This window comes from Castanea sativa, chromosome 7 (genome assembly GCF_040712315.1).
Source record: "Castanea sativa cultivar Marrone di Chiusa Pesio chromosome 7, ASM4071231v1".
Lineage (NCBI taxonomy): Eukaryota > Viridiplantae > Streptophyta > Magnoliopsida > Fagales > Fagaceae > Castanea > Castanea sativa.
In genome coordinates this window covers 45,334,422-45,466,440 of record NC_134019.1, presented here as the reverse complement: position 1 = coordinate 45,466,440, position 132,019 = coordinate 45,334,422, and the positions used below count along the sequence as shown (strand labels likewise).

The window sequence follows — 132,019 nt, the reverse complement described above, 5'->3', positions numbered from 1 at the left end:
TTTTTTATTCTCTTTGATACAAAAAATCATAATATTTCTTGTATTTGTGTGTGTGTGTGTTTTTTTTTTTTTTTGTGACGTTGATATATTAAAAATTTTATAATTTAACTTTCTCAGTGAACACCCTAAAAATAATTATTAGAGCTGACCTGGTGTGATATAAAGAAGCCTGTGTCCACCACTGACCAGGTTTTAAATTAAAAAGTCTTTCAAAATCAATAGCACTTCTCTGATATTGAGGGACTGTCATGGAGACTTGAGTGCCTAAAGATCTAGAACCACTTTCATGGCGTGTCACTGCTAAGCATCAGTTTCTCTTGGTATAGTAAGGACCGAGTCACCGAGTCACCGAACCACCAACACACGTACACTTATTCGTGGCTTTTGAAGAACCGATAATAATATTGACAATGTTTTGTAGTTTGTACACATTTCACATAGCTTTCATGCAATATAGTCTGACACATGATATCACTTTTGTATGAAATTTTTTGTTTTCAATGAATTTAACCTATTGATGTGATCAAGACCAATAAATCAAGTAAGCTATATTATATCTATATAAAATTTCTTCTATGGTCCGTTTGGATAAAATTTATTGTTGAAAATTGAAAACTGAAAACACTGTAGCAAAATAATTTTTAAATGTGTGAATAGTATTGTGAGACCCATTTTTAATAAAAAAAAATAGCTGAAAATGAAATTTGTGGGTCCGTAAACAGTACACGAATGCACTGTTCACATCAGAAAGCAGCTGAAAAGTCAGAAATATACTGCTACTGTTCATGAACAGTAGCCGTTTGTCCCTGAAAAGAGTGCTGCTGCAGGAAAAAAAGAAAAAGAAAAAGAGGAGAAACGCAGGACAGTCAATAAGTGCGGCTAGAAAAAAAAAAAAAAAAAGAGCAAAACGCGTCTGGACTAAACGCAGACGCAAAAACGCTCAATCCAAACACTCCAGAAAATATTTTTTTACTGTTAAAAAATTCAATTTTAATAATTATATTATGTTCCCCTTAAGCTCAAGCCCAGTTTGGTCTGTACTTTATGTTTTACTTGTGCTACTAGTCTTAGACTATGCCAATATATATAGGCATTCTATGTACATTTTTGTTATGATTCAATAATATACTCTTATTATCAACTATATATATATATATATATATATATATATATATATATATATATATATACACACTTTCAAATTCAAGACTTCCAATGATGGAAAAAAAGGTTAATAGGCCTCCAGAGCAGGAACTTTTTCAAGCTGGCTAATGGCAAACCTAGTTAGTGATCTTTTTATGGGATATTTAAGGAACTAGCTAGTAGCAAATATATTTGCAGAGGATTTCTGTTTTCAAGAAGAACCCTGCAAAAGATTAGTCGGCTGAATTTGTTGTCAAAATTATCCCTGAGATTACTATTTTGTACAATTTCCTTTCTAGGAGGAATTATAGATTACTATTTTTTTTTTTTAATTTTATGTTTTTGAATTTTGCTTTTGGATTTTGATTTCTCTAAGTATCTGTTGAAATTATTTGAAACTAATTGAGGAATAGTTGACTGATAATTTCAAATTATGTCCACAAGTATCAGCATCGGATATTCCCTCATAAACTAAACGCTTAAAGTAGGCATCTAAAAATCAACATTGTTTTTTCCTCTAAATTATATTACCCTCATTCAGCAACAGAGACAGATGCAGATTAGGCCTTAAATGACAAAATATTGTACACACATGCTATATCCTCCTAGTATGTAGCAGGGACGGAGCCAGACTATCAAGGGAGGGGGGGCTAAAAAAAATCATAACTAAAAAAAATATATATATATATATATATATTTTAATCAAAATACTAATTTGTTAGTAAGATTTTTGCTAAGATTTATTATTTTACCTAATAATACTTTGTTGTCTCTTTGATATAATTATAAAGATGTCAAACTATTTATAAAATAAAATAAAAATACAAAATGACAAACTAAAAGACAACACAACACAACCATGTCAATGACTCAATAAAAAACAACACTGCCATTGACCCATTCTACCCCTATCAATAGTTTTCTATAAAAAAACTATCCAAAAAAAATTTACACAATTTTTTTCCTTCTTTCACCGCAACCTCCCAAAAAAATGCACAAACTTTAAACATTCAAACAAGACCATCATCACGCACCCTAAGAGAACTCAAAATCATAATCTGACCCAAATCAAAATTTGAATAAACCCAAAACATAAAAAATTTAAAAATAAAAACCAAACTTACTTTTAAAGGATCTTTTCACCTTAGGTTTAAGTTCCACCTTGACTTCCTCTAGCAGATCTAATGGCATGTGGCGACAATTTACTCAAACACTCTCTTTTAATGGTGGTAGTGTGGCCTCTTATAGACTTTTTGTCTCTTCTAATGGTGGTATTTGAGTTTTTTTTTTTTTTTTTTTCTTTTCTTTAAATTTTGTTGGGAATTACAGTGAGAGTAGTGAGGGTGTGAGATTGACATACAAATGTAGTTTTTATTATTATTTAAAAAAAAAAAAATCAAGGGTTTGGGCTGATTTTATGTTGTTTGGGCTTATTTGTGTGGTTCTTTGGGCTCTTTCATAGTTTTAAAGGGCATTTTGGAGACCAAGTTTAATTTTTCATGGGCTAAATTTAAATCTATGTATAATATAAGTGCTCTTTTTTCTTGTTGGGCCAGGGGGGGCCATTGCCCCATGGTCCAAACATAGCTCCGTCCCTAGTATGTAGTACGCTAAAATGAATAAAAATAAGAGCAAAGCTTAGATATAATTTCTTAGTATTATAACTTAAATTCATCAATTGAATTTAATCTTGTGGTTGTATTGACTGTGAATAAAAAACTATGTTATCTTTTTCGTGGACAATGCAACCATATGCTTGAATTTAAAAAAACCGAAGGTATAGTACCTAAACTTTACCCTAAAAAGAATGTCAAATCTTGCAAAATCTATCTTAGGAGACAACCACATGATAACTATTTTATCTGATTCAAGAAGTGAAAGTAGATCCATTTCTGAGTTCATGTTTGTTTTTATCCTTGTGGTCCAGGCGTACTCGGTGATTTATGACTTGTAACCAAAACTGGTAGGAATTGCTGTGTCCTGAAACCAGAAGACAGCTTATACTTAGTGTGAGATAGTATTCATTAATTGTTGGCTCCATGAAACCATGCATGCATCTATTATTAAACATAACTAACCACATGCTTTTGTATTGGAAATCCTTACATAAGGAAAGCAACATTAAATGGAGTGTTTCATACCTTGTGAATATATATAAGCAAACAATTTTCATTGCCTTTCAATTGGCACACAGAACTACTTTCTTTCTTCCTTTTTAAAATTATTCCTCTCTAATATACATTGTAAGAGTTATTCCTCTCTAATATACATTGTAAGCATGATCAGCCCCAAGAACCTCCTCAAGATGGCAAGAAAGTGGGAGAAGATTACTTCCATAGGGAGGAAAAGAATTCCATTTCGGAGTACGAATGATTATGTGAAATTTGAAAGCTGCAATACCTCATCATCAGTGGCTAATAAAGGCCATTTTGTTATCTACACCACTGATGATAAGCGTTTCATGATGCCCTTGTCATATCTAAACAACAACATCTTCAGGGAGCTCTTCAAGAAGTCTGAAGAAGAGTTTGGAATATCAAGTGATGGGCCAATCACATTGCCATGTGATTCAGTCTTCATGAATTACATAGTCTTGCTCATCCAAAGAGGTGCAGCTAAAGATTTAGAGAAAGCATTGCTGAATTCCATTGCTACCAAGTGCTGCTCTTCAATTTCTTCTTGCCATCAAGGATTTGCAGGCCAAAATTTAGTTCTTTGTGGCTACTGAATCATTCATATATTGAATTTGTAAATACTCTGTAGTATAGTCTACAGTCACTATGTGTATAAGTTAGTGTACATCAGTACATCCGTACAACATATGTGACATACCAGAGTGAAACAACATTTATGGTTAACGTGATTTACAAAAGGATTCATTTTTCATGAAATCTCTTAAATATTTATTTTGCCCAAACATTTGCATTTTTAGTTCAAATTTCCGCTTCGATCCTAATGCATTAAAACATTTGCTGGTAAATCCCATGTCTTATTTATTTATATATTAGATATGATAAGATTTAAGAACATTAGATTTTACTAGTTAAACACATTATTGGAACCAACATAAATCCCATATATCAACAAAAGAAAAGTGTCAATATTTTCCTATTGGACCCACCAAAAATTTTCCTTCAATGAATGAGATTTTGCTAGTTAAACTAACTAGAACCAACATAAATCCCATATATCATCAAAAAATTTCTTGTTTTTCTTTCCTTAGTCGAAATGCTTAATAAGACGGCACAATTTATTTTGTAGACTTTAAAACCTTTGCCGCAATAAGATAATAAACAATTTCAAAGGTCTTAACTTTGAAATGAACACCAGTAATATCTCATTAAGCATAGAAATGCTCAACCTCTTACTATCTTAACCAAGGCTCTAGCTACAATGATTTTTTTTTGTTATTCATTCTCTGCATCAAAATTCTTTTTTTTTGTGGATAATTTGATAGTTGGAGATGAGATATTTGTATCTTGGACATCTCCATTAGAAACACTAGAAAGTGTCAATTGAGCTACAATACTCTTGGTTGCATCATGATTATTAGTTATTAAGTTTTGAAGGCCTGCCATTGGGATTTTATTATAATAAAAAGGGGTACATAACTATGGCACTTGACAGTTGACACAATAACACACACACACATAATTGAGAGTATTCATTAAGATATTTATGGGACCGATTGTTTTGGTCTCTAAACAAGATGATGAGGTTTAGCATATGTGTGATTATTTTTTAATTGTTCTGCTCCTTTTATTATCATCATTGTTATTGGATTTTGATCCAAAAGAGTTTATTCTTGCAAATAGATGTAGCCATTTAATAAATCATTTCATGCTGTTGCATTCTTGTTGATTTCTCTTATCATGGAAACTAGTTTCTTATCACGGTAAACTATATACTAACACTGTTAGTGAGCTTAATTAGGTGCCTGCAACTAGACTTCTTCCACATTTATCTAAGTGATAATGAGAAAATTTACTTTGGTGGTGTTGATGAAGTGATTCCTTGCCCCCCCCCCCCCCCCCAAAAAAAAAACTATTGTGAGCATCTAGGGGCCTTGTTCCTATATAAGTTACCCACTTGTCTCTACATTCCCTTAATCCACTTTGCTTATTTTTTTAAAGTTGTGAAAAATAGTTAATATGAACGAGAAATCATACTGTGACATTCTAATCACGTCAACAATTGTGAAAAATATTGTGTTTTAGACTCATTATTTCTTAAATATCCACAACTCAGTTCTAATATATTACCTGTCATGATAAGTTTTAAGAAACTGATCAAGATGGTAGGGTAGTGGTTGAATTTATGTACCATTAAGAGAAAGAGGTCTGTTGCTACCAAGAACACATCAAAATGTGGACAGAGAGAGTTGTAGAATATTGATCACGGATAAGGGCCAATTCGTTGTCTACACAGTTGATCAAAGCTTCATGAGGTCCTTTATTGTGTGTTAACATTGACATATTTAGAGAGCTATTAAATTCGTCTGAAGAGGAGTTAGGCCAGCCAAGAGATAGGCCTTTAACATTGCCATGTGATGCAATTATCTTGTATCACATAAAGAACAGAGAGATTTTTGCTTGTGTCAGATGCTCTCAGTCGCTACTCATTATCATTTGTATTTGTTGTGATGCTAATTTGCTGCAAAAAACAAGTAAAGCAATAATATATAGCAAAGCCACCACAGGGACACAGCCAGGATATTAATTGAAAGGGGGCCTAAGTATGATACTTATTATTTCTTGAAATACATTAATTATAATAGAAGAATGTAAGTAGTGTGTAAAAATTAGCTAATTATAAATTTATTAGTTCTCAATTTATAAATTGTTTGTGTGATATTTTGTAATTAGGAAAATGCTAAGGGGGTGTTTGGTTTGTGTTTTCAAACAACAATTTTCAATTTTTAAACAACATTACACGTATTTTCACACACTTTTTCACTCACGTATTTCTACAAATGTTTTCAAATAACAATTTTCATTTTTTAAATACATGTACCAAACGAGCTCTAAGTTACTACAAATTTTACCACAAAAAACTTACAAAATTAAGTGTCACTTAATATTTTCTTTTTTGTTTGTTTTGAAAGGTTAAAAAATGGGCTTCTTGTTTAGATTTGTTGTTGTCATTTGGGCTAGTTTTGTTGTTGTTTGGGCATATTTTGTTATAGTTTGAGTTAATTTTTGTTGTTATTTGGGCAATTTATGGTTCAAGGGGCCAATAATTATGTTTGGAGGTCAAGTTTAATTTTCTAAGGCCCAAACTCTAAATCAACCTTAAATATATACATTTAAAAAAAAAAAAAAAAAAAAAAAAAAAAAAAAAAAAAAAAACCTTAGTGGGGCCATGGCCCTCTTGGGCAAGTACCTGGCTTTGTACCTCCCTCCACTTTTTATACAAAATTTAACATGGTTTTGTCATAGGGTTGATTTAATTTGAAACTCTTGTTATTTTTTATTAATGTAAAACTCTTACAAAAAGAGGGAATATTATTTGGTGGAATTTGAGTAAAGGTAGAGAGTCGTTAGAAATTGCTTCAAATTCCTAATTTGACTTAGTTTTGGTTTTTCTTGGAGTTGAAGAAAATTCTATGCCTAATTAAAGAAGTAAATTAATATTCTTCGTCCACTGAGAATGTTATCAGTGTCCACCAAAAAACAGGTATTGAAGTTTTATAAACTAATACTACAGCAGATTTTGTGACTTTGGCTCGAGGATCGATTCCCACATGGGAAGAGAAGAATACCATCAGAAGAGCAATTTATGAGTTTCTTTGAAGAATAATTTAAAGTGTTTATCTATTGTTTGAGTGAGGGAATCGTTAGGTGTACTGGGCTTTGAAGTGCTATTAATTTATTTAAAAATTGCAAACAGATTTTGTTATTTATAGTGTTCTTTGACTGGGCTTAATAGTTTTGCATGAGCTACAAACCAGAAATTACTTATTTGCAGTTTCTGAATATCTAATTAAACTGATCAGTAGGAGTTTTCTTTTATGCAAATTTCTCATGCTACAAAGAAATGTTGTAGTTCTAAAAACCATAAAAGCAGTGGTTAGAGCATCTACTTGATTGTACATTTGTACTGGCATGGTGTACTCCTCGTTAGTGATGGCCCAAGTGAAGTGGACTGGTATGGCTAACATGTATCATATTTGTATGATTTCATCATTGTCATTGAAAAAGTTCCAGGGACTTGGTGGCAACGTTTAAACTACCTGTACCTTGGTTATTAGTATTACTTTATTCAGGGCCTAAAGGCCCCAGAAGGTACAAGGAACTAGTACTAACAGTAGAAGCAGAGACGTATACATAACAAGTAGCTTGCAGAAAATGCAAACCCCAATTATAATATCCTTGGGGGGTCTCTCTTATTTTTAGATTTTAGTTACCAAAAATATCACACAAGTTGAATTTCGTGAGCCACAAGAACTATTGTATGGTGGTTCATGGACATGATGGGTCCAGCAGGCTTTGTATTCCCACAGGCCACAGCATAGTTGTATAGACTGATATCTGCATAGTTTTCTTATCTTTCGATCCTGCCAAATTGTTAGAATGAGAATTCATTTATAAGAACGTTGACATGATCATTTTATCTTTGCTTTTGTGGTTCACAAAGTCCCTTGTAAGTTGTGATAAAAAAGAGTAACCAACATTTGGTCCATCTTGTTCTCAAACCACCTAGCCTTGATGTGCTCATTTTCAAACACAGGAAAACATGTCACACACCAAACATTGCTAATATTAAATGTCACATGGTTTCACTTAAGGGATTGTCTCTTCCCTTGTGAATATATATAACCAAACTACGTTGCCCTTCTATCCATAGCAACAACATACCTTCTTCTTCTTCATCCATCTCAAATTCTCATTCCCTCTATACTTGACAGAATGACCAGTGCTAAGAAGCTCCTCAAATTGGCAAAGAAGTGGCAAAAGCTGGCTAATATGAAGAGAAAAAGGATCTCATTTCCTAGAGCCACTAGAAATCCAGGCGAAAGTTGCAACACACCATCGGTGGTGGCCGATAAGGGTCACTTTGTTGTGTACACTGCTGACCAAAGACGCTTTGTGCTTCCTTTGGAATATCTCAACAAGGAAATTTTCAAGGAACTCTTTAGAATGTCAGAAGAAGAATTTGGACTGCCCAGAAATGGGGCTATTACACTGCCATGTGATGCAGTGTCTATGGAGTATGTAGTTGCTATGATCCAACAGAAAGTAGCCAAAGATCTAGAGAAAGCATTAGTCATGTCCATATCTAATGGTTGCTATTCATCATCTTCATATCTCCCTCCTGATCTACCCAACAAACAAATACTAATCTGCAGCTTCTGAAGCAAAGTGTACTTCTTTTTTGCAAATGATTTACATGTATATAGTGATACTATTATATAAAATTTTCAACAGTTCTTTCATGTTTAGTCGTCTTTCCAAGGAGATATGGTAATCATCATCTATTGCCAACAAAATTCTGCAGGCTGTGTCACTTTTATAAAAAATCTTGAAAGCACCATACATTAGATTCAGGCCAACAATCAATAGTTAAATTCAGCATTGGTAAATTATCAATTCTTCCAAGCACTTATATGTTGTTAGGTGAGTGAAAAATTCTTAACTCTTCAACTATCATGGATTAGCCCATGAACCATACGATGAATTTAATCATAAGAGATTTTTTAACTTTTTAAATGGGAGGTAGAGTGAAGATGTGGTGAAAAACACCACTTGATCTAGATTCTGGTACCATGATTGATGCAGGTGGAAAGCCACAAGAAACATAATACTTTGTCTCGAGATAATAACCCTTGAATGCACAAGAAGTAACTTGAATCCACAAGTAGAGCTCTTGGAATCCACCATAAAAAGATGGGAGAAAAAAACTCTAAATGTTTTATTACACTAAAATTTGAATTACTTTAGAGGTTACAATGCTCTTAAATAAATAATAAAAGAACCCTAGGGCTACCAACCTTATTCCTATGGCTGCAAAGAAACACCTAGAAACCTTAATGCATGAAATTAGGCTAGAAAATAGGAAAAATTGTTAATTATCGAAAAAAAAAAATTGTTACAAAATGTTAAATTGAAATAATTGCAAAGTCAAATCCTATGGTCTCTAGGAGATGTTCAAAAACAGAAGATACTTTATTAAATTAAAAGTTATAATGAGAATAAAAATTCAAAAAAATAGCAAAAACGATTAATCAAGGGCCTAAACAAAGAAATTTTTCTGAAAAGCGGTGTCAATTGTGACTAAAGGCCACATGTTTTGCTCCCAATATTGCTTTCTTTCACGTTAGTATTTTTTACATTCTGAATTTATTGCGTGTTGACTTCTGACGATCTCTTTGTTCAAGTAAACCTATGGCTTTTGTTCACATTTTGTGTCTACAATGTGAGTTTACATTGCTAATACAATGTAAACCTATGAAAGTCCTATTAGAAAATTAGATTTCTGGGATTTGTGATCTTCTCTTTTTGATTCATATGAAACAATGTGAAATTGCCATCGGTGTTTCTTATACTATACTATCAACCTTAGGTATGTTTAAAGTGAATCAAAGACTATTGTAAGTGTGTAACACAGTTCAAAATATTTACTTGGGTTAAAATTTTTTGCTTTTTAGACATGGCATAGGCAGCTCATGGATATGGAAAGTGGAAACTAACAAGCCTCACCTAGACATGTCTTCCCAATGCTCGTATGGATATGGAAACAAAGTGGCCTCACCTAGATATGCATCCAGCCAAGTTTTTCATGTGGTTACCAATGAATCCTATGGATATTTTAAAACAATATTCTTGGTTCATGTGGTTGACATTGGTTCTCATCTCAGTAACACAACAGGGTTGGATCCAACTTGTTGTATGTTAAACCCACTTGGCTGAAAGAACATACAATGTATGTGCCCGAGTCCATGCTTCAAGTTGATGCATATATAGCCAAACATAGTTAAACAGGACAACCATCCAAATTAAGGGTCTTGGTCTTGCTCTCCTACCTTCACATGGTCTGGGTTACAATGAATGCCGGCACAAGAAAAGCTACTCCATTTTAGTGACTCTCTAGCTTTGTGTTGGATCAACTCAATACAGTCTAAGACCTAATGCAATAACTAAACGGTGTAGTTTTCGGATAATAAATAATTGGGGCATCTTTTTTATACTTAATTAGTAATTTTAAGTCTCATTACAAAATTTAAATTTTTTTTTTTTTTTTTTGCCTCTTGAGTTGCAAAATCACTAATTAAAATTTTGTATTAAGTTTTGCTAATGTATCATTTTAAAATGATAATTTGGCTAATCTAATCAATCTAAAATAGGATTTTATCAATTTTAATTTTAAAAAAATTGCAAAAAAAACTATAACAAGTGTTGCCAGTAAAATTCGATGATCATATATTCATTTAATATATTTTCTCATATTCACATATAATTATCTCGCATTGTTATTTTATCTATTTCAGTATTTCACAACAATACATGCATACAATAGGCTAGAACATAGAGAATATAGACCATAATCTGTTTTCAATTTTAATTTTTTTCTCTTGAATGTACTATCATATTTATATGAATTGAGAACCCAATTAATGATTTTGACCCCCCAAAAAAAAAAAAACCCAGTAAATGATCGTTAAAAGGCTAGAACATAGAGAATATAGACAGGAGACCATTTCCTTAAAATTACAGGATGGCCTACAAAAGCCTGTAAATTGGGCTTACGGCCCAAAGGTGATTTACGCAGACCGACTTGGACTTGCGTTAAAAGAAAGAATACACCGACTCCCTACCGGGCTTTCCTCTGTCATTTTCGCAATAGTGATGATGATGGGCTTGAATGCTTTATTTATACATGGTTACGATTTAGATATGAGTGTTGTTTGAAGACTCTTTGAGTTCTGGCAGATTTCTTGGGAAGCATCAATATCTAAGGATTTCATTTGCTCTTGGTTTTCTCCATTTATGTGATCAGAAGTTTTTCCCCTCCCACCATAATAAGAAATAGAAAACTTCTAAAAGACTAAAACCTCGTAAAATGATACAACTATCCACGAGATAGACTATGAATGGTGGAGAAAAAGTTGTGGGTTCATGTGAAAGTGACAGACAATCAGCTACAATATGACACGTAAGATAGTTGTAATAAAGTTGTGGCAATTTATGTGATACTAGAATTACTCTAAGAAATATATTCAATTATTCATCACATTTATTGCCTCATACTTGAAGTTTCTCCAATATTAAAGGACAAGGACAATGACAAAAACATGAAAAAGAAGTTGAGTACTTCCATTCTATCAATCCAAAAATATTTCATGCCACACCACATAAACTTCTTGGATAGCCTATTGTTGTAAGTTAAGATATGAGGAGAAAGTATTTGAAAATGAAAAAGAAGTTGAGTACTTCCATTCTGTCTATCCAAAAATATTCCATGGCACACCAGTGACACCACATAATCTTCTTAGATAGCCTATTGCTGTAAGTTAATGATATGAGGAGAAAACTATCTAACATAGTCTTTATTGGCAATCAATTAGCGAGTAAAGCTGGTCTAAGGAATGTGATTGTGGTATTGATTCTTGAAGGCTCCAAAGGATAGGTTTCATGGTGATTGGTCAATTTTGTTGGTCCTTTTGATACTGTGGTATTTAGCTGGGTTAATAGAGCAACCAACAATATGGCTGCCCATGAACTAGTAAATTGGTCATTATGGAATTATGTGTATGGAAACTCTAGTTTGGCTTTTGGTCCTCCGAGTTTGGTAACTTTAGTAAGTTTATGAATAATAAGGTTATTCAGTCTGCAGATTTGTCTATTGCCTTGGGATTGAATAGATTATATCCCTCACTAATTTATACTATGGAGCTAATATTAAATGTCACATGGTTCACTTAAGGGATTGTCTCTTCCCTTGTGAATATATATAACCAAACTACGTTGCCCTTCTATCCATAGCAACAACATATCTTCTTCTTCTTCATCCATCTCAAATTCTCATTCCCTCTGTACTTGACAGAATGACCAGTGCTAAGAAGCTCCTCAAATTGGCAAAGAAGTGGCAAAAGCTGGCTAATATGAAGAGAAAAAGGATCTCATTTCCTAGAGCCACTAGAATTCCAGGCGAAAGTTGCAACACACCATCGGTGGTGGCCGATAAGGGTCACTTTGTTGTGTACACTGCTGACCAAAGACGCTTTGTGCTTCCTTTGGAATATCTCAACAAGGAAATTTTCAAGGAACTCTTTAGAATGTCAGAAGAAGAATTTGGACTGCCCAGAAATGGGGCTATTACACTGCCATGTGATGCAGTGTCTATGGAGTATGTAGTTGCTATGATCCAACAGAAAGTAGCCAAAGATCTAGAGAAAGCATTAGTCATGTCCATATCTAATGGTTGCTATTCATCATCTTCATATCTCCCTCCAGATCTACCCAACAAACAAATACTAATCTGCAGCTTCTGAAGCAAAGTGTACTTCTTTTTTGCAAATGATTTACATGTATATAGTGATACTATTATATAAAATTTTCAACAGTTCTTTCATGTTTAGTCGTCTTTCCAAGGAGATATGGTAATCATCATCTATTGCCAACAAAATTCTGCAGGCTGTATCACTTTTATAAAAAATCTTGAAAGCACCATACATTAGATTCAGGCCAACAATCAATAGTTAAATTCAGCATTGGTAAATTATCAATTCTTCCCAGCACTTATATGTTGTTAGGCGAGTGAAAAATTCTTAACTCTTCAACTATCATGGATTAGCCCATGAACCATTCGATGAATTTAATCATAAGAGATTTTTTAACTTTTTAAATGGGAGGTAGAGTGAAGATGTGGTAAAAAACACCACTTGATCTAGATTCTGGTGCCATGATTGATGCAGGTGGAAAGCCACAAGAAACATAATACTTTGTCTCGAGATAATAACCCTTGAATGCACAAGAAGTAACTTGAATCCACAAGTAAAGCTCTTGGAATCCACCATAAAAAAATGGGAGAGAAAAACTCTAAGTGTTTTATTAGACTAAAATCTGAATTACTTTAGAGGTTACAATGCTCTTAAATAAATAATAAAAGAACCCTAGGGCTACCAACCTTATTCCTATGGCTGCTAAGAAACACCTAGATACCTTAATGCATGAAATTAGGCTAGAAAATAGGAAAAATTGTTACAAAATCAAATTGTTAAATTGTTAAATTGAAATAATTGCAAAATCAAATCCTATGGTCTCTAGGAGATGTTCAAAAACAGAAGATACTTTATTAAATTAAAAGTTATAATGAGAATAAAAATTCTATAAAATAGCAAAAACGATTAATCAAGGGCCTAAACAAAGAAATTTTTCCGAAAAGCAGTATCAATTGTGACTAAAGGCCACATGTTTTGCTCCCAATGTTGCTTTCTTTCATGTTAGTATTTTTTATATTCTGGATTTATTGCGTGTTGACTTCTGACAATCTCTTTGTTCAAGTAAACTTATGGCCTTTGTTCACATTTTGTGTGTCTACAATGTAAGTTTACATTGCTAATAAAATGTAAACCTATAAAAGTCCTATTAGAAAATTAGATTTCAGGGATTTGTGATCTTCTCTTTTTGATTCATACGAAATAATGTGAAATTGCCATTTGTGTTTCTTATACTATACTATCAACCTTAGGTATGTTTAAAGTGAATCAGAGACTGTTGTAAGTGTGTAACACAGTCCAAAATATTTACTTGGGTTAAAATTTTTTGCTTTTTAGACATTGCATAGGCAGCTCATGGATATGGAAAGTGGAAACTAACAAGCCTCACCTAGACATGTCTTCCCAATGCTCGTATGGATATGGAAACAAAGAGGCCTCACCTAGATATGCATCCAGCCAAGTTTTTCATGTGGTTACCAATGAATCCTATGGATATTTTAAAACAATATTCTTGGTTCATGTGGTTGACATTGGTTCTCATCTCAGTAACACAACAGGGTTGGATCCAACTTGTTGTATGTTAAACCCACTTGGCTGAAAGAAAATACAATGTATGTGCCCGAGTCCATGCTTCAAGTTGATGCATATATAGCCAAACATAGTTAAACAGGACAACCATCCAAATTAAGGGTCTTGGTCTTGCTCTCCTACCTTCACATGGTCTGGGTTACAATGAATGCCGGCACAAGAAAAGCTACTCCATTTTAGTGACTCTCTAGCTTTGTGTTGGATCAACTCAATACAGTCTAAGACCTAATGCAATAACTAAATGGTGTAGTTTTCGGATAATAAATAATTGGGGCATCTTTTTTATATTTAACTAGAAGGTTGCCCGCACGTTGCGCGGATAATGCTGTAAACTTTTATGTAAAATGGTTTTGGAAATTTTTGTACATATATTATAGCATAAATAATAGATATTTTCATTGCTAAAATCACCTACAATTATAGTAGAATCTTCAGAGTATGTAGGCATATTTTGTTGCCTACCATCAGTTGATCTTAAACCAATTAATTGCAAGGATACATTATGCATAATTGCGTATCAAACTCCTTGAACCTATCCCTTGTCATACGAAATGTCTAACTAAGGCATTGATTTTATGAAGCATCTTCAATAATATTTTAATTATAGTAGTGCTAAGGTTGCATAGTGATTTATGTCTAGGCAAAGCAACAAACACACACTGATATTGTCAAGGCTCTCGTGGACAGCCATACATGATACTTGACCAATAAATAAATAAAGCAAGCAACTTCAATGATAATTGAGCTAGACATGATTCAGCATATTTAACAAATTTTTAACAAAGGTGTATCAGTATAATATATTTAACAATTTTTTTAATACCATTTTGAGTTAATATAGATTATAAGCTAACCTTCAAATAATGGAGACACCACATAATTTTTTTGCCCACTTAGTTCTTAATTTGTACCTTTGCGGTTCTCATTGTTTCTTTCTTTGTTCCTATTTTTAACAATTGAGTTTTTGTTATTTGGTAGGACATAGAATATGTGTAGATTGTGTTGATTATTTTAAAACTTTGCTTCCAAATAATACTTAACCTCTCAATAGGTAAAAGACAATTATTCACCTAAAAATAATAACAACTTTCCAACCCGTAGTTAAGTTAATTTGTTTCATTCATGTCAATTATATAGGCTGCTACTTCATACAATCAAATAAAAATTATAAATTTTCTTCAAGCATTTTATCAAACACTATAGATTCAAAATAAAATATATAATTATTCCTGGGCTCTTAGCACTTCAAATCCCACAAAAGTTTTGGCTCCATTGGCGTTTTGAATGTGATCCAATCCATATAGATACATGGGTATGTGCTCCAACTACATGTGGCATGGAGGACCTTGATTTGTTGATTAAGCTTCTTCCTCATTGATCTTTCTACCTGCCTAACAGAACCGGATTATTTACTCAACTTATCTTTGCCTTAGGGTCTAAATAGTACCCAATTCAACTAATTTTCTTAATCACATCCTCATGTAACATATTTAAATCAGTCACCAAAAGCCAAATTATAAGTTATAAAAATGGTGTGGCTCAATAAAAATCTTGACCAGTAAATAGTTCAAATGAAAAGAAACAAACCACCATCTAGTTTGATTATCAAAAACCCATTACCTCTTAGCTACTAATGTAGAGTTTTAGTATTTCGTACCTCTTAGATACTAAATAAGGGTATGATAAATTAGGGGCCGGTGGCTTTTTCTTCTTGGGTTTAGTGACTTTAGTCTCCAACCAAAATAGGTAAAGTTGAAGCTTCAATCTCCTCGAGTCAATCTTCTCTCAAACATTGCAAACCACAAACTCGGTACCTCAAATAATTTTTTTTTTAAATGAAAGAAATAAACAAAGAGTGAGAGTCAGAATATTTATTGATTTATTTATAGACACTGAGAAAGGAGTTTTTGTCCATGAACTCGTAGTGGAATTGTTGATCCATTAATAGAAGGAAGATCCATCAATTGATAAAAGAAATAGGTACATTAGTGTGTGTTTAAATTGAAAGGGGAAGTGAAATAGTTTTTATTTATTTATTTATTTTCTAAAAGAACTGAAGAGTTAAGGGAGAGAATAACAGAATAAAAAAATTTAAGATGGGTTGATCTTAATGGAAATATATTAAAATTTAACAGTGCAAAGCTTGGTCTCACTTTACCAAGTGCTTATCCATAGTGTGCATTTAAATTTGAACATTTAAATTGGTAGATTTTGTTATATACCTTTCTAAAAAATTCATGCTTATAGTACTGTTGGAATAAATAACAGTCACACTAATAAAAATAAAAATGGAAAGAATTGACTTGTAATTAATATATATATATATATATATATATATATATATATATATATATATATATATTCTTAAATGTTTTGAATTATTCTAATATCACTCACACATACACAATCAAAATGTTGCAAAATGGGCATCACTTAAGATAAATTTCATAGCTACAGAATTCTCCTGTCTTGTTTTTTTATTTTGTTTTGGTGTAGTGACAAAATTGTCAAGTTAAGCAAACCATAAAAACTATAGAAAAGAAATCAAAACCAAAATAGTGTTTATTTGAAGCAATTTACAACGTTACTTCTAGCACAAACTATATTTATTGCGTATTGCTACAATTTACAATATGAGCACATAAAAAATAGTTTGCTGCTCCTGCATTAACTGTTGCCTATAGCAAAACACTCAGCTATTTTATCAAACAATTTGCGTACATATAAATAAAAGGAAATTGCGTCCAAACCAAAATTACAAAGTAAAATTAAAGATATCAAAGTAATAAAGTAAAAATTTAAAAGACTGACAGAAAGGGTTGTTTTAGAGATTATATACCCACCTTTTAGAGGAAGAATGACCTTACGATTCAATTTGGGATCTAAAGCATAGCTCCAAGAAGAAGATATAATGGTTTAAGCAAATTGGCATCAATGGAGCTAGAAAGGGTAGAGGTATCTAATGGGATTTGGGTTATTGTCCAAAGAATTATTACATTGATTTATTTTCCTCAGTGTCCAGCAAGCTTTGAGGGCTACAGATAATATATATATATATATATATATATATATATATATATATATATATATATATATATATATATATATATTGATTTAAAAAGAAATATATTAGTGTGCTTCAAATTTAAAGGGGAACTGAAGAGTTAAGAAAGAGAAAGAGGTGAATTTGATTTTGCTAAACAATGAGTAATGTGCATCTTTTCAATTTCTAAAAGGATGTTGAAATTTATTTTTCAAGTAAAGGTGATTTGGGAATGTTAAATGCAATAATTGGTCTAATAGAGCTCAAATAGAGCGCCACATGGCAGGACCTCATGCTCTTCCGTATGAGGTCTCTGCTTTTATATATATATTGATTAGTAATTTTAAATCTCATTACAAAATTTAAAATGTTTTTTTTTTTTTTTTTTGCTTCTTGAGTTGCAAAATCACTAATTAAAATTTTGTATTAAGTTTTGCTAATGTATCATTTTAAAATGATAATTTGGCTGATCTAATCAATCTAAAATAGGTTTTTATCAATTTTAATTTAAAAAAAATTGCAAAAGAACTATAACAAATGTTGCCAGTAAAATTCTATGATCATATATTCATTTAATATATTTTCTCATATTCACATATAATTATCTCGCATTGTTATTTTATCTATTTCACAACAATACATACATACAATAGGCTAGAACATAGAGAATATAGACCACAATCTGTTTTCAATTTTAATTTTTTTCTCTTGAATGTACTATCATATTCATATGAATTGAGAACCCAATTATTGATTTTGACCCCCAAAAAAAAAAAACCAGTAAATGATCGTTAAAAGGCTAGAACATAGAGAATATAGACAAGAGACCATTTCCTTAAAATTACAGGATGGCCTACAAAAGCCTGTAAATTGGGCTTACGGCCCAAAGGTGATTTACGCAGACCGACTTGGACTTGTTTTAAAAGAAAGAATACACCGACTCCCTACCGGGCTTTCCTCTGTCATTTTGGCAATAGTGATGATGATGGGCTTGAATGCTTTATTTATACATGGTTACGATTTAGATTTGAGTGTTGTTTGAAGACTCTTTGAGTTCTGGCAGATTTCTTGGGAAGCATCAATATCTTAGGATTTCATTTGCTCTTGGTTTTCTCCATTTATGTGATCAGAAGTTTTTCTCCTCCCACCATAATAAGAAATAGAAAACTTCTAAAAGACTAAAACTCCGTAAAATGATACAACTATCTACGTGATAGACTGTGAATGGTGGAGAAAAAGTTGTGGGTTCATGTGAAAGTGACAGACAATCAGCTACAATATGACACGTAAGATAGTTGTAATAAAGTTGTGACAATTTATGTGATACTAGAATTACTCTAAGAAATATATTCAATTATTCATCGCATTTATTGCCTCATACTTGAAGTTTCTCCAAAATTAAAGGATAAGGACAATGACAAAAACATGAAAAAGAAGTTGAGTACTTCCATTCTATCAATCCAAAAATATTTCATGCCACACCACATACACTTCTTGCATAGCCTATTGTTGTAAGTTAAGATATGAGGAGAAAAGTATTTGAAAATGAAAAAGAAGTTGAGTACTTCTATTCTGTCTATCCAAAAATATTCCATGGCACACCAGTGACACCACATAATCTTCTTAGATAGCCTATTGCTGTAAGTTAAAGATATGAGGAGAAAACTATCTAACATAGTCTTTATTGGCAATCAATTAGCGAGTAAAGCTGGTCTAAGGAATGTGATTGTGGTATTGATTCTTGAAGGCTCCAAAGGATAGGTTTCATGGGGATTGGTCAATTTTGTTGGTCCTTTTGATACTGTGGTATTTAGCTGGGTTAATAGAGCAACCAACAATATGGCTGCCCATGAACTAGTAAATTGGTCATTATGGAATTATGTGTATGGAAACTCTAGTTTGACTTTTGGTCCTCCGAGTTTGGTAACTTTAGTAAGTTTATGAATAATAAGGTTATTCAGTCTGCAGATTTGTCTATTGCCTTGGGATTGAATAGATTATATCCCTCACTAATTTATACTATGGAGCTAGTTTGTTATATTGGTTTTCCATAGGTGACCATATAGTCTGTGCATTTAATTTAATTTATTTTTTCTGTTTTTATTGTCATTCACATGTATGGTTGTGGCCTTAAACCAAGAACATTCATAATTTAAGTAATCACTTGACTTTAAAACTTGGTTTAACAGGGGTCTAAAGCATACATTCAACAAGTTCTACTATTGGTTTAAAAATTAATAAAGAACTCCATTAATTAGCCATAGGTATGAGTCCTTGTCCGAAGTATAGTAGCTGCAACTAGCAATATATTTGATCACGAGCAACTTGTAATTCTAAAGGCAACCATGGTGGGCTGGTCAATATGGTATACTTAATTCTTGGTCCATAGCTGGCTAGCAACATGCCAATAGAGAAATCCTCATGTGAAAGATCTCTAAACTAAACCTGAAAATCAAGAAAAATAATAATGTAATTAAGCGTGTTGCTTTCAGCTTTGGAATTTGACAGGTTCATATATCTATTTTATTATTGACCAAGACTCCAATCCAAAGGAGAAAATCCATAAACTGTTTCTTTAAGCTAGTGTGCCTTGCTTTCTATACATGCAGGCCATGGTTGCCAAAAACATTAATTTTTTTTTTTTTTTTTTTTTTTTTTTTTTTTGTGGAGAATCAAACATCTACTAATCTATGTGTAGCTTCCAGTTGGTTTCCATGAAATTCGATATTAATTGGAATTTAGAAATTCGGATGTAAGACTAAGTATTCTTTATCAATATGGTTAGAGATTAATTAATTGTCTAATTCAGTAGTGTGACCTTTAAGTTTAAAAAAGAGGAAAAATCATAATGGTGTAGAAGAAATGTGCTAAACGACAAGTCCAATTCATTCAATTAGAATATTACCCTAAATAAATAAATAGATAAAAAAAAAAGTTTGGTCAACCAAAGGAAACCAAAAAAGCTAGTAAGAATTCACCCTTTTTCTCACACTTTTTCTTTTTTATCTCTTTATATCTTTGGGGTTGTTTGGATGGGTTGTTGAAGCTAGGTTTGTCCCTCTATATATATTTTAAAAAAAAATTATTGACAAATAATACATGGTAAATTCTCATTTCTCCTTTTTTCCTAAATGATACCACAATCAATTGTAAATCACATCTTATAAAATAGAAGTAACTGGTTTTTAATCTCTCATTTCCCACCTTTTAAAGACCAAAAATTAATAATAAAAAAATGGTAATGATTAAGGGAAATAGAAGGTAAAACCAGTCTCCAAGCTCTCCAAAATTCTTGAACTCAATTATTAAAATCAGTCTTACAAGTGAGTTTATAAAAATTTCGAGGTAAGGGATAAATAATCCCTTTCAAGCAGGGACAAAGGTATAGTATTGGACCAAGGGGGGCAATAGCACCCCTAAATTTTCTTTTTATAAAAAAAATACTAGTATTATATAGATATTAATTTTAGCAATTTTATTCTAAAAAATAAACTTTGCCCTGTTAACAATATTAGTGATTCTTTTACAACTAATGCTATAGTTGCAAAATTTTCTACAAAATTTTAAAAAATACTGAGGTAGTAAATTCTTATTGGTTCGCATCTAGGCTCACCGCTTACATCACTTTTTAACTGACCAATAACCACTCACCATATTAGCAATTTGTATATAAAAAAAAAATTGTAGTTCTAGCATTTTCCTCCTTTTAAAGGCTATAAAAAAAACTTGATCTAAAATCTAAAAAAAAAAAAAAACATACAAGCTCAAAAAAATTAGCCCAATAACAAAATTACCGATAGTAAAGCTAAAAACAATTAAGCTTAATCAACCAATTTTACCAAAAACAAACAGTCTAATCCTTTAAAAAAAAAAATTAAATGAAATCATTTTGTCCTTATTTAGAATTAAGACACACATCAAAAACACACAAAAATAAATAAATAAAACCACTGAGCATTTAAGTAGAAAGTCAAAAGCCAAAGCTAGCTCTACACAGCTAGTAGCAAAATCACCCTCCAAATTTCAAGTCCTGCTTTCAAGACAGTTACAATTTTGGGAGAGAAAAAGAGAGTTTTGAAAGTAGCTTTTTTTTTTTATTTAATTTTTTTAAAATCTGGAGTATTGAACGTAGCTTAGGAATGAGGGTGAGGTTGTTTTATCCAATTTGGTGAGAGGTTGAGCAGTCTGTTATAATAACATTTGAACGATGGAGGTTGTTTGATCTGCTTTAAAAATGGGCCCATTAATATAGTAATTATTTTCTTTAAGAGGGAAAAAAAAAATCCTAAAGCCAAGACACAAATAAAGATTATGTTTAATTTATGCATTATATTATATCTACCGTTATACACTAAACTTGGGGTCAATGGCTCTCTCCATTACCATGGCCAAGGCAAACTCCCAAGTCCCATCCTCTCTTCTTCATGTTCACATTAGTGATAACATTATGCTCCTTTAACCAACCAAAAACATTCTTTTCTATCATTAATTAGACTGTTAAATAATTGGGATTTTTTTTAAATGGGAAATAATTGGGAACTTCAATTAGCAATTCATTAACCAAGACTCTGTACGGTCCAAGAAGGCTGGTCAATTTAGTTAGAAAATGAAACAAAATCCTCTCTCTCTCTCTCTCTCTCTCTCTCTCTCTCTCAAATATATATTTCTAATAGCTCAGAGGAAGGAAAAAATGAAATGAAAATGAATTAAAATAATAATCTTAAAATATTTATTCATTTCTCTTAGTTTTAATGGGGAATGAAAAATTCATTCCCACGATTGTTTGGAAGTTTATTAGGCTCAAAATTGAGAGAATGAATTTGGGTTTAATGAGAATTTTATTAAAACTTTTAAAATACCCTTTCAATCTCAGACCTTTTCAAGAGCACAATACATTTTTTTTTTTCTCCACCGGCCATACAAATATATAGTACCATCCTTGCTCTCTCTTTGCCGCTCTTTTTTCTCATAGTGTTGCTATTCTCTTACTACTAATCTCTTTATCAAATCATGAGTTTTTCACTTGTTTTTATTTCTTCGATTTATTTACTGTTGAAAAGTTTTTGCTATTATATTTCGTCCAAACAAGATTGCTAGTATATTTCATTCAAACAAGTTTATGCTATTCCATTTCATTCTATTCATTTTCTTTCCATTACTTAATAGTTAACTAGAAGGTTGCCCGCACGTTGCGCGGATAATGCTGTAAACTTTTATGTAAAATGGTTTTGGAAATTTTTGTACATATATTATAGCATAAATAATAGATATTTTCATTGCTAAAATCACCTACAATTATAGTAGAATCTTCAGAGTATGTAGGCATATTTTGTTGCCTACCATCAGTTGATCTTAAACCAATTAATTGCAAGGATACATTATGCATAATTGCGTATCAAACTCCTTGAACCTATCCCTTGTCATACGAAATGTCTAACTAAGGCATTGATTTTATGAAGCATCTTCAATAATATTTTAATTATAGTAGTGCTAAGGTTGCATAGTGATTTATGTCTAGGCAAAGCAACAAACACACACTGATATTGTCAAGGCTCTCGTGGACAGCCATACATGATACTTGACCAATAAATAAATAAAGCAAGCAACTTCAATGATAATTGAGCTAGACATGATTCAGCATATTTAACAAATTTTTAACAAAGGTGTATCAGTATAATATATTTAACAATTTTTTTAATACCATTTTGAGTTAATATAGATTATAAGCTAACCTTCAAATAATGGAGACACCACATAATTTTTTTGCCCACTTAGTTCTTAATTTGTACCTTTGCGGTTCTCATTGTTTCTTTCTTTGTTCCTATTTTTAACAATTGAGTTTTTGTTATTTGGTAGGACATAGAATATGTGTAGATTGTGTTGATTATTTTAAAACTTTGCTTCCAAATAATACTTAACCTCTCAATAGGTAAAAGACAATTATTCACCTAAAAATAATAACAACTTTCCAACCCGTAGTTAAGTTAATTTGTTTCATTCATGTCAATTATATAGGCTGCTACTTCATACAATCAAATAAAAATTATAAATTTTCTTCAAGCATTTTATCAAACACTATAGATTCAAAATAAAATATATAATTATTCCTGGGCTCTTAGCACTTCAAATCCCACAAAAGTTTTGGCTCCATTGGCGTTTTGAATGTGATCCAATCCATATAGATACATGGGTATGTGCTCCAACTACATGTGGCATGGAGGACCTTGATTTGTTGATTAAGCTTCTTCCTCATTGATCTTTCTACCTGCCTAACAGAACCGGATTATTTACTCAACTTATCTTTGCCTTAGGGTCTAAATAGTACCCAATTCAACTAATTTTCTTAATCACATCCTCATGTAACATATTTAAATCAGTCACCAAAAGCCAAATTATAAGTTATAAAAATGGTGTGGCTCAATAAAAATCTTGACCAAGAATAGTTCAAATGAAAAGAAACAAACCACCATCTAGTTTGATTATCAAAAACCCATTACCTCTTAGCTACTAATGTAGAGTTTTAGTATTTCGTACCTCTTAGATACTAAATAAGGGTATGATAAATTAGGGGCCGGTGGCTTTTTCTTCTTGGGTTTAGTGACTTTAGTCTCCAACCAAAATAGGTAAAGTTGAAGCTTCAATCTCCTCGAGTCAATCTTCTCTCAAACATTGCAAACCACAAACTCGGTACCTCAAATAATTTTTTTTTTAAATGAAAGAAATAAACAAAGAGTGAGAGTCAGAATATTTATTGATTTATTTATAGACACTGAGAAAGGAGTTTTTGTCCATGAACTCGTAGTGGAATTGTTGATCCATTAATAGAAGGAAGATCCATCAATTGATAAAAGAAATAGGTACATTAGTGTGTGTTTAAATTGAAAGGGGAAGTGAAATAGTTTTTATTTATTTATTTATTTTCTAAAAGAACTGAAGAGTTAAGGGAGAGAATAACTGAATAAAAAAATTTAAGATGGGTTGATCTTAATGGAAATATATTAAAATTTAACAGTGCAAAGCTTGGTCTCACTTTACCAAGTGCTTATCCATAGTGTGCATTTAAATTTGAACATTTAAATTGGTAGATTTTGTTATATACCTTTCTAAAAAATTCATGCTTATAGTACTGTTGGAATAAATAACAGTCACACTAATAAAAATAAAAATGGAAAGAATTGACTTGTAATTAATATATATATATATATATATATATATATATATATATATATATATATATATATTCTTAAATGTTTTGAATTATTCTAATATCACTCACACATACACAATCAAAATGTTGCAAAATGGGCATCACTTAAGATAAATTTCATAGCTACAAAATTCTCCTGTCTTGTTTTTTTATTTTGTTTTGGTGTAGTGACAAAATTGTCAAGTTAAGCAAACCATAAAAACTATAGAAAAGAAATCAAAACCAAAATAGTGTTTATTTGAAGCAATTTACAACGTTACTTCTAGCACAAACCATATTTATTGCGTATTGCTACAATTTACAATATGAGCACATAAAAAATAGTTTGCTGCTCCTGCATTAACTGTTGCCTATAGCAAAACACTCAGCTATTTTATCAAACAATTTGCGTACATATAAATAAAAGGAAATTGCGTCCAAACCAAAATTACAAAATAAAATTAAAGATATCAAAGTAATAAAGTAAAAATTTAAAATACTGACAGAGAAAGGGTTGTTTTAGAGATTATATACCCACCTTTTAGAGGAAGAATGACCTTACGATTCAATTTGGGATCTAAAGCATAGCTCCAAGAAGAAGATATAATGGTTTAAGCAAATTGGCATCAATGGAGCTAGAAAGGGTAGAGGTATCTAATGGGATTTGGGTTATTGTCCAAAGAATTATTACATTGATTTATTTTCCTCAGTGTCCAGCAAGCTTTGAGGGCTACAGATAATATATATATATATATATATATATATATATATATATATATATATATATATATATATTGATTTAAAAAGAAATATATTAGTGTGCTTCAAATTTAAAGGGGAACTGAAGAGTTAAGAAAGAGAAAGAGGTGAATTTGATTTTGCTAAACAATGAGTAATGTGCATCTTTTCAATTTCTAAAAGGATGTTGAAATTTATTTTTCAAGTAAAGGTGATTTGGGAATGTTAAATGCAATAATTGGTCTAATAGAGCTCAAATAGAGCGCCACATGGCAGGACCTCATGCTCTTCCGTATGAGGTCTCTGCTTTTATATATATATTGATTATATTTCATTCCTTTATAAACTCCTAAACAAAGTGTAATTTTTTTCTTCTTCTTATAATTCCATAGTTGGGTGGGGGGCAGGGGGGGGTGGGGGGATATCTCTCTAATAGTAGTTAATCAAGTATAAGAGGTCACTAAAGTTTTTTTTTTTTTTTTTGGATTTCTCTTCATTTCCTATTTAGTCATACATGACAGTAATTTATCATATGTATTGATACTCTTAATTCTTTCTTCTTCTTTTTTCAATTTTTTATCACTTTTTGATAATCCTAGTGTCTCACATGATAGTAACTTTAACATATTTTTTGCCATATTGAGTAATAATTTTTTTTTATTTGTAGAACTTGTGCGTACCCAAATATGGTTATTGGGCCTAAGATGTATTTGGGCTCATAATCTATTTGTATGGTGGGCTTTTGGATTTCCTACAATGGGTGATGCTCTGCTCAGCAACTCCGCTTCCCAAGTTTCCCCTCTTTTTCACCAAAGCTCCCCCCCTCTTTTCTCAAGGTGATCACCTCTCCTCTCTAGTCCCTTCACTCCAGAATCACCAGCCCTTTTAACTGAACCTTCTTTGCCTATTTATAGCCAAACTTAATGGAATGGTCATGATTATTCCCCTGGTGGGTGGAAGGAGGGGTCCAATACTATTACCCTTAAGTGAGGGTTTAGTTGAAAGTGGGAGGAAGTGAGAGTGGCATTGGAACTGGTTCCACCGTTGGCTGTACTGCTTGGCAGGGATGTTCCTAAAGCTTTTACTGTACTTACGGGAACTCGACCTTTCGGGCGGTCACGTTCCCCGAACAAACAGGGTTTTACATTTACAGCGTGTCATCGGTGCTTTCCTAATTTCGAATTGGGTGCCGAGGATCATCCGAATGGTACTCGTAGGCCCGGTTACACACGTGATCTCAAACATGATAGTTCTAGAACTCGAATCCCAGCAAGTCATGGGCTTCGTGTATATGGCATTGTTGTGATGGGCTTTAGTGAGTATTGGGCCCGTACAGAACTTTTTTTTTTATTCAAATTAGAATATGGTTAAAAATGGTGTCTGCGTCAAATTAGATAGTATGTTCTGAAGTGGATCTAATGGACCGAATGGATTGAATAAGACCGAAATGAACAGAAGTGAACCGAATAGGTCGAATGGACCGAAATACTATACTAATAACTAATGTAACTCAACAGAAGTGTAATAATAATAAATACTACACTTCAACTTTTAAATATTATATAAATATAGATTTTTACCTAACATTGTATCCCCGTATCCCGCCCTTTGATCATTTTAGCTTATTAGGACCTAGATACATGAGTGAGTCACGTAGAATTTTGGAAACATTTTGCTACTATGTTACTCTTTCAACTTTCGAGGAATGCTTGCTGGCCTTGTGCCGCTAAGCATTGTCTTGCACCGTTTCACATGCTTCTCAGGCTGGCTATCTTGCACTTAATTTTGTAAGTCATGGGTCATGGCTAAGGAATATATAGAACTTAGTCAAAGAGACGCAGGGAAAAAAAAGGCAAATTTTGATGAATGGATATGCTTGCTGACCAAACAATTCTGTAGATGACTTGTGACGACCAAAGGTAATATATATATATATTACAGTTAAGCCAAAGATTAACAAACAAGGTGGCTACTGATAAGCCAACAAGCTTGAGGTTTTAGATAAGCAAACAAAGTTTGAGGTGGGCTGCCAAGGACTTTTTCCTGTTGTTGTGAATATACTAATTATTTTTTACTAACCTTTCCTTTTGGTTTGATGCTATATTATGGAAAAATATATTTTGACCCAAGTATATACATCCACTGTTTCACATATATATTTACAATTGATGTAAAAATGTTCATATTTTAACACAAAAGTTATTTACAATTGATGTAGAAATGTTCATATTTTAACACATAGAAGTAGGAGTAATTCTTAAGTACTTCCCAAGTACGGAAAATGATATTCCCTCTTCTTATATTCATGGTAAGGTCTACTCATAAATATTCATAGTATAATTCACTATGAATGTGAGAAAAAAAAGCACAATTTTTCTATGCTCCAAGAGTACTTAAGAATTTTTCTAAAAGTAGTTATGAAATAACTAACGTAAGAAAAGCAATATGAGAGAATAAAAGCTTACTACTAAATTGTCATAATTTTTGAACTTTTGCATTCCTAGTATCATATCCAACATATTAACCAAAGACTCTTGTATTCGGATGGCACTTCTATGCGTCCAGGTTTGATCCCATGGAAGTGGGATGCTTAAATGTAACAAAAAGTTCACAATCAATTATTAATTACAAGTATAAAAATTAAAACAAAATCAATATGAATAAGAAACATGTACAAATGCATAAGAGATATTCATAAGCATAGAAGATCATTTTCGCTTTCAAAGAAATTGATTAATTAATTAAGATGTACAAATCATATTTTCCTTTTTTTTTTTAGACTCAAATGGGGTCACCACCACTAGTGTTCATATTGGTATTGCATTACTTATTGCAGTGGTGGCTTCAGGAATTTTTTTCAAAGTGTTTTTCAAGAAGCATAAATTATACAATCTAATAAAAAAGAAAATTTTATATATTGACAACAATAACAGCAATCAAAAAACACGCAAATACATAAAGTTTTACAACATAAAGCTTGTGGAGTTCAATTGTGGTTGTTGTTAGTATTGCTGAACAAGGATGGACCGCGATGACTGGGAAGAGTAAGTGTGTTTCTTATTTCCTTTTAGCCTTTAGGTTTGATTTAGTTTTAGTTTAAATTGTTTAATGACTTGTGAATCCGTGAGGCATTGAAGCAGTGAAGATTTTTTTTTAATATTTGTTGAATTAAAAATGTAATCATGTTGGTGTCGGAGTAATAATAGTCTTAGTCTGAGGGGAGATTAATTATGTACCGATAGTCAAACCGGTGACTCATAAATAATATAATTAATAAAATTTTAAATTATGTAAATAAAAATATAATAAGTTTATTACTAATAATATGATAGCAAAATGTAAAAACATAATATTTAGTGACACTTTTCGTGTAAATTTAAACAAATTTCCTTAGAATTGACAATCACATGTTTAATTATAATCATAAAAATAAAAAGTTTATTTTATATATTTATATAATGAATTAATTGATGTTATATAAAAATTAAGTAACTTTTTAAGTTTATTCACTTAATTAACTAAAATTACTATTTTTTTTCTAATCAAGATTATCGGAAAAAGAAAAAGGAAAAGTAGTTGTATTCTGAAAAAAACTAAATTTACATGATTTTGACCAATTAGTTGTATAATATATATTATAATGTTTTTGAGCAAAAGTAGTCATACAATGACAGTGTGTCAGGTAAAGCAAAAATTAAAAGTAAAACCATAGTATAGGTTTAAAAGAATATAAAAGTATATGATTCTTTTTACCTGAAATACCCTAATATATTGTTAAGTTTCTCAAATTATGGACTAAAATTTAACTTTATTGGCATAAAAAAATTTGTATTCATTAATAACCTAATATTTCTGAATGCATTGCTTGCATGCATGGGCTATAAATACACCAAAAGTCTAAACTTATGTGCGTTGATTTTGTGGGCAACAGAGGGGAAGTGTAGAGCTGTCCTGTATAGCTCTAAGAACAAGTAGTCAAAGAAAGAAACTTGCAAAGAGAAATGGGTGAAGTTGTGGAAATAAGCTCAAACCCAACAACACCAAGGCCTGTTTCTGCTGCACCATCCCCACCAATTTCAGCTCCTCCCTCACAGTATCACTCTCCATCTCTGTCTAGATCACCACTCCTCACCACTGATGACCTCACACAAACTGATATCATAAACAAAACACCAAAATCCTCAACCCCAAAACGCTCTCTAACCCCAAGTTTCATTACTCCTTTGGGGAGCCCAATAAGGAGGGCTCTCCACCTCACAAAGCTTGACCCTCAAGATGCTTGGCTCCCAATCACTGAGTCCAGAAATGGGAATGTATACTATGCTGCCTTTCACACTCTATGTTCTGGAATTGGGATACAAGCCCTTATTCTTCCTGTTGCTTTCACTATTCTAGGATGGTAAGTATATATATTTTCTTTGGTTCGACTAAGTGCCTTTAACAAATTTTCTTCTTTTTTGGGTTTTTTGAGCTTATTTTGGCGGTTCTTATGCCCAAAAAAAGAACTTTTCTGTCCTCTGTAAATTACAGTACTTTCAACAAATAAGTAATCATTAAAGTGTATCCAAACGTAGTTTGGGTGTTCCATGATGTTAATTTTACACGGTTGAATTGGCTGGTTCATTTAGCAGTATCCTAAAAATTATACACATGTGCTTGGTTGTAGGACATGGGGAATCATAAGCTTGACTGTAGCATTCATATGGCAACTTTACACCCTATACTTGCTGGTGGAAATGCATGAATCAATTGAAACCGGCCTGCGATACAGCAGATATCTTCAACTTTTTAGTGCGACTTTTGGTAAGCTTTAATTCTTATATTGAATTCACTAATCTGCTAATGAGTTCCGACTCAAATGACACTTTTTCTCCTTATAAGAGTATAACAAAGAGTGAGGTCTTAGATTCAAGGCCATCAGATACATAACTTACTAATAAAAAAACACAGAATTTGCTTATCTAATCAAATTACACAGCCTAACATGCTTATCAATCTTTTATACATTGAGAATTATCAAAAGAAATGTTTTTGTTAACATTTTGAAAGTATTATTGTTATTCCCTAAAGAAGAATTGAATTTTTCTAATTGAATTATGTCCTCTCAGGTGACAAGCTAACAAAGTTATTAGCCGGATTTCCAATCATGTACCTATCAGCAGGCACAAATGTGGCCTTAATCATTATTGGAGGGTCAACATCCAAGACGTTCTTCCAGATTTTGTGTGGGCTCACATGCACAGCAAAGCCACTTACACCTGTGGAGTGGTTCTTGGTGTTTACATCAGCTGCAGTTCTTTTGTCTCAGTTGCCAAACTTGAACTCCATTGCTGGGGTGTCATTGATTGGTGCTATCACAGCTATTGGCTATTGCACACTCATATGGGTGATATCAGTGGCTGAGGGAAGGTTGCCTATTGTGTCTTACAAGACAGTGCAAGCAAACACACAAATTGCTCAGGTTTTTAGTGTCCTAAATGCACTTGGGATCATTGCTTTTGCTTTCAGAGGCCACAATCTTGTGCTTGAGATACAGGTACATGTGGCAATTGAATGCATAATTTTTATTAGTTATTATTATTACATTAATATTATCTATGATTCGATTAACTAAAGGATTTATGAGATATGAGAATTACATGTTCATTGCTCTTCAATCTGATGGACATATAACACAACAGAGTTGGTTTCATAACAATGTTTTCACAACTTTGTTTAATTTACTACAAAACAAAACTAGAGAAATACAAAAAAAAAAAAAAAAAAAAAATACAGTGATAATAAATACTTTTTTCTTTTTTGGTTTGTGTATGTAAGAAGTTAAGAAGCCATGTGAACGAGTTATCATATTTAACAATGTTTTATCCTTCTTTGGCGGTGAACAAGTCTTTCTTATCAAGTTACTTTGGAAGTTCGCACTTTGTTACAAATTTTTTATACAATGAAATCAATTTTTTTTTAAAATGAATAGTTGAACATTGACTTGTACCCATTACGTTGCCATGACCTTTTCTAAACTGTAAGATTTTGACTCCGTTAATCATGGAGTGGAGATTATCATTAAGATTATTATTATTAAAAAATTCTGAGCAAAATTGAACAAGAAAAGGTTACCAACTTTTGGTTAATTAATTCTGTTTAATCTTGACTCAAAAAAATTCGGTTTAATTTTTCCATACCAAGATTTAACAAGAATGTTTAATTAATTTTAACTAAAGAAAAAAATGATAAAGCTATTATTAATTTGTAGAACAAAATTTAGCTACAAACTTACCTAATATCTTTTATATTGGCAGTGAATTTTGACAAATCCACCATTAGATTACATATTCTTCTTATATCCTCCATGCTTGCAAAATTTCAAGAAAATTAAATATTAATAGCTATGTCATCAATAAATTTTTTAAATTGCAAATTTTTGTAATTTAAAATTATGCACAAAATATAAGTTTATAGATCATATAGTAAACAATATCCGATTAATACAAAATTTAAAATGTGTATTAAGAGCATAAAAACGTGCAATTCAACGGTTAGATTTTCAAAATATGTTGTAATATTTATTTTGTTGAGTAATTTGTAGTCTTAAACTACAACTAATTTTGTAGCTAAATTTTGTCCTAATTTGTAATCTAACTATGAAAAAACATACAAACTAGTGTTTTAGTGATTGTATTGGTACATCAACAACATCATAAACAAATTTATTAACTTCTTTTGTGTATTTAAGTAGTGTAATTTGTAACATCCTTGTAATATATTTTTCTAAAGAAACCTCACCACCTTGGGTAAATCTTGTTTGTGATAGGCCACAATGCCCTCGAGTGAAAAGCATCCATCACGCATGCCAATGTGGAGGGGTGTTAAGTTTGCATATCTTCTTGTAGCAATGTGTCTATTCCCTCTTGCAATCGGTGGATATTGGGCATATGGCCAAATGGTACTATATTTTCCACTCTATTTACAATCTCTTAACACTAAAATTTGTCTTATAAAGTTCCATTAACATCTCAAAGAAAAAGATTCACAAATAATTGTGCTAATTTTCTTAACAGATACCACCAAATGGAGGCATGTTAACAGCTTTGTATGCATTTCATGGACGTGATACCTCACAATTCATCCTAGGATTAACAAGCTTGTTTGTCATAATCAGTGCTTTGAGCTCATTTCAAATCTATGGCATGCCCATATTTGATGTCATGGAGTCAGTGTACACTAGGAGGAAGAAGCAGGCATGCCCGTGGTGGCTCCGAGCCACTATCCGAGCAATGTTTGGATATGGGTGCTTCTTTGTAGCCGTGGCCATCCCATTCTTGGGGAGCTTGGCAGGTCTAATTGGAGGGATTGCATTGCCTGTGACATTAGCTTATCCATGTTTAATGTGGCTTAAGATTAAAAAGCCTAAGATGTATAGCACAATGTGGTGGCTCAATTGGGGACTAGGGGTCTTAGGACTTGCTCTTAGTGCGGTTTTAACTGCTGCTGGAATTTATGTTATAATTGACACTGGTATACAGGTGAACTTCTTCAAGCCTCAGTAAGGTTGAAGGAATAAGTTTAGGGCAATTTTATGTCATATTTGATTGTAATATTCAAAATTAATTTTTAATAGTGGAGTAATTTTCTCTTTGGGCTTCAAAATTGGCTTGTCCATAACCCATCAGGCCTCCTAGTGGGAGTTTCTGTAAGCTTAACTCGTGGGCCAATGTTTGCCAAAAGTTTTGGGCCAGCATATGAACTTAAGAGCCAAAATGGTACGATTCTAAAAAAAAAAAAAAAAGAGCCAAAATGGTAAAGTAGTTTCTTAGTCATGAACTGATGATGTTCATACTCGTGACAATTGACACTCAAATCAAAACATTTGTGAAGTAGAACTACGATTATGGTATAGGAGAGATTGCAAAACTTGTCAAGTTTTTAGTAAAATTGTGTTTTTGAAAACATAATTTTAATACTGTTTTTTTGGCAAAAGTTGCTACCTAACTCCTTACTTCACAAAAACCAACGTGTAACTCACTGTTACGGCCCGATTTTTTTCTAAGTCCGTTATTCTCTTTTGTCTCGTCTCCATGTTGTTGAAAGGTAAAAGAGGTATTTTAACCCACATATGGGCCCAAAGAAAAAGGTTGCAAAATGGATTTGAAGCACTTTAAAACCTCATGAGCCCACGAGTGATAGACATGCAAAGTGCAAACCAAACAAATTTGCTAAGTCTTACTTAAAATTCTGATTAGTTACCATAAATTTTACCAAAATTGCATTTTCCTTTTTTTTTTTGGGCTTAAAAGGGAAACTTTATTGAAGTGAAATAAACTTACAAACATAGAGAACAGAGTTTAAACGATAAAACAAGAGTGCTTGTTTAGCTGTTGTTTAGTATTTTGTTGTGTGTTTGTTTCTTTTCAATTTGGTTTGTACCTTAAATAAGTTTTGGTCATATATATATCCCACTGACTTAATCAATTAGATAGATTGATAAATTAAACTAGAAATGATTAGCTAGTAAATCATTTTAACAGATTGAACAATTTTTAGAATACTCTTTTCCAAGGCTCAAGAGTTGGAGTGTATATTAACTATTACTATTAGTCTATTAACATTATGTATATACATGTTATATAAAATTTAGCCAATTTTAAGCGTGTGGGAGGGGAAGAACCACAAAGAAAATAGAGGTCTAATTAGAGTAGTGAAGTGAAACTTTGAAAGGAAAAATGAGTGGGGTCGAGGAGAGAAGGTGTTTTCCAGTCCTAGAATACCAAGAAGGGTCACCATTGCACCAGTGCCACCAAGGGATACTACTCGTCCCTCACAGGACTACTACTCTTCTTCTCCATTGTCATTTTCCGGCTCAGACGATATAGAAACTGTGAACACAAACGAGATCCCAACTTGAAAAACTCAGGAAACCAAAAGAGAGTAAACCGCAGGGCTGTGCACTTTATGGAGCTAAACCCCCAAGATGCTTGGCTTCCAATTACTGAGTCAAGAAATGGAAAAGCTTACTATGCTGCTTTCCATACTCTATGTTCTGGAATTGGAATTCAATCCCTTATGCTGCCTGTTGGCTTCACAGACCTTGGGTGGTAAGCAAATATTTGGTGCCTAAGTTTGGTATAGCATACTTGATCAAGGGATCACAAGAACCATCTAAATCCAAACCTTTTCAAAACAAACTTTCTGAAGAAGTGTTTTACATAATTATGGTGTAATGCTAGTGACACGACCTTTTTTAAACTTGCTTGGGTGATAAATTGTTATTGATTTTCATATTTGCCGGGTCACCATTTTATTGCCTACTATTGATAACTTACCAACTCAATAATTGTGGAGTAAAAGAAAAAGTTGTCTGGCTTATTGTTTTGTATTTGGTGGTACAGGACATGGGGTATCATATGCTTGACTCTACTATTCATGTGGCAACTTTACACCATCTATTTGCTAGTACAACTCCATGAATCAGCTAAAACTGGAAGTTACAGTAGATACTTTCATCTTTGCCGAGCTACTTGTGGTAAGCATTCCATGCTGTATAGTGTATAAGCCGAAAAGACTTTGCCAAACTCACAAAATACTAATGAGATTTGTAACTATTTTTTATATCTCATTAGTAATTTAAAGGTACTTCTATGGTTTATTCAATGGCAGTAGATATCTTGAGCAGGGACAGAAGTACAGAACCACTTACAGTAGATATCAAGCCCTTCTAGGATTTTGGGTGCTGTTAATGCGTTTGGGTTCATTGCTTTGGCCTCTAGAGGTCACAATATTATACTAGAGATACAGGTATTATGACGCTACGGATACTATAAATTTTACTTCACAAAAGTCTTTTAAATTGATGAGTCGACTTACAAGACGCAGAGAGAGAGAGAGAGAGAGATTATTGGGCTTAAATGTATATCTGTGGGAAAATGGACTTTTTTTTTTTTAATTGGTATTTTTGCAGGCTTCCATGCCTTCAAGTGAAAAGAATCCATCACAAGTGCCAATGTGGAAGGGTGTCAAATCTGCATATCTTCTAATTGCAATGTGCTTATTTCTCCTTGCAATCGGAGGCTATTGGGCTTACGGAAATATGGTACTATTTATTTTCTCTGTTTCATATATCCCTATAATTGTTTTACAAAATCAAAATTCTCATATTGTTCTACTCCTTAACAGTTCATCAATGGTTATTTAAAGAGAAAGATATAGATTTCAATTTTTAGTTAAATAACTTCAAGTTAAGATGAAATAACAATTTTTTTTTTTTCTATTGATGAAATTTATGGATAAAATTAAGTTTTATTGATTTGTGGATTTGAAATGATTAAAAGTAAGATATTATTTCAAATTCATAATATCACAAGTGTTTTATTTGAGAAAAATCTTCAAACTCAAATCATTATGTGTTAAATTTATATCTAGCAATTTATACTAACAATCTTTCTTTGAATCCCAGTTTTTCCCTTCTCTTTGATTAATTTTCTTAAGTATATTTACTCAAGAATTAAATTTTTCTATCACGGTGACAGATACCAAAACAAGGGGGCATGTAAATAGCCCTGTTCAAGTTCCACCGGCATGAAACTTCAGAACTTGTTGTAGGATTAACAAGCATATTGCTCATACAAAGTGTTGTAAGCTCCTGCCAACTCTATGGCAGGCCAATATTTGATGGCATAGAGTCTATATACACAAGCAGGATGAAGCGGCCATGTCCTTGGTGGTTTCGAGCAATTTCCCGAGTCATTGTTGGGTTCTTCTGCTTCTTTTCAGCCATCGCCATCTCATGTTATGGAAGCCAAGTTCAAGGTATTAGTGGAGGCTTCTCATTACCTCTAACTTTAGCTCTTCCAAGTTTTATGTGGATTAAGATTAAGAAACCAGAGGCATATAGCCCAATGTGGTAGTTTAATTGGACACTAGGGTTGTTTGGAATGGCTCTAAGTGGGATTTTGATTGTGCCAGGAGTGTATGTTGTAATTGTCACTAGTATTGAGGTGAGATTTTTCAAGCCACACTAATTGAAATATTATAGGTTGGATAGTAAGGAGTAAGTTAATCTAACTCCTAAATTTTGATAATTATTGTAATATATTTGATTGTGATATTGGATAGTTCAATAATATGATACAAATAAAAAAATTAGGACTATAGTTCAATACTATGATATAAGCTTCAATAAGCTCAATAAATAAGAGATTCATTTATACGGGCAGAGAGTCTCCCAAAAACACAAGGGATTAAGCCTTTATCATTGGATAATTTTGTTTTCCAACAAGGTATTGGCCAGACCCCAAATGGTTTAAGTATTTTCGCTTCCTGTCTAACAAAATAGAAAAGAAACAAAAGCAATCTAAACAATACCTGTCCATATGCAAAGACAGAACTATGGAATCAAGCCAAATAATTTTCAACAAGGGTCTCTCTCCTACAAGCTGGAAGATATATCTTCCTGCAAATAAGATACATTTATTTAGCATTTAACACCAACAATCATTTAATTACAACCTGAAAACATTGATAGGGATTTTGCCTATGTTGCTTCAATGTCAGCAACTGAGTCAAATAAATTCAAAGGTTCATCCATTAATTGATAATGAATTACTCGAAATCTTCTTAACTATCAGATCACCTCCATTCCTGTCCTTGTGTGGTGGCCACATTCAAACTATTACCTAATCATTTTGTCACACAATTAGTCTAATGACACAACAAATTTCATAATATTTTTCACAACTGTTGAGGTGCAAGGTTGTGATTGGTATATAACAGTGATAGTGATGTCAGTGGTGGTTCCAATGAAAGTGATGTTACACTGATCACAATCTACTAACTCAACAAATTGTGAAAAAAAGTTGTGAGTCTGTCACAAGATCCTCCAAAAATCAGTGAAGATTTTAAAGTTATTATATTCAACTTCCGAAAAAATGTAGTAAATTCAAAGACATGAAGAAAATGCATACCTATACCAGTTTTACACTTTTTCAATCAGTAAACTAACACATAAGTAGATCCAAATCATCTCAGTAATTGAAAAAATGGAACAAAAGCCAAAACCTTAGGGCTTAGGTTACGAGAAGAAATATCTCTTCTTCTCTGTCTCCCAAATAACTTCCCTTCTCACCCCTTCAAAACCTTTATAAGGTCATACCTGCTACACTTATCCACAAAAAAAAAAAAAAAAAAAAGGTCATACCTACTATACAAAACTCCCACTTTTACAAGAATTGAGAGAAATGATTAGCAAGCGGTCTTATCCCCAATTATTTTGGGAGAGGTTGATTACCAAACTCAAGCCTATGACATGTTGATTTTGGTGGAATTGTAATTGTCAGAACCCCAATTGTTAGCTATGTTTACTAGTTCTTTATTTGATTAATCTCTGGCATGGTGTTTCACTAACAGCTTCTCATTACGGAGTTCATATTACTAATAACGTTCTGTATTTCTTTATGCTTATGTGTCTTTTGTACATAATGTAGTCTTGTTGCACTAAAATAGTTCTTATACTTATCAAATGATATACTGCTACCCCACAGTTCCTTGCTGCGGGTGCCAATGCTGCCAACTGCTGTGGCGGCGGCTGCCGGCTGCTGATAATAATAATAGAGTCCAACACATTCATACGGGAGGTACTTCAAATCTGTCCTACTTCATTCTTACATCAACACCTACGAGAGAAATTAATGCAATTTTTGGTTTTTGACACTGTTAATTATGGTTAATCAGGATTCCATTGTTTTGAACTTAAAGGAAGCAAAATTTCAGCTATTGCTAGTTGTTGGACTTGAGAACAATTGACCGCTATATTCTATCACAAATAGCCATGGAATTAATTATTGCTGAGTGAGCGAATTAGACTAAAGGGTTTCGGTATAGTCATGGCAAAAGCACAATAGAACAGAATTACTTAAGCTATCTGAAATCCTCATTTGAGCACATTTCGGAGTTGCTAAGTACTATACTACGATGGATTACTCTTAAAGCATCTTGTTGCTACTTGCAACATTGATAACACTTATAACATACAAAAAATTTCTGGATATTCCTGGCAATAATAACCAAATCTGTATAAAAATAAGTAGATGGCACTCAATGAAAATTTCCCCAAACCTAAATATGCATTGCCACCCACAATTACTTTCACCAAACACAGGCACAAACAGCTAAATAATCCTCCTTCCTATATACATTATAGAGTACAAAAACACAGCAAAACTATTACTATTTGAAACCATTGCATTCTCTCTAGCCACTACTGATGTTAATTTGAAAAATGGTAGGGCAAAAACTAATATTAACACTGACTTAACAATAATTTTCCTTCCATTTTCTAGCAACCAGCCAGAGGCTTAAAAGGGAAAAAAGAACCAAACAAAATGAGACTCTAAACAAAGCCAATACAGAACGAAATCAAGGAAACAAAAAAAGCTAATCATTATTGAATTTTGTCTCCACAATCCTAATTAATCAGAGTCACTGTTTGGTTGCTAAAAAATATAAGGAAAAGAAAAGAAACAACGAAAAATAAGCATAAGTGATAGTTTTAACACCAGGGTTGAAATCGCCTAGGAATATTAGAACAGGGCCAAAGACCCTAAGCATAGCATTCTCAAGCTGTAATTTGCTTATAAGAAATGCACATTGAAAAGAGAAAAACAAAACTAATAAGATTCACTTCAATTGAGCACTTTGAACTATCAATCCTCAAATGTAACTCAGCTAACTTCACCCATTCATATTGACATATTTCTTGAAAGCAAGGATGGAAACAATAACAACCTTAGTTTCAGCATCAAAAGCTTTGAGTTTCCATAGACTTAAATACATATAAAACTATAATAGACAAAGTTAATTTTCACAATGATGATGGAAAAACTGAAGCTCTCAGCTCTGCAGGTGATATAATAGCTGAAGTTAAGTCTCACATTTACTTTCCCCCATCAAGTAAAATCAGGCTCTCCATTGAATTAGCTGTGAAACCCATCCAATCAGCATCTTCAATTGCAAGAATGTTCTGATTTGGACTCTCAGGGTCAATTGAAACTGGCCCAGTGGCATTCTTAATTAGAAGTTCACCGTTATCAGTGCAGCCAAAGAAATAACCTTCCCAAACCCAAATCATTGGTACCATATATTTTCTAGTAGTCCAAGATTCAGCCACACCATACTCCTCCATAACCCATATGTGGCATAAGATACCCCGACGACCATGAACGAAAACGAAAACGAAAACAGCCAGGGATCCCTTGAACACTGCAAGTTGGTCGAAATTTACAGGCACTCCATCCAAGTGATTAGGAGGCAACATTATCTCACGGAAGCTCTCATCATTGACGTCAAAGGACAGAATGAAACGGTGGCGAATAGTGAATGCTACTGTGTGCAAAGCTCCATTCAAAAATATACAGGGTGGATGAATCTGTACAATAGTTCCAAAGGTGGGTTCATATCCTCTTAAGGACTCCATCGATATTACAACCTTTCTCCACGAATCTGTACTCAAGCTGTAAATCTCGGCTTCAGCCTCTTGTCCCACATAAAAACACACAAGTCTAAGAATCTTGAAGTCATTGTTTTGAGAATTATAAGCAAGTCCAATAACGGAGGTGGTGTCCTTGTCAGTAGCTAGAAGCTTCTTAAACATTCTAATACTTGGGTTCCACAAATATATAATGTGATTAAGATCATTATCAGGGATTTTATTGTTTTAAACTTCTGAAAGGAAGCAAAATTTCAGAGGCCACTTTTCCTATTAAAGTCCAACACATGCATATCGTAGGTACTTCAAATCTGTCCTACTTCATTGTTACATCAACACCTACTAGTAATATTAATGGAATTTTGGATTTTGGCACTGCTAAATTATGGTCAACTAGGATTTTATTGTTTTAAACTTCTGAAAGGAAGCAAAATTTCAGCTACTGTTAGTTGTTGGACTTGAGAACAAGTAACCACTATAACCTATCACATATAGCCATGGAACTAAATATTGCTAAGCGGGCCAATTAGACTAAAGGGTTTTTGGTATGGTCAATGGCAAAAGCACAGTAGAACAGAATGGCTTAGCCATCTAAAATCCCCATTTGATCATTCCTCAAATGTAATTTAGCTAACTTCACCCATTCATATTGAAAAATTACTTAAACTCAAGGATGGAAACAATTACAACCTTAGTTTCAGCATCAAAAGTACTAGCTAAAGTTATATACAAATTAAACAATACTAGCTAAAGTTAATTTTCACAATGATGGTGGCAAAACTGAAAGTGATATATAATAGCTAAAGTGAATTTTCACATTTACTTACCACCATTGAGTAAAATCAAGCTCTCCATCGAATTAGTTGTGGAACCCACCCAATCAGCACCTTCAATTGCAAGAATGTTCTGATTTTGACTCTCAAGGTCAATTGAAACCAGCCCAAAGGCATTCTTAATCAAAAGTTCACCATTATCAGCAAAGCCAAAGAAATGACCATCCCAAAACCAATCCATTTCTACCATATATTTTCTAGTCCAAGATTCGGCCACACCATACTCCTCCATAACCCATAAGTGGCATAAGACACCCTGATTATCTCCGTAAATGAAAACAGCCAGGGATCCCTTGAACAATGCAAGTTCAGTGAAAATTCCAGGCGTACCAAACGATAAATTAAAATTAGGAGGCAACATTATCTCACGGAAGCTCTCATCATTGACGTTGAAGGACAGAATGAAAACGTCGTAAATACTGGCTGCTACAGAGTGCAAAGCTCCATTAAAAAATATACATGCTGGATAAATATAAATAATTCCAAAGTCGGGTTCATACCCTCTTAAGGACTCCATCGTTATTACAACCTTTCTCCACGAATCTGTACTCAAGCTGTAAATCTCGGCTTCGGCTTCGGCTTCTTGTCCCCAAAAAGACACAAGTCTAAGAATCTTGAAGTCATTATTTTTAGAATTATAAGCAAGTCCAATAACGGACCACATGTCCTCGTCAGTAGACGGAGTAGCTAGAAGCTTCTTAAACATCCTAATGCTTGGGTTCCACAGATATATAATGTGACAAAGAGCATAGTCAACCATGCAGAACAAGCCATTACAGCTGATGGGACTGACAAAGTTAGACATAGATGAGGTGATCTTACAGACGAACATGACCAGTTATCGGCATCATCGGAGGAAGAGTTAATATCATTAAATGCTGCCAATAAAGCCTCAACCGTTACAGGACCAGCTGGACGAACCAACGGGAAGGCATTAACGCCCATTACTCCCCTAAAAACGTTACAAGAAGAATCATTAATACCCCAACGGGTATAATCCTCAAGGGTACATAAAGCCCTCACAACACCGAAACAAGGTACAGAAACAACATCACAACTTGAACTAATTTTATTTTTGACACTTCGACTATTGCCTTCTTTCATACTGACTTTGTCATCGGAGGCGTTGTGGCAGGCACCACACCGGTGACCACTCGAATAGGTTCTTACTCCCTCAAGGTCATCAGAGTACTGCCGGAAACCACCTGGACGAATCCCAGAGGAACTGACGAGATACTGCTTCATCAGTTTGGCGCCGTCTGTGGGGAACATTTTTCTCATACAACCAGAACGTGGTCCCTACCAGCTCCAGATGGAATCCAACCAGGACTCGGCGGCCTTAGCACAGCAAGTCCGAAATCTCGCAGCCACCGCCGAAGAACTTACTAGACAGAACCAAGAGATGAGACAGAGGTTACAGCAAGAAGAGAACCGGTCAAGAGCTGTCCAGGAGGACGAAAGAGATAGCCATGGAAGGAGTGACCGACGAAGAACAGTAACCCCAGAGGAACAGCATTCCGACATCCTCCAAGAGATGAGAAAGGAGATGGACGAATTAAGAAATGCCATCAAAGAAAAAACCGATCGAAGCCTGGATAAAATGGTCAGAGCAACGGACTCCTCTTTTACCATGGTAGTCCTAGAACGACCGGTGCCGGCAAAATTTCGGTTGCCTCAGCTCGAGCCTTTTGACGGGCGTAAGGATCCCCAAGATCACCTCAACACCTTCAAAACGACCCTAGGCCTTCAGCAGCCCCCTGATGAGATCATGTGTCGTTCCTTCCCCACTACGCTGAAGGGAGCTGGACGGGAGTGGTTCACAAGGTTGCCCACTTCATCCATCGACAACTTTGAGCAGTTAAGTAGTGCTTTCCTACGCCATTTCGTCGGGGGCCAACGCCCCAAGAGACCAGCGGATCACCTACTCACTATTAAGCAAGGAGAGAGGGAGACCTTGCGATCGTACGTAAAACGCTTCACTCGGGAGACCCTAGAGGTGGACGATGCAGATGATAAGGTCTAGCTGACGACATTTAAAGCAGGGCTTAAGTCCAGAGAATTCGTCGTCTCGTTAGCAAAGAATCTGCCCCGAACGATGGCAGAAATGTTATTGAAAGCCCAAAAGTACATGAATGCTGAGGACGCACTAGCGGCCATCGTAGACGAGGGGAAGCTAAAGACGGAAGGAAAGAAGGAAGACGAACGCAGGGGACAAAAGAGGGAGCGTCCGAGCCGCCGGGGAGGTGACATCGACAGACGAAAAGGCGAGAAAGCTCCACGACCGGTAAAATTCACGCCTCTAATTATGCCTGTTGACAAAATTTTGACACAGATCCAGGATCAACACCACCTAAAGTGGTCGAGGCCCTTGCACTCGTCACCAAGTGTGCGAGACAAAAGCAAATACTGCCGATTCCACAAGGACCACGGCCATTACACAGAAGATTGCCGAGATCTGAAGGGATAAATAGAAGAATTAATACAGAAAGGAAAACTTCAGAAGTACGTAAAGAAGGGGGACTCCAGTAAGTTCAGGAAGGGCGACGCGAGCCAACAAGAGCCCTCGTCCAAAAACGAGAGTCGCCAATCTCAACCACAAGAGGTGATCGGGGAGATAAGCACGATAGCAGGAGGACCTTTCATTGGGGGATCATACAAGTCCCTCAAGAAAGCATACCAGAGACAAGTAAACAGTGTCCATATGGAACCCCCATTGAAACAAAGACAGACGAACCAGGATATATTCTTCAACGAAGAGGACGCCAGGGGAGTCAGGCAGCCCCATAACGACCCTCTGGTGATAGCACTCACTATTGAAGGGTTCAACACTAAAAGGATCCTCGTCGACAACGGTAGCTCTGTAGACATCATGTACCTATCGGCCTTCCAACAGTTGAAACTAGGTCCTGGTAAATTGCGCCCGTTTGAATCCCCCCTCGTCAGCTTTAGCGGTGATAGGGTATATCCCAAGGGCATTGTGACACTAAAAGTCACAATAGGCGCCTACCCGAAGCAGCAGACCCGTCATCTGGACTTCTTAGTGGTAGATTGCCCCTCTTCATACAATGTGATCATTGGGAGACCCACGCTCAACCGATGGAACGCAGCAACGTCCACCTACTGCCTGAAGATAAAATTCCCAACCGAAGATGGAGTCGGTGAGGTAAAAGGAGACCAAGTTTTAGCCAAAGAATGCAACCAGGCCATGTTGGCTGCAGGAGAAAACCATACATGGACGATCGAGGAAGAAAAAGAAGACAACTTGGTAGCCCTGGAAACGGTGGAACTCGTGGAAGGGGAAAACTCAAAAGTGACGAGGATAGGTACAACCATAAGCACCGAGATGAGGAATGAACTCGTCCGTTTCCTTAAAGGAAATTTGGACGTATTTGCATGGAGTCATGAAGATATGCCGGGTATACCATGCTAGGTAATCCAGCACGAGTTGAAGACAGATCCTGAGAAAAAACTCGTTCAGCAGAAACGACGGATCTTTGCCCCCGAACGAAACCAAGCAATCACGGAAGAAGTTAACAGATTGTTGCAGGCAGACTTCATCCAAGAAGTTTACTATCCCGAATGGCTGGCCAACGTCGTGCTAGTGAAGAAAGCAAATGGAAAGTGGCGAATGTGTGTGGACTTCACGGACCTAAACAAGGCCTGCCCGAAGGATAGTTTTCCCCTGCCGAGGATAGATCAGTTGGTAGACTCTACGACTGGACATAAATTGCTAACATTCATGGATGCATTTTCAGGTTACAACTAGATAAAGATGGCTGAGGAAGATCAGGAAAAATCTGCTTTCATCACAAGCCAAGGACTTTACTGCTATAAGGTAATGCCCTTTGGGCTGAAGAACGCAGGAGCAACGTACCAAAGACTGGTAAATAAGATGTTCAGCAAGCAAATTGGGAGAAACATGGAGGTATATGTGGACGATATGCTTGTCAAGAGCAAAGAAGAGTTGACTCACCTGGACGACCTGGGAGAGACATTTAACACCCTCCGAAAATACCAGATAAAGCTTAATCCTAGTAAGTGTGTGTTTGGGGTAGCTTCAGGAAAGTTCTTAGGGTTTATGGTATCCCAAAGAGGGATAGAAGCAAATCCAGAGAAGGTGCGAGCAATACTCAACATGGCATCACCCAAGACCGTCAAGGAAGTCCAAAAGCTCACAGGAAGGATAGCTGCACTCAATAGGTTCGTCTCTAAAGCAACGAACAAATGTCTCCCATTTTTCAAAACATTGAAGCAAGCTTTCGCCTGGACCAATGAATGTGAGGCAGCCTTTCAAGAGCTCAAGCGTTACCTCGGTAGCCCGCCCATCTTAAGTCCCTCAAAAGCAGGGGAAAGCCTTTATTTATACCTAGCAGCATCAGCCATGGCCGTCAGTGCAGCCTTGATTAGAGAGGAAGATAAGAAGCAGCTCCCAGTTTACTATGTCAGTCAAGCCTTCTAAGGGGCAGAGGCCAGATATTCCAGGATCGAGAAGATCGTTTTCGCCCTAATAGTGGCTTCACGAAAGTTACGACCGTACTTCGAAGCACATCCTATCCTTGTAATGACAGACCAACCTATCCGAAAATCCATGAACAAGCCTGAAGCAGCAGGGAGAATGGTTCAATGGGCAATTGAACTCAGCCAGTTCGACATCGAGTACCATCCCAGAACAGCAATCAAGGCGCAAGCTCTGGCAGACTTCATAGCCGAATTCACCCTACTAGAAAATGACGACGACAAAAAAGAGGTGGAACGGTGGACGATCCAGACTGACGGATCGTCAACCCAAAAAAGGGGAGGAGTAGGGGTTATTATAAACACCCCCGATGGAGAAAAACTCCAATACGGAGTCAAATTAAAATTCCCGGCAACCAACAACGAGGCTGAGTACGAAGGCATACTGACGGGACTGAGACTTGGCAAAGCCCTCGGGATTAAGAACCTGCTTATTCAGAGTGACTCGAAGCTGGCGATAGGGCAGATCCGAGAAGAATATGAGGCGAAGGAAGAGAGGATGCAGAAGTACCTCAAGCTGATTAAATATTTAACTCGTGGGTTCGATAAGTTGGATTTTGTTCGGATCCCGAGAAGCCAGAATGCGGCAGCAGACGAGGTCGCCAAAATGGCCTCGTCCGACGAAGAACTAACGAACAGTGAAATTCTAATGGAGATTCAGAAACACCCCAGCATCGAGGAAGTCCCAGTATTCTCCGTCCAGAGCATAGGTGGCTGGATGGAACCGATCGTCTCATATCTCCAAGACGGGCATCTCCCTCGTGACTTAGCGGAAGCTAAGAAGATTAAGGCAAGAGCGGCTAGGTTTACAATTTTGAACGATACCTTGTACAAAAGAGGGTTCTCCCTGCCTTATCTGAAGTGCCTCGACGAGGAAGAAGCCAAGTATGTCGTTCACGAAATCCACGAAGGGATTTGTGGAGACCACGCCGGGCCTAGATCCCTGGTAAGCAAAGTTGTTCGCACAGGATACTTCTGGCCAACCATGCAGGCAGACGCCACGGAGCTCGTCAAGAGGTGCGACAAGTGCCAGAGGTTCGGGAATGTCCAGAGGTTGCCAGCAGAAAAGATGACGACGATTACCTCCCCGTGGCCGTTCGCACAATGGGGGATTGATATCATCGGCCCATTACCCCAAGGAAGAGGACAGGTAAGGTTCTTGCTCGTTGCTATCGATTACTTCACTAAATGGGTCAAAGCAGAAGCAATGTCAACGATCACAGAAGCAAGAATCCGTAGCTTCGTATGGAGAAATATAGTCTGCAGGTTCAGGATTCCAAGAACAATTATTTCAGATAATGGCCGACAGTTCGACAGCCAGGGATTCAGGGACTTCTGCTCGGGGCTAGGCATCAAGAATAAATTCTCATCACCTGGACACCCGCAGTCAAACGGACAAACGGAAGTAACTAATCGAACCCTGCTCAGGATCATCAAAGCCCGGCTAGACGAAGCTAAGGGCGCATGGCCGGAAGAATTGCCCAATGTCTTGTGGGCTTACAGAACGACGGCAAGAACCCCAACGGGAGAGACACCTTTCAGGCTCACTTATGGCACCGAAGCTGTAATTCCCGTCGAGGTAGGTATGGCCAGCATCAGGCGAGGAGTGTTCCATGAGGAAGACAACGACGACCAACTTTGAATCAATCTGGATTGCTTAGACGAAGTTAGGGATAAGGCCTCGGACATGACGAAGAAGTACCAACAGAAGATGAATGAATACTATAACAAGAGGGTAAAGCTCAGAAGACTAGGAATTGGCGACCTCGTCCTACGCAAGGTGACTACTGCAACTAAAAACTCCGCCCACGGGAAGCTCGGTCCCACGTGGGAAGGACCTTATAGGGTCGTGCACTACTCCCCACAAGGTAGCTATCACCTGGAGACCCTAGAAGAACAAAAACTCCCGCGACCCTAGAACATAGAACATTTGAAGAAGTACTACCAACAGATGTAAATCAAGAGTGTACCGATTCCTCAAAATTAAATGAAATAATGGTTCAAATAATGTGTTCATACAGGTACCATCAATGGGAAGTCCCGGAGACTCGCTACAAAAAAAAAAAAAAAAAAAAAAAAAAAAAAAAAAAAACTCTAAAAATTTTTGCCTAAGTAATAAGATTCCGCCTAGACGGATGTACGTTACTGACGAAGGCAAAAAAGCTAAAAATTTTGTCTAAGTAATAAGATTCCGCATAGACGGATGTACATTACTGACGAAGACATAAACCAAATTTTTGCCTAAGTAATAAGATTCCGCCTAGACGGATGTACGTTACTGACGAAGGCAAAAAGCAAAAAATTTTGTCTAAGTAATAAGATTCCGCATAGACGGATGTACATTACTGACGAAGACATAAACCAAATTTTTGCCTAAGTAATAAGATTCCGCCTAGACGGATGTACGTTACTGACGAAGGCAAAAAGCAAAAAATTTTGTCTAAGTAATAAGATTCCGCATAGACGGATGTACATTACTGACGAAGACATAAACCAAATTTTTTGCCTAAGTAATAAGATTCCGCCTAGACGGATGTACGTTACTGACGAAGGCAAAAAGCAAAAAAAAAAAAAAAAAACAAAACAAAAAGAACGCCTAAGTACAGAAGAAGGCTTAAGTAATAACGTTCCCACCAAATGAACGTACATTACTGACGGATACAAAAAAAATTTTACATATAGGAGAACATGCAAAAATAGATACGATATTATAGAAGCCTAAAAACCAAAGGCAATTGTTTGTACAAGGAAAGGAAAGAAGCCCATAAACTCTGGGCTAAAAATACACATAGAAAATTTTAAAATGTTCTGGAAATTACGCCTTACAACATATGGGCACAAAAAAAAAAAAAAAAAAGAAGATAATTTTGGCTGGTCAAGAACAGGTTTAGATGTCCGGGTCAACATCGTTCTCAGCTGGGACTTCAGGAGCAGGAGCTTTGACAACTGGAACGTCAACAGCAGGAAGATCTCCAGGACCGTCAGCAGTCGCGGCTTGTGCAGCCTCGTCAGCCGAGATTTCCCTGTCTACTTCCTCCATGTCCAACGTCTGCAGGTCAATCCCAGAAGGATGCTTGAGGCAGTACCTCCTTAAAAGCTCGAACCCTTTGAAGTACCAGCTGAAGAGCACAGAGTTGTACTCCTATGTCTGCTGGAAACCTTCAATAGCTCTGGAGGCGACGACCTTGATCTTTTCCTTCGCAGCTGCCAGCTCCCCATCCTTTTCAAGCACAAGCTGCTGCTCTACCTTCAGCTCGTCACTCAGCTTCTTGGCTTCCTCCCTGACTTGTTGGACATCCTCCATCGAAGCAATTAGCTCCCTCTTCAACTTTGAATTCTCCATCTCCAAGACCTTGGTCCGGGAAAGCGAGGACTCAACCTTAGCCTCCTGAGCAAGATACTCAGACGAAAGGTGAACAGTCTCCCCCAGCACCTAAAAAAAAAAAAAATGCATGTTAGTTTATACACGACAACATTTAGCTCAAAACAAACCAACATAAAGAACAGACGTGTATGTAGTCGCTTAAAACAATCAGGTTACCTGGACGAGCTTCTGGAGATGACGACCCATCAACTCGCTTGTGGCCATACCCGAGAACACCTTTAGGTCTTTTGCGGTCACGACGCCACGGGCCCGGTCCATCGCCAGCTTTTCGTCATCCCAAATGGTCGACGAAGAAGTAGCCTCCTTCCCCCTCTCCGCTGTATGTGGCCTCTTCGAAACGGGGGTCGGGATCTCCTCTATCGAAGTAGCCGGCGAGGCCGTCCTCGTAGTATTGGCTCCAGAAATCACGGGAGTAGCCGAAGTAATCGGTGTGAAGGAGGAAACTTTCCCTTTCACCCGAACCACTTTCTTCCCGATGGTGGACAGAGGTTCGTCCTTCTTGGATCGCATCCTCTCGTACATGCCCTTATTGAATTTAGTCGTCATCTCTGCGAAAGAGGGAAGTATTGTAAAAGAACAGAACAATTAAATACGAATATGGATTTGACGAACCCAAATACTTACTCTTCTTCCCTTCAATATTAAGACTCCGAAGGACGAAGGGAGATGGATCGGGGCCTAAGTTGTAAAAAGCGAGCGTCCTAGGGTCTACCAAGTTGTCCCAGTTCTCGATAGACTGAGAATACACAATGGCTGCCTCGACACGCTCCTTGTACCTGCTTTTTAGTTTTGGTCTCCTTTTGACTGCAAAAAAGAAAAAAAAAAAAGAAAAAAGGAAGAGATTAGCAACGATAACATCGGGTTCAACAAGAAAAGAAAAGGAAAGGATACTGACGCACCTAAAGTCGGGGTTCCCCACCGACGAAGCAATCGGGGGATATCTCCCCAATCTTGGTTAAAGGGGGTCTCAAAGTCGTCCCCTGACACAAACACAAATCTAGACTTCCAGTATCTGAAGGACGAAGGTAAGCCCTTGATGATTCTGGTTCTTCTCTCCCAAGGTACTAGCTCATAATACCCATACTCCTTCGACTCTTTCAAACGGTACAAATAAACAAGCTCGTTTACCTTGATCATATCCCCATTAGCAGCCAACCATATCTCCATACAGTTGACTACTATCCTCCACGAATTGGGCATGAGCTGCCTAGGAGCAATGCCCAAATAAGCTAAAAACTCCATTACAAATGGGTGGACGGGAAGCCTTAATCCACAAGTGAAAGCGGCCTCATAAAAGCACACTTCACCTGGGAAAAACTGATAAGCCCTCTTCTCGTCAGCAGGCCGACGAACCCGAACTCGCTCCAGGAACTGAAACCTATCCCTAAACCTACCCACAGCCTCGGAATCTAGGCCACACGCCTCCACGAGGGCATGGAAACCCTTAATTTCCCTAAAGGACGACGCGGCAGTATCCCCCTCCATAAGATCACCGCTAGACAATAACCCCGTCTCTAGATCACTAGACCTAACCTCAGACATCTGCCGTTGTTCCCTCACTAAACCCTCAAACCAATCAACTGACCGATGAAGCAGGGGAAACAAATCACCCAAAACAATGCCTAAGCTATTACTCGCAAAAATGAAACCCTCCAAATTGGGAAAAACGCCTAAAGACCCTCCTAAACGAGCAAAAAGAAAGGAAATCAAAGGGCAAGTTTCTCTAACTTCTAAACTACCGACCATGGACATCCAGATAAAGCACAGGTAAATAGGAAAGTACTGAAAAAAAAAAAACAAACAAAGAAGCAGAAAACAAAGAAAAAATCAAACATTTGCGAAGGAGAAAAAAGAGGGAAGGAAGAAAAACGGAATAGGAAACATACCTCGAAGAGAAGAAACAAGAAGTCCAACACGCACCAGCTCAGAGGAAAATGGAGAAATAGGTGAGAGAGAAAAAGCTGGGAGGGACAAACTGAGAAGTAGAAAAAAATGTAAGATAAAGTAAGGGAGAAGAAGTTTAAAAACCAAATGAAGGTGAAATTGAAAATCGGCGGGAAACCCAAGGGACATAATTCTCCGCCAACCACATCATGCCACGTGGCCACAACCCACGTAACGCCGCCACCACGCATTCAATGCGGCACGGAATCCCAAGAGCAAAAAAAAAAAAACTGTTCGGTTTCCACGATCGTCACTAACGACTGTGAAACCCGGGGGGCATCTGATGGGACTGACGAAGTTAGACATAGACGAGGTGATCTTACAGACGAACATTACCAGTTATCGGTGTCATCGGAGGAAGAGTTAATGTCATTAAATGCTGCCAATAAAGCCTCAACCGTTACAGGACCAGCTGGACGAACCAACGGGAAGGCATTAACGCCCATTACTCCCCTAAAAACGTTACAAGAAGAATCATTAATACCCCAACGGGTATAATCCCCAAGGGTACATAAAGCCCTCACAACACCGAAATAAGGTACAGAAACAACATCACAACTTGAACTAATTTTATTTTTGACACTTCGACTATTGCCTTCTTTCATACTGACTTTGCCATCGGAGGCGTTGTGGCAGGCACCACACCGGTGACCACTCGAATAGGTTCTTACTCCCTCAAGGTCATCAGAGTACTGCCGGAAACCACCTGGACGAATCCCAGAGGAACTGACGAGATACTGCTTCATCAACAGCAACCATCTATGTTGCATTTGTCAAAAAAAGAGGGGATTTCACACCTAGAAACCTGGGTCAATGTGCGGTCGTTGTTGCAAACAGCCGTGCAAAATTTTTTAGAAGATGATGAAGATGAACTATTCTTATCCTTTGTAGTATATAGCAAATACCCACTATGAGTGTTTGTGGATTTCAATGATTCGGATTGGTTAAGGTTGAGCTTCAAGTGTTTGGTAATGAAAGGGGGGTCAGTGATGATGGAGTCACATGATTTAGAAACGCACCTGAAGCGGGTTAAGGATTTCACTGGGAGATGAACCAGGATGTCTTCCACGACGTCGTCTGGAAGAAGCTCACGCCTTGTTGTCGTAGTAGTCTGAGACATCAGGAAGATTCACGAAGGGACCAGGTTTAAGGTTTTAGGATTTTGTCTGTCTGTTTGTTTCCTCTTTTTGGAAACAAGAATTTATGTTGTTGTTAACTAGTCATACATAACATAATTAAGAAAGAGAAGAATGAAGACATTAGGGTAAGTGAATCTGAATGGAATTTGATCTGTGGTGTCCTAGGCTAAGCCTAACCTAAAAGCCCAATAATATATTTTTTGACACAAGATATTAGGATAAGTTTAAGGTTTTAGGATTTTTTTTTTTTTTTTTACTAGTATTATGCTTGTGCGATGTACGGCTTAATTAAAATTCATATGTAAAAAATTATTTTATTAATTTACTTAAAATATACTACTTCATCACACGCGCTTTGTACATGTAATGAGGCTCATTTTTTTTGTAGGTGTTTATTATTATTATTATTATTATTATTATTATTATTATTATAAAGGAACATGAGGTTAGTTTTGGTTGTGTACATGAGGAAGAGGGAAGTTTTATAAAACATGAGGTAGTTCTCTTTTTCAATCAATTTACAATTTTAACTTCATTTTTATGTTTTAGGAATAAGGATAAGATAAGCTTCTCAAAAAAAAAAAAAAAAGGAATAAGGATAAGTCAATTAAATTAGGTGTATTTTTGAAATAAAAAAGATAATAACTAACTCTCTGAATCCTCTTAATATATAGACATAATAAAAATAAATGAATATTTTACTTTTAAATTACGTAATGAATGCATGTTATGTAAGACTAAGTAATCATAAAATGCATATATATATATATATATATATATATATATATATATATATATATATATATATATATAATTAAATAGAAGATGGTAGAGGTACCAAAATATATATATATATATATATATATATATATATATAATGATTTTTAATAATACATTGCACTTTAAGGCTCAATTAATTACATATATTTAAATAGAAAATTCTTGTATTTAATAGTTAAAAACTATTTAAAACAATAATTGAAATCATATTTAAGTAGAAACTTCAATTCAATAATTATGAACAATCTAAATTATTAAACATTTAAAAATTTGAAGGAGAGAGACTCACATGAGAATTTAATTTTTGTCCTTGAGTGAGTTTCACCCTACCAAGGTTAAGTTTAAATTTAAAGTTTAAGTCCTATGCGTTGCACGCATCATGTGTGTGTATATGCATGAAAAATAATATGAATTTAACATTTATTGTAGAAAATAGGTGGCGTAGTCTTATCCCTGTCTAGCTAATTCTTATTATAATCTCTTTGTTTTGAAAGGAGAGAAAGAGAGAGAGAGAGAGAGAGAGAGAGAGAGAGAGAGAGAGAGAGAGAAACACTTCTTTTGAAAGAAAAAAAAAAGTTAGCGTATAATATATAATAGCTAAGATATTAATCTTTGGAAGTAGTATCCCATATGGATTAATATTTCAATTGTGGGTTTTGGTAGTTAGAAGTTAGCACATAGACGTTAATAATTAGAAAATTACTTTGAATTTTTTTAAACCAATCCCCTAAAAAAGTTTTAGTAGAGTTTAAATCACATTAATAGATTATCTCTCTATTCAAAAAAAAAAATTTAATCATGTTAATAAAAAGTTGCTGATAAAACTATTATTAATAAACATTTCTTAGGCTTATCTATTTAGCTTTGTTGCCAAATTTATATAAACTCTTTTATTTCTTTTTTTCCGAAGAATATAACACAACCAAAAACCTATAAACAACAATTTACATTCAATATAAAGAATATAATCAAACTTATTTATGATTTAAAATTAAGAAATTAACACAAATTATAAATTAAGATATAAATTTAGAAAAAGAAAAAGAATAAAGAATAAACTTGCTTGTTTTCTCTATTTCTCTTAAAGTGTGAGTATATAACTAAAACCTGAATCAATTATTGTAAAAGAGAATAAATGGGTATGAAAGTTTAATATTATGAATTGGGTTAAAACATGTGTGAGAAGTTTTTATTAATATTTTTCAAGTTAAAGAAAAATAGCTTAAACAAAATGAAAAAATGATAATGAAGAAAGAATGCATACTTGTCATGGGATTTAGGCATTCAATTATTGAAATAAACTTCACTTCAAAAGGGATATATATATATATAGGGTTGGATTCAAATTACACCTGGTGTAACTCTAAGCAATGTTACACTACTCAATATTTTTTAATTGGATGCAAATTTTAATAGATCTACCGTTAGATTACATTATATTCATATATTCTCCATACTTGCAAAATTTCAAGGTAATAAAAAAAAATAGCCATGTCATCAATCAATTTTTTAAATTCAAGTTTTTGTAGTTTAAAATAATGCATAAACATGAGAATTGGATCAAATAGTAAATAACATCCAATTGACATGAAAACTGGCATGATTATTAATAACATATAGAATATGTAATTCAACAATGGAATTTTCAAAATATGAATTCTATAACAAGTTATTGAGTGGTGTAATATTGCTTAGAGTTATACCAGGTGTAACTTGAACCCAACCCACATATATATATATATATATATATATATAGAGAGAGAGAGAGAGAGAGATAGAGAGAGAGAGAGAGGTAGAGTTTCATTTGATATAGAACTTAAATCCTATTGGAATAAAGATTTTTAATCAATTTGTTTGTTGCTATCTCAAAAATCCCATAAAAGTGAAATTTAAAATAAATAATAATAATAAAAAACAAAAAGGTCATATGAAGAGAAAGAAAAAGGAAAACATTTTTTTAAAGGAAAAATGGAAAGTTTTCTTTTATAACAAAAAAAAAAAGTTTTTTTTTTAGAAGAACAAACATTTATTATATATAGAATAGATACCTTTTTTTTTAGAAGAAAGGGAAGGTGTTTACTTTAAGCTCAAATACTTATTACCTTATTTACAATATTTTTTTTTACTTTATCCAAAAACATTTTTGTTAAATCAGTATGAACAATAATTATTTAAAAAGAAGAGTCACATGTGAAGAGGAAGATTTTGTTGTTGAAAACATAGCTTTTTTTTTGGGGGGGTATTATGTTTTTTTTTTTTTTTACAAGAAGTAATATAATTTAAATTTAAAAAAATGAATAGATGAAGATTGTTGTTGTTTTTTGTTTTTTAAATAAAAAAAAAGAATTAGATGAAGAGTTTGGATTGTAATCAAATTAAAATTTTTATCAACTTATAAATTATAATAATAAAAGGATTAAATGAAGAGTTTGGATTGTAATTAAATTAAGATTTTTATTAGTTTAGAAATTATAGGAGAAGAAGATATGTACAAAAAAATTATAGTATTTATTTTTAAAAAATCTTATGTTTTTTTTAAAGGAAGTAATATAATTTAAATTTTAAAAAAGGATTAGACGAAGAGTTTGAATTGTAATCAAATTAAAATTTTTATCAACTTATAAATTATAATAATAAAAGGATTAAATGAAGAGTTTGGACTGTAATTAAATTAAGATTTTTATTAGTTTAGAAATTATAGGTGTAAGCGCACAACTGCACCTGGACCCAAAGACAACTGTGGGCTCAGGCCCAATGAGCCTTAAACAATGAGATTTACAGAGTGTGGATCTGAAATCTAGCTAGGGGTACTGGGAATTTAATAAACAGGCTAAGATGCAAAAATACTTGTGAATAGTAAATGATTATTGCAAAGGAGCTTCCTCGGACATAAGCCGAGGACAATTTCTGTATTATTTCTCTTTCTTTCTTGAAGGTTACAATTCTTAGTTTCTTCCTTGGTCCTTGATTGATCCCCCTTCTTTTTGGCCATCTCCTTCCTTAAATACTTCTTCTCTTGGTACTTTATCCACGTGTTGCCCAAACCTTCCCCTCCCTCCCTGACACCACCTTCTTCAAGTGTTTAAATAGTAACCAGAAGGTTCAGCTCTACTGTTCAGGGGTCACTTTCCCATTAATGCGGCCAGGGAGGTAGATGCAGGATCTTTAATGTGGAGGTGGCAGCCTTTTCCTAAGATATTTCTCTAACACCGGTGCATCTAGAAAGTGCAGGGATCCCTCCTTTTAACCAACAGTCTTTCTGGAACTCTGTTTTGATCTTTCTAGCGAATCTCCGAGTCTGCCTGGGTCTATCTGAGGAGAAATTCATCCTCGAATGTATCCTCGAACCCTCGCCGTATGGGCCGATTTGCAGTATTAACAGGCTTTTAATCAAGAACGGATTGGCCCTCCTTGTTAGAGCCCAAAGGCCCAAACGCCTGCTCGGGTCCTTTTACTCCCCACAATAACCCTTCAAAACTCTATTTTTCAGCATCCGAGGAGAAAAATAGGGTTTTGATCCAACGAGAACTTCCCCCACACGTTTTGTAAATAACCACGCATGTGAAGATCGTTTCGTGTTCCAGAAGATGTCATTTGGCACTTTCAATTTCAAAAACGCGCACATTTATGACCGTAAGTTACACCTTGTTCTCTACGTTCAACGGTGAGATGAGCATCCAACGGCCCTTGTTGCCCCTGAAAATTTGGCGAGACGGATGCAATTTCGAGGCCGCTCCCCGCACGTCATAACGCTTTGGAAACATGCGCCTTCATATATTTCTTCAGAGCCTAATCACATCAAAACATCAGTCGTTCACCTTTTCTCTACAGAAACCCGTGGAAACTCGCACAACTTCAAACTCGTAAGTTCCTAATTTTTTCTTTACTCCTTTCTCCTCGGATTCTATCCTCGGCTCCCTTCTTAGCCAATTTCCTTCTTAAAACTCGCCCTTTCATCTCTTAGATTCAAGTGTTTAGTTGACACTGCCGCTGGGATGGAAGGTTTTAGGGCCAAATACCACATTCTCAACGACGTAGGTTTAAGATACTGTCCGGCGGAAGCCGTGGTTGGGTCTAGGAAAACGGGAGAGGTCATTATCCCCATGATTGCCTTTATAGAAGGTGGGATGACCCTCCCTATGAGAAGTGTAACCAGGGAATACCTTCGCAACCACCGGTTGTGTCCTGACCAGTGCGCACCCAATGTCTTTAGGGTCTTAGGAAGAGTCAATGCTCTAAATGAGCAGATGGGCTTAAACCTCACCTGGCATGACGTCATCTTTATGTACAAATGCCATAAGCTTACAAGCGTAGGCTATTATATTAAATCCCGATCTAGTGTACTTAGGTTAATTTCCTGTTTGCCCAAGTCCAATAAAGGCATGAAGGACGACTACCTCATCGCCTCAGGCAACTGGCACGACGGTCCCCGCTGCCCAGTTGAATGGGGAGATCTAGGTGTGACTCCTTAGGATCTAACTTCCCACCCCATAACTCCATCTAAACATCTTGAAATGTTCATTTACCTTTGCAAACTGTTAAACTTTGATTTATAACATGCTTTACAAATCTGACCATGTTTGTCTGTTTTTGGTGTCTTTTCTTGCAGATAAACAACACGTACGCCCACGCCTAAGCCACTGCAATGTCGCTGACTTAAATCGAGTGCTACGCTCAGAAGTTTTCGTGAGTGAAGACCTGTAGTTTAGAGCGGCTCACTTGATACTAGGGTACGACCCTATATCCTCAGACTTCCAAGAGATAGAAAACGCGATTGTCGCGGGTGACCGAAGGCGTAGGAGAATCAACGTAGCCAGACCCCATTTTCTAGCCGACCACGATATTCCCAACGACCCCCACACCATCTTGTACACGCAACCCATCGCGGCGGTCCCTCTCGCAACGCACTCTCAGGCAACTGTTGTCCCAGAGGAGCAAGTGTCCTCGTCAAACACGTTGGATGAGGAGATAAACCAGTTTCAGCTTGAGGACGTCCAACGACCTCGAGGAAGCCAATTTATCGTCCTTTCCGACGAGGAAGAAGAGCCCGCCGAGACCTCTGGGATCGCCGGCCTAGTGATTGCACGTTCAGACGACAACTCCATTGAAGAAGATATGGACGTGCTTAAGGGCCTTCTCACCGTGAGAGGTGAGAGAGTCGCCAAGAAAGGAACGAGGGGATCTCAAGCTCCCCCGTCCTTGCCACCACCCCTCCTCCAGCCGACCCCAAGCCTTCCGCTAAAGAGCCTAAGAAGAAAAGGAAGGTGGAGGCCGAGGGGGCTGGTGGCGACAAACAGAAAAAGCTGAAACAGCAGCCACCGTAGGCTCAGCAGTAGAAGCTGGACAAGGGCAAAGGGCGTGCCCGTTCAATTAAAAGTGGGGAAATCCGAGACATGGCCGAGGTGCGCCAAGCACCGGCTATGTGGTCTCCTAAATTGAGACTGGATGGAGCACCAATTACCCTCCAGTCTAACATCAGGGCGTTCCAACAAGGCCATGCCCTCCACCTGGCCGATGCATTGGAGCGTCCTCTTCTGCTACCCAAGGATATGGAAGCCTTGGAAAAGATGAGCCAGCCTCAGCTGTTCCTTTCTTTGAAAAGGGACTTAGCTCTGGTAAGTTTCACTTCATACTGATAATCTAGGGTTATTTATAAATACTTTAATGTGTTTAACCCCCTAACACTTTGTCACAGGCCATCCAAGAAGTTTTCGCTGCCGAAAAGTTTGTGGAGGATTCTCGGAAGCGAGCTGGAATGGAACAGGATATATGGCAAGAGACAAAAAAGTTCCTATGCCAGGCCTTAGCAGAAAATGGGAAACTCACCTCTCAGCTGGCCGATCTGAAAAGAGAAAAAGACGGTGCCGAAGCCAGCCTGAGAACGATGAGGAACTAGGTGGAGGGGCAACGTAAACTTCTTCACCAAAAGGATGATGAGCTCTCCTAAGCCCAACGGGAACGCTCTGACTTATAGAAGGAGCTTGCGCGGATGAAGGAGAAAGCTCGCACCTTTGGACATTCACTAGAGGCTGCAAAGCAGGCTAGTTATCAGGAGGGTGTGGTTGCAACACAGGACCAGCTGACAGAAGCTTTCGCGGCCTTGTGCCGAGAATACTGTCAACAGGTCTGGGGGGAGGCTTTAAACGCAGCAGGGGTTCCTCTAGCTTCCGAGCTGAGGAAGCCCGAGAACGTTTGGCTTCCCCTTGACATACAAGAGATAGAAGAGGCTCCTGTTGTTGCCTCTCCTGCTCTTCCCCCCGTGATGCCAGAACTCATCCCTGATCCTACAGAACCTGAAGGTTCCAATAAAGAGAAGGATGGGTGTGGAGGTGCCGAGAAGGAACAAAGCCAGAGTGTGGAGCCCATCATTCCTCCAACAACTACAACAGACAAAGGGAAACAAGTTTTTTCTGCCTTTGAGTTGGAGTTGAAAAGCACCGAGGCTGGCAGTACTTCCCATCAAGACCCCCCTCCGAAAGCTTAGGGCCAAACTTAGGGCTTCTCCCTTTCTGTACTTCAAATTTTCCATGTAATGATGTACTCCGAGATGATTAATGAAAAACAGCTTTATTTGATTTTCATCTGAGTTGTGTTTATTTTCCCTTGTCGTTTTTATGCTTACCATGAAAGTTCTCATTAGCATATAGCGAAAGTAAGAACGAAGTAAATAAGTCTAATTTCAACAGTTGAACAATTACAACTTTAAACGGCCATGCACATATTTGCCTTGCAAAGTAAAATATTCAAGAACTTGACAAAAATTAACTTAGTTTAGATGGTGTACAATGCCTTACTTTGGAAACCCACATGATGGTTAAACTTTATAACCTGAGACACTAATTTTAGTAAAGTGTAAGGTCCGAAGACCATACCATACAAAGTTTTTGCTCAACACTCAAAGATGTACAACTTAAGATTCAATTTAACAGATGGTAAGATATCCATTTCCACAAAGTGTGTGGTCCGAGGACCATACTTAACCAAGTTTCTGTTTGACACTTAGGAATAGTAATTTCAGATGTTAATTTCCCCAAAGTAGAAGGCCCGAGGGCCCGGCATAACTAAGGTTCTGTTTAACAAGTGATAAGATATCAATTTCCACAAGGTTTGTGGTCCGAGGACCATACTTAACCAAGTTTCTGTTTGACACTTAGGAATAGTAGCTTCAGATGTTAACTTCCCCAAAGTAGAAGGCCCGAGGACCCGGCATAACTAAGGTTCTGTTTAACAAGTGATAAGATATCAATTTCCATAAGGTTTGTGGTCAGAGGACCATACTTAACCAAGTTTCTGTTTGACACTTAGGAATAGTAGCTTCAGATGTTAATTTCCCCAAAGTAGAAGGCCCGAGGACCCGGCATAACTAAGGTTCTGTTTAACAAGTGATAAGATATCAATTTCCACAAGGTTTGTGGTCCTAGGACCATACTTAACCAAGTTTCTGTTTGACACTTAGGAATAGTAGCTTCAGATGTTAATTTCCCCAAAGTAGAAGGTCTGAGGACCCGGCATAACTAAGGTTCTATTTAACAAGTGATAAGATATCAATTTCCACAAGGTTTGTGGTCCGAGGACCATACTTAACCAAGTTTCTGTTTGACACTTAGGAATAGTAGCTTCATATGTTAATTTCCCCAAAGTAGAAGGCCCGAGGACCCGGAATAACTAAGGTTTTGTTTAACAAGTGATAAGATATCAATTTCCACAAGGTTTGTGGTCTGAGGACCATACTTAACCAAGTTTCTATTTGACACTTAGGAATAGTATTTGTAAACCCCTATGTATTCATAACTTTGAACTACTAATCAACAAAAGCACCTTTTATTAATAATAATACCTTCGAAGGTTATTTACATTCCATGGGCATTGTACAATTTTTTCATCTAGGTCAGCTAGCCGATACGACCCTATGCCTGCTACAGAAACAATGCGATAAGGCCCTTCCCAGTTTGGTCCTAGCTTGCCCCACGCTGGGTTCCTAGCAGTGCCCACGACCTTTCTTAGTACAAGATCCCCAGGTGCGAGTGGCCTTAGCTTCATGTGGGCGTCATACCCCTGTTTAAGCCTCTGTTGATAATAAGCCATTTGGACCATAGCTGCCTCGCACCGTTCCTCAACTAAATCCAGGTCTTTCTCCAAGAGGCCATTGTTGTTTTCTAGGCTAAAAGAACTCGTCCTTAGGGTGGGGAAACCAGATTCCAGAGGTATCACTGCCTCGGCTCCATAAGTCATAGAGAATGGAGTTTCTCCAGTGGACCTGCGCGGCGTAGTTCGATACGTCCATAAAACATGTGGTAGTTCTTTTACCCATCTGCCTTTCGCATCGTCCAACCTTTTCTTGAGCCCACTAACTATGACCTTATTAACGGCCTCGGCTTGCCCATTTCCCTGAGGATAAGCTGGAGTGGAGTATCTATTCATGATGCCCATGTCACCACAATATTTCCTAAAAGCCTTGCTGTCGAATTGAACGCCATTATCCGAAATAAGTGTGTGTGGTACACCAAATCTGGTAACGATATTTTTCCAGATAAACTTCTTGGAATCGACGTCCCTAATATTTGCTAAGGGCTCAGCCTCGACCTATTTAGTGAAGTAGTCGGTCCCAACAAGCAGCCATCTTTTGTTTCCTGCAGCCCTCGAAAATGGCACCACTATGTCCAATCCCCATTGCGCGAAAGGCCAAGGACTGGAGAGAGGATTGAGAACCCCTCCAAGTTGATGAATGTTAGGGGCGAACCTCTGGCACTGGTCGCATTTTCTTACATAGTCCTGAGATTCCCTCTGCATATTGGGCCACCAATATCCCTGAGTCAGGGCTCTGTGGGCTAAGGACCTCCCCCCAGTGTGGCTCCCACAAATCCCTTCATGCAGTTCTTCTAGAAGCGTCTTCGTTGATTCAGGGTGCACACATAACAAGTATGGTCCTGAGAAGGATCGTTTATACAATTTCTGATCCTCGGACAACCAGAAACACAGCGCCTTTCGACGAATCTTATCTGCTTCAGACTTGTCCTTAGGAAGGATGTCATTTTCAGAAAAGATATCACCAGGTCAATCCAACTAGGTCCAGGCCTTATCTGATGGATACGGGCCGCATTGATAGTGGTAAGAGTTGGCTCTAGCAAATCCTCTACAAGGATAATCCTAGGCAAACACGAAGCCGAGGACGTTGCTAATGTGGCCAAAGAATCTGCATGAGTGTTTCCACTTCTAGAAACATGAGATAAGACGAAAGAATCAAAATTAGCTTGCTGACGCTTGACCTGGGCCAAGTACTCTTGCATTCTTGGATCCCTAGCCTCCATGGTCCCCGTGACCTGGCCGACCACTAACTGAGAATCTGAGAACATATGAACTTCCTTTCCGCCCATCCTATGTACCATGCTCATGTCCACCAAGTTTGCTTCGTACTCAGCCTCATTATTAGTAGCCGAGAACGCCAATCTCAGAGATTTTTCGAAGACAATTCTCTCAGGGGATATCAGGACAAGTCCAACACCAGACCCTCTTTGATTAGCTGCCCCATCAATAGACACTTTCCAAGTCGGAGGTGCTGCGCCTGTGATCAGACCAACTGATTTTTCATCCATGTGTGATTCCTTCAAAGTTTCTTCTAGTAATGGTTCGGCAAACTCTGCCATCAAATCAGCAAGGACTTGGCCTTTCACCGAGGTACATGGCATGTATTTAATGTCAAAGGCTCCCAAAATGGTGCCCCATTTAGCCACCCTACCAGAGTAATCGACACTGCGTAATACTGACTTGAGGGGCAGTTGGGTTAGAACCACCACGGTGTGGGACTGGAAATAGTAAGGAAGCTTCCGCGTGGCATGAACTACGGCCAACAGTGCTTTCTCCAAAAGTAGATAGCGCATCTCGGCCTCATTCAAGGACTTACTGACGTAGTAGACCGGTCTCTGCACCCCACTTTCGTCCCTTATGAGGACCAGGCTAACTGCGTGAACGACCACTGCTAGATACGCGAATAGGACCTCGTCTACTTCGGGGCGAGACAAAATGGGTGGCCGAGAAAGATATTGCTTAAGCCGTTGGAAGGCTAATACGCAGTCCTCGGTCCATTGAAACCCTTTCCATTTATTCAACAATTGGAAGAAAGGACGGCACCGGTCAGTTGACCGAGAGATAAATCTGCTGAGTGCGGCGACCATTCCGGTCATCTTCTGGACCTCTTTTGGGTTCCGAGGCGGCTGTAAGTCCTGAATAGCTTTGACCTGTGCCGGGTTTACCTCTATACCTCTATGAGTAACCATATAACCCAGGAGCTTTTCAGAACCCACACCAAAAGGACACTTTAAGGCATTAAGGCGCAACTTGTACTTCCTAAGCACCTGAAAGGCGTCAGCCAAATCTTTAACGTGCGAAGGTATTGTTTTACTCTTCACCACCATATCATCCACGTATACCTCAATGGTCTTTCCAAGTTGTAGTTCAAACATTCTGGTCATCATTTTTTGATAAGTAGCCCCAGCGTTCTTCAACCCAAACAGCATGACCTTATAGTGATAGTTCCCTGTTGGAGTAATGAAAGCAGTCTTCTCTTGATCCTCCAATGCCAATGGAATCTGGTGGTAACCCTAGAAGGCATCTAGAAAACTCATCCGAGGATGTCCGACAGTGGCATCCCCCAGCTGATCAATACGTGGCATTGGGAACGAATCCTTTGGGCAGGCCTTGTTTAAATCCGAGAAGTCCACACATACCCTCCACGTTCCATTCTTCTTTTTGACCATAACCGTATGCGCCAACTATTCGGGGTAGAAAACTTCTTTAATAGCCCCAGCCCTCTTGAGCTTGAGCACTTCCTCTTTAACAGCCTCGGAGTGTTCCTTGGAGGAGCGCCGAGGTGGTTGCCTTTTCGGCGCAAAGGCGGGGTTGACATTCAAATGATGACAGATGAAGCTTGGGTCTACGCCCGGAGCCTCATAATGATCCTACGCAAAAACATCAATGTTGTCTTTCAGAAATTCCAACAAATCCATATTCTCCTGGTGTGGCAAACGTATGCCAACTTGAAAGAATCTTTCAAGGTCATCCGCTATCAAAAACTTCTTCAAACCCTCACTGAGGGCTTCCTCTCCTGTCACCGCACCAGGTGCTTCCGGAGCTGTTAATTGCTACAAGTCTTTGATGATCAAAGCCGAGGACTTGGCTTCTGTCTGATGCAGCACTGCAGCCGATATGCATTGCTTGGCCACCGACTGGCTGCCGAGGATCTCTTCAACGTATTCCCCCGATGGAAATTTAACCATAACATGCAAGGTAGAGGAGACAGCACCCAAAGCGTTCAGCCATGGCCTGGCAAGGATGGCTGTATATGGAGAATACGCGTCAACCACAATGAAATCCACCTCAACCGTTTCTGAGCCAGATTGAACGGGCAAACGAATCTGTCCCTTCGGTACAACGGCTTTACCTTCAAAGCTTATAAGTGGCGAGTCATAAGGAGTAAGATCCTCCAGCTTCAACCTTAGCTCTTTGAATAAATCAGGGTACGTGATATCTGCACCGCTGCCCTGATCAATCATCACCCTTTTTACGTCATAATTCCCTATCCTAAGAGTGACCACAAGAGCATCGTCGTGGGGTTGGATGGTCCCAACCTTATCCTCCTCTGAAAATCCCAAGACGGGTAAATCCACCTTCAACCTCTTCGGCCTGCAGCCTGCCTCTTCGGCCTGAGAATGCGAAACCGCCATCACCCTAGTGGGACATGAGCCGGTCCTGCCAAGTGCAGCAAAGATAACGTTAATTTTTTTCAATGCCAGCCGAGATGAATTATTCTTCTGATTATTTGAGCCGGACTGACTGCCCTGCCTATTAGGTTGATAAAGGTGCTGCTTCAGTTTTCCTTCACTGACAAGCTGCTCCAAGTGGTTCCAGAGGGTCCGACACTTCTCGGTAGTATGACCCACGTCCTGGTGGTACTGACAAAAGAGATTCTGATTCCTCTTCACAGGGTCCCCCGCCATCTTACTAGGCCACCTGAAGTAGGGCTCCTTACGAACCTTCTCCAGTAGCTGGTGTACTGGTTCTCGGAACACAATATTTATGGTCTGAGGTGCTGTCGAGCCAGACTGCCCGGTGTAATCTCTTCTCGGCTTGTTGTTGTGATATCTGTCCGACCTGAAATCCCTTCTCTCTTGCGGGATAACCTTCGTCTTACCCTTTCCTTGCTGTTGGTCTTCCTCTACTCTTTTGTATTCATCAATGCGATCCATGAGGTGACGTACGCTGCGGACGGGCTTTTTGGTCAGGGACTTCCTCAAGTTGTGATCAGTAGGAAGGCCTACCTTAAAGGTATTAATTGCCACCTCATCAAAGTCCCCATCTATCCCGTTAAACATCTCCCAATACCGGTTGGAGTATGCCTTCAACGTTTCACCCTCCCTCATGGCCATAGATAACAGTGAGTCCAATGGTTGAGGAACTCTGCTACATGTGATAAACCGCGACGCAAATGTTCTGGTAAGCTCTCCAAACGAACCTACAGACCCCGATTTAAGGCCGTTGAACCACCTCATAGCAAGGGGTCCCAAGCTAGAGGGGAAGACTTTACACATCAAGGCCTCATTATGAGAATGCACCACCATCCTCTAGTTAAAGTGACTCACATGCTCCACTGGATCAGTCCGGCCATTGTAGATGGTGAAGGTAGGCTGGGTAAACCTCCTAGGGAGCCTCCCCTTCTCAATCCTCCGAGAGAATGGCGATTTAGAGAGCTGGTGCAACGCCCGGCTCATAGCATTGTTCCCCAAGCCCCTAGAAGGGAGCTTCTTACGCCTACGAGCTGGTGGGTTGTCCTCCTCACAAGAGGACGTTGCGCTGGGGGGCGACCATGACCTCGAGCTATAGCTACTTCCCCGGGCTTCCCCTGAAGAAGGATTAGATGAGGATGGCGAATGCTTCCATCTGACACGACGCAGTTCCCTTTTAAGATGATTAATCTCCTTCTGCATGGCCTTAGCACCATCCTCGTGGGTGGTGCTGCCTCCGCCATGAGAATGGCTCGCTCTAGGGTATTCCGTGTGAACGCTTCCCTCTCGATCCCTTCGACGCTCAAGACACTCGAAAAGATCCTCAAGTTGTGATCCTTGAGACTCTACGTGCTGTGAACCTAAGCCTGCCATAATATTCCAGCTCCTTTCAGACTAGAAATTCCCCACAGACGGCGCCAATTGTAATCGCACAATTGCACCTGGACCCAAAGACAACTGTGGGCTCAGGCCCAATGAGCCTTAAACAATGAGATTTATAGAGTGTGGATCTGAAATCTAGCTAGGGGTACTGGGAATTTAATAAACAGGCTAAGATGTAAAAATACTTGCGAATAGTAAATGATTATTGCAAAGGAGCTTCCTCGGACATAAGCCGAGGACAATTTCTGTATTATTTCTCTTTCTTTCTTGAAGGTTACAATTCTTAGTTTCTTTCTTGATCCTTGATTGATCCCCCTTCTTTTTGGCCCTCTCCCTCCTTAAATACTTCTTCTCTTGGTGCTTCATCCACGTGTTGCCCAAACCTTCCCCTCCCTCCCTGACACCACCTTCTTCAAGTGTTTAAATAGTAACCAGAAGGTTCAGCTCTACTGTTCAGGGGTCACTTCCCCATTAATGCGGCCAGGAAGGTAGGTGCAGGATCTTTAATGTGGAGGTGACAGCCTTTTCCTAAGATATTTTTCTAACACCAGTTCATCTAGAGAGTGCAGAGATCCCTCCTTTTAACCAACAGTCTTTCTGGAACTCTGTCTTGATCTTTCTAGCAAATCTCCAAGTCCGCCCGGGTCTATCCGAGGAGAAATTCATCCTCGGATGTATCCTCGGACTCTCGGCGTATGGGCCGATTTGCAGTATTATAAGGCTTTTAATCAAGAACGGATTGACCCTCCTTGTTAGAGCCCAAAGGCCCAAACGCCTGCTCGGGTCCTTTTACTCCCCACAATAGGAGAAGAAGATATGTACAAAAAAATTATAGTATTTATTTTTTAAAAACTTTAAAAAAATTTCTGCAATTTAATGCAGCCACTTGGTGCAACCACGACTTCTAAACCTAACTTTTATTATATAGTATATGACACCTCCCCATGTGTATATCCTCCCGATGAAAGCGTTTTTTTTTTTTTAATTCATGGGATTAGCTATACTTCTAGATACACAACTACACATTTTAATATTTTATGCTTTGGATTTTTTTTCTTTCTATCCTATTATTTTAGGTTTTGTTGATAATATTTAGATAGTCACAATTGTAGGTTGTAGTTGTATGGCACCAACCAACTAAATTTACTTTTCAAAGAAGAAAACCAACTAAATTTAATCTCTTTTTAAAATTCTACATTTTGTTGAATGTAGGAAGCATGTTTTGTTTAAAAACTTATTTTTAATGTAAGTTGCATGTTTTGTTAAAACTGCTTTTTTTTTTTTTATAATACACTACAGATACAAATAAGAATTAGATGGAGAATTTGGATTATAATACACTACACTTAAAAAATAATGATTAAATGGATTAGATGAAGAATTTACATTGCAATCAAATTAATATTTTTATCATCTTAGAAATTATAGCAAATGGATTAGATGAAGAATTTGGATTGTAATCAAATTAAGTTTTTTATCAATTTAAAAATTATAGGAGAAAAATAGTTATATATTTTTAAAATCTAAACATCTAAAAAAAATTTGCTCTATTTAGTGAAGTCACTTGGCACAACCATAACCATAACTTCTAAGCCCAACTTTTATTATATGGTATATGATTTGGAGGTAAAGAATGAAGATGAGGATGAGTGAACCATTTGGGCCTAAGCCTAAAACCCTAAAGCGCAATAATATTTTATTGACACAAGTATTGTAAAAATTGATGCAAGTGGCCCAAGATAAACAAGTTGTTTCCTTGTTTTATGTGGATTAAGGGTATGTTTGGCTGGGGTGGAATAGGATAGATGAAAAATAAGAGAGCAAATGAGTTTGTGTGTGGTTTGGTTGAAAGGAGGGAAAAGAAAATTTCTAGGTGGGGCCCAGACATTTCCTACCTGAACTCACACAAAACTTGTCTCTCTGAAATGGAGAAAAGAGGTATGAAAATGTCTGCTGAGAAAAAAAGATGCTTTTTTGCTCTCACCTACCCCACCCAATTCCCACTTTCCCAATTCTTATCATCAATTTTCAAACTTCAACCTCTTCACAAGCCTCTTCACAACTCAATAGTAATAATCTCAATTTCTAGCAGCAAAAACTCCAATAAAATTTAATAAGGTTTAGAGATTTTGCTTGCAGAATTATCCCTCACATTTTTGCTTGGTAATTATTTAGCAACTTATTCATAGATGAGCTAAGAGTATATTTCACCTCAACGACTTCCAATTGATGAGCTAAGAATATATTTCTCTTTAATAATTCTCAACATTAGCTAATGTCATTGGAAAATTGGACCTAGACTATGAATCATGCCACTAAGTGACTTCCATTTGAGTTATGGGAGTCGTAGCCATTTACTTTTAAATCTACGTAGTTCATTTTTTTTTTTATTCATTTATGTAAAAGTAATACAAACATGTTCAATTTTGTGCATCGGAAAACACAAGAATTTAGTTACCACTAGCCACTCAAAGGCTCTTTTGTTTTACTTCTTCGTCAATTTTTTTCCTTTCATTCCCATATAGGATTTATGCAATTTTCCATTCAAGTCCCATAACTAATTGGGGATATCAAAAAATAAAAGAAAAGTGAATTTCTCAAAGTTCAGTGGCTTCTAATTTGAATATGCATATATTAGGGTAGCATTATATGGACTCATTGAAGTTGGTGCAACTGAATTTGTGTAGTAGGAGCAATTGAGAATTCTATAAGATCAAATATATGCAAGAAACACCATGATCTGTATGAATCTCAAATGAGCTTGACGTGCCACTAGAGCCATCAGATATTGTTTTAGTCAATGCAGAAGTTAAAAATAGTGGAATGAGCTGAACCTATTCCATAAGCACTTCAATACTTAGATTTAGATGCTTAAATTAAGGATCAATTTGAGTATTTCTCAAAGTTCAATGGCTTCTAATTCCAAATTAGAAGATTAGGGAGTTAGGTTGATTTTGACCAAAAGTTCAGGATTTTTTTGTTGTATTCTCTTCATTTTTTTATAGCTTGTACTTAAATGTGCTTACCTTCTTACCAACTTCCTTCTCCACTGTTTTATTTTTTATTTTCAAAAAAAAAATTATTATTTGAAATTAATATTCTTCCTTCTCCATTATTTCGCATTCCATTGACATCTCATCTCCTTCAATGTAACATTCAATTATAGGAAAGAAATCAACCCACCCATTCTGAATTAATAGGATTACTGAAAAATTTTGAAAGTGGATGGATCAATCATGATGACATCAAATTGAGAACTCAAATATGTGCTATGCCATATTATACCTAATTGATCATATATGTTTTTGGCGGGTTTGTACATACAGCAATATTGACCAATTGGTAAACTAAACCAAACAAGATAGAAGATATGTTTGATCATACCTGTAACACCCCAAACTCATATTAAGGATTTAGATGCACGACCTGTCTTATAAATAATCAACATTTGCTATAATTGAACAAAGCGTAATTAAATATCCACAAATAAGAATCAAACCAATAAGTCTTTCTTATAAAATCCATCAAACTAAAACTTTATTAATAAAGTCTTCAAATACAATCCCAAATAGTTTCAAGAATACTAAACTCACTATCTTAAGAAAAATATACTAAAACAGTCCATCAACCAACATAACTCCAAAAGAAGTCTTTAATCTATGGCTCCAATGATATACTACCAAAATATATTTCACTGTCTAATCTGAAAGAGTGGAGAAAAGGGGGGTGAGCTAGAAGCTCAATAAAAGACTACATAACATGATGACATCTTTCCAAACAAAACAATAGTATCATTGATAGAATATAAGTTTCACAAAACATTTACAAATAGTTGTAACAGTAATATAATATACTTTATAAAACTGTCAAGAATAAAACATTTAACTATAACGCAGTAATCATTAAATAAAATAATAACCACTTTAATTAGCCAAAATACATTAAATAGGTAAAAATAATATATTACAGTAATAGATAATTTTTCCACTTATAAATGTCAACAATAAAACAATAGTTTAATATGCAAAACATTAAATATTAACCAGACAAAAACATAGACTAGGTGAATGATTATGGAGAGCAATAACACTAACCTCAAAGGACAGAATGAAACAGTGGCGGCTAGTCATTGCTGCAGTGTGCAAAGCTCCATTTAAAAATATACAGGGTGGATCAATCTTAACAGTTCTTCCAAAGTTGGGTTCATACCCTCTTAAGGACTCCATCGATATTACAACCTTTCTTCAGGAATCTGTACTCTAACTGTAAATCTCGGCCTCGGCCTCGGCCTCTCTCCAAAGAATAGACAGAAGTCTCAGAATCTTGAAGTCATTATTTTGATAATTATAAGCAAGGCCAACAACAGACATCGTATATATCTTATTATCCTCATTAGTAAAGGGAGTAGCTAGAAGCTTGTTAAACATTCTAATACTTGGGTTCCACAAATAGATAATGTGATCAAGATCATAGTCCCGACTAGCTAGACAGAACAAGCCATTACAGAAACCAACTATACTATATTTCTCAAAAAGTGGGAAATATATAGCAAATACCCACTGTGATCAATGTGCTGTCATTGTTGGAAACAACAGTACACAATTGTTCAGAAGATGATGAACTATTCTTTCCTTTGTAGTATATAGCAAATACCCACTGTGAGTGTTTGTGGATATCAATGCTTCGGATTGCTTAAGGTTGAGCTTCAAGTGTTTGGTAATGAAAGTGGGGTCAGTGATGATGGAGTCACATGATTTCGAAACGCACCTGAAGCGGGTTAAGGATTTCACTGGGAGATGACCCAGGATGTCTTCCACGACGTTGTCTGGAAGAATCTCACGCATTGTTGTTGTAGTGTTCTGAGATATCACGAAGATTCACGAAGAACGAAGATAAAGGATGAGTGAACCATTTGGGCCTACGCCTAAAACCCAAAAGCCCAATAATATTTTATTGACACAAGCATTGTGAAAAAATTATGCAAGTGGGCCAAGAAAAACAAGTTGTTTCCTTGTTTTATGTAGAATAGGGTGGATGGAAAATAATGGTGAAAAAATAAGAGAAAAATGAGTTTGTGTGTTGTTTGGTTGGGAGGGAGAGGGGGGGGGAAGGGGAATAAAATTTTTAGGTAGGGCCTATGCATTTTTCATCCGGGCCCACACAAAACTTGTCCCCTCGAAATGGAGATAAAAGAGGGGAAGAAAGACAAAAATGATCCTACTTTTTTGCTTTCACCTACCCCACCTAATTCTCATTTCCCAACTCTCATCATCAATCTTCATACATCAGCCTTTTCACAACCCTCTTCACTGCTCAACAATAATAATCTCAACTTCTGAAGGTAGAAATTCCATCAAAATTTAAAAAGGTTTAGAGGTTGTGCTTCAGAATTATCCCTCACATTTTTTTTTCTTGGTAATTATTTAGAAACTTATTCATAGATGAGCTAAGAATATATTTCACCTCAATAACTTCCATTTGATAAGCTAAGAATATATTTCTCCTAAATAATTCTCGACATTATGTAATGTCATTGGACAATTGACGCTAAATTATGAATCATGCTACTAAGTGACTTCTATTTGAGTCATGAGAGTTATAGCCATTTGCTGTAACACTATGTAGTTTATTTTGTTATTTCATTTATTTAATATCATACCCACAGCTTCAATTTTGTGCATTGGAACATACAAAAGAATTTAGTTACCATTGACCCCTCAAAGACTCTTTTGTTTTTCTTTGTCAATTTTTTCATTCCATTCTAATTTAGGATTTATGCAGTTGTCTATTCAAATCTCATAACTATTTGGAATCAGGATATCAAAAAGAAAAGAAAAGTCAATTTCTCCAATTACAGAGCAAATGTGGTGAATATGCATATATTAGGGTAGCATTATAATTTATATGAACTCATTGAAGTTGGTGCAACTGAATTTGTGTAGTATGAGCACAGGGCCGGCCCTAGGCTACTCAGGCCATCATCTAGGGCCCCCTACTAGAGAAAGACCATCAAATTTTGGGGCAAAATTTGATATATTTAAATAATAATAAAAACTTAGTTTTACATTTTTCTCTCTCTCTAATTTTAAGAAGTCTAAAAAAATTGAGTAATGCTAGAGATAATACACATTTAAATACACGAGTCTTACAAATATGTGTCACTAATCACAAGAAATAATTTATATAAGAAAATGCTAAAATTACTATAAATTTTACTTCAAAACTTTTATAAATTGATGTGACAATTAATATAATTTGTAAAAGTCAACAACCTATTAAATGCATTTTTGAATTACTTTTTTTCATTGATGATACAAGCCTCATGTAATAAAATTTATAGTATCATTAACATCATTCATTCAAATACTTGTTTATTATCTTCGTGAAATGTTACAATTACATTTATTGCTATATCATTTCTAAGTTTTGTAGAAAAATTTGTTACAAAATTTAATAGAAAAAAAGAATATTACAAAATAAATAAATAAAGATGGATTTTTTTATTAAAAAATTATAATATTAAATACTAGTTAAATATTATTAAAGTAATAACAAAAAGGCCAAAAATAATTACCTCATGCCTCTAAGTTTGTTGGGCCACCATAGCAATTGAGAATTCTATAAGATCAGATACATACAAGAAAAAACAATGATTTGTATGAATCTTATATGAGTTTGACATGCCACTAAAGCCATCAGAAATTGTTTTAGTCAATGATAATAGTTTCATATAAACTCCACATGTAAGTAGTCGGTATCGTAGAACAAAAAGTAATATATTTCAAGCAAGAAAATCAAGAGAGAAATATATCGAGTTAGGAAATAAAGGCTTTATATTTGTGACAGGACCATGGTCCAAGTGAACATCAATGCAAGCAGGTAAAAAGAGTGCAGTGGGTTTAGCCTATTCCATAAGCACTTTAATAATTAGAATTAGAACCTCAAATGAAGGTGCAATTTGGGTATTTCTAAAAGTTCAGTGACTTCTAATTTCAAATTAGAAGATTAGGGGTTTAGGTTGATTTTGACCGAAAGTTCGGGATGTTTTTTGCAATATTCTCTTCATTTTTATAGCTTGTACTTAAATGTGTTACCTTCTTACCATCTTCCTTCTCCACTGTTTTAATTTTTATTTTCCAAAAAAAAAAAAATTTATTCTTTGAAATTATTATTCTTCCTTCTCCATTATTTTGCATTTCTTTGACGTCTCATCTCCTTCAATGTAGCATTCAATTATAGGAAAGAAATCAACCCACCCATTCTGAATCAATAGGATTACTGAAATAATTTTGAAGGTGGATGGATCAATCATGATGACATCAAATTGAGAACTCAAATATGTGCTATGCCATATTAAACCTAATTAATCATATATATTTTTGACAAATTTGTACATACAGCAATGTTGACCAATTGGTAAACTATAACAAAAATCCTCCTTCATGTTAAAGACAATATAGAAGATATGCTTCACCATACCCAAGCTGTGAAAGTGATCTACTAATATTCCCAACTTGCTTTAAATGAGGCCCTGCTGCACCAGTTAACTTTTGTTGCTCAGAACCAGCTAGATCAACAAGATTTGTTCTGCTTGTTTTGTAGGTGGTTAAACCATCCGCCTTGCTACTCTGTGACATAGAAACAACAAAGAAATAGAGGTATTTACAATTTGTTTGGTTTGTTAAAAGAGGTGTGAAAATGCCTGCTGAGAAAGAAAGACAAAAATAATCCTGCATTTTTGCTCTCACCTACCCCACCCAATTCCCACTTTCCCAGCTCTCATCACCAATCTTCAAACTTCAACCTCTTCACAAGCCTCTTCACAACTCAATAGTAATAACTCAATAGAGATTTTGCTTGCAGAATTATCCCTTACATTTTTGCTTGGTATTTATTCAGCAACTTATTCATAGATGAGCTATGAATATATTTAACCTCAATGACTTCCATTTGATGAGCTAAGAATATATTTCTTTTTATTAATTCTTTTTTTTTTTTTTGGTTAATAGACCATATATTAAAAGAAACTAAGGAACTACATCAGTCTCAGGACAAAGCCTGTTTAAATACAATCCATTGAGGTCTTTCTCAAAAACATTTCTTACGTCCACAAGCGGACATTCAAAATAAATAATGTCAGCATTCTGGTCAGCAACCATTTTTGCCAACACATCAGCACAGCGATTTGATTGACGATAGCAGTGGTTGAATTTGATTCGGTTGAACCTGGACATCAACTATTTGAAATCATCCAAAACAGGGGAGACTATATTATTTTCATAATGGACACCCTGAAAAGCATCCACAATGGCTTTTGCATCTAACTCAACAACAAGTGAGGAGTATATTTAAATTGCTACAAAGCATCAGCCCCTCCCTAAGACCTCACAGCTCAGCCACAAAGCTAGTAGTTAAATTGCAACAAAGCACATTTCCACAAAAACGTTTTGATTGGAGGCAAGGTTTTAGACTTCCATATCCAACTGGTAGTAAAAGTTTGGCTGGGAGCAGTACCCACTGCAATACTATAGGCACTCTTTAAGTCAAAGTTGCCTTTTGGATTATTCACCCATGCTAATCTATAGCTACCTCTACCTGTCATTGAAATAGGAGTGGCTTGGATCATCAACTTAATATCTTCGGGAAGATCAAAGGGTATTTTGTTCCAGTCCCAACCCATGCCCAAAATTACATCCTTGACTTCGCATTGAGATGCTTCCTAAGTTAATGGACCTTGAATCAACTTACGAATAGGCCCTTTCTTTGTCCAATTACCTAGCCAAAAACTCAAGTTGTTGTCCCTACCAACCATCCACATGCTACCCTAAGAAAACACCTCTCTACCTCTTTTAATTGCTGTCCAAACCTGTGAACAAGGAAGTCTATCAGCATTACTAGCCCTTTCTCTCCGCTGATTACAATACTTTTGTCTTAGGACTTTGACCCATAAAGCTTCTTTTTCTGTAGACATCCTCCAGTTAAGTTTTGCAAGCAAGGAGGTATTCCTTCCCTTCGCTGTTTGCGGACCAAGACCTCCTTCATCTTTCGGTTTTGTCACCTTTTGCCACCCCACCCAATGGATCTTCTTAGCAGCTTCGGATGTACCCCAAAGAAAGTTACGGTTCACCTGATCTATTCCTTTAGGAATTTTCCCTGGAAGGTAGGTACACTGCATTACATAAGCAGGGATTGTCGCTAAGGAAGCTTGAATTAGCACAGAATGACCAACCAGCGATAACATATTCACTTTCCAACCTGCTAATTTTTGCTTCACTCTATCCAAAATGAAGTTATAATCTTGGGAGGAGGATCCAGGTTGCTTAATAGGAATTCCAAGGTAATTCCTAGGTAATTCTTAACATTACGTAATGTCATTGGAAAATTGGAGCCAGATTATGAATCATGCCACTAAGTGACTTCCATTTGAGTCATGGGAGTTGTAGCCATTTACTTTTAACTCTACGTAGTTCTCTTTTTCTTTTTTTTTTATTCATTTACTTAAAGTCATACAAACATTCAATTTCGCGCATCATAAAACACATGAATTTAGTTACCACTAGCCGCTCAAAGGCTCTTTTGTATTTCTTCTGTGTCAATTTTTTCCTTTCATTCCCATGTAGGATTTATACAGTTATCCATTCAAGTCCCATAACTAATTGGGGATGTCAAAAAATAAAATAAAAGTGAATTTCTCCCATTAAAAATCAAATTTTTTGAATATGCATATATTAGGGTAGCATTATATGAACTCATTGAAGTTGGTGCAACAGAATTTGTGTAGTAGGAGCAATTGAGAATTCTATAAGATCAGATAGATGCAAGAAACACCATGATCTGTATGAATCTTAAATGAACTTGACGTGCCACTAGAGCTATCAGATATTGTTTTAGTCAATGATAATAGTTTGATCCAGACTCCACTTGTGTGTAGTAGGTATTATTGAACAAAAACTAATATCTATCAAGCAAGAAAATCAAGAGAGAAATATATCAAGTTAGAAAATAAAGGATTTATATCTGTGGCAGGACCATGGTCCATAAGCACTTCAATACTTAGATTCAGATCCTCAAATTAAGGATCAATTGAGTATTTCTCAAAGTTCAGTGGCTTCTAATTTCAAATTAGAAGATTTGAGGTTTAAGTTGATTTTGACCAAAAGTTCAAGATGTTTTTGCGGTATTATCTTCATTTTTTATAGCTTGTACTTAAATGTGTTACCTTGTTACCAGCTTCCTTCTCCACTATTTTATTTTTTATTTTCAACCAAAAAAAAATTATTATTTGAAATTAATATTCTTCCTTATCCATTATTTTGCATTCCATTGACATCTCATCTCCTTCAATGAAGCATTCAATTATAGGAAAGAAATCAACCCACCCATTCTGAATCAATAGGATTACTGATATAATTTTGAAGGTGGATGGATCAATCATGATGACATCAAATTGAGTTCTCAATTTAGCTTATCCGAGGAGATACTCCTCCTCGGATTTGGACTACTCACGATCTCAGCCAAAGCCCCACGATCTCAGCCGAAGCCCAAGACCCCACAATAGCCCCTCAAAACTCCGGTTTTTTCCTCTCATCCAAGGAAAAAAGTTGGGTTTTGAATTCTTAAGATTTAATTCTGTTTTGATCCTTTGAGTTACACACAGGGGAGTAACGTTTCAGGCGCCCCATATTTGTGTTGTAAATTGCTCCTTTCAGAGCTACCAATCTAAGGATTTGGTTATAATCTTGGGTCTGTCTTGACACTTAGTGAGAAACAAATAGATTTCATGGAATGTTAATTCCTCAAAGTATGTGGTCCGAGGAGCCATGCATAACTAAGGTTCTGTTTGAACACTTTGAAAGTTGTCATGGAATGTCAACTTTTCCACATTATCTGGTCCGAGGACCGATACATGATCGAGTTATAGTTTAAATACTTTGAGAGTTGTTATGGAGTGTTAACTTTCCCACATCATCTGGTCCGAGGACCGAGGCATGATCGAGTTATAGTTTAAACACTTGAAGAGAGATGTCATGGAGTGTTAACTTTCCCACATCATCTGGTCCGAGGACCGAGGCATGATTGAGTTATAATTTAAACACTTTGAAAGAGAGATGTTATGGAGTGTTAACTTTCCCACATCATCTGGTTCGAGGACCAAAGCATGATTGAGTTATAGTTTAAACACTTTGAAAGTTGCCAATGTGTGTTAATTTCCCCAAAGCAGGAAGTCCGAGGACCCGTCATAGCTAAGGTTCTGTTTAACCACTTCTAAAGATGCCAGTGTGTGTTAATTTCCCCAAAGCAGGAGGTCCGAGGACCTAGCATAGCTAAGGTTCTGTTTAACCACTTCTAAAGATTAGAAGATATCAATATATACCTTCAAGAACTAGCCCCACCACAAAACCCCTTTGAATTGCTCATATGTTGTTGCCACTTCCTCTAATGGAGGTTCAGCGAACTTGGCCACCAGATTCGCAAGGACCTGGCCCTTAACAGAGGTACGAGGCATGTACTTGATGTCAGAAGCCCCATTCAGTAATCCTCCCCGTATAATCCGCATTTCGTAGTATAGACCTAAGCTGAAGCTAAGTTAGGACAATAATTATGTGTGCCTCATGTAGTGACTTGCTCACATAGTAAACTGGCTACCATAATGTCTTTCCCCAGGGACTCTCGCTGCTGGGGGCCTGATCCTACCATATTTAACCGTTGCACTCACTATCACACAAGCTCTTCCCACAGACGGCGCCAATTGTAGGGACACGATTTTCAGACCAAGCCTAAAATGTAAGGAATCTTGGCCAGTGAACCCAGTACAATAAATTTGTAGATAGTGGGTTAAAGAGCTAGGTTTTAGTGCATGGATAACACTTAATATGATTTTGGATGATGAGCCAACAAGAATTGAACCCGGTTTATGCGAGAAAGTTTGTCTTCGGCATAGTCCGAGGAGCTCTGTTCTAGTATATATTGAATGACAATGGTTACAAGAGTTGTTGAGATTGCTACAGTGCTTTCTCTTCTCCTTTTTCCATCCCCTTTTCATGAAGGATCTCTTCCCTTATGTAGTTCCTTTTAGATGATCTTAATCCTACACTTGTTCATCTTTTGAGCCACCACTTGAGTGATTGTCCCATCAGACACCCTTTTTGACCTTCTGTGAGTTGTGGTTGCCGAGATAGCACTGTTCAGGGGTCTTTTCCACATAAATGTGGTCAGAAAGTTAGCTGCAGGGCATTCAATGCGGTGTAGCAACTTTCCCTTAGATATTTTTGAGTCATTATCCCTCTTGTACGTTCATGATGCTCATCCTTATAATTAGAACTTTCTGGAATGTCACTTTGATCATTAGGATCTATACCCGATCTGTGTTTAGCTTATCTGAGGAGATACTTCTCCTTGAATTCGGACTACTCACGATCTCGGCCAAAGCCCCACGCACTCAGCCGAAGCCCAATACCCCATAACTTCCATTTGATGAGCTAAGAATATATTTCTCCTTAAGAATTTTCGACATTACGTGATGTCATGAAGCATGACTCTAAGTGACCTCCATTTGATCTTGGGAATCGTAGTCATTTGCTTTAACTCTATTTAGTTCATTTTGTTTGATTCATTTACTTGAAGTCATACCCATATGTTGAATTTTGTGTACTGGAAAACACAAAAGAATTTAGTTTCCACTATCCACCTCAAAGAATTTAGTTTACACTATCCACCTTAAATTTTGATAATTTTTGTAATATATTTGATAGTTCAATAATATGATACAAAAAAAAAAAGGACTGCAGTTCAATAAAATGATACAAGCTCCAATGAGCTCAGTAAATAAGAGATTCATTTATACAGGCAAAGAGTCTCTCAAAAACACAAGGGATTAAGCCTTGATCATTGGATATGTTTTTTTTTTCCAACAAGGTATTGGCCAGACCCCAAATGGCTCAAGTATTTTCCCTTCCTATCTAACAAAATAGAAAAGAAACAAAAGCAATCTGAACAATACTGTCCATATGGAAAGACAGAACTATTGAATCAAGCCAAATAATTTTCAACAAGGGTCTCTCCTACAAGCTGGAAGATATTATCTTCCTGCAAATAAGATATATTTATTTAGCATCCAACACCAACAATCATTTAATTCCAACCTGAAAACAATCACATTGATAGGGATTTTGCCTATGTTGCTTCAATGTCAGCAACTGAGTCAAATAAATTCAAAGGTTCATCCATTAATTGATAATGAATTACTCGAAATCTTCTTAACTATTAGATCACCTCCATTCCTGATCTTGTGTGGTGGCCGCATTCAAACTATTACCTAAACATTTTGTCACACAATTAGTCTAATGACACAACAAATTTCATAACACATAAGTAGATCCAAATCATCTCGATAATTGAAAAAATGGAACAAAAGCCAGAACCCTAGGGCTTAGGTTACGAGAAGAAATATCTCTTCTTCTCTGTCTCCCAAATAACATCCCTTCTCACCCCTTTAAAACCTTTATAAAAGGTCATACCTACTACATAAAACACCCACTTTTACAAGAATTGAGAGAGGTAATTAGCAAGCATTCTTATCCCCAATTATTTTGGGAGAGGTTGATTACCAAACTCAAGCCTACGACATATTGATTTTGGTGGAATTGTCATTGCCATAACCCGAATTGTTAGCTATGTTTACTAGTTCTTTATTTGATTAATCTCTGGCATGGTGTTTCACTAACAGCATCTCATTACGGAGTTCATATTACTAATAGGAAAATGTTAACAAGCACCGTGCGGTGCTTGTTAATATTTCCTTTTTTGTGTTTCATTTAAAAAGAGGAAAAAAAGCTATCAAAAAAATTGCTAAAAAAAATATAAAAAAAAAATTGTCAAAAACTGAAAAAGAGTCAAGTTAAAAAAGTTACGCAAAAAATAACCTAAAATGTATTGCTAACGGGCACCTTACGGTGCCCGTTAACACAACCCTTACTAATAAGGTTCTGTATTTCTTTATACGTCTTTTGTAAATAATGTAGTCTTGTTGCACTAAAATAGTTCTTTACTTATGCAATGATATACTGCTACCCCACAGTTCCTTGCTGCAGCGGCCGATGCTGCCAACTGCTGTTGCGGCTGCCGGCTGCTGATAATAATAATAGAGTCCAACAGATTCATATGGGAGGTACTTCAAATCTGCCCTACTTCTTTCTTACATCGACACCTACTAGAGAAATTAATGCAATTTTTGGTTTTTGACACTGTTGATTGTGGTCAATCAGGATTCCATTGTTTTGAACTTAAAAGGAAGCAAATTTCAGCTATTGCTAGTTGTTGGACTTGAGAACAACTGACCACCATATTCTATCACAAATAGCCATGGAATTAAATATTTCTAAGCGAGCCAATTAGACTAAAGGGTTTCAGTATAGTCATGGCAAAAGCACAATAGAACAGAATTACTTAAGCCATCTGAAGTTCTCAATTGAGCACATTTCGGAGTTGCTAATCACTATACTACTACGGAATACTCTTAAAGCATCTTGTTGCTACTAGCAACTTTGATAACACCTATAATAAACAAAAAATTTCTGGATATTCCTGGCAATAATAACCAAATCTGTATAAAAATAAGTAGACGGCACTCAATGAAAATTTCCCCAAACCTAAATACGCATTACCACCCACAATTACTTTCACCAAACACAGGCACAAACAGCTAAATAATCCTCCTTACTATATAGACTATATGGTACAAGAACACAGCAAAACTATACTAATTGAAACCATCGCATTCTCTCTAGCCACTACTGATGTTAATTTGAAAAATGGTAGGGCAAAAACCAATATTAACACTGACCTAACAATCATTTTCCTTCCATCTTTCTAGCAACCCGCCAGAGGCTTAAAAGGTAAAAAAGAAAAAAGAACCAAACAAAATGAGACTCTAAACAAAGCCAATACAGAACAAAATCAAGGAAACAAAAAAAGCTAATCATTCACAATCCTAATTAATCAGAGTCACTGTTTGGTTGCTAAAAAATCTAAGGAAAAGAAAAGAAACAACGAAAAATAAGCATAAGTGATAGTTTTAACTCCAGGGTTGAAATCACCTAGGAATATTAGAACAGGGCCAAAGACCTAAGCATAGCATTCTCAAGCTGTAATTTGCTTATAAGAAATGCACATTGAAAAGAGAAGAACAAAAATAATAAGATTCACTTCAATTGAGCACTTTGAACCATCAATCCTCAAATGTAACTTAGCTAACTTCACCCATTCATATTGACATATTTCTTGAACACAAGGATGGAAACAATTACAACCTTAGTTTCAGCATCAAAAGATTTGAGTTTCCGTAGACTTAAATACATATAAAACTATAATAGATAAAGTTATTTTTCACAATGATGATGGAAAAACTGAAGCTCTCAGCTCTGTAAGCGATATAATAGCTGAAGTTAAGTTTCACATTTACTTTCCCCCATCAAGTAAAATCAGGCTCTCCATTGAATTAGCTGTGAAACCCATCCAATCAGCATCTTCAATTGCAAGAATGTTCTGATTTTGACTCTCAGGGTCAATTGAAACCGGCCCAGTGGAATTCTTAATTAGAAGTTCACCGTTATCAGTGCAGCCAAAGAAATAACCACCCGAAACCCAATTCCTTGCTACCAAATATTTTCTAGTCCAAGATTCGGCCACACCATACTCCTCCATAACCCATATGTGGCATAAGATATCCCGGCGACCATGAACGAAAACGAAAACAGCCAGGCATCCCTTGAACACTGCAAGTTCAGCAAAATTTACAGGCACTCCATCCAAGTGATTAGGAGGCAACATTATCTCTCGGAAGCTCTCGTCATTGGCGTCAAAGGACAGAATGAAATGGTGGCGACTAGTAATTGCTACTGTGTGCAAAGCTCCATTCAAAAATATACAGGTTGGGTCAGTATCAGCAATAGTACCAAACTTGGGTTCATACCCTCTTAAGGACTCCATCGATATTACTACCTTTCTCCACGAATCTGTACTCAAGCTGTAAATCTCGGCTTCAACCTCTTGTCCCCCCAAAAAAGACACAAGTCTAAGAATCTTGAAGTCATTGTTTTGAGAATTATAAGCAAGTCCAATAACGGATTTGGCGTACTTGTCAGTAAAGATAGTAGCTAGAAGCTTCTTAAACATTCTAATACTTGGGTTCCACAGATATATAATGTGACTAAGATCATAGTCAGCTAGGCAGAACAAGCCATTACAGAAACCAACTATGTCGCATTTGTCAAAAAAAGAGGGCATTTCAAACCTAGAAACCTGGGACAATGTGCGGTCGTTGTTGCAAACAACCGTACACAATTGCTTGGAAGATGGTGAACTATTCTTATCCTTTGTAGTGTATAGCAAATACCCACTGTTAGTGTTTGTGGACATTAATGACTCAAATTGGTTAAGGTTGAGCTTCAAGTGTTTGGTAACGAAAGTGTGGTCAGTGATGATGGATTCACAAGATTTCGAAACGCACCTGAATCGGGTTAAGGATTTCACTGGTAGATGACCCAGGATGTCTTCCACGACGTCGTCTGGAAGAAGCTCACGCATTGTTGTTGTAGTCTTCATCGCGAAGGGACCAAGTTTAAGGTTTTAGGATTTTGTCTGTCTGTTTCCCCTTTTTGAAAACAAGGGTTTATGTTGTTACGTTGTCAACTGGTCATACATAAGGAGGAGAAGAATGAAGATATATGGCCTGATTGGATGTTAAAAAAAAAGGAGGGGCTTACTGTAAACAGAGGGAGAGTAATTCAATTATCTTGTTTGGAAGTTTTTTAAAGGAGGGCGGTGAGAGGTTTGGAGGGATTTTGAGGTGTTTCAACTACCTCTAACACCTCATTTATAATTTCCCCAAATTGGAGAAATTTGGAGAGAGAGTAGACTAGATAAATTATTGACCAAATGAATTCCCTAATTTACCCTTTTTAAATTAACAAAATTTCAAACTCTCTCACACAACCTTCTTCAAGTATCAAACATGATCATCCAAAATATAATCCTAATATTTTCCTCCCAATTTTCTCAGCAACCAAACAGATTATAAACCTCAAATTACACTCATTCTTCAAGCATTAATGGTCAAAATTCATCACAATAAAATAACGTAACAAAATTCAAGCCAATCATAACAACACAACATTGTTAAAAGACAATTTTTGAGAATAGTATGAATTTTTCAAAACAAAACAGAGCTTAGTGGAGATTGAGAAAACGTATGTACTGGAGAAAAGAGTTTGGATCATATGGATTTTCCAAGTTCGACTTTTTTATTGTGCTCAGCCAATCAAGATTGTATAGGACCATACAACGAAAAAAAAAAAAAAAAAAAACAGAGATCGTATCGGACTAGGTTCTAAATGAATGGCTCCATGCATGTTTTCTTTTTCCTTTTTGATGTCTTTTGCTGTAATGGTGACTGGGGAGTATTTTATATAAAAATATTAAAAGTAATAATAATAAATCAAAGAAACACTCAAAATTCAATATTTTGTTGATTTTTTCAGTAAGCAAACAAACCAAACATTTTTTTCTTATTTTAATTATTATCAATTAAGGATGGTTTTTTTTAGTATAATAAAAAAGCAAAAAAAATATTTAATCATAGACCAATGTTGATTATTTAATTCACAATAGAAAAAAAAATTATCAAAAAAAATATTGCATGCTATAGTCATAATTATTTAATTTAACAAATTAATCATAGACCAATGTTGCAAGTCCATTTTCAAATAAGGGTAAATTTGTCTATTTAAATCATTTCTTCTCTTCTCCCTCCTAATTTCTAAACCATCCAAACAAGATGAATGACTAATTACTCCCTTCCCCTTTACTAATTTTAAAAACATCCAAATAAGGTAGAGGATAACCATTCCCCTCTACTCTCCTCCACACTACTCTCCTCCCCTCTACTCCCCTTTACTCTCCTCCCTCTCTAAACTTCCAAACGGGCCAATAAGGATAATTTTTTTGAGAATCAAGTGCCCGTTTGGATCCGCGTTTCCCATATGGCGTTTGCATTTTCTTTTTTAAAGACCAGCACCTGGTGCACTGTTCATGGAAGACCAGCGCCTGGTGTACTGTTCATGTTCCATGAACAGTGCACCCAGCATATGAACTGCAACAAAGAGTGAGCAGTGTTTTTCACGTATTAAAAAATTAGTTTATTATAGTATTTTTAGTTTTTAGTTTTCAGTAATAAGTTCTATCTAAAATTAGAATAATTGAATCTATGGCATTCGATCTATGGTGTCCTAGGCCTAAGCCTAACCCAAAAGCCCAGTAATATATTTTTTGACACAAGCATTGTAAAAATTGATATAAGTAGCCCAAGAAAAACAAGTTGTTTCCTTGTTTTACGTGGATTGAGTAGAGATGGCCGAACAGACAGGTCGGGTCAATCGGGTTGGTTGACTTATATTTTCACATGAATTATATCTTTTATTTTTATAAAGAAAACAATATGTATTTGTCATTTCGAAAGTTATACAACAAATTACTTGATGTAAAATGCATTATTTTGAATTCACCACTTATATCAAAAATTGAACTCACTTAAACTTATTTAATAATTTTAAAATTATACAAATCCTAACATTGCTATCTAAAACAAAATAACATAAAGATAAGTAAAACAAATATACAAGTTTTATTTCTACACAATATCAACATTCCAAAATATAAATAAAATTATAAATGACTTATTGGATAACTCATTTAATAAAGAGTAAAAACATATAAGAAATTTACAATCTTGAAAATTAATTTTATAATCTATTATCAATTGTGGTTGGCACTCTATTTCAATTTGAGATATACATTAAAGTTTAATTGCTTACTTATTTATACATGACCTCTTTTATGAATATCATATCATTGTTAAGCAACACACACTTTAGGAAATATCATAATTTATTTTGAAAAGCCGTTTATTTTAGACATAAATTGTTAAAAAGTAGGTCAAAGCATTCATAATTTATGCTAATTTGATACTTCGACTTCATTATTTTCACACTTGCAAATGTTTCTCACATATGTCTACAATTTTAAATTCATGTTTTTAACTCTACTGTAACCAGGTTATCTTGTCATGTACTTTGTTATTTGATATCTAAAAATCTTTACTCATTCCAGAATGCTCAACCATTTATCTTTCAATTAATTTGCATGCAGTTATATAAATGTATCAATTGTTTCTTTAAAACTCACAATAAACAACTAAACTAATATTGTCTTAATTTTACTAATTTTTTTACCAAAAAAAAAGTTTTAAAAAAATAGTTCAGGTTTGAGTAGGGTCACGGGTCGGGTCAAGCTGACCCGCAAAAATATACAGGTCGAGTCAACTCGTTTTTGTTTCGGGTCAAAAAATCGGGTTTGGGTTGGGTATTTTTTTGGTCAAGTCAAAAAATTCTGACCTGTTTTGCCATGTCTAGGATTGAGGCTACGTATGGTTGGAAGTGGAATAGGGTGAATAGAAAATAATGGAGAAAAAATGGGTTTGTGTGTTGTTTGGTTGGGAGGGGGGAAAATTTTTAGATGGGGCCTGAGCATTTTTCAGATGGGCCCACACAAAACTTGTCTCTCCGAAATAGAGAGAAAAGAGGCGTAAAAACGCTTGTTGGGAAAGAAAGACAAAAGTGACCTTACTTTTTTGCTCTCACCTACTCCACCTAATTCTCACTTTTCCAATTCCTATCATCAATCTTCAAACTTCAGCCACTTCACAGCTCAATGGTAATAATCTTAACTTCTGGCAATAGAAACTCCATTAAAATTTAAAAAGGTTCAGAGATTGTGCTTGCAGAATTATCCCTTACATTTTTGCTTGGTAATTATACAGCAATTTATTCATAGACGAGCTAAGAATATATTTCGCCATAATAACTTCCATTTGATGAGCTAAGAACATATTTCTCCTTAATAATTCTCGACATTATGTAATGTCATTGGACAATTGACGCTAAATTATGAATCATGCCACTAAGTGACTTCCATTTGAGTCATGAGAGTTGAAGCCATTTGCTATAACACTACGTAGTATATTTTGTTAATTCATATATTTAAAATCATACCTACAGGTTCAATTTTGTGCATTGGAAAATACAAAAGAATTTAGTTACCATTGGCCCCTCAAAGACTCTTTTGTTTTTCTTTGTCAATTTTTTCCTTTCATTCCAATTTAGGATTTATGCAGTTGTCTATTCAAGTCCCATAACTAATTCGGAATCAGGATATCAAAAATAAAAGAAAAGTGAATTTCTCCCATTAAAGAGCAAATGGGGTGAATATGCATATATTAGGGTAGCATTATAATTTATATGAACTCATTGAAGTTGGTGCAACTGAAATTGTGTAGTAAGGCCCCCTAATAGAGAAAAGCCATAAAATTTTGGGGCAAAATTTGATATATTTAAAGAAAAAAACCTAGTTTTACATTTTTTTCTCCCTCTAATTTTAAGAAGTCTCAAAAAATTGAGTAATGCTAAAGATAATATAACTTTAAATACAAGAATCTTACAAATATGTGTCACTAATCACATGAAATAATTCAAATAGGAAAATACTATAAATTTTATTTCAAAACTTTTATAAATTGATTTGCAAATTAATATGATTTGTGAAAGTCTACAACCTATTCAATGTATTTTTAAATTACTCTTTGTAATTGGTGATACAAGCCTCATGTAATAAAATTTATATCCCTAATATCATCCATTCAAATATTTGTTTATTATCTTTTTGAAATGTTACCAATCACATTCACTGTTACAACGTTTGTAAGTTTTGTAGTAAAATTTGTTACAACTTTAGCATTTTTCAAAAGAAAAAAGCATATTACAAAAAATAAGGATTTCTGTTATAAAAAAATGATAATATTAAATATTAGTTAAATATTATTTATGTATTAACAAAAATGCATCATTTAAATATATCATTTTATGCCTCCAAGTTTGTTGGGCCGCCACAGCAATTAAGAATTCTATAAGATTAGATGCATGCAAGAAAATGCACACAAAAAAAAAAAAAACCATGATCTGTTTGAATCTTAAATGAGTTTGACATGCTACTGAAGCCATCTGAAATTGTTTTAGTCAATGATAATAGTTTCATCTAGACACCGCATGTCGGTAGTGTGTATTGTAGAACAAAAACTAATATACATCGAGTGAGAATATCAAGATAGAAATATATTGAGTTAGTAAATAAAGGCTTTTATTTGTGGTAGGACCATGGTCCAAGTGAACATCAATGCAAGCAGTTAAAAAGAGGGCAGTGGGTTTAGCCTATTCCATAAGCACTTCAATAATTAGAATTAGAACCTCAAATTAAGGTGCAATTTGGGTATTTCTAAAAGTTCAGTGGCTTCTAATTTCAAATTAGAAGATTAGGGGTTTAGGTTGATTTTGACCAAAAGTTCAGGATATTTTTTGCAACATTCTCTTCGTTTTTTATAGCTTGTATTTAAATGTGTTACCTTCTTACCAGCTTCCTTCTCAACTGTTTTATTTTTTATTTTCAAAAAAAAAATTTATTATTTGAAATTAATATTCTTCCTTCTCCATTATTTTACATTCCATTGAAATCTCATCTTCTTCAACGTAGCATTCAATTATAGGAAAGAAATCAACCCACCCATTCTGAATCAATAGGATTACTGAAATAATTTTGAAGGTGGATGGGCGGATGGATCCCTCATGATGACATCAAATTGAGAACTCAAATATGTGCTATGCCATACTATACCTAATTGATCATATATGTTTTTGGCGGGTTTGTACATACAACAATATTGACCAATTGGTAAACCAAACCAAACAAGATAGAAGATATGTTTGATCATACCTGTAACACCCCAAACCCATACCAAGGATTTAGATGCATGACTTGTCTTATAAATAATCAACATTTGCTATAATGGAACAAAGCGTAATTAAATATCCAAATTAAAATCAAACCTACAAGTCTTTCTTATAAAATCCATCAAACTAAAACTTTATCAATAAAGTCTTCAAATACAATCCCAAATAGTTTCAAGAATACAAAACTCACTATTTTAAGAAAAATATACTAAAACAGTCCATTAACTAATATAGCTCCAAAAGAAGTCTTCAATCTATGGCTCCAATGATATACCACCAAAATATATTCCACTGCTCTAATCTGAAAGGGTGGAGAAAATGGGGTGAGCTAAAAGCTCAATAAGAGACTACATTACATGAGGATATCTTTCAAAACAAAACAATAGTATCATTGATAAAATATAAGCTTTACAAAACATTTACAAATAGTTCTAATAATAATATAATATACTCTGTAAAACTATCAAGAATAAAATATTTAACTATAACGCTATAATCATTAAATAAAATAATAACCACTTTAATTGGCCAAAATACACTAAATAGGTAGAAACAATATATTATAGTAATAAACAATTTTTCCACTTATAAAGATCAATAACAATAAAAACAATAGTTTGATACAGAAAACATTAAACATTAGCCAGACAAAGAAATAAACTACTAAACACTCGGTGGGTGATTCTCATGGGGAACAATAACCCTAACCTCAAAGAGGCAACATTGGTTCCAAAGAGCAAACAATAACATTGGCTCCGAAGAACAAACAATAACACTGCACCACATTACAATAACACTACATCAGCTGAAGACCAACACTTAACCCTGTGTTGGCAAAGGTTGCAGATTGTCTAGCTAGCCCTTTGAAAACATCCTTACTTTATTACAATATTGTCAATACCAATCATATATCATATGACAAATACTTTCTCAAAAATATAGTTTGAAGTCATTATTAGCATATATAGTTTCAAAATAATATACAAGAAATAATAAAATTCGGATATGTATAAAGCATTAACAATGGTATAAGTTTTTGGAAACTTCACTTTTGCAATTATGTATATATAAATATATTTTTACCAAAAATATATATAAATATATACGTCTTGAGAGACGTCATGTTCTAAAGTCCACTTACCTCAAATCACCAAAACACGCTAGACCTCAACTATCCAAGCTGATGTCACTCAAACCTAATACATAAAAAGATGACTTATTAAGTGCTAAGCTTTCCACTACTAATTAAAAATCCTCTTACTAAAATGAAATAGATAAACCAGCCACCAAAAGCTCTTGCATTAGCTATAGAGATGATTTTGCTTTGTTTAGTCATACTCTATTTATATCTTCTTCTATTTATTTTCTTTGTAGATATCATAATATAAAATAATATCACCTTAAAAATAAATTAAATAATTCATCAACTCCATTCTAGAAGGAACTAAATTAAACTTAAGTGAGGTGGGTGTTACAATACCCAAGCTGTGAAAGTGATCTACTAATATTACCAGCTTGCTTTAAACGCGGCCCTGCTGCACCAGTTAACTTTTGTTGCTCTGAACCAGCTAGATTAGCAAGATTTATTCTGCTTGTTTTGCAGGTGCTTAAAACCATATGCCTTCCTCTCAAAAAAAATAAAACCATATGCCTTGCTCTACTCAGTGGCATGAAACAATAAAGAAACAGAAGTATTTACAGTTTGTTTAGTTTTTTAAAGCATCCAATCTAAAATAAACTTAAGTAAGGAAGTGGGTACAAAATATTTGTTATTTAAGTTAAGACGTAACACACCCCCATGCAGGCAGGACTGCCTAACAACCGAGACTGAAGTATGAGTCTTCCACAGACAGACCAAAAGACACCCCTAATAGAGATTTCACATAATTTGAACCAAAGACATCTAACTAGGCTCTGATTCCATTTTAACAAACAACTAACCAAAAAGACAAATGCTGATTGAAAGTAGGCCAACAAAGTTTTTCAAGTCAGATAGGAAAGAGTATCCATGTACCAAAAATGGATGACCGGAAGGCTTTTCACTAGTTTCACTCTTTGAAGCTGCGTGGCACTAAGCACATTCCCAGCTCAGTAGCACCAAACAGTGTTTGGAAGAATTTGTTATACATTCTGACATTCTAAGTAACAAGTTCATTATCAAATGCTGAAGTCAATAACTTCACAAAATGCCTGCTTACTAGGCTAGAAAAGCCCTGTGTTTTCATATTTTATAAATCTACATTTTAAGCCTTGTAACAGAACAAAAATTGACTCATACACCAAAAAAAATAGCAAATAGCAATTAATGACCCAATCATCTATAATTCTCAAACATGGATAGTATTTAACTCCCATTGGGATTCAAACACAAGTAAAACGAGCATGTGAGTGGGAACTCTAACCATTAATACTAACATTAATACAATCTTTGAGAATAATTGGAACAAGTTATAAAAAGTAGGAGCTATTAGCTCAAAATACTCTTTCTAAATAACAACTCTTTTTTTAATTAATCTCGCAAATGGCAACATGATTCAAATTAATCTAAGGAAGCATCAATACCAACACAAGATACAATAAGCATACGGAGAAATGGCAACTCCTTAAAATAAGAATACATATATACCCAACATCAATAGTGAGACGAGGAAGTGCCATTTATAACCACTGCTTATTGGCTTTATAACTAGGATATACAACAATTAATTAACTCATCTACACTTTTAGGAATATTTATCAGATGCAAAAATAAATTACAAGCATCGAATCCTTCAAAAACATTTTCAAAATGCACAAATGCACTAAGCCTAAAATCTGCAGCTTCATCTCCAATTGTCCCCCAGTTCTCAAACCCACAAGTATCAGACAGGTAAAAAGTAAAAACAGAAACTCAATTATCTCCCACATGCATCACAAACTCCTTCAAAGTACAAACACAGATGCAACAATATCCATCAACCCCCATGACCAGGAAATCACGATCAATTGATGAGTAGGTATAAGATCAAAGTGTATGTGTGTGTCTAAGAGAGAGAGAGAGAGAGAGAGAGAGAGAGAGTCTACTGAAAAAAAAGAGAAGGGTTTTGAGTTTTGACTCATTTAAAGTGAAACCAATTAGTTTTTTCTTCCATATTTAAGCAACTCCCGCATCAAGATTGCATCAAGCCCGTGTCTTGACCGCATCCACAAAAAATCAGACTGTATCCAAAATTTAAAACATTTTTTAATCTTCAGATACTCTTTGGAGATCGTATTGGATACATCTCCAGCCATGAGAGATAATTCTAATGAGAGGCCACTTTTCTATCTAAAGTCCTACACATGCATATCAGAGGTACTTCAAATCTGTCCTACTTCATTGTTACATCAACACCCACTAGTAATATTAATGCAAATTTGGTTTTTGCCAATGTTAAATTATGGTCCATTAGGATTCCATTGTTTTATACGTCTGAAAGGAAGCAAAATTTCAGCTACTGCTATTTGTTGGACTGAGAACAAGTGACAACTATTATCACAAATAGCCATGGAACTAAAAATTGCTAAGCGGGCCAGTTAGACTAAAGGGTTTTGGTATGGTCAATGGCAAAAGCACAATAGAATAGAATGGCTTAGCCATCTGAAATCCCCATTTGATCATTCCTCAAATGTAATTTAGCTAACTTCACCCATTCATATTGAGAAATATCTTAAACTCAAGGATGGAAACAATTACAACCTTAGTTTCAGGACCAGAATTACTAGTTAAAGGTATAGTGGTATACACAAAGTAAGCAATACTAGCTAAAGTTAATTTTCACTATGATGGTGGCAAAACTGAAAGTGATATAATAGCTAAAGTGAATTTTCACATTTACTTACCACCATCGAGTAAAATCAAGCTCTCCATAGAATTAGCTGTGAAACGCATCCAATCAGCATCTTCAATTGCAAGAATGTTCTGATTTTGACTCTCAGGGTCAATTGAAACCAGCGTAGTGCCACTCTCAATCAGAAGTTCAGCATTATCAGTGCAGCCATAGAAATAACCATCCGAAACCCAATTCTTTGGTACCAAATATTTTCTAGTCCAAGATTCGGCCACACCATACTCCTCCATAACCCATATGTGGCATAAGATATCCCGGCGACCATGAACGAAAACGAAAACAGCCAGGGATCCCTTGAACACTGCAAGTTCAGCAAAATTTACACGCACTCCATCCAAGTGATTAGGAGGCAACATTATCTCACGGAAGCTCTCATCATTGACGTCAAAGGGCAGAATGAAATGGTGGCGACTAGTAATTGCTACTGTGTGCAAAGCTCCATTAAAAAATATACAGGTTCGGTCAGTATCAGCAATAGTACCAAAGTTGGGTTCATACCCTCTTAAGGACTCCATCGATATTACAACCTTTCTCCACGAATCTGTACTCAAGCTGTAAATCTCGGCTTCGGCCTCTTGGCCCCCCCAAAAAAGACACAAGTCTAAGAATCTTGAAGTCATTGTTTTGAGAATTATAAGCAAGTCCAATAACGGACTTGGTGTACTCGTCAGTAAAGGGAGTCGCTTGAAGCTTCTTAAACATTCTAATACTTGGGTTCCACAGATATATAATGTGACGAAGTTCTTTCTCATAATTAGCTAGGCAGAACAAGCCATTACAGAAACCAACTATGTCGCATTCGTCAAAAAAAGAGGGCATTTCAAACCTAGAAACCTGGGTCAAAGTGCGATCGTTGTTGCAAATAACAGTACTCAATTGTTTAGAAGATGATGAACTATTCTTATCCTTTGTAGTATATAGCAAATACCCACTGTGAGTGTTTGTGGATATCAATGATTCGGATTGCTTAAGGTTGAGCTTCAAGTGTTTGGTAATGAAAGTGGGGTCAGTGATGATGGAGTCACATGATTTCGAAACGCACCTGAAGCGGGTTAAGGATTTCACTGGGAGATGACCCAGGATGTCTTCCACGACGTTGTCTGGAAGAAGCTCACGCATTGTTGTTGTAGTGTTCTGAGATATCACGAAGAAGGTAAAGGATGAGTGAACCATTTGGGCCTAGGCCTAAAACCCAAAAGCCCAATAATATTTTATTGACACAAGCATTGTGAAAAATTGATGCAAGTGGCCAAGAAAAACAAGTTGTTTCCTTGTTTTATGTAGAATAAGCTAGATGGAAAATAATGGTGAAAAAGTAAGAGAAAAAAATGAGTTTGTGTGTTGTTTGATTGGGAGGGAGAGAATAAAATTTTTAGGTAGGGTCATGCATTTTTTACCCGGGCCTATACAAAATTTGTCTCATCGAAATGGAGAGAAAAGAAGGGTGAAAAAGCTTACTGAGAAAGAAAGACAAAAGTGATCCTCCTTTTTTGCTTTCACCTACCCGCACCTAATTCCCATTTTCCCAACTCTTATCATCAATCTTCATACTTCGGCCTTTTCACAAGCCTCTTCACTGCTCAACAATAATAATCTCAACTTCTAACGGTTGAAATTCCATTAAAATTTAAAAAGGTTTAGAGATTGTGCTTTAGAATTATCCCTCACATTTTTTTTCTTGGTAATTATTTAGCAACTTATTCATAGATGAGCTAAGAATATATTTCACCTTAATAACTTCCATTTGGTAAGCTAAGAATATATTTCTCCTAAATAATTCTCGACATTATGTAATGTCATTGGACAATTGACGCTAAATTATGAATCATGCTACTAAGTGACTTCTATTTAAGTCGTGAGAGTTGTAGCCATTTTCTGTAACACTACATAATTTATTTTATTAATTCATTTATTTTAAATCATACCTACAAGTTTAATTTTGTGCATTGGAACATACAAAAGAATTTAGTTACGATTGGCCCCTCAAAGACTCTTTTGTTTTTCTTTGTTAATTTTTTCCTTTCATTCTAATTTAGGATTTATGCAGTTGTCTATTCAAGGCTCATAACTAATTCGGAATCAAGATATCAAAAATAAAAGAAAAGTAAATTTCTCCAATTACATAGCAATTGTGGTGAATATGCATATATTAGGGTAGCATAATAATTCATATTAACTCATTGAAGTTGGTGCAACTGAAATTGTGTAGTATGAGCATAGGGCTGGCCTTAGGCCACTTAGGCCATCATCTAGGGCCCTACCAGAGAAAGGCCATCAAATTTTGGGGCAAAATTTGATATATTTAAAAATTTTAAAAAAAAACTTAGTTTTACATTTTTTTTCTCTCTCTAATTTTAAGAAATCTCAAAAAATTGAGTAATGCTAGAGATAATACACCTTTAAATACATGAGTCTTACAAATATGTGTCACTAATCACAAGAAATAATTCAGATAAGAAAATGCTAAAAATACTATAAATTTTACTTCAAAACTTTTATAAATTAATGTGACAAATAATATGACTTGTGAAAGTCAACAACCTATTAAATGCATTTTTAAATTACTTTTTGTAATTGGTGATACAAGCCTCATGTAATAAAATTTATAAAATCCTTAACATCATTTATTCAAATACTTATTTATTATCTTCTTTAAATGTTACTAATTACATTTATTGCTACATCAATTGTAAGTTTTGTAGTAAAATTTGTTATAACTTTAGCATTTCTTCAATAGAAAAAAGCATATTACAAATTAAATAAATAAGATGGATTTTTGTTATAAAAAAATTATAATATTAAATACTAGTTAAATATTATTAAAGTAATAACAAAAAGGCCAAAAATATATCGCCTCATGCCTTTTAGTTTGTTGGGCCACCATAGCAATTGAGAATTCAATAAGATCATATAGATGCAAGAAAAACAATGATTTGTATGAATCTTATATGAGTTTGACATGCCACTAAAGCCATCAGAAATTGTTTTAGTCAATGATAATAGTTTCATACAGACTCCACATATAAGTAGTGGGTATCGTAGAACAAAAACTAACATATTTCGAGTAAGAAATTTAAGAGAGAAATATATCGAGTTAGAAAATAAAGGCTTTATATTTGTGGCAGGACCATGGTCCAAGTGAACATCAATGCAAGCAGTTAAAAAGAGTGCAGTGGGTTTAACCTATTCCATAAGCACTTCAATAATTAGAATTAGAACCTCAAATTAAGGTGCAATTTGGGTATTTCTAAAAGTTCAGTGGCTTCTAATTTCAAATTAGAAGATTAGGGGTTTAGGTTGATTTTGACCAAAAGTTCAGGATTTTTTTTGCAATATTCTCTTCATTTTTTATAGCTTGTACTTAAATGTGTTACCTTCTTACCATCTTCCTTCTCCACTGTTTTACTTTTTATTTTCCAAAAAAAAAAAAAAAAAAAACTTATTCTTTGAAATTATTATTCTTCCTTCTCCATTATTTTGCATTTCTTTGACGTCTCATCTCCTTCAATGTAGCATTCAATTATAGGAAAGAAATCAACCCACCCATTCTGAATCAATAGGATTACTGAAATAATTTTGAAGGTGGATGGATCAATCATGATGACATCAAATTAAGAACTCAAATATGTGCTATGCCAAATTATATCTAATTGATCATATATATTTTTGGCGGGTTTGTATATACAGAAATATTGACCAATTGGTAAGCTAAACCAAGCAAGATAGAATATATGTTTGATCATACCCAGGCTGTGAAAGTGATCTACTAATATTACCAGTTTGCTTTAAACGCGGCCCTGTTGCATCAGCTAACTTTTGTTGCTCTGAACCAGCTAGATCAACAAGATTTATTCTGCTTTGCAGGTGCTTAAAACCATCTGCCTTGCTCTAATCTGTGCCACAGAAACGAATAAAGATTTAAACCATCTAATCCAAAATAAACTGAAGTAAGGAAGTGGGTATAAAATATATGTTAATTAGGGTAAGACGTAACACACCCCCTTGAAAGCAGGACTGCCTAGCAACCGAGACTGAATAATGAGTCTCCACAGATAGACCAAAACACACCCCTAATAGAGATTTCACATGATTTGCACCAAAGACATCTAACTAGTCACTGATTCCATTTTAACAACCAACTAACCAAAAAGACAAAGGCTGTTTGAAAGTAGGCCAACCAAGTTTTTCAAGTCAGACAGGAAAGAGTATCCATGTACCAAAAATGGATGACCGGAAGGCTTTTCCTTAGTTTCACTCTCTGAAGCTGTGTGGCACAAAGCACATTCCCAGCTCAATAGCACCAAACAGTGTTTGGAAGAATTTTGTTACGCATTCTGACATTCTAAGTAACAACTTTATTATCAAATGTTGAAGTCAATAACTTCACAAACTGCTTGCTTACTAGGCTAGAAAAGCCGTGTGTTTTCATATTTTATAAATCTACATTTTAAGCCCTCTAACAGAACAAAATCTGGCTCATACATCAACAAATAGCAAATAGCAATTGATGACCCAATCATCTATAATTCTCAAACATGGATATCATTTAACTTGCATTGGGATTCAACACAAGTAAAAACAGCATGTGAGCAGGAACTCTAACCATTAATACTAACATTAATACAATCTTTGAGAATAATTGATACAAGTTATGAAAAGTAGGAGCTATTAGCTTGAAATACTCTTTCTAAATAACAACTCTTTTTTTAATTAATCTCGCAAATGGCAAGTCTTATGCATAAACCACATAGAAGAGTAATGAATCCAGATGTGAGACATGATGTTAACCTGACCTTATTTTTATGTTTTAATCTCATCTATGAAATATAGCTTACGGCTTAAGATGCCTGCCCTACACCTGGACATTCTAGCACTTAAAAGCTTGGGGCGTGGGGTACTTTAAGTTTTTATCCTTCAATGTCTCAAAGTGATGAAGCAAAGATATGTTTTTTTTTATTTTTTAAATAACCTTCCAATCAAAATTTTGACATTCTTTCCCCTCCCCATTGGGTCTAAAACTGACTTAAATCATCAAAATAAACCCTGAGATCTCCACTACCTATTTTTAATTAATATAAATCTTAAGTAATAAAATTCTTAGCATCACACTACAGCAACATTCTGCATCAATGCAACTCCTCAATCAGGGATGAGAACCTTGAATTACCACATTCAATTCTCTAACTTCAGTCAATTCCTTCCCTTTTTTTCAATCTTAATCAGGGATTTTATTGTTTTAAACTTCTGAAAGGAAGCAAAATTTCAGAGGCCACTTTTCCTATTAAAGTCCAACACATGCATAATGTAGGTACTTCAAATCTGTCCTACTTCATTGTTACATCAACACCTACTAGTAATATTAATGCAATTTTGGATTTTGGCACTGCTAAATTATGGTCAACTAGGATTTTATTGTTTTAAACTCCTGAAAGGAAGCAAAATTTCAGCTACTGCTAGTTGTTGGACTTGAGAACAAGTAACCACTATAACCTATCACATATAGCCATGGAACTAAATATTGCTAAGCAAGCCAATTAGACTAAAGGGTTTTGGTATGGTCAATGGCAAAAGCACAGTAGAACAGAATGGCTTAGCCATCTAAAATCCCCATTTGATCATTCCTCAAATGCAATTTAGCTAACTTCACCCATTCATATCGAGAAATTTCTTAAACTCAAGGATGGAAACAATTACAACCTCAGTTTCAGGATCAAAATTACTAGTTAAAGTTATATACAAATTAAGCAATAGTAGCTAAAGTTGATTTTCACAATGATTGTGGCAAAACTAAAAGTGATATAATAGCTAAAGTGAATTTTCACATTTACTTACCACCATCGAGTAAAACCAAGCTCTCCATCGAATTAGTTGTGGATCCCACCCAATCAGCACCTTCAATTGCAAGAATGTTCTGATTTTGACTCTCGAGGTCAATTGAAACCAGCCCAAAGGCATTCTTAATCAAAAGTTCACCATTATCAGCAAAACCAAAGAAATGGCCATCCCAAAACCAGTCCATTTGTTCCATATACTTTCTAGTCCAAGATTCGGCCACACCATACTCCTCCATAACCCATATGTGGCATATGACACCCTGATGATTATTTCCGTAAATGAAAACAGCCAGGGATCCTTTGAACAATGCAAGTTCAGTGAAATATCCAGGCACACAATACAAGAAAGTAGGAGGCCACATTATCTGACGGAAGCTCTCATCATTGACGTTAAAGGACAGAATGAAAACGTGGTGATTACTGGCTGCTACAGAGTGCAAAGCTCCATTAAAAAATATACAGGGTGGATAAATATCAAGAGTTCCAAAGTTGGGTTCATACCCTCCTAAGATCTCCGTCGATATTACAACCTTTCTCCAGGAATCTGTACTCAAACTGTAAATCTCGGCCTCAGCCTCTGGTCCCAAAAAAACAGAGAGAAGTCTCAGAATCTTGAAGTCATTATTTTGAGAATTATAAGCAAGTCCAATAACGGAGATGGTGTCCTCGTCAGTTAAGGGAGTAGCTAGAAGCTTCTTAAACATTCTAATACTTGGGTTCCACAGATAAATAATGTGACAAAGTTCTATCTCATCACTAGCTAGGCAGAGCAAGCCATTACAGAAACCAACTACGTTGCATTCGTCAAAAAAAGAGGGGATTTCAAAGCTAGAAACCTGGGTCAATGTGCGGTCGTTGTTGCAAACAGCCGTACACAATTGTTTAGAAGATGATGAACTATTGTTATCCTTTGTAGTATATAGCAAATACCCACTGCGAGTGTTTGTGGATATCAATGATTCGGATTGGTTAAGGTTGAGCTTGAAGTGTCTGGTAATGAAAGTGGGGTCAGTGATGATGGAGTCACATGATTTAGAAACGCACCTGAATCGGGTTGAGGATTTCACTGGTAGCTGACCCAGGATGTCTTCCACGACGTCGTCTGGAACAAGCTCACGCATTGTTGTTGTAGTAGTCTGAGACATCACGAAGATTCACGAAGGGACCAAGTATAAGGTTTTAGGATCTTTGTGTGTGAGAGAGATAAAGATAGAGAGAGAGCTTCTTGAATGCTCTGGAGTCGACGAAGTGAGAATAGAACTCCAGATGAAGTGCTAGAGACGATAGATATGAGGGAAAGGTGTGGAGGAGAAAAAAAAGAGGAAAAAAAAGAAAAAAAAGAAAAAAAAAAAAAGAAATGTGTGGATGAAAAAAAAAAATTTTGAGAATCAAAAATTAAAATTGAGAAATACTACTATAATATTTTTACAATAAATTTTAAGTAGTGAGTTATTAATAACTAATACTTATGAAAAAAAATATTTAAGTGATGTGTTCGAATTAAATTCACTAATAACTTACTAGTTACCATACATAATTTATTATAAAAATATTGTAAAATGTTAAGAACGTAGCATTTCTCATTAAAATTAGATAAATGAAAGAAAATTGAAAACGAAATATTAAATAAAGAATAAAGAAATAATATTTAAATGGGATAGAGAAAATGATAGAGAGTGTTGAAAAGTGTATTTGAAAAAGTAGATAGGTAAAAGCATCTCCAACAGCCTCTTTAAATTTTTGTAGTGTTTGGAGAGTAAACAGTTTATTTTATCTTTTACCTACTTACTTTTTCAAATATACTTTCCAACAGATTCTTCATCATTTTCTTCATCTCATTTAAATATTATTTCTTCATTTATTCATTATTTTTTTTTATCATCATTTATTCTTTCTATATTCATTCATGTCACGCCCCAAACCCAACTATCTAGGAAAATGGATATCCCCAGAAAAGATTTTAAGTTCAATCCAATTTTTTTTTCTCTCCACTCGGACCAATCCGCCCGCTCGGCTTCTTGTATTTAAAGTGATTCATGTATCTAGTCCAATAAGACTATTGTTCTGTACCATTATGGAAGAAGATTCTAGCAAAATATGTACTTCCTCGGGAATAAAAAAAATCAATCTTTTTTCATTTGGTATTTTGGCTTCAATTCTTTGACAAGATAGACACGTGACAACCGCCGCACGCTTATAAAGTAAGTACCATATAAGTGTGCAAGGCCTTCTTAGCAACTACAATTTATCCTCAAAAATTAATTCAAATAAATTCAAAATATCTCAACAATTTCTTTATGAATAGATCTCTAATAATTTAATAGGAAGAAAATTCAAACCTCATGTACATAATGCCAATTGGCCAATAAAAATAAAACTAGTAGAAGACCATCCAATCCAAAAACCACTAAGCTTCTTTTCCTGCTCACAACACAACATCAAAACTCTTAAAACTTGCTATTCTTCACAATCTGAAACTGGAGAAGGAAAAATGGGTGAGTTGACAACTCAATAAGTAACCAATGTCCTAATTAGTTCTATCAAGTAATAGATCTATAAAATAATAAGATATAATATGAGTTTTCAAAAGTTATAATATACTATGAGTTTTCAAAAATAACTAAGAAGTTTCATAACCTTAAAATAATAACTTGCAAATAGATCACATACTTTAATCTTACAAATATATCGTAGATGGTTTAGAAAGTAATCAGTTTTCCATATATCAAAAACTATAACTTACAATAGGTTCAAAAAATACATAAGCAGTTTTAATGACTCAAAATAGTTCAAATACTAAAACATTTTCAAAATCACATATGTAGTTTTAAGGTCTCAAAAGGTTCAAATATTCAAACGTAATTCATATTGTTAACAATCTTATGATTATGGTCATGCTATATCCCCGTGACTAGGCATCATAATATCAATGAATAACTACCATTGGTTTGGGTATTAGAGTACCAATGAATAACCCTCATTAGTTAGGTATCAGAGTACCAATGAATAACCCCCATTGGTTTAGGTATCAAAATACCAATGAATAACCCTCATTAGTTGGGTATCAGAGTACCAATGAATAACCCTCATTGGTTTGGGTATCAGAGTACTAATGAATAACCCCCATTGGCTTGGGTATCAAAATCAATTCATAGTCCAGATTGTCCATAATCATATATATGAAATCATAGTTCTAACAAAAATATATCTTATTCAAATATATATATATATATATATAATCATATAATCATATATTCAATATTCAAATATATTTGTTATATTTTTATTTTCTTTAATCTAAATTAATATAGCAAAAAAAATAAACAATTAAATAAAATAAATCTTATATTCAATGCTCATATATATTTGTGAAAATTCTTTATTCTTTACTTTGAATCAGTATAGCTAAAAACAATGAAATAAAATACATCATATATTCAGCAGTAAGATATATTTGTGATAATTTTTTACTTGAAATCAGTAATACAATAGAAATAAAATTGTAACAACTGTAAACAATTTTCAGTAGTTAAAATACGCAAAATAAAACCAATTAGGATAAGGTTACTTACCTCCAAAAGCCATACCAAAAGGAATTTCTCCCTAACACTTCTTCTAAAATCCTTAGATATCACCTCAAGGGTGTAGTCAATCCTTCTCTGCTGTAGTCAATCGTTCTTTGCTTTAGTCATTTGAGTAGTCTCCTTTCTCAAAATCTCTCTCCATATACGTTGACTTAACAAGCTTATATATAGCTAGGGTTTCAACCTCATTTTATAAGAAAACTCCCTTATAATTATAAATTATAAAATTGCCCCACAAATTTTTTTACTTAAATACCCCTCATTTGAATCCCTTTTTTTTTTTTTTCTTTTTCTTTTCTTTTTTTCCCGAGTATTACAATTCCTAACAATAGTATTTTTCAATAAAATGTGTTATATCCATAACATTTTTCACAATACTTTCACAAGAATCACATCAAAATCTTATGTAGAAAGTTGTTATTAGTTCTAATTTGAACTTACTACTGAAATTATTTTTTTACTTACCAATATTAGCTAATAACAATCTATTACTTAAAATTTATTGTGAAAATATTGTGATAACATTTCTTAATTGTCATTTCTTATTTTTTATATTATTTTTCCAAACTTCATTACATCCATATGTTTCTTTTTTTCTTTTTTCTTTTTTTTTTTCTCTTGGTTTTTTCTTCACCACACACTTATCCCACTCCCATCTCCATTTACCCTTCTTTTTCTTTTTCTAGTTCATTCCAGATCCCTTTTTCACTTTCTCCGGCTTTCTCTTTCTTTCTCTAGCTTTTTTTTTTTTTTTTTTTACCTTTTCTATTTCTACTTGATTCTAGAAAACTCTCTAGTAGTGATAAGAAACAAAGAAATTAAGAACAAGAAATTGCTTGCTCCACCGTTGATCGAAGGACACAAGCAGGCGTTGTCTCTTTTTTGCTCCACCGTGGGTTGCTTGTTTGCTCCACCATTGGTCAAATGGCTTCTATCTCTTTTTTTTTTTCTTTTTTTTTTGTTATGATTTGATTAATTTTAAGATTGTGTTTTTGAGTTTGATTAATATTTTAATTGGTTGTGATTATTGAGACTGAATTAATTCTTTTACTTATGAACTAGGGATGTCAATTTTTCCCCGCCCCGCTTAACTTGCCCCTCCCTGCTTCGTCTTGCGCAGGTTTTCCCCACCCTATAAAAGCGGTGGGGCGGGGATGGGGCAAGATTTTATCCCCGTACCACGGGGCGGGGCGGGGATGGGTTCAGACTTTTTAGACCCGCCTCGCCCCGCCCCACCCCTCTCGGTCCCCACTCTGTCCCGAGTTGCTAAATGTTATAATTGTAAATTTTTTATACCCTAAAACCCTACTATATTAAACAAACATATCAATATTAGCTTATTTTATTCTACCCAATGTAGTTCTCTGCCTTTATTTTGTTATGTGTTATACTATGAGATTTTTTTTATTTTTTATTTATGATTGTCTTGTTATACAATTGGATATATTATTTAATTTTTTCTAAAAATTAATTTGATTTGATGGGATAAATTTAGTTGTAATTTCAACTATATTTTTATTAATGAAATAAGTTTCATTAAAAAAAATTATATTAGTTGTAGGGAAAATTAACAAAAAGTAGAGTTTTACAGGGTGGGGCGGGGCTTTGCGGGGCCCCAAGGGGAGAGGATGGGATGAAAAAGTTTTCCCCGTCATTCGGGTCGGGGCGGGGCGGGGATGGGGCAAGACAAAACCTTGCGGAGCAGGGACGAAGACCCCATCCTTCGGCCCCGCCCCGTCCCATTGCCATCCCTGTCATGAACAGGTCTCTCTCTTTTCCCTTTTTTCTTTTATTTTTCTGATTTCATTTGGTTTTAGAGAAAAATTATTTTCATGTTTGGATTGTATTTTGCATTTTGTAGCCGTTGAGGTCAAGAAGAGAGAAAGAGAGAGGGAGGAAAGAGAAAAAAAAAAGTAATTTTTTATTCAAGCAAGTAATATTTTAAGGGAGGATATCGTTTAAAGGAGCTACAGTAATTGTTACAGTGCTCTCCATACCTATCTCCTGTAGCAAATCTAAAAAAAAAAAAATTAGAGATAGAGACGCTCTTGGAGGGGCTTTTTTTTTTGGTGTGTTTACTCTCCATAGTTGGCTTTAGAGCTTATTGGAGATGCTCTAAAAGATAAAATAAACTGTTCACTCTCCAAACAGTATTAAAAAAAAAAAAAAAAAAAAAAAGAGCTGCTGAAGATGACCTAACAATAATTGAATTTATGGCATTTAATCTGTGGTGTCCTGTGCCTAAGCCTAACCCAAAAGCCCAATAATATATTTTTGGCGTAAATGCACTTTTAGTCTCTACATTTTGAGGTTTTTCCATTTTAGCCCCTACATTTTATTTTTACCACTTTTAGTCTCTAAACCAATTAACATGTGTTATTTTCGTCATTTTCGTTAGTCAACTGACAGAAATTGCTGAGGTGGCTGCCGGAGGAATTAAAAAATTATAAAAAAATGTCACGTCACCATGACACATCAGCATATAAATTTAAAAAATTAATTTATTAATTTAAAATAAATAATAAAAATAAAAATAGAATTAAAAACTAAAATTCACATTAATTAAGATTGTTCTTCATATTCTTCAGATTGTTCTTTATATTCTTCAGATTGTTCTTCATTTTACAACTTGTTCTTCGTATTCTTCTCAAATCAAACCCAGCAACCAAGAACTCAAACCCATCACAAGAACACAAACCCAACAACCCAAGAACTCAAACCCAGATCACTAGGACATAAATGAAAACAAGAAGAAAAAACCCAACCCACCATTGCAACCCAACCACCACCACCACCACCACCAACACCTCTGAAATTCCATTTAAACATCAAATCAAACCCCAAAACCCAAACTGAAATTCAAAAACCAAACCAAACCAAATCTAAACCCATAGAACAAATCACAACCAAATACCCATCACCTGCAACCAACAACAGCAACGGCAACCCACAACAGAAACCCCACATCCACCAACATCAACAACAACCCACCAACACCAACACTAACCCACAAGACCCATAACCCCATGACTACCCACGCCCATGGTGAGCAAAACCATCCACCCATGGCTACCCGCGACCCCACACTGTGCAAAACCACCCACCTAGGGCTACCCTTGCCCCTACGAACCCACGCCTACCCACAACCCCAACGACCCCACACCAATTTGAAGCCCACCCACCCAAAGCCGATCTTGAGAAAAGAGAAGCTTCACCAAGGAAGAGAGTAGAAAGCGTGAGGGAAAGAGATGAGAAAAAAGAAAGAAAAAAAAAAGTAAAAGAAGAGAGAGGTCAAAGGAGTCTGACCTCACAAACCCACGAACCCACGCCTACCCACAACCACCCACAACCCTAACGACCCTAGCCGACTCACAACCCACCCACCTCAACCCAACCTCAAACCCAGCCACCCCGACTCAAGCCACCCCAGTCGGTCTCAACCCACCCACCCCAGACCAACCTCAACCCACCCCACCCCGATCCCAATCCACCCACCCCACCCCTATCTCAACCCACTATAGCCACCACGAGCCACTGCACCACCAGTTACCACAAGTGAGAAACACGAATGTGAGAGAGAGAGAGAGAGAGAGAGAGAGAGAGAAGAAAAACTAATTTAAGAAAATGAGATGGAAGAGAAAATACCAAAGAGAGTAAAGATACTTTTTGACCTTTTTTTAGTGATTTTTTTGTTTTTTATTTAATTAAAATTGACAATTTATTTTTTTTAAAATAGATGCTTATGTGGCATTTTTAATAATATTTTAATGTCTTTGGCTGCCACCTCAGCAATTTCCGTTGGTTGACTGACGGAAATGACGAAAATAACACGCGTTAATTGGTTTAGGGACTAAAAGTGGTAAAAATAAAACGTAGGGACTAAAATGGAAAAAAAATGTCAAAATGTAGGGACTAAAAGTGCATTTCCGCCTATATTTTTTTGACACCAGCATTGTAAAAATTGATTTAAGTGGCCCAAGAAAAACAAGTTGTTTCCTTGTTTTACGTGGATGGAGGGTATGTATGGTTGGAAGTGGAATAGGGTGAATAGAAAATAATGGACAAAAAATGGATTCGTTTGTTGTTTGGTTGAAAAGGGGGAAAAGTTTTAGATGAGGCCAAGACATTTTTCACACAAGCCCACACAAAACTTGTCTCTCCAAAATGGAGAGAAAAGAGGCGTAAAAACGCTTGCTGGGAAAGAGAGACAAAAGTGACCCTGCTTTTTTGCTCTCACCTACTTCACCTAATTCCCACTTTCCCAGCTCCCATCATCAATCTTCAAACTTCAGCCTCTTCACAACTCAATTGATGAGTAGGTATAAGATCGAAGTGTATGTGTGTGTCTCAGAGAGAGAGAGAGAGAGAGAGAGAGAGAGAGAGAGAGAGAGAGAGAGAGAGAGAGAGTCTACTGAAAAACAAGAGAAGGGTTTTGACTCGTTCAAAGTGAAACCAACTAGTTTTTTTTCCCAATTTAAGCAACTCCCGCATCAAGATCGTATCAAGGCCGTGTCTTTGATCGCATCCACAACATATCAGACTGTATACAAAATTTAAAACATTTTTTAATCTCCAGATACTCTTTGGAGACCGTATTGGATACATCTCCAGCCATGAGAGATACTTCAAATGAGAGGCCACTTTTCTATCTAAAGTCCAACACATGCATATTGGAGGTACTTCAAATTTGTCCTACTTCATTGTTACATCAACACCTACTAGTAATATTAATGCAATTTTGGTTTTTGCTACTGTTAACTCATGGTCAATTAGGATTCCATTGTTTTAAACGTCTGAAAGGAAGCAAAATTTCAGCTACTGCTAGTTGTTGGACTTGAGAACAAGTGACAACTATATTCTATCACAAATAGCCATGGAACTAAATATTGCTAAGTTGGCCAATTAGACTACAGGGTTTTGGTATGGTCAATGACAAAGCACAATAGAACAGAATGGCTTAGCCATCTGAAATCCCCATTTGATCATTCCTCCAATGTAATTGAGCTAACTTCACCCATTCATATTGAGAAATTTCTCAAGCTCAAGGATGGAAACAATTACAACCTTAGTTTCAGCATCAAAAGTACTAGCTAATTAGCAAAAGTTATATACACATTAAGCAATACTAGCTATAGTTAATCTTCAAAATGATGGTGGCAAAACTGAAAGTGATAGAATAGCTAAAGTGATTTTTCACATTTACTTACCGCCATCGAGTAAAATCAAGCTCTCCATTGAATTAGCTGTGCAACCCACCCAATCAGCATCTTCAATTGCAAGAATGTTCTGATTTCGACTCTCAGGGTCAATTGAAACCAGCCCAGTGGCAGTCTTAATCAGAAGTTCACCATTATCAGTGCAGCCATAGAAACGACTATTCAAAATCATTGGTATCATATATTTTTTAATCCAAGACTCAGCCACACCATACTCCTCCATAACCCATATGTGACAGAAAACACCCCGACGATCATCAGTGTAAATCAAAACAGCCAAGGATCCCTTGAACACTGCAAGTCGAGTCCAACATGCAGGCACACTGTCCAAGTCTAAGTGATTAGGAGGCTCTCATTATTGACGTTAAAGGACAGAATGAAATCGTGGAGATTAGTGGCTGCTACAGTGTGCAAAGCTCCATTAAAAAATATACAGGGTGGATCAAACTCACCAATAGTTCCAATGTTGGGTTCATACCCTCTTAAGGACTCCATCGTTATTACAACCTTTCTCCACGAATCTGTACTCAAAACTGTAAATCTCGGCTTTGGCCTCTTGTCCATGATCATAAACAGACACAATTCTAAGAATCTTGAAGTCATTATTTTGAGAATTAAAAGCAAGTCGAATAACGGACCTGGTGTACTCGTCAGTAAAGGGAGTAGATGGAAGCTTCTTAAACATTCTAATACTTGGGTTCCACAAATATATAAGGCCAAAATGGGCAAATAGCCATAGATGCTGAAGAATATAGTTAGTAGGCATTGGTTTGAAAGAAATTATAATAGTAACATCTCGACTCTTAGAGAGTCGATTTTGGGGCTATAAATCGAGTTTTTAATGCTCGATTTTTATGGTCTGATTCTGTCCGATGTGGCATATTTTCCACGTGGGGTCTAGTTGGAAATCGAGCATCTGAGACTCGATTTATATCTTTTATATATCCTCTCCTTTGTCCTTATTTTTTCTGGGTTTCACTCTCTACTTACCTGATCTGCTTCTTTCTTCCTCTTCCACGCTGATCTGCCCAGCCGCCGCCGACCCAAGCGAACCCAGGCTGCCGCGCCTCAGGTCGTGCGACCCAGGCCTCCGCGCCCAAGGTCGCGCGAACTTGGGGCGCGGCGGCCTAGGTCGCGCCCAGGCAGCGCGAACCTGGGTCATGCCCCAGGTAGCGCGACCCAGGCCTCCGCGCCCCAGGTCGCGCGAACCTGGGGCGCGGCGGCCTAGGTCGCGGCCAGGCAGTGCGAACCTGGGGCGCGGCGGCTTGGGTCGCGCCCAGGCCGCGCGACCCAAGTCGCCGTGGATCTGGGGCAATGGTTTTTTTTTTTTTTTGTGCGTACTGGGTTCTGCGTGATCTTCCCATGGTGGTGATGAATTTTGATGGTTGTTGTGTATTTCAGGAACAGATGGTAAAAGACTTAGATTAAATTTTTTTGGGTTTGTAAATTGAGTCTTTAAGACTCGATTTTCGATTTAATTTTTTTGGGTTTGTAAATCGAGTCTATAAGACTCGATTTTCAGGTAGATTCCATGTGGAAAAAATACCACGTCAGACATAATTAGACCATAGAAATCGAGCATTAAAGACTCGATTTATAACCCAAAATCGAGTCTTTTAAACTCGAGATGCTAGTAAAAAATATAGTTTGTAAACCTTAACTACTAACTATATTCTTCAACATCTATGGTTAATTGCCCATTTTGGCCAATATATAATGTGATTAAGATCATTGTCACGACTAGCTAGAAAGAACAAGCCATTACAGAAACCAACTATACTATATTTCTCAAAAAGTGAGGGGATTTCAAACCTTGAAATCTGGGTCAATGTGCCGTCATTGTTGCAAACAACCGTACACAAATGTTTGGAAAATGGTGAACTATTCTTAACCTTTGTAGTATATAGCAAATACCCACTGTGAGTGTTTGTGGATATCAATGATTCTGATTGGTAAAGGTTGAGCTTCAAGTGTTTGGTAATGAAAGTGGGGTCGGTGATGATGGAGTCGCAAGATTTAGAAACGCACCTGAAGCGGGTTAAGGATTTCACTGGGAGATGACCCAGGATGTCTTCCACGACGTCGTCTGGAAGAAGCTCACGCATTGTTGTTGTAGTGTTCTGAGACATCACGAAGGGACCAAGATTAAGGTTTTAGGATTTTGTCTGTCTGTCTGTCTGTTTCCCCTTTTTGAAAACAAACAAGGGTTTATGTTGTTATGTTGTCAGTCATGCTCATACATAAGGAGGAGAAGAATGAAGATATAATAATAAGGATAAGTGAATCTATGGCATTTGATCTGTAGTGTCCTGGGCCTAAGCCTAACCCAAAAGCCCAATGATATATTGTAGCTCTTCCCTTGTTTTATGTGGATTAAGAGTAAGCAGCCAGAGGCATATAATTGGACATGGCAGCAGAAACTCCATTAAAATTTAAAAGGCTTCAGACACTCTGTTTCCAGAATTATCCCTCACATTTTTGCTTGGTAATTGTTCAGAAATTTATGCATAGATGAGCTAAGAAAATATTTCATGACCTTAATAACTTCCATTTGATGATCTAAGAATATGTTTCTCCTTAATAATTCTCAACATTACGGAATGTCATGAAGCATGACTCTAAGTGACCTCCATTTGAGTTATGGTTTTTCTTGCATCTATCTGATCTTATAGAATTCTCAATGCTCCTACTACACAAATTCAATTGTACCAACTTCAACGAGTCATATAATGCATTCACCACATTTGCTCTGAAATTGGAGGAATTCACTTTTCTTTTCTTTTTGGATATCCTAAATTAGTAATGGGACTTGAATGGACAACTACATAAATCCTGAAAAGGGTGCAATGAGCTCAACCTATTCCATATGCACTTCCATCCTTAGATTTAGATCCTTAAATTAACGATCAATTTGGGAATTTCTCAAATTAGAAGCCAGTGTTAAGTTTTATTTTGACCGAAAATTCAGGAGGTTTTGCAATATTCACTTCATCTTTTAGAGCTTACACTTAATGTGTTACCTTCTTTCAACACTGTATCATTTTTATTTTCAAAAATTATATCATTAGAAGTTAATAATATTCCTTCTCCATCATTTTCCATTCCTTTGACATCTCATCTCATTCAATGTAGTATTCAAATAATATAATATCAAACTTCATTCACCCATTCAGTATCAATAGGTTTACTGAAATAATTATAAAGGTGGATGGATCAATCATACGATGACTTCAAATACAGAACTCAAACATGTGCTATGCCATATTAAACCTAACTGATCATAGATATTTTTGACAGGTTTGTACATACAGCAATATTGACCAATTGGTAAACTGCACAGAAAATGCATTTTCACATGAAAGAATACATGTATGTTTGACCATACCCAAGCTGTTAAAGTGATCTACTAATATTCCTAGCTTGCTTTGAACTTGGCCCTGCTGCACCAGTTAACTTTTATTGCTCTGAACCAGCTAGATCAACAAGATTTATTCTGCTTGTTTTGGTGCTTAAACCATCTACCAATTGCTCTACAAAAACAATGCTTTACTTTAAAGTTGAGAACGAATTATGAGTCTTGCACGCATAGACCAAAGTCCAAAGACATCCCCAGTAGGGGTTTCACATGATTTGAACCAAATAAATGTAACCAGGCTTTGATTCCATCTTATAAACAACTAACCAAAAAGACTAAAAAGCTGTTTGCAAGTGGAGTCCCAACCAAGTTTTTTGCTACTCATTCAGGAAAGAGTATCCATGTATCAAAGCCCATATCCAGCTCAGTAGCACAGAGTTAGGCAGAATTTTATTACACATTCAAAGGAACATGTTCATTATCAAATGCTGAACTCAATAACTTCACAAAATGCTTGCTTACTAGGCTAATAATGTCCTGCTATACTTCCAAGTTTTCACAAAAAGTACACTTTCTTTATGCAAAATATCATTAAATTTTGATTCTTTTTGTGAGTTTCTGTCTGGGTTCTAAATGATTTATGAAAATTTATCTTAAAGCATTAACATAGAGTAATTGCAACCTAAGTGTTTGATGAAATTCCCCAAAGAAGCGTAGGATAAAAACACACACAAACACATATATATTCTTTTATAAGTAGCCTGGATAAAAAAAAAGCATGGTTGTCTTTGGGTTAATCTAGTGCTACAATATAAAGGTTTAGGCTACAACAAATTTTTTAAGCATTTGGATTTGAGTATCTCGCCCCCTCACTCGAAATCCTAGCTCCATCCCTGATCTAGTTGCTACTTGTAAGTTGTAACATTGATAACACCTACAATATACACAAAATTACTGGATATTCCACGCAATAATAACCAGATCTGTACATAACAAGTAGATGGTACTCAACGAAAATTTTCCCAAACCCCATTGACACCCACAATTACTTTCACCAAAACTCAGACAAAAACAGCTAAACAATTAATCCTCCTTTCTATATACATTATACAGTGCAAAAACACAGCAAAACAACTAACATTTTGAAACTCTAAACAAACCCAATACAGATAGAAATCAAACAAACAAAAAAAAAGAAGCTAATCATTATTACGAAATGAAAAGAAACAAAATGACAAAAAAAAAAAAAAAAAGGCATAAGTGTTAGCGAAAGTTAATGATTCGGATAGGTTGAGGTTGAGCTTGAAGTGTTTGTTAATGAAAGTGGGATTGGTCATTAGTGGTGATTGAGTTACCAGATTTAGAAACGCACCCGAATCGGATTCAAGGATTTTTTTTCACAGTTAGCCGATTCAAGTGCGTTTCCAAATCTGGAACTCACTCACGCTTGAGAGACATCAGTGTCTTACTATGTTGGGAAAGATAAAAGGGTTAGGGTTTTTAAGGTTATAAATAGGATGGAGATTTGGTCAGTGGAAACCTATTGGGCTTAACCTAAGACTGAACAGAAAGCCCAACAAGGTTTTTTTTTTAAATTTTTTTTTAAATTTATTTCCCCAAAGTTGAAAATTCATGGCCTTTGATCTGTGGTGTTCTGGGCCTAAACCAAACCTTAAAAGCCTAAAAAGGATTTAAGATTAAGAAGTCTATGGTGTATAGCCCAATGTAGTGGTTAAGTGGATTTTGATTGTGGCAGGAGTGTATATTGTAAAATTAGAATTTTCAAGCCACACTTATTGAAATGTTATAGGTTCGATGGTAAAGAGTGGGGGATTTTGAGTCCATAATATTGAAATTTTTTGCAATATAATTGATTGTGATATCTATACTATTTATAAGAAAATTTCTCTTTTTGGACTGAACTTTTATATAGTTCAAAAATACCTTTAAACCTTACGTTTAATAAGGAAATTTTTTTGAAGACAACCCAATAAAAATATATCTTTAACTACATTTAAAATACCTATAAAATAGGACAGTCTCCTAATAATCTATATTTTCAAAACAAACTTATCCAATTTTTTTTTAAAGGGAAATTATGATTAGAATTTGATGGCCTTTATTACCCTCATTCATCAGCCCAACCCAAGTTTAATATCCAACCACAGACGTTTTAGAGCCTTATTTTTCGTTTTCTAATATGAGAACTGTTATTTAAAATTTGCATTTGAAAATTTTTTTTTCAAAACACAAATTTCCCTTTTTTTTTTTTAAGAACCGATTTTGGAAAAACAAGTTTGCAAAACTGAAAACACAAAATATATTGTTTGGTCACAATGTTATTCTCAGAAAAAATATGGGGAAATAAAAATCATTGGGTTATTATTTCCATCCTAAATAGTTGTATTGAAATGAGTGAAAATGCCATGACAAGTGATATTAAGCATAGGAGTGCCGTTGTAATTAAACATGGGTTGCTATTTATAATATAATTGTTCTCTATTAAAATTTTTAACAATTATAACATCACTCATCTTTCTTACATGGGAAGTACAGTGGAGAGTCTGGGTTCAAATTTAGGGCCACCTATTTTAAAACTATGATAAAATATAACTTTAAACCTAAAATCTGAAACAATGTCTAGGACATCATGTATCTTTGATGTAATTGAGCATAATTTCTTTGTTCAAGTGTTTAAATTTGTGACAAATACTCGAAAAAGTTTAGGTAGATTTCTTTCCTTTGTACTCTACAGAGTTGTAACAAAGATTTCTTCTTTCTAGCCTTTAACCTTTAATTCTAGAAACCAAGACCTAACAAAATACTAGTTCTTCTATGACCACAACTTCTGTGTTGTAACGTTTGTCACAAATCTAACATAGTTAAGAGTGAGTGGTTGTCTACTACTTTCACTTGGAACAACCACTTTTTCTTCACAAAAGGAAATAAATTTGAGTGAGTGTTTCTACTTTGCTCACATCAATTATATTGTTAGTTTCATTGATGGCTATTTCCTTATCCAATAGCTCACAGAGCCCTTTATCAGCTTCCTCATCTATTTTCATCTCTTCATTACCATCATTATCGACATGATGTAATGTCAAATTCAAACTTCTACGAATCCATGACACTGAGTGACCTCCATTTGAGTCATGGGAGTTGTAGCCATTTGTTTTAACTCTACATAGTTCATCATGTTGATTCCTTTACTTAAGAGTCATAGCCACATGTTCAGTTTTGTGCATTGGAAAACACCAACCAAGAAAAAAGTAACTACTAGACACTCAAAAGGCTTTTTTGTTTTTCTTTGTCAATTTTTTCTTTTCATTCCAATTTAGGATTTAAGCATTTGTCCATTCAAGTCCCAAAACTAGTTGAGGATGACAAAAAATAAAAGCATAATTACATCCTACCGAATTTCTACAATTACAAAGCAAATGTAGTGAATGTACATATATTACGGTAGTATTATATGAACTCAATGAAGTTGGTGCAACTGATTTTGTGAAGCAGTAGTTGAGAATTCTATAAGATCAGATAGAAGCAAGCAAAACCAAGCTTTGTATGGATCTTATATGAGTTTAACATGCCACTAGAGCCATCTGAGATTGTTTTAATCAATGATAATAGTGCCATGCAGGCTCCACATGTTAAGTAGTCGATGTTGTAAAAGAAAAAGTAAGAGAGAAATAAATCAAATAAGAAAACCAAGGTTTTATATTTGTAGCAGGACCATTGTCCAACTGAAGATCAATGCAAGCAGTTAAAAAGAGTGAAGTAAGCATTACCTATTCCACAAGCACTTCAATATTCAGAGTGAGATCCTTAAATTAGGATCAATATGGGTATTTCTCAAAGTTGAGTGGCTTCTAATTTCAATTTAAAAGATCAGGGGTTTAGTTTGATTTTGACAGAAAGTTCAGGAGGTTTTTTGCACTATTCTCTTCATCTTTTACCTTATACTTAATGCGTAAACTTCTTTTCAGCTGCCTTCTCCACTATTTCATTTTATTTTCAAAAAATTATATTATTAGAAATTAATAATCTTCCTTCTCCATTATTTTCCATTCCTTTGACATCTCATCTCCTTCAATGCAGCATTCAATTATGAAACCACCCTAAAATGCAATAAGCAAAAAGAAAAGGAAAGAAATCAACCCACACATTCTGAATCAATAGGATTACTCAAATAATTTTGAAGGTGGATGGATCAATCATGATGACATCAAATTGAGAACTCAAATATGTGCTATGCCATATTAAACCTAATTGACCATATATATTTTTGGCAGATTTGTACATACAGCAATATTGACTGATTGGTAAACTATAACAAAAATGCACCTTCACCTTCAAGACATTAAAGAAGATATGTTTCACCATACCCAAGCTGTGAAAGTGATCTACTAATATTCCCAGCTTGCTTTAAACAAGGCCCTGCTGCACCAGTTAACTTTTGTTGCTCTGAACCAGCCAGATCAACAAGATTTATTCTGCTTGTTTTGCAGGAGCTTAAACCATCTGCCTTGCTCTACTCTGTGGCATTGAAACAACAAAGAAACAAAGGTATTTACAGTTTGTTTGGTTTTTTAAAGCATGCAATCCAAAATAGACATAAGTATGGAAGTGGGTACAAAATATATGCCAATTAGGGTAACGTAACACACCCCCTTCCTGGCAGGCCTGCCTAACAACCGAGACTGAATAATGAGTCTTCCACAGATAGACCAAAAGACACCCCTAATAGAGAGTTCGCATAATTTAAACCAAAGAAATCTAACTAGGCTCTGATTCCATTTTAACAAACAACTAACGAAAAAGACCAAAGCTGTTTGAAAGTAGGCCAACCAAGTTTTTCTAGTCAGACAGGAAAGAGTATCCATGTACCAAAAATGGATGACCTGAAGGCTTTTCCTTAGTTTCACTCTCTGAAGCAGCATGGCACAAAGCACATTCCCAGCTCAGTAGCACCAAACAGTGTTTGGAAGAATTTAGTTATACATTCTGACATTCTTAGTAACAAGTTCATTATCAAATGCTGAAGTCAATAACTTCACAAAATGCCTGCTAACTAGGCTAGAAAAGCCGTGTTTTTTCATATTTTATAAATCTACATTTTAAGCCCTCTAACAGAACAAAATCTGACTCATACACCAAAAAAGAGCAAATAGAAATTTATGACCCAATCATCAATAATTCTCAAACATGGATAGTATTTAACTTGCATCGGGATTCAACACAAGTAAAAATAGCATGTGAGCAGGAACTCTAACCATTAATACTAAAATTAATACAATCTTTGAGAATAATTGGAACAATTTATGAAAAGTAGGAGCTATTAGCTTGAAATACTCTTTCTAAATAACAACTCTTTTTTTAATTAATCTCGCAAATGGCAATCCTTATGCATAAACCTCATAGAAGAGTAATGAATCCAGATGTGAGACATGATGTTAGCCTGACCTTATTTTTATGTTTTAATCTCATCTATGAAATATAGCTTACGGCTTAAGATGCTTGAGCCCTACACCTGGACATTCCATAACTTAAAAGCTTGGGGCCTGGGGCACTTTAAGTTTTTATCCTTCAATGTCTCAAAGTGATGAAGCAAAGATATGTTTTTTTTCAAAAAAAACAACCTTCCAATCAAAATTTTGACATTCTTTCCCTTCTCCCTTGGGTCTAAAACTAACTTAAATCATCAAAAATAAACCCTGAGATCTCCATTACCTATTTTTAATTAATATAAATCTTAAGTATTAAGCTTCTTACTTCTTAGCATAACACTACAGCAACATTCTGCATCAATGCAACTCCTTTATCGGGAATAAGAGCCTTGAATCACCATATTCAATTCTCTAACTTTAGTCAATTCCTTCCCTTTTTTTCTACTGTTAATAGGTAATTTAGGGTGCAGGAGTAGAATTTAAAGGCAGTATTCTCCCATACAAAACTTGATGACAATCAGCACCATGATTCAAATTAATCTAGGAAAGTATCAATACCAACACAAGATACAATAAGCATATGGATAAATGACAACTCCTAAAAACAAGAATATATATAATATACCCAACATCAATAGTGAGATGAGGAAGTGCCATTTACAAGCATCGAATCCTTCAAAAACACTTTCAAAATGCACAAATGCACTAAGCCTAAAATCTGCTGCTTCATCTTCAATTGTCCCCCAGTTCTCGAACCCACAAGAATCAGACAGTTAAAAAGTAAAAACAGAAACTCAATTATCTCAAACGTGCATCACAAACTCCTTCAAAGTGCAAACACAGATGCAACAATATCCATCAACCCCCATGACCAGGAAATCACGATCAATTGATGAGTAGGTATAAGATCAATGTGTATGTGTGTGTGTCTAAGAGAGAGAGAGAGAGAGAGAGAGAGAGTCAACTGCAAAACAAGAGAAGGGTTTGGCTCATTCAAAGTGAAACCAACTAGTTTTTTTTCCCAATTTAAGCAACTCCTGCATCAAGATTGTGTCAAGGCCTCTTGACCACATCCACAACATATCAGACTGTATCCAAAATTTAAAACATATTTCAATATCTAGATACTCTTTGGAGACTGTATTGGATACATCTCCAGCCATGAGAGATACTTCAAATGAGAGGCCACTTTCCTATTAAAGTCCAACACATGCATATTGGAGGTACTTCAAATCTGTCCTACTTCATTGTTACATCAACATGTACTAGTAATATTAATGCAATTTTGGATTTTGGCACTGTTATATTATGGTCAATTACGATTCCATTGTTTTAAACTTCTGAAAGGAAGCAAAATTTCAGCAACTGCTATTTGTTGGACTTGAGAACAAGTGACCACTATAATCTATCACATATAGACATGGAACTAAATATTGCTAAGCAGGCCAATTAGACTAAAGGGTTTTGGTATGGTCAATGGCACAAGCACAATAGAACAGAATGGCTTAGCCATCTGAAATCCCCATTTGATCATTCCTCAAATTTAATTTAGCTAACTTCACCCATTCATATTGAGAAATTACTTAAACTCAAGGATGGAAACAATTACAACCTTAGTTTCAGCATCAAAAGTACTGGCTAAAGTTATATACAAATTAAGCAATACTAGTTAAAGTTAATTTTCACAATGACGGTGGCAAAACTGAAAGTGATATAATAGCTAAAGCGAATTTTCACATTTACTTACCGCCATCGAGTAAAATCAAGCTCTCCATTGAATTAGCCGTGAAACCCACCCAATCAGCATCTTCAACGTTAAGAACGTTCAGAATTCGAATCTCAGGGTCAAATGAAATCAGCCCATTGGTATTCTTAATCCAAACTTCACCATTATCAGTGCAGCCACAGAAACGAACATCCCCAACCCAAATCATTGGTACCCTATATATTCTAGTCCAAGATTCAGCCACACCATACTCCTCCATAACCCATATGTTGCAGAAGGCACCCCGAAGACTATCAGCAAAAGCGAAAAAAGCTAGGGATCCCTTAAACGATGCATGTTGAGTGAAATTCGTATCCACATCGAAGGGACTAGAAGGCAACATTATCTCTCGGAAACTCTCATCATTGACATTAAAGGACAGAATGAAATGGTGGCGGCTAGTGATTGCTAAAGTGTGCAAAGCCCCATTCAAAAATATACAGGGTGGATCAATCTTAACAATTCTTCCAAAGTTGGGTTCATACCCTCTTAAGGACTCCATCGTTATTACAACCTTTCTCCACGAATCTGTACTCAAACTGTAAATCTCGGCCTCGGCCTCGGCCCCTGGTCCCAATAAAACAGACAGAAGTCTCAGAATCTTGAAGTCATTGTTCTGAGAATTATAAGCAAGTCCAACAACAGACCTCTTATGTTCCTTTTTATCCTCGTCAGTAAAGGGAGTAGCTAGAAGCTTCTTAAACATTCTAATACTTGGGTTCCACAAATATATAATGTGATTAAGATCATTACGACGACTTGCTAGACAGAACAAGCCATTACAGAAACCAACTACACTATGTTTCTCAAAAAGTGAGGGGATTTCAAACCTCGAAATCTGGGTCAATGTGCAGTCATTGTTGCAAACAACCGCACACAGATGTTTGGAAGATGGTGATCTATACTTAACCTCTGTAGTATATAGCAAATACTCACTGTGAGTGTTTGTGGATACTAACGATTCGGATTGGTTAAGGTTGAGCTTCAAGTGTTTGGTAATGAAAGTGGGGTCAGTGATGATGGAGTCACAGGATTTCGAAATGCACCTGAATCGGGTTAAGGATTTCACTGGGAGATGACCCAGGATGTCTTCCACGACATCGTTTGAAAGACGCTCACCCATTGTTGTTGCAGTTTTTTTTTTTTTTTTTGATGAGTATTGTTGTTGCAGATTGAGACATCACGAATGGTCCAAGGTTTGAGGTTTAGAGTGTAAAATGAAGAGCAAATCGGCAATGTTTGTCTGTGTCATAGGGAGGAGAAAAAGAGTAAAGAAAAACAAGGATGGAGATTTGGGAAACTGAACCTATTGGGCCTAATCTGAAAACCCAACAAGGCTTTTATTTTGTGATAATCCATGGCATTTGATATTTGGTGTCCTAGGCCTAAGTTTAACCCAAAAGCCCAGTAAGTCTTTCTTTAGAATTGTTGGGCAGTGCTACAGCTCCTTGCAACTTTGTGCAGTCAAACAGTCTCCGTTTCACGTCATGTAACAAAATATCTCTGTCTTGAAACTCGACATTACTTATACATAACTTGATATTTGCAATGTCATATTTTATGCATATTTTACCACTAATTTTTTTTTTTGGTACATTATATATTACTAATGTTGAGTTTCAGGAACTCAACATCAATAATATCAAAATCCAAAACAAGAGTATTTTGCTGCATTATTTGCAAGTGAGGTTGTTTGGCTATATAGTTCAAAAATTAAGAGTAAACAGTCATCTTCCCCAAATATGTGATGGCATAGAGTCTATATAGGCAAGCACGATGAAGCAACCTTGTCCTTGGTGGTTTCGAGCAATTTTCCCCGAGTCATTTTTGGGTTCTTGTGTACCTTTTTAGCTATGGCCATCTCATTTTATGGAAGCCAGATGCAAGGTCTTAGAGGAGGGTTCTCATTGCCTCTAACTTTAGCTCTTTCTTATTTTATGTGGATCAAGATTAAGAAACCAGAGGCATATGGCCCAATTTAGTAGTGCACACTAGGTTGTTGAGAATGTCTCTAAGTGAAATTATGATTGTGGCAGGAGTGTATGTTATAATTTTCAATGATATTGAGTTAAGATTTTTCAAGTCACACTAAATGAAATTGTTTTGGTTGGATATTAAAGAATGGGTGATTTTAAGTACATAATATTGAGAATTTTAGTAATATAATTGAGTGTGATATTTGATAGTGAATAAGTTTCTGTCTCAATGTGGGCTAAGAATTTTGTGGCCTTATTACTATCTTTCATCAACCCAACCAAGTTTAATATCAAACCGAAGATGTTTTAATTTGTTAAACCAAAAGTTACAAGGTTATACTCAGAAAAGTAGGGAAATAAAAATCACTGAGTTACTAACAAGCATCAATCTTGCATAGTTGTTTTGAAATGAATGAAAAACAATGTAATCTTTGGGCAAGTGATGTTATACATGGGAGTGATGTTGTAATCAAACTTGGGTTGTTATTTATATCATAATTGTTCTATATCAAAAAATTTCAATTCTCTATAAGAATATAACATCACTCCTTTTATTTATATATATATAAAATAAAAATTCTAATCTAGCTTAATCTTTTTTTTTTCCTTAAAAGAGTTTCAACCTATTACATCCGCTTCTAATGACAGCTCATTATCATCAAACCAAGACATCAATTAGTTTTTGGTGTAGGCAATGATTGAATCCCATATCTCTTATTCAACCATCAGAAATTTTACCAATTGACCTAACTGGAACCCACCTAGTCTAATTTAAGTATATATATATATATGTGTGTGTGTGTGTGTATGAAACTCCCTCTTAGAAACTTGAACCACAGCTCTTGTCGGAGTGATAATCGCGCCAAGGGTACACAATAGTATCACTCTTTTTTTTTTTAATAGGATGCAAAGTGAAGATTGAGTTCAAATTCAAGATTATCTACGTTGAAACCTTGAACATTATCACTTGAAAGTTAAATTTTTGGAATAAAGTATAGTTTGCTGACTTGTAATAGTAAGAACCTCCCCATCTATAAAATTTTGCATTTATTTCTCTTAAATAAAGCTATCATTTCTTACTTTTTTACTCTAACTAATGCAATGAATCAGAAATCCACCTCATCCCTTACGTTTTTACTCCACTCTTGATACCTAGCAATAGCGTTTGGCCTACTTCCTCTCCTCAAAAGTGATTGCCGACAACAGGTACATTGACAATTTTTATTTATACTTATATGTGTAAAACTCCCTCTTAGAAACTTGAATCACAGCCCTTGTCGGAGTGATAATCACGCCAAGGGTACACAATAGTATCGCTCTTTTTTTTTTAAATTTTTTTATTTTTAGAATGCAAAGTGAAGATTGAGTTCAAATTCAAGATTATCTACGTTGAAACCTTGAACATTATCACTTGAAACTTAAATTTTTGGAATAAAGTATAGTTTGCTGACTTGTAATACTAAGAGCCTCCCCATCTATAAAATTTTGCATTTATTTCTCTTTAAATAAAGCTATCATTTCTTACTTTTTTACTCTAACTAATGCAATGAATCAGAAATCCACCTCATCCCTTACGTTTTTACTCCACCCTTGATACCTAGCAATAGCATTTGGCCTACTTCCTCTCCTCAAAAGTGATTGCCGACAACAGCTACATTGACAATTTTTATTTATACTTATTTTATTTTTATAGAAGACAATTTTTACTTTGCCACCACATTAACCACCGTTCATAAATCCTTTAAAAGCAGGTTTTTTAATAAAAAAGAAAAAAAAAAAAATTTGAATCATAAGTGCATTCCTTGAAAATAACAAGCAGTGGCAGTTGAATTACAAGACTTTTGACTTAAAAGAGGTATAAAAGATATTATTCTTATCATTTCATATAATCCATCATCCAATGAGATGGCTATTCTTTTCCCAATAGATGCAAATGCTTTGCTCAATCAAAATTTCATCAAACAGATACCTTTTTAAAGGGGAAAAATGTGGATTTAATAGATTTATAACTAACTCAATTGATAAAGTTTCTTGTTATCAAATAAGTGATTTATGTTTAATCTTGCTTATACCAAAAATAGATTCATTAATATTTTTGTCTAATAATAAAGAACAATTTTTATAGAGCAGACACATGTTTTAAATTCTACTGTACTTATTAAAATAATAAATAAATAAATATGGGGCGAAAGGGTGGATATTTTGTCGTTGTGTTATAAGAAATGAGTATCTGTGTGTCAAAGTCAAATGTGCCTTCCATTCCATTCATATATATAAATGCAAGTGATGTTATTTCTCAGTTGGTTTATGTGATACGTTGTATCATCATCATATTATGTTGAATTGCAGTGTAAAGTATACTGTTCTTTTCTAAAGCTCATGATTCTTGTGCTTCCAGTCTGGGCAGCAAAACACTAATGCATAGGTTGCGTCAATACAGCAAGTTTAAAAGTTTGAATTTTGTTGTTAGGTTCTAATGAGGGGTTAGAGAAATTGTATTTGTATTGGAATTGGTATTAATAAATTGATGAAATTTATTGTAAATCAGTTTCATTGGAGTGAGGGGCTAAGTTTGCTTGGTGTATTTGTGAGATGGCCATTGGGGATTGGAAGGGGCAACGTAGAGGGGATGGGTAGAGGAGAAAAGAAAAGGAATAGAGATGATTATAATTATTAAAAAAAAAAAAAAACTAAGATAATGATAAAGAAGGGTAAAATGGGGACAAAAATAAAATTGCAACATTTTAGTTTTTTATTTTTTATTTTTTTTATATAAGATTAAAATTTTATTTTAGTCTAATCTAAGTGTATATGTGTGTGAAAGCTTACTCCTAGAGACTTGAACTCCGGCCCTTGCCTTCCACACCTCATAAGCACTTATAGTTATGGAATGACTATCGCACCAAGAATGTGCGATACGAAGGCTCACTTCGGTTGCTAGTTGGGGCCCGAAGGAGAGGGCGCTAGGCGCTCCCATGGTTCGCGAGAAGGAAAAAGGTAACATTTTAGCTTGTTTAATAATAAATTTTTTACTACTCCTTCCATCCCAATTTATTTATCATCTATTTCATTTTGGAACGTTGAAAATGAAGTCTTCTTTCTAAAATTAACAAAAAAGTTTTTTATCCTATCATCTATTTTATTTAAAAAGTCAACACCATTCTTTTTCTATAATTTAAACTAATGTGGTTCTAGAAACTTATATCTTTTTATACAACAGACAAGTCAATAAATAACATGACAAAATTTAGTTTCAAAATTGGTTATAACCTTAGACTACAACCTTACTCTATATCTTTTTATTGGAAGTGAATTTTGACAAATCCACCATTGGATAACATCTTCTTCTTATATCTTCTATACTTGCAAAATTTCTAAAAAATTAAAAATCAATAACTATGTCATCAATAAATTGATTAAATTGCAAGTTTTTGTATTTTAAAATTATGCATAAAATATAAAATTATAGATCATATAGTAGATAATATCCAATGGACACAAAATTTGACTGTGTATTAAGAGCATAAAAAATATAAAATTCAACGGTTAGTTTTTTCAAAATAAGCAGTAATATTTATTTTATTGAGTAAGGTTGTAGTCTAAGGTTATAACTAATTTTGTAACTAAATTTTGTCATAAATAATATTCCCTTTAAAAGTTGAATTTTTAAAACAGGACAAACAAATTGAAACGGAGGGAGTATTAAACAAGCTACTATTAAAATAAAAGGAGTGAAATGAAAAAAGAAAAAAGAAAAAAAGTAATGAGCTTGAAACTTAAAATGGTGTAATTTGTTATGTAGCATTTTTTTTAATTCCTTGCAACAAAGGAGATTACTCAAATCCAGATATATCTTGTAGAGAGATTGTACCTAACAGCAAAACTACAAAATTGACCCCAAATAAAATAAAACTAATAGCACTCATATTCACCTAAGAAAACTCTTCTATAAGCTAGTGAAATTATTCAATGCTACTATTACCTCTTTTCACGTAAAAGTGGATTTCGTATCGAGTGTGATTCCTGCATATACCCCAAATTTCTAGATGTAACCAATAATTTCTTCCATAATTGATAGTGGACTGGCCACTCAATGTTCCATGTATTGAAACACTTTGATAATGATAGTGCATCGCGACCAGTTATTTTGGCCCAACCACTAGCTTAAATGACAATCTAGCTAGATGCTCTATTTCTCTACAGGAAAAAAAAAGAAAAGAAAAGAGAGGAAAAAAGAAGCTAGATGCTCTATTAGTCATCCTAAAGGCCACAAAAGATATTCTTAAAAATAAAAGCCCACTAAAGATAATCCAGTACACTGAACAGTACTTCTTTGAAACAAATTAAGTATTTCTAGCCGTATAATGTTTGATAAATTAACTATTGGATTATATTTTTTTCTTATATCCTTCATATTTATAAAATTTTCAAGAGATCAAAGATCAATTTCTTTGTCATCAACTAAATGTTTAAATTTTAAGTTTATGTAGTTTAAAATTATGTATAAACAATCATTTTATAGATCGAATGGTAAATAACATCTAATTGACATAAAATTTAATGTGTCTTAAGAATATAAAGAATATGCAATCTAACGATTAAATTTTCAAAAAGTAAAATCATGTAAATTATTTTAGTGGAAATTGTAGTTTTATACTGTAACCAAGTTTGTAAACAAACTTTGTCCATGTATAAGAATGTTCTAACCATTTTATTAATAAAAAAATTTCCTAACCAAATCACTAATAAAACTTTAATCTATTCATTGTTCTATCATTAAAAGTTGGATGGTTCTATGGTTAATGGGAAGGTTAGCCCTTCTCCATCTTTCCTGTATTAACTAAGGTATTAGTTTCCCTGAATCTTAAATCCGAAAAGACAAAGAGAATTGATGATGTTATTAGTTTGTTCAATAGATAAAGACAACTATGCTAAAGACTCTTATAGTTCAATTAACAACTTTTAGTATTTCCAATGAAGATATCTAGGGTTTGAATTCCTAAACCCCTGATTATTGATGTATAAAAATAAAAATTAATGACTATTATAGCCTACTAATGAGCCTTTAGTGAACTTTAATTAGACAAAGTTACTTATAAATATAATAGCAAAGAACAAAATAAAAAAAAGTAAATCACACTGAAACTCCTTTCATATAGCGAAATCAAATTTGTCATACCTGTTTTCTAAGTCATCAGTCAAAAATCAAAATTATCAAAATAATTGACACTCCATTTTTTACCTCTCCCCCCTAATGACTAGTGGCATCGACACTCGATATCAAAAATTCCCTTTCTTAAGAATATTCTCAAGTAAAAAATGTGAAATTTTTTTTACTGTCTTTTTAATGAGATAACATTAGTTTGAACTTCTTTCTCAAGTAAAAAATGTGAAATATTTTTTTTTTACTATCTTTTTAATGAGATTACATTAGTTTGATCTTCTTTCTTAAAAAAAAAAAACATTAGTTTGAACTTTAAAATAAAACAAAATAAAAGAAGAAATCTTAACCAAACGGTTCCCAAAAAAAAATGCAAATATATCTGTGGGGAGTAAAAGGACCCAAGTGGGCATGTGGGCCTTTGGGCTCTAGCAAAGAGGGCCGATCTCTTCATAAGTTAGGAATTTGTTAGTACTGTGAATCGGCCCATATGCCGAGGGTCCGAGGATACAGCCGAGGGTGAGTTCCTCCTCGGACCGTTCCAAGAGAACTCGGAGATTCACTACAAAGGTCAAGGCAGAATTCTGGAAAGACTGTTGGTTAAAAGGGGGAGACCCTAAACCTTCTAGATGCACCAGTGTTAAAGAAAATATCAAGAGCAAAGGCTGCCACCTCCGCATTAAAGACTCTGCACCTACCTCCCTGGCCGCATTAATGGGGAAGTGACCCCTGAACAGTAGGATTGAAACTTCTAGTCACTGTCCAAAAAGTATCAGGGAATGAAGTATTTAAGAGGGGTGAAGGCCAAAGAGGGGGAGAGTCTGTAACTAAGAAAGAAATTAAGAATTGTAATATTTAAGGAAGAAAGAGAAATAGTAAAGAAATAGTCCTCGGCTCAAGTCCGAGGAGACTCATTTGCAATTATCATTCATTATTTACAAGTGTTTTCATATAAAAGCCTGTTATCAAGTTCTCAGTACCTTTAATCTAGATTTCAAACTCACGCTCTACAAATTTTCATTGTTTAAGGCTTATTGGGCCTGAGCCCATAATCTTCTTTGGGTCCAGGTGCAATTGTGTACTTACAATATCTTACCCTTAGCCAAACATACAGGAGTATATATCTATATGTCTTCTTCCACAGTCGTTGCCACCTCTCACCTACCACCGTTGGCCATCTCTCACTGTTGACCCTTCATCTACATTCGTACCCATTAGTTATTAGTTGCCGATGGCTATCACCAAAAACTATCCTGTATGGACTTGAAATCACAAGCAGCAAGCTTATCTACCATATATGCCTACGGATTACTCCACAAATGATGAACCCAAAGCCAAATTATTGCACTTTATTTTATATGGTTTGTGGACAATTGGGTGTGTTTGGATTTGATTCATGGGCTTGGAAGAGTGTTCTTCCTTATATGATAAATGTTGGGAAGGTTTTTAACTGCCTTCCTCCCTCTAAAACGGAAAGCAATCAAATCAATTATCAACAAAAATTCTAGTCTCTTTTAGAAAGGAAGCCATATTGCATCCTATGCATGGATAAGTATTTAGCATTTTGGGTCTCCCTAATCAAATTTATGGTGAAATGCAACGTTTATTTGAGAAGAAAGAACACGACTCACCGAGTATTGAAAATGGTATGCACAATTAAGTTGTATTGCATGGTTAAGTTGAATAAAGAAAACATTTTTTTCAATTCTTTAAAAAAAAAAAATCTAAGTCTCTTGTGTTTTCTTTCCTATATTAACCTTATAGATTCAAGTCATAATTGGTTGTATACTTCCATTCTTCTACTATCACTATCACTTCCCTCAATTGATGTTTGTGGGAATAGCACTTCATCCCGAACTTTATGGCCTGTTTGGATGTTTAAAAAAGGAGGGGGAGTAGAGTAGAGTAGAGGGAAGGGGAGTAATTCAATTACCTTGTTTGGGAGTTTTTTAAGGAAGGAGGGGAAGGGGTTTGGAGGGGTTTGAAGGGGTTTCAACTACTACCAACTCCCTCATTTTTAATTCCCCCAAATTGGAGAGATTTTGAGAGAGAGTAGAGCACATAAAATTATTGATAAAGTAAATTACCTAATTTACTCTTATTATATTTATAAAATTACAATATTAAAAACAAGGAGAAGGGCTAATTACTCCCTTCCCCCTTACTAATTATAAAAACATCCAAACAAGGTGGAGGATAATCATTCTCCTCTACTCTCCTCTCCACTACTCCCCTCCCCTCTACTCCCCTCTACTCTCCTCCTTCTCTAAACTCCCAAACAGGCCATTAAGGAATTGACATTTTCCTCCTATGAGATTTGAGGAAACTAACTTATTAGTCATTTCATTAATAATAATAAAAAAATATTCTAAAATTTGAAAAGATTTTGTTTACACCAAAGCCCAACCACGGTTTGGTGCTAATTCGTGAACAGCCTACCATTGCACTCTAAAAATGGGATAGGTTCTATCGATGGTCATTGGGACCTCCTCAATGAACAATATTTAACCAAAAAACCTTTCGTTAGCAAGGGTTAGGGTTTAATTAAGGGAATTTTTTCAAAATTTAGAATATTCAACAACTGTTATATATATATACACACACACACACATACACACACACATTGAGAAGCAGAATGAATAATATATTAATTTCCTCAAACTCCAAGAAAGAGGGGTGTCGTTTCTTTTAAAGTTTTTGGTGGACTCACTAGAGCTTCATTCTCCCAAATCTTAATGGGAGAGAATGTAATTTTACCTTTGCTTTTTTATTCTTTATTTATAGGGTAAACTACATATTTAATCTTTATCCTTTACACCATATTTCAATTTGATTCATAACTTTTCAATTTTATCAATTTGGACCATAAAAGCATTAGCATCTAGAGACGTAAAAAAACACTTATTTTGTATCCTCAAACACTATTTTATCTATTTTATCAACTCATTTTACAACTCACCCTACATTCTAGTTTTTATTTGTACATAAAGCACAATAAAATAATATAAACTACCTAATAAAATAATATAAAATACTATTTTCTCTCTTTTTCCTCCCACTCACTTTTTCTCTTCACATACAACCACATAATTAAAATAATATATTTTTTTTATAACCTATGAATAGTAATTGTTCATAGGTTGCAAATTTGTTTAAGTTTACAAGCTCGGATGGAGTGAGTTTTGGGTGGCTTGGGTTGTAAAATAGCAAACACCCCCCCAATGCTAGTGCTTTAACCTTTCAGTGTTGAATCAATTTAATTCTTATTGTTATTTTTTGGATGAAAATTTTTTATGTGGCTAACGATCAAAATAAAAAATTAGTTTATTGTCAATGTGACAATAAACTAATTTTTTATTTTGGCTATTTACCACTTCAACAATTAATTTTCATCCAAAACATAGCGGTATGTACTAAATTAACACGATATTAAAAGATTTGGGACCAAATTGAAAGGTTAGAAACCAAATTAAAATATGGTGTAAAAGATGAGGATTCAAATACACAGTTTACCCTTTAATATACTAGTTGTAGACATACACGCGATATTATTCAAAATAATCAAATACTAACAGATAATCGTTTTCAATTAATATGCATAGATTATCAAAATATTGTACTCCAAATCTAGAAGATAAATTATTTTAATTACTACTTATAGACTTCTAAGTATTATTTTTATTGCGGTATTGAAAAAGATGAAAGAAAATATACAAATTTAAGATCACTCTTAAGTACTCGTATGACTTGGGTGGTATTTATTGATGTTTTTGATAAAGTATATACCTTGTAGAGAAATAATTAATATAAAGCAATCGCTTGCATTTTTCATAATTTACAGGATCAAGTCATAGTGTAGTTATCTTCTCAAAAAAAAAAAAAAAAAAAAGAAGAAGAAGAAGAAGAAGAAGAATTCTTTCGAGACTAATTAAGTTGACTCACTTATAAAAAATAAATAAATTAATGATGATTTCATGCCAAAACATTTTCACATGAATTATAAAGCATATGTGGGTTCCAATTAGCTCAACTAGTAAAGTTTCTGATAATTGTATAAGAGATCTGGTGTTCAATCCCCTCTTATACCAAAAATTGATTGGTGTCTTGTTCTGATCATAAAAAGCTATTATTATGAGCGGATGCCATAAGTTGAAACTTGAAACTCTCTCAAAAAAAAAAAAAAAAAATATATATATATATATATATATATATATATATATATATATATATATATATATATTACAACATATGAATATATAAGCTTAAATTCAAGTTACACCTAAACTATACTAGAATTTCACTTAATATCACACTAGTTAATAATTTACAATTAAATGACTATTTTGACAAACCCTTCCTTGAATTTCAGTTCCTCCACGTACTCTATTCCTTGCTAAAAGTCAAGATGGCTAGAAAATGACAATTCTCCCGTCTATAAAAACAGTTATAATTTAGGATGTTTGTATCCACCATTAAATTATATTATCTACTGTTTTAAAATATAAAAAATGAGTTCATAGGTTTGATTGTAATTTTTTTTTTAATACTTAGTATATTTAACACAAACATGGAAAGAGAGAAGAAAATTTTTAAGAAACTGACAATAATATATATTTAAAAGAGTCTGGTTTGATTGTGATTGACTTATGATCAATTGAAATTTATTGTGTATTTTGACATAATTAATCACCGTTAGAGTATAACATTACTTATAGTCTTCATGCTTGTAAAATATTATAACAAATATCAATATTCTGCGGAAATATCAAAATATTATGATAATAAAAAAATCGATTTTTTTTTTTAAACTTTAAACTTATCCATGGAAATATGGAATACGAGTCTATCCATAGAATCCAAACAATTTTAGTTTTGTTTAAACCTAATACTAATATAATATCCTATAAAAAAAAAAGGAGTTCATAGGTTTGATTGTAATTTTTTTTTATACTTAGTATATTTAACACACACATGGAAAGAGAGAAAAAGATTTTAAAGAAACTGAAAGTATTGTATATTTAAAAGAGTTTGGTTTGATTATAATTGACTTATGATTTAATTGAAATTCCAAATTATGTTGGCCCGCCCCTGGAAAAAGAGAGAGAGTGGAGACTGCAGTGCCAGTGAGTGCTAAAGTAGCTCAGACCAATTCAAGTGAGCCATATACAGCTATACACATCAGTGCTTTTTCATTCCTTTTTAAGAGCTTTTGAATCTTTGATAGCATTTTCTCTGAGTCATTTTGATAATAATGATTAACTAGCTTTTTGAATCTTTGATAGCATTTGCTGTGAGTCATTTTAGTCATAATGATAAACTTCTGAAAATATTTTGACAAAGAAATGTGGCAAACAATTAAACATAATATGCTTCCAATTTATATTCTTGTAAATATTTGTTTCCCCACACACACACACACACACATATACAGGGTAAGACTTATGTACAGTATTCAGGTATTATTTCTTAGGTTTCTCTCATAAAATTTTGTCATATAGATTTTTTTTCATGGGATGAAAATATATTTTTTAATTAAGTAGCCACATGGCTAAATCTTAAGAGGGCAACCTAAGAAATAACACATAAAGTATTGTATTCAAGTTTTGTTCATATATATATTTGTTGACATGTCCTTTTTATTTATTTATATCTTTTAGAAACTATTATTTTATAATTCAATAGTTAAGTAAGGATGATGATAGGCAAAAAATGTATTGACCTCTTTGGTAACTTAATCAATTAATATAGCCAAGTGAAATTAATTAGATTCAATTACATGCAATAAGCATAGTAGTACAAACAAATCACTAACTAAGTTAAATGCAGCGGAAAATAAATTTGACACAAGTGATTTGTTTATGAATGAGGAAAACTACCAAAGCAAAATCCCACCGAGTGAATTTAAGGTCACCACTTTCGAGAATTCACTATTATCAAAACAAGCGGTTCCAAGTAAAGGAATCCCAGTACTTTATACCAACTTCCAGTTGAAACCCACCAAACCCACGTCGATCAAATCAAAAATCAAACCCAAACACTGAAACCACACATCGATCTCAACCTTGTGGCATCCTTGTTGCCGCATGAGAGAGGCTGAGTGTGAGAGAGGTTGAGCATGGGAGGAGGCAGTGTGTCTGCGTGAAGGTTGAAGAGAATGAGAAGAGAGATAGGGTTATGCATGAAGGCTGAGTCACATGTGGGAGGGCTGAGCGTGTGTGATTAAAAAAAGCATTGTTGCAAATACCTCTCAACTATAGTGGGTTGTTATCTCTAGCAGCCCACTATAGCAATGAAGCAAAAAATTATACCTCTCAAACAAATTAGCTCCCTTGCTATATGGTGTGTTTTCAGTGTTTGGGTTGCTAAAATGACAAATTAGCAACCTCACTGTCAGTGCTCTAAAAAATGGACAGATCCTACAAAAGAAAATAATAATAGTTTGATATTTTTCGAAATTTGTCACCAAACAGCAACAAAAATAAATAAATAAAAAAGGTAGGACGTGTCACTTCCCACCCGGACCGCCACTAGTAATAGGCATATTTGTATATCCACATAATAAAGTGGCTAAAGTTGTACAAAAAGGAGAAACTTTTGGGATCCGAATATGGATACACCATGCATCAACCAAAGGAACAATTGATTGGTCAAGTGATGTGCTTTCTATTTCTATATATATAAATAAATTTAAAATCTTATTGAGTTTAAATCCTTCAGTTTTTATATCTAATAATTTACTTGCTACAAAAATTAAAAAATCAGATGGAATATATGACGCAAAATTGAATTTAAAATCTAATTGAATTTAGACTTTTTAATTTTTGCTCATAATAATTCACTTGACACACAAATTTAAAAATTAGATGAGACATGTGGAGCAAAATTAGACTCCAATTTAAAATTTAATTGGATTTTTACTTAACTTAAGCTATTAATATATATACACACACACACACACACACACACACACACACACACACACATAGATTAGGGTTCTAATTATTTTAATTGGTAAAATTAATTGTATAAGTGACTTAATTGAATATTATCAATAAAAAAAAATTGATTAGTGTCTTAACTCTTAACTTAATGATAAAAAAAGAACAATTATTAAAAACATGTTATAGGTTCAAATCACAAATCTTATCAAATTAAATAAAAAATATTAACAAAATGACTTAAACCCTAATTATCCTATAATGTCATTGTTAGAATATAATTAAATGGTTAAACTCATCATTATGCTTAAATTTTTAAAAGAAATGACAGTTTATCATAATATTATAACATATGATTTTAAGTTCTAACCATGCCTCCACTCTATCTCCTATATATAAAAGTTGAAAATTTCTTGTGATTTATTAGACTACTAGCATATGATCCATGCAAACGTATGGATGTATTTAAAATTAAACACAATTTTTATTATTAAAATATAATTAATTAGTCAAATTATTAAAAAAAAATAGCATGTAACACATGCATACGTATAAAATTGAATATAATTTTTATCATAAAACCATAAATAATTAGTCAAATTATTTTTTACAAAATAAACTTAATTAGTCACATATTAAAATTCTTACCCAAATTTAATACTACTTATGATCATTTTTTTCTAATTTTTAATAAGATAGAATGTGTGGTGATCTTTATTGTGTGGTGATTTTTATTGAGTATATGTGATTAGTTTTTTTTTTTTTTTAATATAGTTCATTAATATTAAATTCTTAGTATTTTGTACTCATTAATTCATTGAGCATAAAGATTAAAAAACTTAAGTGGACACATGACACAAACTTAAGTGGATAATTAATTATAGTGTGGTCCCCACATAACTTTAGATTCATGATGCAAAATTATATTCTAATTTTAAATTCTATTTAAATTTTCTTTGAACTTTACCTGTTAATATATATATAGATTAGCATCCAATAAGTTTTTAAAAATTCCAATTAAATATATCATTTGAAAAAGAAAAAGAAAAAAAAAAATCAGCTCCGCTTTTCTCCCAGAGAGCATTAGAAACATGGCAAACACTCAACAGTAAATTCATAGTGTCTTTGAATCTTTTAAAAATCTTCCATAGTGGCTTCGTAAATGGAATTTTTTTCCAAGAGAGAGTAGAAAAAAGAGCAAGCTGTTCCGACCAACAATTTATTTCTTTTACTTTCCATTGTCCTCACCTAATTTAGAATTTTTTTTTTTTAAAAAAGTAACTATTTTCAGTTTTCTGTCATCTGTGTCAACTTCTGCTACAATTTTGAACCCGTAATATTCTTCTACTTTACCAGGGAAAGCCGGAAAATTGTATTCAGATAGATTGTAGAAAGCTTCAACTAAAATTTTCTTTTAATAGCTAATTCTAGTTGTTTAGACTTGTGCGTTACATGGGATATATTTATCTCAAAATAATCAAAATCTCAATTTAATAGTAATTCGCGGCATGCAAAGCCCTGGTAAGGATCTTCGTTTTAATTTGCATCGAATTAAATCATATGCTCCACCACTTGTGTGGACTTGTCAATTATTCCTTTGGATTTATAAGTATAT

General features: G+C 35.1%; 9 protein-coding genes and 2 pseudogenes across 9 annotated transcripts; 5 read left to right on the top strand and 6 right to left on the bottom strand.

Moving 5' to 3' along the window:
• Window positions 1-3,421: 3,421 nt before the first annotated feature.
• Window positions 3,422-3,871, top strand: LOC142644559 (auxin-responsive protein SAUR68-like). Its single transcript, XM_075819144.1, has one exon. The coding sequence runs from the start codon at window positions 3,422-3,424 to the stop codon at window positions 3,869-3,871; it is 450 nt and encodes a 149-aa protein (XP_075675259.1).
• Window positions 3,872-8,051: 4,180 nt separating this feature from the next.
• On the top strand, window positions 8,052-8,498 carry LOC142644558 (auxin-responsive protein SAUR68-like). The gene has a single exon (XM_075819143.1). The coding sequence runs from the start codon at window positions 8,052-8,054 to the stop codon at window positions 8,496-8,498; it is 447 nt and encodes a 148-aa protein (XP_075675258.1).
• Window positions 8,499-12,187: 3,689 nt separating this feature from the next.
• Window positions 12,188-12,634, top strand: LOC142644557 (auxin-responsive protein SAUR68-like). Its single transcript, XM_075819142.1, has one exon. It carries the CDS (start codon window positions 12,188-12,190, stop codon window positions 12,632-12,634), a length of 447 nt encoding a protein of 148 aa, XP_075675257.1.
• A 16,431-nt stretch (window positions 12,635-29,065) lies between these two features.
• LOC142643772 (lysine histidine transporter-like 8) lies at window positions 29,066-32,768 on the top strand. Its single transcript, XM_075818487.1, has 5 exons — window positions 29,066-29,536; window positions 29,804-29,940; window positions 30,246-30,673; window positions 31,946-32,077; window positions 32,193-32,768. Exons 1-5 carry the CDS (start codon window positions 29,139-29,141, stop codon window positions 32,679-32,681), a joined length of 1,584 nt encoding a protein of 527 aa, XP_075674602.1. The 5' UTR covers window positions 29,066-29,138; the 3' UTR covers window positions 32,682-32,768.
• A 1,315-nt stretch (window positions 32,769-34,083) lies between these two features.
• LOC142644556 (lysine histidine transporter-like 8) lies at window positions 34,084-36,149 on the top strand (annotated as a pseudogene).
• A 3,726-nt stretch (window positions 36,150-39,875) lies between these two features.
• LOC142643661 (F-box/kelch-repeat protein At3g23880-like) lies at window positions 39,876-51,482 on the bottom strand. Its single transcript, XM_075818360.1, has 3 exons — window positions 51,044-51,482; window positions 43,866-43,869; window positions 39,876-41,222 (listed from the first exon to the last, which is right to left on the bottom strand). The coding sequence occupies exons 1-3, from the start codon at window positions 51,405-51,407 to the stop codon at window positions 40,430-40,432; spliced, it is 1,161 nt and encodes a 386-aa protein (XP_075674475.1). The 5' UTR covers window positions 51,408-51,482; the 3' UTR covers window positions 39,876-40,429.
• A 29,122-nt stretch (window positions 51,483-80,604) lies between these two features.
• LOC142644620 (F-box/kelch-repeat protein At3g23880-like) lies at window positions 80,605-82,024 on the bottom strand. The gene has a single exon (XM_075819199.1). It carries the CDS (start codon window positions 81,966-81,968, stop codon window positions 80,823-80,825), a length of 1,146 nt encoding a protein of 381 aa, XP_075675314.1. The 5' UTR covers window positions 81,969-82,024; the 3' UTR covers window positions 80,605-80,822.
• Window positions 82,025-87,376: 5,352 nt separating this feature from the next.
• Window positions 87,377-91,850, bottom strand: LOC142643497 (F-box/kelch-repeat protein At3g06240-like). Its single transcript, XM_075818152.1, has 2 exons — window positions 91,121-91,850; window positions 87,377-87,560 (listed from the first exon to the last, which is right to left on the bottom strand). Exons 1-2 carry the CDS (start codon window positions 91,746-91,748, stop codon window positions 87,556-87,558), a joined length of 633 nt encoding a protein of 210 aa, XP_075674267.1. The 5' UTR covers window positions 91,749-91,850; the 3' UTR covers window positions 87,377-87,555.
• A 2,906-nt stretch (window positions 91,851-94,756) lies between these two features.
• Window positions 94,757-98,226, bottom strand: LOC142643494 (F-box/kelch-repeat protein At3g23880-like). The gene is made up of 2 exons (XM_075818151.1): window positions 96,961-98,226; window positions 94,757-95,021 (listed from the first exon to the last, which is right to left on the bottom strand). Exons 1-2 carry the CDS (start codon window positions 98,105-98,107, stop codon window positions 95,017-95,019), a joined length of 1,152 nt encoding a protein of 383 aa, XP_075674266.1. The 5' UTR covers window positions 98,108-98,226; the 3' UTR covers window positions 94,757-95,016.
• Window positions 98,227-105,695: 7,469 nt separating this feature from the next.
• Window positions 105,696-107,892, bottom strand: LOC142643495 (F-box/kelch-repeat protein At3g23880-like; annotated as a pseudogene).
• Window positions 107,893-113,266: 5,374 nt separating this feature from the next.
• On the bottom strand, window positions 113,267-117,571 carry LOC142642335 (F-box/kelch-repeat protein At3g23880-like). Its single transcript, XM_075816689.1, has 2 exons — window positions 116,312-117,571; window positions 113,267-113,653 (listed from the first exon to the last, which is right to left on the bottom strand). Exons 1-2 carry the CDS (start codon window positions 117,450-117,452, stop codon window positions 113,649-113,651), a joined length of 1,146 nt encoding a protein of 381 aa, XP_075672804.1. The 5' UTR covers window positions 117,453-117,571; the 3' UTR covers window positions 113,267-113,648.
• Between the last annotated feature and the right edge of the window lie 14,448 nt (window positions 117,572-132,019).

Bases quoted from the DNA above. Each gene is read 5' to 3' on its own strand.
- LOC142644558 (XM_075819143.1), top strand. From the start codon at position 8,052: ATGACCAGTGCTAAGAAGCTCCTCAAATTGGCAAAGAAGTGGCAAAAG.
- LOC142643497 (XM_075818152.1), bottom strand. From the start codon at position 91,748: ATGACTTCAAGATTCTTAGACTTGTGTCTTTTTTGGGGGGGCCAAGAG.
- LOC142643494 (XM_075818151.1), bottom strand. From the start codon at position 98,107: ATGTCTCAGACTACTACAACAACAATGCGTGAGCTTGTTCCAGACGAC.
- LOC142643772 (XM_075818487.1), top strand. From the start codon at position 29,139: ATGGGTGAAGTTGTGGAAATAAGCTCAAACCCAACAACACCAAGGCCT. The intron at 30,674-31,945 runs GTACATGTGGCA...TGTTTGTGATAG, and splicing joins ATCTTGTGCTTGAGATACAG to GCCACAATGCCCTCGAGTGA. The intron at 32,078-32,192 runs GTACTATATTTT...TTTTCTTAACAG, and splicing joins ATTGGGCATATGGCCAAATG to ATACCACCAAATGGAGGCAT.
- LOC142644559 (XM_075819144.1), top strand. From the start codon at position 3,422: ATGATCAGCCCCAAGAACCTCCTCAAGATGGCAAGAAAGTGGGAGAAG.
- LOC142644557 (XM_075819142.1), top strand. From the start codon at position 12,188: ATGACCAGTGCTAAGAAGCTCCTCAAATTGGCAAAGAAGTGGCAAAAG.
- LOC142643661 (XM_075818360.1), bottom strand. From the start codon at position 51,407: ATGTCTCAGACTACTACGACAACAAGGCGTGAGCTTCTTCCAGACGAC.
- LOC142644620 (XM_075819199.1), bottom strand. From the start codon at position 81,968: ATGAAGACTACAACAACAATGCGTGAGCTTCTTCCAGACGACGTCGTG.
- LOC142642335 (XM_075816689.1), bottom strand. From the start codon at position 117,452: ATGGGTGAGCGTCTTTCAAACGATGTCGTGGAAGACATCCTGGGTCAT.